The sequence below is a fragment of the Echeneis naucrates genome, chromosome 17 (genome assembly GCF_900963305.1).
Source record: "Echeneis naucrates chromosome 17, fEcheNa1.1, whole genome shotgun sequence".
Classification (NCBI taxonomy): domain Eukaryota; kingdom Metazoa; phylum Chordata; class Actinopteri; order Carangiformes; family Echeneidae; genus Echeneis; species Echeneis naucrates.
The window spans coordinates 19,289,008-19,432,396 of NC_042527.1; the positions used below are offsets into that span (position 1 = coordinate 19,289,008).

Genomic DNA, 143,389 nt, shown 5'->3' on the forward strand with positions numbered 1-143,389 from the left:
CAGATTCACAATTAAGATCAAATAATTCACCATCACTTGTATGATTGGTGTTCGGTGAGATCTGAAAATACACAACAGCTGTTACTGTCTCGAACAGTTTGGAAAGAAGTATCCAGGTTGCATAACAGTTTTTAAAAATTAAAATGAGTTTGTACAAAAGCTTGTCAATCAGTGAAATTTTGAAATCCTGGTATTACCCTTGTGCAATCTCGACTACACAAATTCTTAAATATACAAAATATAGCTGTGTTCGTAAATTATTGTTTCACAAAGGGACTTTAATGTCAACACTGCAGACATCTTGTTCTGCAGTCGACATCACATTAAAGAGCTAAATTCGGCACAAAAAGCTCTCATTTGTGTCCACTTCCCTGTCGGAGCATGTTGTCATGCTGCCAACATCCTCCTCTGTTCAGCTCAACATTCAGAGACTGATGAGGCTCCATGTCGGATGAGATGCTGGACGTAATCAAATCTCCTCAGAGACAGCTCTGATTACATTTTAAAAACACTGACACTGACAAGATCATCTGAGAGAACCTGGGCGAGATTTAGTTGGATATTCAATTATTTTTAGATTCTGACGGATTAAATTTCTCTTTTCGTCTCTGTCAGCTCATGATAGAGCTGAGCAAGTTGAGTTTAGTCATCAATGGGATTACTACTCGCATTTAATGTCTTTTGTGGCTTTGAAATGAGTTTTTATGAAGTCTAAGAAAATAACATTAATGATGTCTTTGGGGTTAATGTGAGTCGGGCTTGGAGAAGACAGATTTTGAAGAAAACGCCTGCAGATATCGGGCAGAGGAAGCTTCACAATAGATCCCTAAAAGTTGCATGAATACATGAAAAAAGAGAAATTTTTAATAAGTCAAAGAAAGATTAAAGAAACAGTAAACTATGAATATTTCTCTTTTCTCATGCCTTCTTGGTCTACCATCTGACTCCCAAACATCTCCAGTTCTCCTGCTTTCTGTGGTGTGATGTTTGTTTGTTTGTTTTTTTGCATTTGCTACGGGCTTATTATCTTTTGACCACAAAACAGCAAATTAAGAGTCAGGACAGGCTCTCAAAACAATGAAGCATGCAGAGCTTGTACTTCTGCAACTGCAAAATCCTGCAAATTACTCACCCATTTAAAGGCCGTCAAGATGTCCACAAACGCACCACGGAGGGGGGGGGACTCTCCGGAGGAAGCTGAGCAGAGCCGGGCTTTCTTTGGTCAGCTGGCTCCAGCAGAGATATCGATGATCCGGACGGTGGTTATCATCCGGATCAGTCGATCCAGGCTTTCCTCAGCCGGCTCTCTGCGCGTCCGCGCGTCATTTGACGTCATTTCCGCAGAAAAAATGGCCCGATGACGGGCCGCATATTTCAGCCAAGACGAGCAGGATCTTTCTTCGTATTTCAGCCCTCAGGTGTCAGTCCAGGTGGGAACACCTTTCCGGAAACTTTAAGTCCACGGCGTCCTTCAGAGTTAGCCGTTAGCCGTTATCTGTTAGCTGTTAGCCGTTAGCCGTTAGCTTCATCCACAGCAGGGCGACCACACGTCCCTGATTTGTTTCCGGTCTGTCCCCCCAAAAAAATGTCTCCGATTTGAATGGAAAGGGGATAAAAAGTTTTACAGTTTGCTCTTTGTAAGTATTATTATTCACATTATTATTATTGCCTGTTTTTTGTTTTATTGTTAAAAGGTTGGGACTCCGACTTAGCTTTTTCCTTTTATGCGCGTAATACTTGATCATGCAACTTCCCCGTTTTGTTTTTTTTTTTTTCATAAGGATAATGTTGATATAACGTTTATTTATTTATAATCCACAGATATCCTAAAAAAATAAACTCCACGTGATGGAGCTAAGGTAGTCCAGTTTCAGTTACAGTTTTTCCAGAATTCCCATTTTCTGTTTCCATGGTTTCCGAACACTGATTTCAGAAGATTTTAACGAGACGTCATTAGATTCAATTAAGATCAATTAAATTCAGGAAATGTTCGGGCTCCTCCTCTGTCTGCACAAACCGCGCCATATTGCTTGTAATGAAACGGTGATGTGACGTCATGTCCGTAAACGCAACTTTAATATTTATCTTTGTTAATAAATAATGAAATAAGCAAGAAAAACTATTGCAATACATTTCTATATCGACGTGTTTGAAATACCAATTAAAGAAAGCTAAAAACTTTTTTTTGCGATATGTGAGGAATTTTTGAATCCACGTGTTTCCATAAACAGGTTTTTATTTCGCTATTTAGATTTCTAATGAAAACACAGCTAACACAGTCAGGGTGAAGTTTAATGACTGACTGTTACTGATAAACATTCTCCTCTTTTAAAATGACAAAAATTAACTCATGTTTGTTCCTGTTTTAATTTTTAGTATTTCGCGGCTCATACTCTTCGATTAAAGCTACAGAATAAATCCATCTTTAATACAGAGGAACATGGCACATGTGTGATTAGATAAGTCTCTCTCCCTGTGTTGGAAATCATACTCTGTATCATGATTTCGGCTGCTGAACATGTCATGTGTTTATGATTATCTGCCATTTTCTTGCTCTGCACATCATCTGGTCAGAGATGGCAGTGAAACAATCTAAGAGGGCCTTTGTTGATGGCCGTGTTGGCAGGTGTTTCCACTGAGAGCTCTGCTTGATTGTCATGTTGGCATAATGTCTGTGTGGTTTGTTGCTGTGGAAGACAGCAGGAACAGATCGATAGATCAATCCCACGCACAGACGTTTCAGGACAGATGACCTTCTTCTGGAGTTTGTCACGATTGGCCACCCGTTGGTTTGAGAGCTGCCATCTTGAAGCCTCCAGTTTGTAATTTGGTTTATAAAATTTGTAGGAGCTGAGGAGGAATGAGGGAGGATCATTTAAAAAAACATCATGAAGTCATGTTGTATTTAACACTTCAAACTAGAGACTGAGACCATAAAGTCATTAGGAAAATGTTTACTGAGCTAATAAATGAAATGAGAAGTAGCAACATTTCCAATAAACGTCTATAGAACAGCTGAGCCTCCCCCTGATAGTCATTAGATAGAATGTAGGTTTAAATAAACAACTATATAACAGCTTAAATTATAAAATATACTTTTAATTTTCATACACTAAGTACTCAATACTGTGAACCATATTTATATTCTAGTTGTACATGAATACATATAAAATATGTGATATGTGATGTATTGATGATTTTAAATAAATAATGTCTCAATAGAGATTTCATTGTGAACTAATGTGCACTTACAATAACTAATGTGTTTTCTTTTCAGATATATCTACAATTAAATAAGAAAATTAGCCAATACATTTTAAATAAATAACAAAATAATTTTTTGTCCTCAAACTTTTATTGTAAAACAAAGGCTTCGCAGAATTTTCTATCATGTTAACTGTTGCAAATCATGTATCTCACTATTAACTCACTGGACGAGTTGTTAACAAAAGTGAAGCTGGTCAGGAACTGAATTTTTTATTATGTTTTTCATCTATTGTTCTTCTTTAGTGCCTCAGTTGTCTAATGAGTCTCGTTTGAATGAGCTAGTTCCTAAAGGCCCCATTTTGTAAACACTGAATTCATATAAAATTTATAACACAAAAAAAAAAAAAAAAATATATATATATATATATATATTAAAAAAATACAAGATGATTTCCTGAATGTGCAATAAGGGAAAACCACAACAAAATGTAAGAAAGAGAGGACAAAAAATATATATATGAATTGGATAACATTCCCACAAAAAGAAGAAGTAGACAGGATCATAAACACTTTATTTTAACATCATGATCTTCAGCAGCCAGTGAGCACAGACAAGCTGCTGTTATTGTTATTGTTATTGTTGTTGTTTTGTTTTCAGAAATTGGAACCCTGTCAGGTTTATTTCAGGGAGCGTTGTAAAATAATTTCACATCTCACACCGCAGAGAAGTCGAGCATTCTGTCAGCAAGCTTTGAACAATGGCACTCAACACGGAGGCCTTTTTGTTCATTTAGCTCTACAGGGTAGAACACACAACACACAACACACACACACACACACACACACACACACTCACACTCACTGGGCTCTGTGGGAGCAGATTTGACGCAGGCTTAATTAATGATTTGATAACTGTTGAGGCGTTAAACGGCGCGCAGGGAAAGGAGAGACTCCCAGATGAGGAATGAAAGCAGAGTTGAACCGGCTGCTGATATGATGCGAAGGGTTTCTCTCCACCTGCTGCAGCACATGCTGCCTCTTCTCCGTCCTCCTGTTTTGTATTCCATATCAGGTCGGGTTCATCTGTGCAGCACAGCTCCAACATTGAAGAGTCTCTTAGCACCAAAACTTCCAGGTGGGAAGGAAAAGGTACTGCTGTTTGGTGAAAGTTAAATGAGCTCTTGTTTTATCCATTTCCTCCAGGAGCCCCAGCTTCCTCCTTCTGGTTGTAATATCGACCCTGTGGGGGAGAGCCAACCCCCTCCCAGTGTCTGCTGGAACTGACTTCAACCCCCCCACCACCCTGACAGACAGGCAGCGTGGATAAGGTACGAACGATACAACCAGAGTCTCCTCGTTAAAGTGAACTTTTCTCTGATGCGATGCTTAACAATATAAATCAATTCATTTGCATAACAATACTCTGTCCTGCTATTATCACTATGTTGCCTTTTGCTCCCTTAATTGTCCCATTTCATCTTGTTTAGTTTGATTATTGGCAGTTTTGTCTTGATTTTGAAGAAAAACCTTATCAACTCTTTGTAAAATGTGTCCTTGTGCCCCACATAACGTTGTTCTTTAAGTCCCTTTAAAGCTGCTGTTTCATCCAGCATGTCGTGTAATTGCACTTTACGTGCCCTGCAGCATTTCATAGCTTCGCCGTGAAATTAAAAAACATCACTATTACTGCTGCACGTGGATCCAGTGTGATTGCTGTGGCTGATAAAAGCTTTGAAAAGGAAAGACGGTGGCAGTGAGACATCCATCAGGACAGACAGACAGACGAAGTATAGAACTGGTTTGAGAGTGAAATTCGTGACTTTGCTGCCGTTATCAACCTCGGCTGCAGCTCTGTTCTGCTCTCTGAGCTGCAGGCAAAGTCTGCCAATAAAGAAACAGGACAATTACACACATAATGAACACTGCAGAGAGGAGAAATTAAAATTTGAACCGAGCCAGGTGTACTGCTGAATGTGTGTTTGTGAAATAAGAGAGGAACGAGAGGAGAAGGTGGGACTGAATAAATAATCAAACTGTAATGAAATGAGATTTAGTCTGAGCTATGAATTCAGATTCCTCTTCATCAGTTTAGTTCAGCATGTTAGATTAAAACGGAAGGAAGCAACACTTTCTCATCACATTCAGTACCGTTATAAAGGTCAGAGCTGCTTCCACGTTAAATATTGGTTCAGTTTTACAAAAGCTCCTTTTTCATCTTCCATGATCTTAAAATGGTGTCGCTGCAGACGTCTGAATGGTGTTTACAGCAGAGCTGCATCCTCTCTGTCTGATGACCTTATTTTCTCTAAACTATAATTCAGAGGGCTCAAGTTAAGTGGCCTTTTGATCCAAATGATGTTATTAATCAGCACCCAGAGGGGAGGAACCATTAATGACCTTTATAATGACAGGGCTGGAGTCAACATGCTGCTTCTTCTCTGCTCACCTCCTGCCGTGCACTCTTCCTCTTCACTCGTTGCTCTTTTGTCCTTTCTCCTTCTCGTTTCCTCACCAGCCTCTTTGAATTTATTCTAAAATATTAAAATATTAAAGATTGCATCCCGATCATATTTACTCACCTGACACCTCTTTGTTCCAGACTTCTCACCTCACCTACAGAGACACATAAAAACATTTTCAGACTTGACAGGCCCATCAGCCATTTTGTAAGAAAAATTACTGCTGAAAGATTTAAACGAATTTCTGATCTGACATTAACAGGGGTCGTGCTTGGTCTGGTTTAGGGTACTAAAAGGATTTGATCATGGATTTTTGACTCTGTGTTTCAAGAGCAGCAGTATATTACTTCATTTTTCAAGAGTCATAATTTAAAAGAAGAAAAGTTACGGGTGCACTCAGTTAAATCTGATTATTGAATATCCATCTGTCTTCAGCTGCTTATCCGGGGTCGGGTCGCAGATTATTGAATATGTGACAATCAATGATCATGTCCTCGTTCATTTGGCCACTTAAATCAATACAGAAGTTACCTGTTTTTCTAGACTCTCCATTTGGCCATAAATAGCTTCATTAAGTGTCATTAATTGTTCTTCAGACTTCTTCCATTCTGCTGCAGTCCCAGTTAATCTCTCAGTATCGACTAAATTCAGGCTGTTATCTTTTTAACATGTGCACACAGACATTTTCTCATTTTTTATAATTCATTGGCAAACATTTGAATTATCTGTCAAAGCAGTGCTTCTTTTACAGTGTACAGCGAAATAATTAAATATTTTTGTTTTCAAAAGCAAGAGTGATGATTTTTAAATGAATGAATTTGAAAATTTTATTTGTGATGTGTGAAAAAATATTGATGAGGTGTATTGATGGTGATAAACTCACTTAAAGTGAAATACTTACAAGATTTAGAAAAACAGCCTCTCCTCATCTCTCTTTGGAGATAGTCAGGCTGATTTGGACTCAGCCAGCGACACTCGGACATTTGGATATTTGAACCCGCACATCGCCAAGAAAAATTCATTGACGTGTTTTAAATTCGTGACTGAAATTGAAAAAAGCATGAACCAACAGAAGAAGCTGAAGCTACAAAAAGACAAAACCACCCACTTGCCCAGTGCCAGAGCACCAGACTGCAGATTGTTTCATTACTTTTCTCTGCATGTTTGCTTCTCATATAGCCGCTAAAAGGTGCAGCAAATGTGGAACTTAAACTTCTTGTACAGCAAGAAAAAAAAAAAAAGTTTTTTAACAAATTATTTTCATCAGGGGAAATAAAAGTCTTCAAGCAAATGATTAAAGAAGAGTAAATGAGATGTAAACCTTTGATGATCGCGTTTTGTGGGGCATACTTATTTATTGATTTTCCTTCTATATATATATATATACTGATTACTAATTTTCCTTTTATGTACATCTGGCTGGGCAGCCTTTGGATCATTACTGTATGCTGATAGTCCTGTTGAAGCCTGATGCATGAGACTTGCAGCCTCAGTGGGAACAACCTGGTTAAAGATAAATCTGAATGTGGGTGGAAAACTCTGCCTGCAGGCTTCAAATAGATGCATTTCCAACGCTCTCTCACACACACACACACACACAAAGATACACAGGCACAGCTGTATGTAGTTTCTTTGTTTGGATGTACAATTACAGAGTTGAGACTGGAGGGGACAGAAGAAGAATCCTCTCCTTGCATTGTAGAACGGGACCAAAAAAGAAAGGCAACTGTTTCTCCTCCAGCCAGCTTGTCCCTACAAGGTTTCTATGGAAACAAAGTGGGACCGATGCCCGAGGTTCACCAATGAATCACCAGTGAGAGTCTGCGTGATCCTCCCAAAATCTCTGAATAGGAAAGATTAGACCAGATGAAACGGGGTATTTGTTGGGTGACGTGCCCCTTCGGAAAATCAATCAATTCATCCGTCAAGTGTCTGCTCGGTATCAGGGTGCACCGTCAGTAACTCAATCATTAACTGCCGAGACTGATGGGGAAGTTTTCAGCTTAGCAGATATACCATGATGAACCAACCTACTGAACAAACAGAAAGTTTCACGTCATGATGTAGTGAGGCTGGAAGGTATTATGATAGTAATTTATCCTACGGACCAAATGTCTGAGGTCAGTTTAGAGTTACTGCAGATTGACACTGAAATCCTCAGCAGCATCATTTTAGTGGCTGATTTTCATCCCTTTTGACACATACAGCATATAAGAGCTCTAAAAGTCTCCATGAAAACCCATTTCATACCTTTTAATTTATTCTGATAGAAGTACTTTTATGCAAAAGTGACACACAAACTTCACCTGTCAATTTCACACAAAAGTGAAAGGCTGAAATGAAAGAAGCATTGTAAAGTGCAAGTGAAAGACAGAAATGTGAAAACCGTCCAAGAGTGTGTTCATCCTGTCAAAATGATTTTTTTTTTTTTTCCTCTAATCTACTGCGAGGAAAACAAAACATCAATTACATAGAGATGATAGTCAGGACAAAGAACACGATGAAAACATGTTTTATCCACAAACACAGCCAACTGTCCATCAGCAGCTCCACCATCCAGAGCTGTAATCATGTCGATCGTCCTGAAAGTGTGTTTTCCTGGCAGAGTGTGAGAGCATCTGTTTGGAGCCATTCCTCAGCCCTCCGCTGATCTTTCTACAGCACAGCCAGCTGTAACTAAAACTCATCATTCATGCTGCGTTCAGGCTCAGCTGGACTGGTTATCAACACGTTGGTACAGATACAGATACAAACTGCTCCAGGAGACGAATCTGATCTGCTGTGTTTTTACGCCTTTTTCTGCATTTATCATACTTCAGAAATTTTTGCAATGCAAACATCCTGTTATACTTTTTACCATCTTTAAAGAACCCATATTTGACTCTTCTCCAGTAAACATGAGCTCACTGGGTCGTTTCATCATAAATGTACAGATAAGCTGATGATTCAGTTTCTTAATTTAAGTCGCTGGGACCTTTGATACTTTTGCAGAATTAATGTCGAAGATGAAGCTGATTTATAATCAACACATCACTTTCTATAATGTGGGACCTTTTAATTATTAATTATCACACTAACATGCCTCTGGTTTCCTTTAGGTGAATACTCGGAAACAGTCAATAGAAAGTATGTTTCTGACATGTTGAGAACTGTTAATTGCTCAGGGACGCTCGGCAGAGTCTAAATCCTGTTTAATCAAAGAGGCCGGTCACCTCACTGCTTAGAATAAATGCCTCTGGACACAATCATCTCCTGTTGTTGTTAAATTAACACAATCTGCTGTGAGACATGACCAGTTTTGTTTTTTTGGTTTTTTTCCAGCTACAGCAATTATCAGTTTTGGAGCTTCTCTCTTTAAAGAGGAAAGCTGTTGGTTTCTCTTTGAGTATTTGAGTGTAACAGTTTGATTAGTTTCCCTGATGACAGTCCTCTCTGTTATAGAGGCTGCAGGTGTCAGCTGTTAATGCTGCTGAAGGAGTCAGTGACAATGATGAACACCTAATTAACAGTTTGCCCCCTTTTTAAAAAAAAAACAAAACTTTAACTCTGTTAACTGCAGAGGTTATTTTATTTCCCCAAAGAAAAAACTTTAACACAACAGACGTCTGGTCCTCAGGTCTGATCAAACTCAAGAACTCTGAGTCTGACAAGCGAAGCCTCCAACCTTCATTCTGTCTAATGACCACCAGGGGGCGTTTCAACTGGTTGGAAAAAGATTGTATGACTATATCAGATTATATTGAAGTGTATGGGAAAGTGGTCATTCCTTTCTCATTTGATTTATTATCTCAGTAAACATTTTCCTAATGAGTTTATGATCTTAGTCTGAAGTTTCAAAATATTCATCAAAACAACATAATGGCTATTTTTTGGTTCCATTTAGAGATAAACGGACCATAAAGGAGTGGATGGAGGGAATGCACAGTAGATCGGAGCCATCCTTCATTCCTCCTCAGCTCAGTGTGTGACTAAAATCAGTTCGACTTTAACTGTAAAGCTCCAGGTGTTAGAGGGAATAACACAAACAGCTCAGACTTCAGCTTCGAGCCATTTCACTGAACTCACTCGGGCCGTGCCGCGATTTCACGGCTGAAAACAAAAATGATTGGTTGTTATTAATGGCATAATCTAATCACGCTGTTAATGGGTTTAACGCACACTCACTCACTTCAGATATTCTTGGCAATGGAGGATTATTAATGGAGGATATTTAGTTGCAGCTGACACAGATTCAGATTAGTATGCAAAGTCTGTGACGGTGTTTTGTCGCATAACAACAAATTGAAATTCTATGACCTCATTTGTTCAAGTCCAGGCTGACGAAATTACAACAACAACAACAACAACAAACGCACAACGCCGCAGATGCCAAATGGAGAATGCCATTATAAAACGTGATGGAGGCGCCTGAGGTCTTAAGCCTAATTTTTTAAAGTGGCATCTTATTCCCTGTTTAATAATTCATTTTTTATCCTTTTATTTTAGTGTTTTTAATGATTTTCTGCTGCATTTCCTTTCTGACATGTAATATACATTATTAAAAACTAAACTGCCTTTGGGTATGAAATCTGCGGCTGGTTGTGCTTCATTCTACGTTTCGGCGAATTACTCCACAATCCTCCTTGTTTGCCTCTGTTCCTTAAAACCAGGAACACAGCGCGGAGTAAATCCTCCTTCATGAAAACTTAATTTCACTGTGTCATTGCACACCTTTCAGGGTCTTGCCAACTGTAGCTCCTCAGTGATTCTTAGCAGTCCTGTTGGAGTAATTATAACATCGTCATTGGAAAAGGCTCGAAGCTGCTCGAGTCATCAGACAGCTCTGTCCACGCCACGCCTGAGCAAACTGAGCAGGCTTTTATTTAGCGAGGAGGATTTTCCCCAAAGCCCCTGATTAAAGCGTCTCTGATTTCAAAGTAGCTAAATGCATTAAAATGTGAACCAAGACATTGTGATTACGCTTCGGTTTTGGTTTTGGGTTGTGAATCAAACACCGGGAGATTAACAGTTCAGTCACTTCCCAAATTTTATGAAACTAAAAGGAAATACATAAAGGAAGCGGTTGAAGTATTTGTACTTGAAGGTAGATTAAAAGAGGAGGAAATCCTCAAATCCAATCTTCTACCAAACAATCTCTTGTACTGGATTTGAAGGATTTGGGTGAAGATATGCAGCTTCATCTCTCTTTTGTATTATCTGTCCTTCGGCAAACACAAATCTGAAAGTGTCTCTGCTGTGTTCAGGTCCTTCGGCCCCATAAAAGAAGAGGTGAGAGCCAGGTTATTTCACGTCTGTTATTTCAGACGTTGCTGCTCAGCCTGATGAGGAAATTATCTTTCCACCTGACTGAAACGTTTTCAAGAACCAGCTGGCTCAAAAGCAGCACGACTACGCCAGGTCAGGCTACTTCTCCACCGGCCAAGACAGAAAGAGCCTGAATGATTACAGCAGAGCGGGATATCATGTAATCACACCTTCATTCACTTGTGTTGGTGAAGAGCTGCCTATTTCCATATTCAGGTGGGCAAAAGTCCGATCCCCTCGCTCCTCCTGGCTGAGTCTCTCTATCAACTCCTAAAGCAACTTAAAGTGTCACTTTGTCTGTTTGGCACAAGACAAGTAGTGTATTTTTATTAGTGGCTGGGAATGCTTTAACAGCTGACCATAAAACACGCTGATAAAGAAATTAAAATGCTCCATTAAGTTGAAGGAACTCCAAAGTTTGATTATATTTTCACCTTTCACATTACATGAACAGTGATTAAGGACTCAGTCCTCCTTCTGCCCTCAAACACGGGAAGTCGACTGTATCCGCACACTGTAACATTCAGTTTTATTGGTAATGAATGACTAAATTTAGTCTGAACCTTCCCTCTTTGTTTCTTTTAAAGTTAAAGTTTAAGTAACTGGAGAGCAAACTGTCAGAAAAGTTTTTGATGGGGCTGCAATGAAAGACCTGTGGAGCTCTGCGTGTGGAGCATCTCCTCCACGGTCAGTGGTTTTATTTCCACTGGGAACATCTAAACTTAGAGTCTGCACTCTGTGCAATGTGAGTCCAGTGAGCAGCATGTACATATGATGACACTGAGGTGTCGGTATCTGTTTCTGTCTGTTGCTTCGGTCTTCTCTTGACATGATGTGTCATCTTGTTGGTGCAGAGACAAAGAGGAAAAACTATACTGCTAACACCAAAACCTCCTGGCTGCCTGTTTGGGCCAACACTTTCTGTCTGACAGCCTCCTGATAGAATCCTGTGGAGACTGGACTCTTCCAGAGGTTTATCAGCAGCGAGCAGAAACACAATTACACCACCATCTACAATGGAAACGATTACTGGAAACAGTTTCTGGAAATTTACATAACTCAGAGTGACTGCCTCTCTCGCTCTCTCTCCGCTTCTGAGCTTCTCCTTTCGTTTTCTGCAGCATCCCGGCATTATTCTCAGCTTCACAGTAAACCTGTTAACTTGCATTACACGGAGCACAAGGATTCACCCACTTTAATTCACATGGCTGTGATTTCCAGGACGGCTGTGTTCCTCTCTGGAGGGATTCAGTCATTGTGATTACAGTGATTAGTGAAGGAAACACGGAGGAGACGTTGTTCTTTCCTTCCAAAACAGCTCGACCAACACAAACATCTCCAGCTCCTCTGCCAGCACGCCTCCTCCATCTTCACAGGCAACAGGTTTCAGGCTGGATTTCCTATTCATTAGAGGGGAGAAGATAAAACAGTCCTCTATCTTCTACAACACTGTGTTTGAGATCCTGGTCGAAATCACAGGACAGAGGAAAGAGCAAACAGAAACCGGGTCATATCCAGGAGCTTCATTGTAACAGGGAGGCAGCTTTTATGCAAATGACTCCAGAAATCAAAGAGAGATATTTTCCTCAGGAACTTGTTGACAGCAAATGTCTGGAGAGCTGGAACTTGTTGGAAGTAATCAGGCAAGACAGCGGCGCTGCAAAACCGCCACGGTGGACAAACTTAACTGAGCATGTAAAATCACAATGTGCAGTTCTTCCTGCTTTTATTTGACAGTCTCTCTGCGGAGCAGGAAGCTCAGTGATCTATCCAAGCATGCTGTGTTAGCAGCTGCTGCAACAATCTGCGGGATTTATTTAATGATTTCTGATTAGGTTTTATAGCTCCGAGTGTTTTAAAAGCAAAATAAACAAAAGCAAAGCAACCATTCAGCCTTGAAGCACCATGTTTAGGTGGACGTATACGTTGTTCACTGTGACAGACTGCGGTAGAAATGTCGCAGGTTGCAGCTGAGCTCATTCCCGATACTTTATGCTCATCGCCTTCTTCATTTGGCCTTTGAGGATGCAGCAGCACCCTCAGGCACGCTGGGACAAATGTTAGCATTGATCTGACATTTCTCTTCCTGCAGCGTCTGCCATCAGAAACAGCAGAATCACACACAGCTCCAGATGTTGTCTCTCTGGACAAACGCTCTGCCGCTGTTTAAATCGTAAAGGAAAATGTCTCCGAGCTAATCAGCCCAGATTCACGTGGACACGCAGCGTCAGGATAAGCAGAATCCACAACAGATCAGATAAATTTATACTCCCTGCTGCAGAAGCTTTCATTCTGTCAACCATCTGCCTCTTCAGGGTTAACTCACACAGGCTGGCACAGCGCTGGTTCCTGCTCCATGTTTAAGGAAAGGCATGCTCTCCGGGTTTTTTCTTTCCAATTGCAGGTTGTCACATTTATAAAATTCCTAATTTTATCGTCTGTCCAGTTAGATGTTGTTTTACAGGTCTTTTCACTGGTGACGACGTCAGAAGAATCAGTTTTGCTGACTTGCTGTTATCAATATTATGAATTAGTCAGGGCTAATGGGGTGAACTAAAGTGTAGTTGATAAAGCATTTATTTTGGTGTAGTCCAACAATCATCGTTTACAGAAACTTACAATTTGAGTGTTCAATATCAAACTTCTTCAATCCACCTGCAACTCGCAGTAATCATAAAACATTAATCACACGCAACTACAGAATCCATATAGAGGAATAACATTTAGATTTGTATTATTGATTCAGCTGTTGTGTCTGACAGTGGGGAGAAACAACAACAACAGCAGGGTCATCTCTGAAGTGAGCTTCACTTTGGTTCAGCTGTGACACTGTGATTCTTCGTGGAGCAGCTTCATGTCAGAGAAGTGTTTGTATGAGAGAGATTCACCGCCTTCTTCAGGTCATATCAATCACTAACAGGCGACCACACACACTTTACACGCACAAGCCTCGTGAAGTAAAATCAATCAGTAGGTCTGATTACTAAAGCTTTGAATGCACCAACAGAAACGGTAAAAAAAAAAGATGTATCTAGAAGAAATATTTATGTGCGCAATTTTGCTCAAAGAATCTTTATAAAAGTCGATTTAACTGTTTTTAACCCGAAAGGACCCATATATGACCCATATATTTGAGACAAAATATAATCATGATATTAAAATAAATGTTATACTTCAAATGAAACAGCAGAACCGGGGCTCCAAGGCGATCTAAACCATGTTTACATGCTCCAAACGCAGCTCAAACCGAACACAAGAAAAACCATAAAACATCACGAAATCGACCAGATCGTCACATTTCTGGCTCCATCGTCATAATTCTGTCTGGGACAGTCCTGCGGCACAGGCCCAACAAACGGCTTCAACAAAATATAGTTGTAAATTTTCTCTTGCCTTAGCTGTTTCGCCATGATATGTTTATTTCGATAGCGTTAGCACTCGGCTAGCTGAGCTAGTCCAGCTGACTCTGATTGGCTGCTAGCGCTGTCAAATGTATGGCTGTTTTCTACAGCTGTTTTTTACAACGCGGTGTCATTCACTGAACTCCACCAATCCACTGTGGAGGTGTAGGCCAGAGTCTCAGCATGGGTGCAGAGGAGTGTGTTTCCACATGTCCCAAATGGGAATATTTAAAGCGCTCGCCTGAACTATCTGTACGAAAAACTCTAACTTTGTTGGCACACAAGAATAACCATCCTAAAAGTGATTTTTTTTTTTTTTTTTGGGGGGGGGGGCTTACTTTTTCTGTGTCCCGTCCTGATTTACTCTTAACCAGTAGGGTGTATAGTAATATTTACACATCTGGACAAATCTCACAAGTATTCCCTTCGACATGGGACTAAATTATCCAAATAGACGTTGTGGTTGCAGAGATTTAACCTTTTTATTGGGAATATTAAATTTTCACGGTAGAAGCCTACAAAATAGGCTCAGGGTTAAAAACCCACGAGAAACAAGATTGAAGAAGCCCGCTGAGATCTCGTATGACGGCATCAATCCTGGAAACAATGGCTGAGAACAGATGCACAAATGGAGGTTGAGCTAATGAATCGGAGGTCATCAGATTTCACGCTGAAACAGCTTCAGTTAGCAAAGACAGAGAGCGGAGCGACGCTGAACTTGAATTAGCATTTATTAAACAGAGAACATAGACCATGAATTTCAAAGACTCGGGGTGAGTTTAGTCAGGGTCAATTTAGCCTTTAATAATCCATTCACAAAATGAATATTCAAATTTGCAAATGGCATTCAAGTTAAATGTCTGTAATGTAGAACTCTTTAAAGCACGGCCCCGAGCGCTGCAGACCGTCAGACTAATCTGCCTCTGCTGCAGAAATAGTGCCCTCCTGCTCCAAAGTGTGGTGCTGTTTGTACCAGGATAATCGTTGTGTGTTTGGAGTGATTCTTTGTTTCAAGGTGATGATGGAGGAATTAGCTGTCACAGAGGCCGTTCCTGTTGTATTTCATTTCTAATGTAACAGTCACAGACATGAAATACTTTGGCTGCCAAACCTGTTGATGAACGTGAAATAGTAAAATGCTCGTGTCTGCCATTAATGTCCGTAAAACAACAAACTTTTAGATTTTGTTAGCTGTTGGTAAAAGTTTTAGGGGCCCAGTTCTACTTGATTCTCATTCTTATGTGGTTTTCCTGAATCAGTAAATATGAGGTGATGAAGTGCAGCTCACTGTGGGGGGGCGATCATCATGCAAATCTGGTAGCAGGAGTCAACAGAAGCCCTTCGATCTCAGCGTGTGTGTGTGATTACCATGCAGAACTGGAAGAAAGAGTCAGGGGAGAGGTTTTGTTTTGTGTGTTTGTGTGATGGGCTTCTTATGTGGACACCAAAACTCTTAGAAGTGTGCGTATTTGTGTATTCAGTGTGTTTTTTTTTTTTTTCTTTTAAATTCATCTCTCTTTCATCTCAATTGTTGTGCCACATCTCAGCGAAATCTAAACAAATATGGAAATATGATGTGAAAGACAAAGAGACAGATGACTGGTCTCATTTATTATTTTACTTTTTTCACAAAGACACAGTGTGAATAATATCTTTGCGTGAGTCAGTCAACACTCAACCTTCATGGTTGGGGGGACACAAGAGGTGTGCCAGAAATGAACCCCTTATATTTCATTTCACATTATATTCACAGATAATAAATGAAATGAAATGAAATCAGGGGACAATAAAATCTACACAAGTGTGTTTCAGTTTGTCAGCTCCATCGTGACACAAACACCAACTGGTGAGGTGATTAAGTTTGTTTCTAACACAGTTGGATTTTGTTCCTGTGGTGGGAAAAAAAAAATCCATCCAAAAGCCAAAGAAATAAACAAACACAAATTACTGCCTCTCATTATGACTCTTTACTTCAGATTCCCGTTAATCCAGATCTGACGTTGACCTTTGACCCTTAAATTCTTAAATCAGTTTTTCTTTGAGTCCAAATGATCGACTCACCTTTCTTCTGTCCTCAGTTTTTTTTGTTTTTGTTTTTGTTGTTGTTCACCGATTCATACATGAATACATCACTCACTTCTCACCCAAATGTTAAATTTCTCACAGAGATGAAAAGCACAAAAAACAAAAGGTTCTGCCTACACCTGTGTTTTCAGAATAGTTTAAAGATAAAAGAACAACCCATTTCAAATATTTCTAATAATTTCTCTGAAAATCTTACTTTGAGGATTTTGTGTTAAAATGGTAATCAGTAACAATAAATACAAAAACATAAATAGGATTTGAGCAATTTCACAGAGTGCGAGACGAGGGTGTTAACAAGAGGACAAAAGCAGAGTCATGAATTTAATAAATCCTCCTGTTTTATTCGGCCACATCATTTCTTTTCTGCGTGTTGTGGCCCCCGAGGTCCCAAATCTGCCAAATGAAGGATAACAACAACAATCGAGGTGAAGTGTGAGCAGGTGAGATGATCTGAGAAGATGTCCCTTCTTTTCTCGGCAGGAGTCCTAAATCCTCAGACGGTGGGAAAGCTTTAATTCCTCACACTTCAGCAGCTGATTACTCCGAGTTCGTCACAGTACAGATACGGCTCAGATAGCTGGAGCGCAGCGAGCGTTATCGAGGAGAGGCTCAGATGTCACTGCATTTATGCCAATATTTCATTATAATTATAAAGCATGTTCCCTAAATCATAATCCTAAAGTTCAAAACATGCAAACATTTTGTGTAATCGACCAATTTCTGTGGAATATTTCCAAGTTAATTCAAACTAAAACTTCAGAGTGTTGTTTGCTCCGTTCCTGAACTGCTGTGATTTACGTATCATCGGACCCAGCGTGCCTTTTCCTTTTTCTCAGATCGGCGTGTCGACGACCCCTGCGATTTGTATTTGGAGGAAAATATCTGTGATGGTATCTTGCTGTGTCTTGATGCATCTTGTCCCTTTGTGCTGATTCTGGTGCAAATCAGCTCCAACAGAACCAGCAGCAGTTCTTCATATTTAAACGAAAGATTAATCGTCAAAATTTCAAATTAATTTTTATTTTCAACACTAACAAAGCAATTCCAGCAACAGAAGAAGTCATTTCCGAAAGACTAACCAAACAAAACGTGTGTTTCAGCCCCAACTGATGGAGGTCAGTGAACAGAACCGCAGGTGCCATCATGGTGGGTTAATGAGTCATACTGCAGGTGTTCCAGCTCTGGTTATTCAAAATTACATTTCACAGGAAACAACCACTTCTTTATCTTTCTCAAGGACATTTGCCCAGACGTCGGCTGTAGCTGCATTCATATGGAAGAGCTGTTGAAACCACAAAGCCGATCTCTTGCCTTTTCACCGTCTCGTGTTTCCTTTCAAGCACCTGATCAGGATTTCAGCCGTGCATACACTGTCTGTATTGTGTGGATGAAGTGGACATTGGCTCAGCCTGTGTTCAGCGTTTTTCCTCATGCAGCCAGAAACTAAGCAGATATTAGTTTGGCCTTATCAGCTGGAGCCACAAAGGGCTGAGGGTGAAGTGGAGCAGCGGTGGGGGGGTACAGCAGCTTCTCTGGTAGACAGCTAATGATCGTCCCCTCTGACAGGGCCTGACACTCTGGGCCTCGGGCGCAGCCACAGCAGCGACAGAAAATCAGCCACCAGATTCATTATGATGCGAAGAGGAAGCAGCAAAGGAGCTGGAAAATTAGACTGATGGCTGAAAGGTGGCGGGATCAAATTTAGTGGGAAAGATGAAAGCTGCCAAACCTGCAGCTACAAAAACTAATAAAATCATATAAACATGTAGTTGAATTATGTGATGTCATGATAAACTATGAGATTAGAGCTGCAGTGACTCCCCAGTGAAACAAAAACTATTAATGTGATTGTTCAGGCTGCTGCTGCTGATCATGAAATTAAAGCAAACAGTGAAAACATCATCTCCATATTACTGAAAAATAAAAAGGCTGTCAGGGCAAAAAAAAAAAAAAAATCCAGTAAATCCAAAAACCAAACTTCACGCGTTTAAATCGAATTGTGTAACGACTGCTCCCTGTGTTGTCGCATTCACACAAGGACACACATTTACACAGGTGCAGGAGACACAAAAGAAAGTCGCAGATGTGAACTTCAAAAGCACCAAGAAAAGTCAGGAAAGACCACAATATCAACTGAACTCATAAATATGCAGGATTGTAAAATGTATCCGTTGTTTGTCTTCCACCATGTGTTCTTTATTCTTCCTGTTGTTGTTGCTTTTGCGTCCTTGCTCGCTCATACATCTTTTATTTGAATCTGAATTGCATGGATTGGCCGACCACGACGTTTCATGTTTATAGCTCGTGTTTCTGCGCTGCAAAAAGACATTCATCAGGAAGTCTATTTAAACCGTCGATGTGGTTCTCATCAACATTTCCTGCTGCGGAGGAAAAGCAACTGGGTCTTCATGCTGAAGTAGAACTCCACATTCAATTTTAACTTGGCTTCTGCTGCATATCTGAGTTTTGATGTAAATTTAACTCTTTACATTCTTGAACAACGAGTTAAATTTTCATCCCATCATCAACTGACTGGCTCTTCTCTCCATCCTTCACCAGATCTTTGCTTCCAGCCTTCAGTCATAAACATCCAAGTCAGCTTTCATCACACCGCCGACGAGTCCAGTTTCCAACAGTTTCCAGTCTGCGGTCTGCGCTTTGGCGTGAGATCAGATTATCAGGTACAGAGGCCACCTGAAGTAAGAGAACGATGCTCGGATGGTCTGATTCCTCCAGAAAATGACAAGCAGCTGTATTTCATTATCTTCGCTGCACGGCTCGCAGCACGCTCAGAGAATCTGTGCAGAATATTCCTAACCCCCTGTTATTGGCCCCGTGACCCCTCCTCACCCCACATGCAGCACCATATCTAACAACTGTCCTGTCATTTTTTCGAGGGAAAGCATCTTATCAAACAGTGATCTCTGGGCTGAAGCATACCAACATGGGCTTCCCGAGATGAGAAGGAGTCAGAGCGTCTGAACTCGGCCTCTTTAGGACGCGCCGCAGCATGTCACTTCTCTGCCGTCTCTTTGCATGGATCCTTCTGATCTCCGCGTGTTATTTCACACATTTATGCTTCAGTGAGAGCTGTGATGGGGGGTGTGACTGATGCTGAATAGTTGAGGAAGTCTGCCACAACAGATTCATGCAGATAACTTCTCGGATCAGCCAGCATTTGGATTTTTTATTTTTTTTTTATTTTCATCTTAAAACTAGTCAGACTTTTCTGTTGGGGGAATCTTAAACCCTGCTGGAGAGCGAAGACCTCTGAAATGCAACTGTTGGCAGCATGGGTGATATCCAATACATAACTCATTCAGCTCTCAAAAAGCAGCTATCTCTTTGTGCATCTGATGCCACAGCAATGAATATCTGATATCAGATGTCGTGGAGCAGCAAAAGTAAAGAGCAGAGGTTGCAGGCCTCTGCAGCATAAAAGCTATTTATACATCAGAAGAAATGAAACTCTGCGAAAAGCTTTTCTTTCTCCATCTTAGTGAAGGATATCGCTGATAGAAGAATATTATAACCGAGCTCGAGCCCTGACCAGACACCAAAAATCCCATCTGAATCATTTCTATGAGTCCAAGTCAGGGTTTTTTTGTTTTTTTCTGGAGCCATCACATCACAAAATCCAACCAAGACTGGATTCTGGTTCTAATTTCTTTGGAAATTACTGCATCATGTTTGCAGCTTTGATAAAAAGCTCTTTGGATTTTAGATTACACACACTGAAAACACAATCAAGTTGAAACATTCACAGAAGTCTGACATTTCACCAACAGGGGGCTTCAGCATGTTTGTCTGTGTCCGTATGAGGGAGACCGACTGCCGGCTTTGGAGAGCAGAGCAGAGATCGCTGTCAGTGAAACGATCCATGCTGCCTCTTCTCCTCTCTGATCCACTCAGATGATAAACAAAGACTAAAATATCAGCAGTCCGGTTCACTAACTGAAAATTTACCTCAGTTTACCTCAGTTTTGTGTCACTGCTGGATGTATTGAAGTCTATGGGGAAATGGATGGGGAAGCTAATATCCCTCAGGATAAATAATGTCTATCTATGGCCCTACTTCTCGCTTGATTTAGTCGCTCAGCAAACTCAAAACCAAAGTGGGACATCACGGCCGGTTTCAGGGATGGCAAAGACTTAAAACACCTTTTGTCACATGAGTTGTCACCAGTAATCACACTCTGATGTGTAAAATTGGTGGAATATCCTTTTAATATGTCAGAAACTTCACGTCAGCCCACTGGAAATATATATATATATATTTAAAAAGTTTGTTGAGCCCCAAAAAGGTTTTACACTCGACACACTCCATCCAAAGATCCAGTGATGTGATGGGGTCGTACAATTATTTTGTCTTTCTGACTCATGTTCACTGGAAGAACGGACGAAAGACCCAGCAGATCAATCTGGTTTTGTTCCCTTATCTTAACCAGCTCTGATCCATCTGAGGATTTTAGTTTTAATCTGCGTCTTCAGGGTGAAATGATTATTCTGCCATGTCTCCACCATTAGGGGAATATTTTTCCCTCCTCTGCTGCCATCGCTGCCCTGCTGTTTGACATTTCCATTAGAAGCTGTTCTACAGGATGACCGGGAGTCTCAGCAGAGTCAGAGCTGCTTCACTCTAAACATCATATAAAAGCATCTGAGAGAGTGCGCCTGAATTAATCATCATATGCGAGCAGACGATCACAGATATGAACTCCGTCTTTCCGTCACATGAGGAACGAGAGTGCAGAGGATGGATTTCCTGCTGGTTTAGCATTGAATTGTTTTCTGCTCACCTGCTCAAACATTAATGATATTGGACCTGAAGAAACAAAAAAAGGATACAAAGGATACAAAATCACAGCGTTAATTAGCACAGACATTGTTTGTCACACAAATAATTAGAACTTTGTCTCAGGACCAACAGCACCTCTTGTGTCTGAAGTGACACAAACATGTGACGTTGTGTGAGACTTTCACCAACTCTTGTTTGTGCTTTTCTTTTGTTTCCTGTATGATATTTTGCAGCTTCACCTTAAATTCTTTCGCTGAAATGACATCAAAATTTTGTTATAATTTGTGGCTGCTTGTCATTACACTGTCCAAAGTCCGCTCTTGTCCGATACTTAGAATTATTATCACTGTGTTTGCGTAACATGCAGGTGTGTGTCTGTAGGCAGGAGTTGAAGCGGGCTGCACATTGTAAGATGCTCCTGTACTTGAATAAAAAGACAACACATATTGTAATAAAAATAAAATAAAATAAAAAAGTAAGAAAAGGAGTTGAGCTCAGAGAGCATGAACAACAGGAACAGTTCCAACATTTCCAGTAAAACATGGTGAAAGTTTGTTAGTCTGCTGGCAAAGATCCTCCGTCCACATTTACCACACAGACTTTCTTTCATTCTTTGTCCCTCAGCCCAAATTGAAATAACCTTGATGGCAGCACCAGAGAGTCAGAGAAAAGATTATCACACTGAATAAATCGATCCTTTGTGTTTAAAATTAAAGAACTGCCCCTGAACTCTGTGAAGGATTCAATCCACAGACCTCACAGACAACATGCTTCTGGGGGGTAATTTCTTTGATAGAAAAACTTTCCAGGGAAATGATACTGACTCTGCTGCCAGCACTCTGCCAGCACTGAATGCTTTTTCAATATTGAGTCGTGATGGTCTTGTCCTGGAACATGTAAAAGGAGGGCGCCTTTTTCCTCCTTTCTTATTTTCCTTTCCAGAGAGCTGCTGTTAAATTTACCGCTGAGAAGTTTCTTTATTGCCTCGACCACAATGAGACAAGTTGATCGTTGAACAGTCAGTTGCCCATCATCTGATTCATATTCACATCCACAAACCTTCCTACAGAAACAGGTGAGGTTTGACTCTTATGACACTCAGTCATAAAGACTGAGGCCAATGGGAGGAATTTATCTGGAAAGACTACAGCTGATGGACTGAAGGATTTCAATACTGTCCTTCCTGAATAACTCTGTGACAGCAACTCATTAAAATTCAAGATTTATATAGACTGTGTTTGGACGATAATAACTGCTGCTGCCCTCTGCCCTGCAGCCTGCAGAGGAGTCTCTCCATCTCCATTTATATCGGCTCACGATGCCCATTTCCATTTCCTGGCCGGTTAGTTTCTCCATTTAAATCACATTAAAAATAGTGATAATGATCCATGAACCATTTTATAATCTTTAATTTATCCGTCTGAACTCTGGGTCAGCATTTTATTTATTTATTTTTTATTTTTTTTTTACTTGGATAGAAAAGTTTTGCCACATACAACAAAACATAAACTACCTGAAAGAGACGTATTAACAATTAGTACTGAAATATGCCTCGAAAGTAAATTTACAAACCTACAAAACATCTGATCATAACGATTTCTATATTAAAGGCTCCGATTTGAACGTGGTCTGAAAGAAAACACGCTTGAGTTCAATTCAGTTAATTTTCAAACTACATGTATTTTGTGTAAGGATATTGCAGTCTGCTGCTCATGCTGAAATATTTACAAATGTGCAAGTTAGTATCTTATTTTCATTTTTATCACACACTTAGCACCTTACTTTAATTACATTTCAACATTTAGAGCCCCTGCCTGTCATCGCCCGTGGTGAATGTTGGCACAGAGAAATTGATTGATTGGTTTTTAATTAAACGTGTACTGCCTGGAAAGTTTAATCTGGTGATTTTGTTCTTGTACTTTTTGTGAGTTTTTGTTCTTTGCAATAATTTGTAAAGTAAGAACAAGGCAGTAAAATATATGTCATTATATATGCCACATTTTTCAGGTTGAAAAATGTGTCTGCAATGCAGAGCTGTGTGAATTCCATGACCCATTTTTGGATGAAATGTTTTCTAACTATGTTTAAAAGGATACAAACATCCACTAACTCTCCCTCCAGCTCAGTGGCACAGTGACACAACACACTGATTGATTTTTTCTCTTTTTCAGTCGTTTTATTGCACAGTACCCTACAAGATGGATAGATAGATAGATAGATTTTCCTGTTACTGTAGTAAGCAATAACACTTAAAGGCACCCTGTATATCCAAAAAAGTCTGACATTTTTATACAATAGAAATAATTCCTGATGCAATACAACACTGTCCAGTAAAAACTAGAGAGCAAAAACAGACTGTTCAGGTTTAAAGTTAAAATCAAAGATAATTAACTAGATAAACAGAAACAGATCAACTCTGAAGGTGCAAGTTCTGGATTAAAAACTCCCATAAAATATTTTTTAAGATAAACAAAAGTTGACACTCTAAATAACACTCGCACACAGCAGACCCGCTGTAGCTGGTGTCGGCCGGTAGGGGGCATCCTTGCAGCGTCATACGTCACAGGAAGGAAGAAGAGTCATGTGACCCTTCACAGGAAGTAAATAGAGCGTATTCCCGCGCAGCTGAATGTGCCGGACTGGCCCCTCCACATTTACGGTTATTTGGTGAAAATGGATGAGCTGTATCTGGATAATATCGACGAATATGTCAATGACCACGACAAGATAGTAAGAGAGCCTTTTGAATGCCATTTCCGGCGTTATGATGGAAGAAAGTGTCGAATTACGTTCACAAAACATGAATTAACGTTTGTTTTCGCTTTAGGGCAACTAATCAACGTAACATGGTGTGATTTATAACTGTCTGATATTAGTTTGGATATTTTTAGAAATTCGGCTAATTCGTCATGGAGGCAAAAGTTAAAAATAAATCAACAAAATCAGATGAAAAAAAGAAAATAAAGGTTAATTTTCTCCTTTAATTTGAGTAGATTTTTTTAGTTAATTAACGTTGATTTAATTCGGTGTCTTTCCCCATGTGGCAAATTAAATGTGAAGTGTTTTCTGTTTGACAGGTGACTTATAAGTGGCTGAGTCTAACACTTGGAGTCCATGTTAACACAGCAAAGCAGTGAGTGTCTCTTCTCCCCAGTCCATCACAGTTACTAATAAAATACAAACAAACTGAAAATGGCAACAGGTTTATCTTCACAAGGAGGAAAACTGTGCTTGACATCATCTAACTGTCTTCATCTATTCTTCAAACTGACCTAAACTGTTTGTATTAACATTATTTTGCTCTGTCTCATTTTCTTATTGTCCAAAAAGTCTCTGTGAAGCAGGAACAGATATACTGGAGGCTTAAAGGTTGATATCATGCACTTAACTTGAAAACATAAACTTTCTTTCTTTTTAATGTGAAATGGAGGTCATCAGATGTTGAAAAGCCAAATATACAGTATATTCCTGCAAATGACACTGTTATCCTAATAATAATAATAATAATAATAATAATAATAATAAAAACTAAAGTATCAAAAAAATGACAATAATTTTATGGTGGGTGATTCATTCACACGAGTGCCACTCGATCAAGATGACATATTGGGGAGTTCAGTGTAATCTGCTTTTAAAGTATTAAAACCTGTGTCTTGTCAGGATGCTGTACCATTATCTGGATCACAAGAGGAAGGAGAGTTCAGCTCAGCTTCATGCCACCTATCTCGTGTCGGGAAAATTTGTGGACAATGGCCAAGTGGTAAGTAATAAGATCCGGAAAAGACATGAATGTGCAGCGCTACAGTTTTGACCTCTAATATTGACACTGTTCTGCTTTTCAGAGTCACAAGGTGTCAGTTGTCAGAGAGGAGCAACTGGAAGGTTTGTATTAAAAACATAGGAAAATAATATTTACCTCTACAAACATGCTGGAAGAGTTGCTGTGCTCTCGTGTCCAATACCAATATTTAGCTGTAGCTATATTTGCCTCCTTTTTGTTTGAGGAAGTTATCCAGAATGTCTAATTTCAGATGTTTTATTTTGCAGATTTCAAAGCAAAGATGAGCTTGATAGTCAGTGTCCACGTCTACAGCGTGCAGAAAGCTCTACTGAAGGATAGTGGGCCGCTCTACAGCGTTGACTATGATGCAGTAAAAGACAATCTTAAGATCTGCAGCAAGTACGTCCTTCATTTTGGTATTAAATGTTCTCCATCAACACTTTGAGCACAAGTGACAGTAGAAAAAAACCAGCCAGTGTCCTGTGGTATTGCTGACATGTAGTTTCATTTATTTTGCAGGTACAGTGCGATCCGCTGTGCCAATGCGGTGCCCATGTCTTCTCTTGAGCTGCAGCAGACAAGAGAAATGCAGCAGGCTCCCACACCAGAGCCCGTAGTAAAAAAATCCGGCATGAACTGCGATGCTAACGTGGCCTCAAAACCATCTGCCAAGCCACAAAAGGGCATCATGGGACTGTTCACAAATAAAACTACTACTAAGAACCAGGAGAAAGCGGCTAAGGCAGATCAGAATGAAGATTCACCTGTGGTACAGATTTGGTCACATGAATCTCTCCCTCCAAAAAGAAAAATAATAATAATAGTAACCTGTTTCGTAGCAGTATTAAAAAAGATGTTTGTGTTTCAGGTTGATGCCTCCAAAAGCAAACCAACTCCAAAGGCCAATACAATGACGAACTTCTTTGGGAGTCAAACAGCAAGTGAGTAACATCAGTGATGTTCCAGAAGACCTTTTTCCACATTTAGTTTGGTATATTTACTTTACATAGGGAATTATATCAGTTGTATTAACTTCACTGACTGCTTCTGGATTATTCTGTTCACTGCCATCAGTATAAATTTACATTAAGTGCTCTGTAATAATAAGAGTCTGGAGCTAACTCGGAGCCCTCATTCCTCAGTGGAGGGTGAGCTCCTACCAGATTTGGACTTGATAAGCAGTGCAGCGTGAGATGTTACAAGTGTCAGCCGACTTCATCTCTCTAAAGTCTCTCTTCTTTTATGGTTTTAGAAAAACCTGATAAAACTGTGAAGGAGGAGTCAGCAGTTCCTTCATCTTCCACGGCAGAGCAGCAACAAATGAGCTCACCGTCCCAAGAAAAACATGATGCTGCTGCAGTGACAACAAAAACGGCACAGAAAGATAACAGGAGGTGTGTGTGTCTTATTTTATTTTTCTTTTTAGATGTGAATGTTTTGAAGAGATAGTTAAATATTACTTCTAAACATATAACCTACAAACATTAAGACTTCGGTCCTGCATTTGGCATTTCTTGTTCATAGAAGTCTCAAAATACTTTTCATAAATTAAGGTAAAAGTAATGGAGGAATGTCCTACTACATTTAAAGTATTTTCATACAATCTTTATTTATTTATTTTTTAAGCAAAACCAAACGTATAGAAGATTCTGACAGCGAGGAGGAAAAAATGGAGAAGAAAAAGAGGCGACGCATTAAAAAACCTGAAGTAGACAGCAGCGATGAAGATGGTGAGCAGTCTCCTTCACTGTCTTTTACTTTCAACTCATTTCATATTCTGAAAAATTAAATGAACAGTTTTAAGTAAAACATCCCGGCAATACAGAAATTGCATTGAGGGAACGTAGTGTCGTCAAGTTTCACTTGTGATTGTAAAGTTCTGATATTCAAGACGTTGAAAAAAGAGAGAATATTAAGAGACATTTTTTTAAGCCATTTATGTTTAATTTTAATTTAATTTCATTTTTTATTGGTCCAGTCATTCCAGACTCTCCACAGCAGGTGGAAATGAGGGAAGCATCACCAAGTCCCAAAAAGGAGGTTAAGTCTGTTTCACATGTAAGTGTTTCATAATGTTGTGCTGTTGTAAAAACTGATTATTAAATCCTTTAATAACACCAACAGTCTTTGATGGAACTTTTTGATGTTTATGTTTATGTTTTGTTTTTTTTGTATTGCAGGATCCCTCGGAAACAAAGACTAGGAAGAGGAGAAGGGTCCTGAAATCTCGTACCTTTGTGGACGATGAAGGCTGCATTGGTATGAGAAACAGATTGAGGAGTAAAACTGACATTAGCTATAGCCACACCAGTCAAGCCCTAAATCACAATCTGTGCTACACATGGCACAATTTATTCTTAGGCCCTTGAAAGAAAGAACACAAGTTTGAGTCCGTCTCTGCCACATGTTGTTTTTTATTAATGATTTTGTATTATTTGTAACACTGATTTCTGGGTTTTTCCACAGTGACAGAAAAAGGCTATGAGAGTGAATCATACTCTGAGGGAGAGGATGATTTTCAGGCTACCAAACAAACTCTAAAGAATCCCCCTCAAGCAAAACCACCAGCAAGTAACAAAGAGGAGGAGAAGAAAAGTCAGAAGAAAACGTCTGCCAATGCAAATAAAGGAACTAAACAAGCTTCCATTATGGGATTCTTCCAAAAGAAATAGCACTATACACCGAGCTCTCCTTCAGACTTCCTTTTAGTGATCGTAACTGAGCTGAAATACATCATACGTACATTTTAACAGATCACTCCATTCATTACCTCAGCACATAGACGTGTCCAGTTCAGGAAGACAAACATTTTAATCTTTGACTGTAGCATCAGTTTGAAATGGGAATATGAAACCTAAGTGAACATTGTTTGATCAAATAATACATCAGTAAAGCCCAGCTCCATCCATCAACTGTCCATGTTACATTTTGGATACACACTGTCAGGCATCAATTGACCTTCCATTCATTCAAACCCACGACCATCGTTGTGTTAGGCAGCAGCAAACCAGCAGATGGAAGGACGTATCCCAATGACACAATATTGCTGTCTGGATTTTTTTAATGAGACATTAAAGTTGTTGATTACATTCATGGGTGGTTGTTGGTTTTTTTTTTTGTTTTTGTTTTTGTTTTTTTCTTCATTGAAGTCAACGTTTGTACATGTAATGGCAAATTATCTCTGACTGATAGAATTTAATATGAAAGCAGTGATATCACACTGCTGGTCACATTAAGCAATCTCCGCAGGTATAATCAGCTCAACAGGCACTTCCTCCCTGCTTTTTTCTGTTTGCCAGGATGAAGTTTCAGAAGGATGGCAAAGGATGGCCAAACGCTGGATGGCAGGAAAAATAAAAGGAATGTGACTGCCACAAAGAACATCTACAGAGAATCTAAAAAGCACACTACTGAGGACCAGTAAACTCATTCCAAACTGTGAATGGGCCAGATGAATCATGGGTAATGTAGAAATTGGACTTGTACAAAGCTGCCTTAAAAAAAAAAAAAAACTGCAGAATTAATGTTTTTTCTATTGTTGGTCCAACAGTATTTATTGGTGTATGTATTTTGAATATTTTTCTCCCATGATGCATGGCCCAAACACTTCCTTTGAGCTTTTACCTGTTTGAAGGTTCCTGGAGTCAAATAAATCTGTCCAGTTGCCCACAGTGGCACCATGAGAATAGAGGAGAGAGTCATGGTCCATCCCAGGAGGTAGGCCCAGTTGGGGTAGACGTACCAGCCATTGAACCTGAGGTTTTGGTACTCAACCAGGTGCAAGATTAAGGAACTCTGTGAGGAGGTGATTTACACACAAAGGCCAGAGACATATAAATAGAAAACAAAAGCAAGAAAAACAGAAAATCATTGGCCAGTGGTGGGGGGGGACCAAACTGTTCAATATGTTGATAATCTTGATTTACCAGTGACAGCAGAGGGATGATGTATTTCCAGCACAGTTTAAACAAAATGCACGGTCTCTGTCCTGTCATGTCATTGATGATGTTTAAAAAGCTGTCAGCACCTGATAAAAGTTAAGACATGTAGATTGTACATGCCGATTAAAAAATACTGATGTTTATCACTGTGAATGTCAAGGTGTGTTTATTTTTTCTGAAATATTCTAAATGCAGCATCAAAAAGGCTCGATCAAGTTAATTGGTACAGGATATGTACTTACCAAAGACCCACCCAATAGCCACACACTCGCATACAATCATAAAGTCCTGGCAGGCTCTGGTACAACCATAATAATCGATCAGCTGAAATATGTAGATGCCTCCCTATAACAGACAAGAATGATTGACATTGTACACATCACTGATCTTTGGCATTAAAATGCTTTTCAGACAATGTTTTCTTTTACCTCAGTGACCAGGGTCAGTTGGGTCAAGAAGACACAAAAGCAGGTGATAAGGACAAAAATCTCATGCCTCACGGATGTATGTAACAGTTTTGGAAACAAGTCGGATACAGAGGTGATAAAACACTCTACCGTCACAAACTGGGGGCAAAATTGAGGGACATGTAACAGTGATTTTAACCTTTAAGTTTGAATTCAGCTGCAATTGATTAATTTGTAGTAGAGAAATCTTACATGTGTGTCAACGCTCAACAGAATGAGCATTAGGAAAAAGCAGACAGTCCAGAATTGAGGCAAAGGCATCATAGCTGTAGCCTGAGGGTAAGCAATGAAAGCCAAACCTGGACCTGTGTATTCAAATCAAACTGTTAGCCAGTCAAAGGTCATGTGTAAAATACATCTTTCTGTTTGCTTCTTAAGAGTTATACCTGACTCGGCAACACTGTCAACAGTAACACCCTGTTTCTGAGCCATGAATCCAAGAACCGAGAAGACGACTAATCCAGCAACTAAACTGGTCACACTGTTCAGCAGACAGAGCCAAACACAGTCTCTGGGAAAAAAAAGTGGCATATTTTTCTTTAATCCTGTAAATTAGAAGATGTACATTATGTGAAGTACACTTACCTGTAACAGTTGTTGTTGTAGTTATTATAGCTGCCCAGAACATCTAGATTCCCTGCAGCCAGGCTATAGGAGAAGATTATCTGAGATCCTGCATCAATCCACACCTGTAATATAAAAATACAAACTTGAAACTCTTCAGCAGACTGAAACATGCACTTTAATATCTCAAGAAACACTGAATGGATTATACACATATCTATCATCAAAAATAAATGGTCGATATACCTACAAGCTTTTTTAAAATGTTTTGTTTTTCAATAATACACAAGAAATTCCAGAGAAGTTATTAAATTGGTAACCTCAAGGTTTTTCAACTGGATTAATTCTGGATGTAAATAAAAGTAGATTCCTTCCCAAGCTCCAGGTAGAGTCAGTCCTCTGATGAGCAGGATTAGTAGCATCACATAGGGAAAAGTGGCTGTTAAGTATGCTACCTAAACAGAAAGGGATGTTTTAAGTACATTTATTTATGTATATTGTCACAGTTTAGATTTTGTGGGAAAAAAAAGGAGACTGACCTTTCCAGAGGATCTGACACCTTTCCAGATACTGAAGTAGCAGATCACCCAGCAGACTAGAAGACACAAGGCCAAATCCCATCTCACACTGCCGATCTCCTCAATGCCTCCAGACATGGACAGGACACGACGCCTGAGAAGAATTTGGTGAATTGAAAATATTTCAGGTTTCGCCTTTTTCATAGCAGATTATTGCCTTCTTTCACCAGCCTAGTCTCTTCTGTTCACTTCATAGTGATACAGTCAAACAAATGCTATTAATTACTGAATAGACTCACTCCCAGAATTCAGTAGCAGCAGATGTGGTTCGATTTGTTATCAGATTAGATGAACTGTTAGGTTGAAGGCCAAGACAGTGAGCTAGGTAGGTTTGGGAACAAAGATCAAAATGACATAACTGTAAATGTGAGAAGAATCAATAATATGCAATATAAATACTGAATTCAACTAAATAAGAGAGACAAATAGATCTTGTAAGAGGGCAATTTTTCTGAGAGGTTGACCAATCATATGATGAATTTTTCTTGACTGGACAATCCAAGTAGAAAATTTGTTTGCACAGCTGATCTCCTGTAAAATCCATAGTCCAAATTTACCTGTATTCCAGGTGTTGCTACAGCTGACCCATGGAAGCTCAGACCTGAATGAGAACACCAGGTAGAAGAGAGCCCAGGCTTGAACTACTATGTAGCAGAAGTCATAAAGTTTCATCATGAAATATCCATATCCAATTCCTGAAATAAGAATTAACACTTTGATCAAACTGCTCTTTCTTTGTGGCAATGTACAGCTTGAGTTTAAGCTTTAATTGTTTTTATTGCAAAATGCGTGATTTAGACTTTTCTCCAGTTGACTTTACATTTTGTCTCAACTCACATCAGCTTACCTTGAGCCAGGGGACAGAGTTTCTTCCAGGACGTGATAAATCCTTCCTGGGTGTACTGACCACTTGAAGTCTCCAAGAGGAACAAAGGAAACCCACACACCACAGCAAACATGATATATGGTATGAGAAAAGCACCTGCATTAAACACAGACGTGTTGTATTTGGAATCAAAAGTCTTAATTCACTCATCTCTCATCAACTACAAAAAAGATTCCCAGTTGTAGTGTATAAAATTCCTCACCTCCTCCGTTCTTGTAGCAGAGGTAAGGAAATCTCCACACATTTCCCAAACCAACCACACTTCCTGCAACAACCATAATATACTCAGTCTTATTTGCCCATTGGCCTCTGTCTCCATCCCTCCTCTGATTTTCTGTATTTCTTCTTTCCCTGGTCATCTCAGAATGGTGAGCCTCAATAATTGTGTGTTTCTGGTCCTCCTAAAGAGCAGAAACTGAATTTTTCTACTTTTATCACTGTGTTTTTCTTAATTTGTCTCCACCCTTTTCCTAAGAGGGTGCAAGTGTACATTGATTAACCTAAAACCAGTAATTCCAGGATTAAAATATGGCTTTGTGGTTTCCATTGGTGGAACCCAGAGGATTATAACAATCAACTATCAACTGCTCCTGGAACTCACCTGAAGGCAACCCTGTTTAAGTTTGTTTGTGGGATTTCATGGCCGTTCCAATTAGTCAGCATCACATTAGATTTGAATTAGGAAATGATTAACATTCATCAAGTTACTGATCGACGTCATCAGGAACTACAGCAGTGAGATCAGAATGCCATTGGGACTCGATGAGTTTGATCGGGAGTTATCAAAGAGAGGGAAGGTGATCATAGCTGACGGGATTGGAAAACCAGAAGCCAACATAGCAGATGTAGAAAAGAGCAATGAAAGCAGTCAGTCACATCTAAATATCTGAAGAGAATACGGCAAGTCCTGAAGAGTCAGCTGAATGGGAAGAAGTCAGTCTAAGCTACCAACAGCTACGCCCCGCTGGTCATCAGATACCCTGCTGCCATAAGGAACTGGCCAGTGGAGGACATCGAAGCCACTGATATCAAGACAAGGAAGCTCCCATAAATCCTGAGGGTTTCACCCCAAGTCCAGGCTTAGGGGATAGTCCTGGACCTGTGTGGAAGTGGAATAATGAGGTCGAGAGCTAGCTTACACAATACAAGCAGGAGATACATGGTACACCGTAAACAAGTGGGCAAGTGAACACAACAGTTGCCCCTGCTTTTGGCCACACTCTGGACTGTGACCATCAAACTGGGTCGGTGGCTAAGAACAGGTAAGATACTGTACAGATCCTTCAGGCTCCCAGGCCTCTGGAAAATTCACAAATGCAAATAAGCTAAAAACAAATAAGTACACAGACAAGATTACAATGTTCCCTTCCACCAGGAATTAGAGATGATTTGAATGGGATAACACCTCCAGGAGTTTCTCATGAAATAACCCATCAGGTTTTGTTACCCTAACTAATAACTTTATAGTGCTTCATGGTTTGGTTCCATTTGAGAAAAAAATGTGTTAGTCACTTTTGGTCGTCTGGGGCATCCGTCGCCCTTGGCCTGTTGCTAAGCAACAGCAACACAAACCCCGCGAAATCATTCGTTAGGGAGCGCTGAACGCGAAGGAGACGTGAAACGAAACAGACGACGATATTTCAGTGTTTCCGGAAGTTTTCCCTCCACCGACAGAAGAAGAGCCAGGTGAGGCGGCCGTCCTAAAAAAAAAGTGACAGAGAGCGAGCCGGCGCTACAGCGAGGTTAGCCGGAGGGTGGAGTTAGCATGGTTAGCTGTAGCAGGTAGTTGGTGAGATCCAGCTAACCTGACCAACGTTAGTGAGGTGATCAATGGAAGAGAAAGGGGGCGAGCTACTGTGTGTGTGTGTGTGTGTGTGTGTGTGTGTGTGTGTGTGTGTGTGTGTGACATGTTGATGACGAATAACCAGTCTCAAGATGCATACTCTTTGCATTAGTGAGTGTGATGGTGTTGCTTCCTGACAGGTGTCGCTCCAGATGGATGGATGAGTATAAGTATGACAGTACGGCCACTACAATAAAGTAGACTGCACCACTGGTTAAGAGCAGGAAGCTCCAGCAGTATTCATCACAGGTATGTAATATAAACAATAAAGGTGAAAGGACGCAACCTTGTGGCACCCCAGAGCAAGTGCACATTAATGCTGACTGCCATCCATGAATGTTGACAAACTGTTGGGTGCTCAACAGCTTCGAACTGAGGAATGAGATATGTGCCTTTTGGTCAGAGCATGAATCTCCCTATGCTGCCTGTTTAAGGACAAGTGGCATGCCTGGTGGATATTTTCGCTAAATTAAATAATCTGAATGTTAGCCTGCCTGACATTTACTCCTGTTTGGCTCCACATACTGTACTTGTGTGAGACTTTATTCTCAGTAATGACTGATAAAACTAAAAAGAGAGATAGACTCTAGACCTGCATTAAGGCTAAAAGTGGATTTGTATAACTTAAAAAAACTATAGAATTAATCTGTTAAGGAGGCACTAAATACTATTTCATTCCACTTACTTACAACTTAACTTGGAGGCCACTGGTGAAATTTTGAACAGTCTTAAAAAGAAGATGCATAAAAAAATGTCCATGAAGTCACATCAAATGTATAATTTACAGGAACTTTATTCATTTTGAGGCTGAGCAAACATATCCTATTTAATTTACTGCATGTATCATTTCACCTCTTCACCTCCCTCCTGACCCAATCTTCATGAAACATAGAAGTTTACTTGACATAGATAGATAGGGAGAGTCATCAATTGATTGAATTCTAGATTTTCATTTATAGATCCCAAGCTGGAAATTCTTAAGCTACAAATGGTATAGTTCAAAGACATGGATAAAAGTTATGAAATTATGATGAGTAAAAATAGAGAAGCAACGGCTGTAATACTTAAGGAGATAGTTAATATTAAGCTGTTTCTTCAGTCTTCCTCAGTTCCACAGTCATCATCTCCTCTCCCATTTCTCTTCTCTTCCAGGCTGGATCTTCAACGGGTTGACAGAGCACATGCAAACGCTGAAGCACAGAAAAGAACAAGATGAGTAAGTGGAAACACAACTTAAATGATTCTGACAATCACATTTCAGTATCTTAACCCGGACCTGTCTGAAGGTTCCTGGTGTCAGCCACATCTGTACAGCTGCCCACAATGGCACCATGAGAACAGAGGAGAGAGACATGGTCCATCCGACCCTGTACACCCAGTCTGGATAAATGTAGTCATTGATCTTGAGGTGTGAGTAGCCTGTCAGGTACAGGACAAATGAAACCTGAAGGAGGAAAAACCAAAAATGCACTTTAACTCTCAGAATGTGTAGCTTTAGCTTTTTACCACTAATGCCATATTTTAATGTTATTAGTGTTTAAATACTTCACTGTAAAATGTATAGCAGCATTACTTCCTAAACACCATCTGCAGATCACATTTATAATTTGTCTATTATTGTGGTTTGTGAGCAAATATTTGAAAAATAATAACACGGGGCAGACAGCAACTCCAGAATTGGCTCACCGCTGACACCAGAGGAATGATGTATTTCCAGCACAACTTGAAGAGAGCAAAGAGTCTCTGTCCTGTCATCTCCTGAATGTTGTTTATAACACGGTCAGCACCTTAGAAAATTCAAAAATGTAAGTGTAAATGTAAGACCAATTCCAAAGTCAGATCAATTTCATTTGGGCTTTTTAGACAACTGCTTATATATGCTGCTGAAATAATACTGTGGTTACAATGGCTGGATAAACAATCTGATCATGGATACATGCAGGAAATGCAATCAGTCTAACTAAAAATATCAAATCGGACCACAGAAAAAACATTCAAAAACAACAATTTTAACGTCCACATTGAATAAGTTTTTTACACTTAAACAAATAGTTTGCTCCAGAAACAGTTTGATCAAATGATGAAAATAACATTGCATATAAATGATCATTTAACTTACCAAAAGTCCAGCCCAGAGCCAAACACTCACATAAAGCCATACAATAATGGCTAGTTCTGGTACAGCCGTAATAATCACTGACCTGGAATATGTATATTCCTGCCTAGAGCAGGGAGAGACAACATATGAATGTGACAAAAGATTTTAGAAACATTCAGTAACTTTAGTTTGAAGATGCTTCTGTGATGACGTTTCTGCACCTCAGTAGCCAAAGTCAGATGAATGAGGAAGAAGAGCAAACAGACGAGGAGAACAAAGATTTCAGACCTTCCTGCTGCACGCAAGACCTTTGGAAACAAGTCGCTTATGGAGGTGATGAAAACCTCAACTGTTGCAAACTAAAGATAAAATAAAGAACAGCAATTAATATAATCTGGTGTCAGTAAAGCAGCAGTCCTTATTCATCAGCAAAGCACCTTACATGAGAGTCAACACTGAGGAAAATTAGCATCAGGAAGAAGCAAACACTCCAGAACTGTGGGAAAGGCATCATAGCTGTGGCCTGAGGGTAGGCAATGAAGACCAAACCTGGGCCTATGAATCAGACATTGACAACAACGTCATTTGCAGAGTATTCATTTCCTCTCTCTATGTTCAGACGTCAAAGCAAACATTAGTATTTACCTGACTCGACTACGCTTTCAACACCAACGCCTTGTTTATGAGCCATGAACCCAAGAACAGAGAAGACAACAAATCCAGCCAGAAAACTGGTGGCACAGTTCAGCAGACAAAGCCAGAAGCAGTCTCTAGAGGATGCACAGAAACAACTCTCAGTCAGATGTGTGATTACTTACTAATATTTGAAATTTTACTTTGCAGTCTGAACTTGCCTGTAACAGTTATTGTTGGGTCGATTGTAGCTGCTCAGAGCAATAATACCTCCTGAAGCAATACTGTAGGAGAAGCATATTTGGGATCCAGCCTCCATCCAGACCTGCCATGGGACAAGAGTGTGATATACAGTATGGGAGTGTAGAGGAGTCTACTATGGGGTCTGCTCCCCACCCAAACCTGCCCCTAAAACTATGAGAAAGAGTGATAGATTTAGATTCATTTCAAACAAATAACACAACTCACACTGAAGAGATGAGATAGAGAGGCTGGAGAGGATGACCTCTAAGATGATGGAAGCACTGGGTTCAGAATCATGTTCACAGGACTATTTAGAAGAGCTTTTTCTAAAGATGGCAGCTGATCAAGATGCTCTTGAGTTCAAAGGTTGTAATAGATTCCCAACTATGACGTCAGGGAGGCCTTTTTCACTTTTTACTGGTTATGGCATCAGAACAACAAACCTCAATGTCAGCCAGACGGCTCAAGTCTGGATAGAGGTAAAAGTGGATTCCCTCCCATGCTCCAGGCAATGTTAGTCCCCTGATGAGTAAGATCAGGAGCATTGTGTAGGGGAACGTTGCAGTGACATATGCAACCTTATTTGCAAAGAAAAAACACAAATACATCAATACATCAACATCAAATGTTGAAATTTAAAGTAGTATTTATGAAAACAAGACTTTTTCTTGAAATGCATATGTACCAAATGTGCAATGTTTTATAAAAATGTATGTAGTAACCTTTCCAGAGGATCTGACACCTTTCCAGATACTGAAGTAGCAGATCACCCAGCAGACTAGAAGACACAAGGCCAAATCCCATCTCACACTGCCGATCTCCTCAATGCCTCCAGACATGGACAGGACACGACGCCTGGAGGAGAAAAATAAGAGGCACGATGAAATTACCAATTACTAATTACTAATTACTAATCAGGTAAAAGGTGTTGGTGTACCCAATACAGAGTAAACTCTTAATCCTTCATTGTAATTAGTATTATTTGAGTTACTGAGTTACTACGTACCAATATTTAGTCAGGGAAAAAAGCTTTAAAGTGAATTTAGACTCACTCCCAGAACTCGGTGGCAGCAGATGTAGTTTTAGTTAATGCAGTCTGATTTGCAGTCGCATTCTGTGATGAATCTGAGATCTGATGATCTAAACAGTCATCTGAATAAAGACAACAAACATGATGTTGACTTTGACAGATTACTCCCATTCACACTAACAAGACTTTTTTAATTACATAGTGAACATCGTCAGAACAGTCCAATGAAAGATTACTTGCTATATTACTTATTATAACATGTTCTGTATCAAAATGGTCTCTCTTGGTAACAAACTGTTGACATGTATGAAGCATTTACTTGCACTTGATGAAATTGGAGGTCATATTTTGATTTTAAAGCAGCAGTCACCGCTTTTTCTCGAAATATAATTTGTTCCGTCCTGGTTTTTATTTCCAGCTCATCTCACATTGCCAAACTCAAAGATCGATGCAGAACAAGAGAACATTATGTAGCATTAAGACATTACTGCTTCACAACTAAACATGATTGTATCTGATTTTACCTTTTGTAAATGAAACAGTGTTATGTTTACCTGTATTCCAGGTGTTTTCACAGGTGGCCCAGGGAAGCTGGGACTTGAATGAAAATACCAAGAAGAGGAGAACCCAGGCTTGAATAATGATGTAGGCAAAGTCATAAAGTTTCATCACAGCTTGTCCAATTCCTATTCCTAAAATACAGAAAGTACTTCATGTTTTCTAGTATCAAGTATTTAAATACTTATTTCAGCAACATTTTGGGCTTTTTAAGTGAAAACTTGTCATTTTAAGTGAATGTTTTAAGAACATGTACAATATGTCCAAATATTTTTCTCTTCAGTTGACTGTAACTCACCTTGTGCCAGTGGACAAAAGTTCCTCCAGCAGGTGATGAATCCTTGCTGAGTGTACTGACCAACTGAAGACTCCAGCAGGAACAGAGGGATCCCGTATGATATAACTAACAGTCCGTATGGTACCAGAAAGGCACCTGCAGGAAATACAGAAACATGAATAGTCATAGAAATTACAAAATAGTTTTCAATACTCTAATTGCCAATCGTTCATTCATTTCTGTCCAGTTCCTTACATGAAAAAAACATCTCAGCTCAACAAAATACATTTTTATGATTCACCTCCTCCGTTCTTGTAGCAGAGGTAAGGAAATCTCCACACATTTCCCAAACCAACCACACTTCCTGCAACAACCATAATATACTCAGTCTTATTTGCCCATTGGCCTCTGTCTCCATCCCTCCTCTGATTTTCTGTATTTCTTCTTTCCCTGGTCATCTCAGAATGGTGAGCCTCAATAATTGTGTTTCTGGTCCTTCTAAAGAGCAGAAACTGAATTTTTCTACTTTTATCACTGTGTTTTTCTTAATTTGACTCCACCCTTTTAAGATGGTGCAAGTGTACATTGATTAACCTAAAACCAGTAATTCCAGGATTAAAATATGGCTTTGTGGTTTCCATTGGTGGAACCCAGAGGAGCAACTATCGACTGCTCCTGGAACTCACCTGAACTACAGCAGTGAGATCAGAATGCCATTGGGACTCGATGAGTTTGATCAGGAGTTATCAAAGAGAGGGAAGGTGATCATAGCTGACGGGATTGGAAAACCAGAAGCCAACATAGCAGATGTAGAAAAGAGCAATGAAAGCAGTCAGTCACATCTAAATATCTGAAGAGAATACGGCAAGTCCTGAAGAGTCAGCTGAATGGGAAGAAGTCAGTCTAAGCTACCAACAGCTACGCCCCGCTGGTCATCAGATACCCTGCTGCCATAAGGAACTGGCCAGTGGAGGACATCGAAGCCACTGATATCAAGACAAGGAAGCTCCCATAAATCCTGAGGGTTTCACCCCAAGTCCAGGCTTAGGGGATAGTCCTGGACCTGTGTGGAAGTGGAATAATGAGGTCGAGAGCTAGTGAGCATCAGAACCATCATCCAGGATAAAACAACAAAGATCCATGGGTGCATTCAGTTCTCCTCAAGTGATGACCTGGGTAGTGAATACCTCTGACAACAGAAAGCTGATGAGGGGGAGAAGGAAGAGCAGGAGGAATCCAGTATATTAATCCAGTATATTAACAGTGGGGTGTAAAATACTTACACAATACAAGCAGGAGATACATGGTACACCGTAAACAAGTGGGCAAGTGAACACAACAGTTGCCCCTGCTTTTGGCCACACTCTGGACTGTGACCATCAAACTGGGTCGGTGGCTAAGAACAGGTAAGATACTGCACAGATCCTTCAGGCTCCCAGGCCTCTGGAAAATTCACAAATGCAAATAAGCTAAAAACAAATAAGTACACAGACAAGATTATAATGTTCCCTTCCACCAGGAATTAGGGATGATTTGAATAGGATAACACCTCCAGGAGTTTCTCATTTGATCGCACATGAATGTGTAAATTTACATTTCTACTTCTCTATATATCAGAGCAAATATTTATTTGACAGCTGGAGTGGCTGCTTATTTTAAACTGCAGCTTTAATTAAACCCTCCCCATTAGCATTATTAGTTATTTACATCTAGGTTGCATATTGTCATTTTGAAATGTGCATGGCTGCCTAACAAGTACATTTAAAAAATTGTTAAATATTGTTGACAATGTCGATGAATATATTTACACTAGCCAAACACAACCATGCCTTCAGACTAGTACATAAACGATTAATTACGAGTGGACACTCGGGTGAAGAGAGGGGCTGAGCTGTCAACTGATCACCATCTGGTGGTAAGTTGGGTGAAGTGGTGGGGGAAGCCTTTGGACAGAACTGGAAGGCCCAAACTTGTGGTGTGGGTGAACTGGGAATGTTTGGAGGAGCCCCCTGTCTGGGAGGCCTTCACCTCCGGCAGAGATTTTCCGACATCCCTGTGGAAGTTTGGGGCATCGAGCTTGAGTGGTCGATGTTTATATCCTCCATTGCAAAGCTGCAGCCTAGAGCTGTGACCTCAAGGTTCTGGATGCTGGACACCGTTGTGGACACCAGTGGTGAGAGAAGCCATCCGATTGAAGAAGGACTTTCAGTCAGCACCAAAGTTGTTCTGGAAGACTGTCTGGTACCTCAGGCAGGGAAAGCCGGGAACCATTCAAGCTGTGTACAGCAAGAGTAGGACATTGCTGACCTCAAATGAGGTGGTGGAAGGAACAATTTGAGGAAATCCTGAACCTAACGTACCCACACTCTGCAGCAGATACAGAGCCGGAGGATGAAGGAGGGTCATCGTCAATTTCCCTGAGGGAAGTCACTGAGGTAGTCAAACTACTCCACATTGGCAAAGGCCCAGGGATTGATGAGATCCGTCCGGAAATGCTGAAGGCTCTGGGGGTAGAGTGGCTATCACGGATGACATGCCTATTCAACATTGCCTGGGGGTTGCTGGACAGGTTCGCAGCTGGGATGAGGATCAGCACCTCCAAATCAGAGGCCATAGTTCTCAGCAGGAAACTGATGGACTGTCAGCTCCGGGTTGGGAATGAGTCTTTATCCGAAGTGAAGGAGTTCAAGTAAATCAGGGTCTTGTCCACGAGTGGGGGGACTTTGGCGTGTGACAGCGGGAGCAGCACTGCAGTCGCTGCATAACGAAAAGAGAGCTGAGCCGGAAAGCGAAGCTCTCGATCTTCAGGTCAATCTTCATTCCTACCCTCACCTATGTTCATGAGAACTGGGTCGTGACTTAAAGAGCGAGATCGCGCGTACAAGCAACTGAAATGAGTTTCCTCAGACAGGTGGGTGGCTTCTCCCTTAGGAGTAGGATGAGGAGCTCGGTCATCCGAGAGGGGCACAGAGTAGAGCTGCTGCTCCTTTACATTGAGAGGAGCCAGTTTAGGTGGTTCGGATATCTTGTCAGGATGCCTCCTGGGTGCCTCCCTTGGGAGGTGTTCCAGCCATGTCCATCAGAGAGGAGGCCCCGGGGCAGACTGAGGACGTGGTGGAGAGATTGTACCTCCACTCTGGCCTGGGAATGCATTGGGATTCCTCAATCAGAGCTGGTCGGTGTGGCTCGGGAAGGGGAAGTCTGGGGCTCCCTGCTGAAGCTGCTACCCCCGCAACCCAACTACAGAAAAGCGGTAGAAGATGGATGGAATCAGATGGATTGAAATTGTGAGGACTGAGAGTTGTAACTAAGCTGTCAATTTATTTTTGGTTCAAATAAACCACCAGTGTATTTTATTTTCTTATTGCTTTGAGGGTGCTCTGAGGAGGCCACGAGTGAAATTTTGAACAGTCTTAAAAAGAAAAGACATAAAAAAAAGTCCATGAAGTCACATTAAAGGTATAATTTACAGGAACTTTATTCATTTTGAGGCTGAGCAAACATATCCTATTTAATTTACTGCATGTATCATTTCACCTCTTCACCTCCCTCCTGACCCAATCTTCATGAAAACAGAAGTTTACTTGACATAGATAGATAGGGAGAGCCATCAATTGATTGAATTCTAGATTTTCATTCATAGATCCCAAGCTGGAAATTCTTAAGCTACAAATGGTATAGTTCAAAGACATGGATAAAAGTTATGAAATGATGATGAGTAAAAATAGAGAAGCAACGGCTGTAATACTTAAGGAGATAGTTAATATTAAGCTGTTTCTTCAGTCTTCCTCAGTTCCACAGTCATCATCTCCTCTCCCATTTCTCTTCTCTTCCAGGCTGGATCTTCAACGGGTTGACAGAGCACATGCAAACGCTGAAGCACAGAAAAGAACAAGATGAGTAAGTGGAAACACAACTTAAATGATTCTGACAATCACATTTCAGTATCTTAACCCGGACCTGTCTGAAGGTTCCTGGTGTCAGCCACATCTGTACAGCTGCCCACAATGGCACCATGAGAACAGAGGAGAGAGACATGGTCCATCCGACCCTGTACACCCAGTCTGGATAAATGTAGTCATTGATCTTGAGGTGTGAGTAGCCTGTCAGGTACAGGACAAATGAAACCTGAAGGAGGAAAAACCAAAAATGCACTTTAACTCTCAGAATGTGTAGCTTTAGCTTTTTACCACTAATGCCATATTTTAATGTTATTAGTGTTTAAATACTTCACTGTAAAATGAATAGCAGCATTACTTCCTAAACACCATCTGCAGATCACATTTATAATTTGTCTATTATTGTGGTTTGTGAGCAAATATTTGAAAAATAATAACACGGGGCAGACAGCAACTCCAGAATTGGCTCACCGCTGACACCAGAGGAATGATGTATTTCCAGCACAACTTGAAGAGAGCAAAGGGTCTCTGTCCTGTCATCTCCTGAATGTTGTTTATAACACGGTCAGCACCTTAGAAAATTCAAAAATGTAAGTGTAAATGTAAGACCAATTCCAAAGTCAGATCAATTTCATTTGGGCTTTTTAGACAACTGCTTATATATGCTGCTGAAATAATACTGTGGTTACAATGGCTGGATAAACAATCTGATCATGGATACATGCAGGAAATGCAATCAGTCTAACTAAAAATATCAAATCGGACCACAGAAAAACATTCAAAAACAACAATTTTAACGTCCACATTGAATAAGTTTTTTACACTTAAACAAATAGTTTGCTCCAGAAACAGTTTGATCAAATGATGAAAATAACATTGCATATAAATGATCATTTAACTTACCAAAAGTCCAGCCCAGAGCCAAACACTCACATAAAGCCATACAATAATGGCTAGTTCTGGTACAGCCGTAATAATCACTGACCTGGAATATGTATATTCCTGCCTAGAGCAGGGAGAGACAACATATGAATGTGACAAAAGATTTTAGAAACATTCAGTAACTTTAGTTTGAAGATGCTTCTGTGATGACGTTTCTTCACCTCAGTAGCCAAAGTCAGATGAATGAGGAAGAAGAGCAAACATACGAGGAGAACAAAGATTTCAGACCTTCCTGCTGCACGCAAGACCTTTGGAAACAAGTCGCTTATGGAGGTGATGAAAACCTCAACTGTTGCAAACTAAAGATAAAATAAAGAACAGCAATTAATATAATCTGGTGTCAGTAAAGCAGCAGTCCTTATTCATCAGCAAAGCACCTTACATGAGAGTCAACACTGAGGAAAATTAGCATCAGGAAGAAGCAAACACTCCAGAACTGTGGGAAAGGCATCATAGCTGTGGCCTGAGGGTAGGCAATGAAGACCAAACCTGGGCCTATGAATCAGACATTGACAACAACGTCATTTGCAGAGTATTCATTTCCTCTCTCTATGTTCAGACGTCAAAGCAAACATTAGTATTTACCTGACTCGACTACGCTTTCAACACCAACGCCTTGTTTATGAGCCATGAACCCAAGAACAGAGAAGACAACAAATCCAGCCAGAAGACTGGTGGCACAGTTCAGCAGACAAAGCCAGAAGCAGTCTCTAGAGGATGCACAGAAACAACTCTCAGTCAGATGTGTGATTACTTACTAATATTTGAAATTTAACTTTACAGTCTAAATTTTTACCTGTAACAGTTATTGTTGGGTCAATTGTAGCTGCTCAGAGCACCTATTGTCCCTGAAGCAATACTGTAGGAGAAGCATATTTGGGATCCAGCCTCCATCCAGACCTGCCATGGGACAAGAGTGTGATATACAGTATGGGAGTGTAGAGGAGTCTACTATGGGGTCTGCTCCCCACCCAAACCTGCCCCTAAAACTATGAGAAAGAGTGATAGATTTAGATTCATTTCAAACAAATAACACAACTCACACTGAAGAGATGAGATAGAGAGGCTGGAGAGGATGACCTCTAAGATGATGGAAGCACTGGGTTCAGAATCATGTTCACAGGACTATTTAGAAGAGCTTTTTCTAAAGATGGCAGCTGATCAAGATGCTCTTGAGTTCAAAGGTTGTAATAGATTCCCAACTATGACGTCAGGGAGGCCTTTTTCACTTTTTACTGGTTATGGCATCAGAACAACAAACCTCAATGTCAGCCAGACGGCTCAAGTCTGGATAGAGGTAAAAGTGGATTCCCTCCCATGCTCCAGGCAATGTTAGTCCCCTGATGAGTAAGATCAGGAGCATTGTGTAGGGGAACGTTGCAGTGACATATGCAACCTTATTTGCAAAGAAAAAACACAAATACATCAATACATCAACATCAAATGTTGAAATTTAAAGTAGTATTTATGAAAACAAGACTTTTTCTTGAAATGCATATGTACCAAATGTGCAATGTTTTATAAAAATGTATGTAGTAACCTTTCCAGAGGATCTGACACCTTTCCAGATACTGAAGTAGCAGATCACCCAGCAGACTAGAAGACACAAGGCCAAATCCCATCTCACACTGCCGATCTCCTCAATGCCTCCAGACATGGACAGGACACGACGCCTGGAGGAGAAAAATAAGAGGCACGATGAAATTACCAATTACTAATTACTAATTACTAATCAGGTAAAAGGTGTTGGTGTACCCAATACAGAGTAAACTCTTAATCCTTCATTGTAATTAGTATTATTTGAGTTACTGAGTTACTACGTACCAATATTTAGTCAGGGAAAAAAGCTTTAAAGTGAATTTAGACTCACTCCCAGAACTCGGTGGCAGCAGATGTAGTTTTAGTTAATGCGGTCTGATTTGCAGTCCCATTCTGTGATGAATCTGAGATCTGATGATCTAAACAGTCATCTGAATAAAGACAACAAACATGATGTTGACTTTGAAAGATTTCTCCCATTCACACTAACAAGACTTTTTTAATTACATAGTGAACATCGTCAGAACAGTCCAATGAAAGATTACTTGCTATATTACTTATTATAACATGTTCTGTATCAAAATGGTCTCTCTTGGTAACAAACTGTTGACATGTATGAAGCATTTACTTGCACTTGATGAAATTGGAGGTCATATTTTGATTTTAAAGCAGCAGTCACCGCTTTTTCTCGAAATATAATTTGTTCCGTCCTGGTTTTTATTTCCAGCTCATCTCACATTGCCAAACTCAAAGATCGATGCAGAACAAGAGAACATTATGTAGCATTAAGACATTACTGCTTCACAACTAAACATGATTGTATCTGATTGTACCTTTTGTAAATGAAACAGTGTTATGTTTACCTGTATTCCAGGTGTTTTCACAGGTGGCCCAGGGAAGCTGGGACTTGAATGAAAATACCAAGAAGAGGAGAACCCAGGCTTGAATAATGATGTAGGCAAAGCCATAAAGTTTCATCACAGCTTGTCCAATTCCTATTCCTAAAATACAGAAAGTACTTCATGTTTTCTAGTATCAAGTATTTAAATATTTATTTCAGCAACATTTTGGGCTTTTTAAGTGAAAACTTGTCATTTTAAGTGAATGTTTTAAGAACATGTACAATATGTCCAAATATTTTTCTCTTCAGTTGACTGTAACTCACCTTGTGCCAGTGGACAAAAGTTCCTCCAGCAGGTGATGAATCCTTGCTGAGTGTACTGACCAACTGAAGACTCCAGCAGGAACAGAGGGATCCCGTACGATATAACTAACAGTCCGTATGGTACCAGAAAGGCACCTGCAGGAAATACAGAAACATGAATAGTCATTTTCAATACTCTAATTGCCAATCCTTGATTCATTTCTGTCCAGTTCCTTACATGAAAAAAACATCTCAGCTCAACAAAATACATTTTTATGATTCACCTCCTCCATTCTTGTAGCAGAGGTAAGGAAATCTCCACACATTTCCCAAACCAACCACACTTCCTGCAACAACCATAATATACTCAGTCTTATTTGCCCATTGGCCTCTGTCTCCATCCCTCCTCTGATTTTCTGTATTTCTTCTTTCCCTGGTCATCTCAGAATGGTGAGCCTCAATAATTGTGTTTCTGGTCCTCCTAAAGAGCAGAAACTGAATTTTTCTACTTTTATCACTGTGTTTTTCTTAATTTGACTCCACCCTTTTCCTAAGAGGGTGCAAGTGTACATTGATTAGCCTAAAACCAGTAATTCCAGGATTAAAATATGGCTTTGTGGTTTCCATTGGTGGAACCCAGAGGAGCAACTATCAACTGCTCCTGGAACTCACCTGAACTACAGCAGTGAGATCAGAATGCCATTGGGACTCGATGAGTTTGATCGGGAGTTATCAAAGAGAGGGAAGGTGATCATAGCTGACGGGATTGGAAAACCAGAAGCCAACATAGCAGATGTAGAAAAGAGCAATGAAAGCAGTCAGTCACATCTAAATATCTGAAGAGAATACGGCAAGTCCTGAAGAGTCAGCTGAATGGGAAGAAGTCAGTCTAAGCTACCAACAGCTACGCCCCGCTGGTCATCAGATACCCTGCTGCCATAAGGAACTGGCCAGTGGAGGACATCGAAGCCACTGATATCAAGACAAGGAAGCTCCCATAAATCCTGAGGGTTTCACCCCAAGTCCAGGCTTAGGGGATAGTCCTGGACCTGTGTGGAAGTGGAATAATGAGGTCGAGAGCTAGTGAGCATCAGAACCACCATCCAGGATAAAACAACAAAGATCCATGGGTGCATTCAGATCTCCTCAAGTGATGACCTGGGTAGTGAATACCTCTGACAACAGAAAGCTGATGAGGGGGAGAAGGAAGAGCAGGAGGAACAGTCACAGAAGGACTGAGACAATCCAGTATATTAACAGTGGGGTGTAAAATACTTACACAATACAAGCAGGAGATACATGGTACACCGTAACCAAGTGGGCAAGTGAACACAACAGTTGCCCCTGCTTTTGGCCACACTCTGGACTGTGACCATCAAACTGGGTCGGGGACTCCAGCAGTTTCCAGGAATAACATCAAGAATGCGGTGCCAAGAACAAGTATGATACTGCACAGATCCTTCAGGCTCCCAGGCCTCTGGAAAATTCACAAATGCAGATGAGCTAAAAACAAATAAGTACACAGACGGGATGATAACGTTCCCTTCCACAGGGATTTAGGGATGATTTGAATGGGATAACACCTCCAGGAGTTTCTCATGAAATAACCCATCAGGGTTATTTCATGAGAAACTCATTTTTGACTTACCAGAATCTAAATTGAATCACTTGTTACAACCTGATTATTTTAGTTTGTTGCAAGCTATAGTACTGCACCTGACCTCACTTTAATTCTTTGCTTAACCCTAACCCCGACTAATATATTGAAATTGAACCGACATAATATATTTACTTTTAACTAAATTAGTATGAATTAATGTTTGCATTGACATCAGTTAATTAATTTACATACTGTATAACCAAACTATATTTTTCACATTTTATTTTACTTCAAAAATAATTTGCATTTCCCATCTTATAAACTATATAAAAAGACACTTGGCCAACAGATTATTTTAAATGTATTTATTCATATTTAACGTGTGAAACATGTCCCACACATTTAACATTAAAATAAATGAAGGCTGATTGCCTCATCTAAAAGTGGGCATCCCTAATGGCACTGCAAGGTGAGGGGAGGGGAGAATCGGAGAGGATGAGAGGATGGAGAGGCCAGTAGAGTTGAGAGAGTAACAGAGAAGTGGATGGAGAGGATGAGAGGCAGGAGAGAGCTGGACAGGGCCATGAGGGCAGGGGAGGATGCTACAGACTGTCGCACACAGGAGCAATAACTGAATTCTTTTTGAAAAATCAACATATACTGGCTAGCAGCTTGTGGTTACAACAGCCTCCATAAATATACATAAACATAAGCACAGGTGTGCAAACTGTGCATGCCGCAAACACACATTCAAGCATGCCACACATTTTATTGTGCAGTGCGGAGTTCACCATTCAGTTTTCAGTTTGGCAGGATCTACTGAAGAGCCCCAAAAGTGAAGTTGAACCCCTGTGGATATTCCATGTTAAGATTATTAGAGTCCAAAGAGCATTACCACTCCAGCTGCCGCAGAAGGCAACTCATTGAGGACTTCGACACCATCAATGATGATCCCGATCTCTTGGGGCTGTTGGGGCTCGAGTTCTCTCTGAAGACGACCACCACCATGGTGGTACGCTCCAGCTCTTGCTTGGCTTCATCTTTCTGGGACATCTAGGGAAAAACATGGGACAAAATGTATAAGTGAACAACTGCAGTCAGGCACACCTTATTAACCATTGCATCCATCGGCAGAGCTGTCGAGCTTCCCCAGGATTAGTAAAGTTGCATCTCATCATGGAGAGACAGAACGGATCTGGACATAATGTGTATTCTTTTACCAGGTCGATGACAGATTTAAGGACACACTCCCTACTGACATCAGCATCGGCCTCCTGCAGGGACAGTGAAAAAGGGTAACTCCGCAATATGAAGGATAGGCAGGCTTTTGAGTTCCCATCTCTACCACAAACAGTTGGTGCTTGTACAATTGGATCCAGAGCACAAATTAATTGAAAGGTGAGCCATACAGGATCTATGCCAGAGACCACAGGCGGTCTCTTTTAGAAGAGGGAAGACTGGACGGCTCTTTGCCTGGTCAGACCAATGATGCCTTTTACAGCCCTCTCTCAAGACCTGCCAGTGGTCATTGACATGTTCTCATCCTGGATGTCTGCTTTCAACTAATTAGTGTTGTAGATAAATGTGGATTTGAGCTGGAATCAAGGTACTGTACATTTGCAAAGCCCACACATCCTACAAAAGACACTGTATTTGCCAAATTAAAGCTCTGGTGTGTGAGCAGCTGCAGCTCTTGCATCTTATGCAGACAGGCGATTCCCGGTGCACATTTTTCCAAATAAATCGTAGTGAAACATTTTTATGATACTTGAAATTGAATTTCATACTAATTGTGGTCAATATGTGCATATATAATTGGTTATCTATTTATCTATATTGCATATATATTAATTCTTACAATATACTAGTACTTAATATTGTTTTCACGTAAAAAAAAAATTAAGGTGTCTCAAACTCATACGTCAGCTTGCTAACATTAGCTAGCTAGCTAGCTAGCTTGCCTGCTCCAATCATGCAAAGATGCAAAGAACTACAGGTAGCTAGATAGCTAGCCAGCCAGCTTAAATTGTGTGATTGTGACAACACAAAATTCTAAAACTTTAGTTATCTGCAACTGCTTTGCTACTTATGTTTATCTTTGGATGAAATCCACCCAGGATGTAAAGAATGTCAAATGATGGTGTGTCAGCATGCCGAAGGAGAGGGGAACTACAACATGTGCTCCGACTGTGCATGCAATTTCACTGAAAGTAAAAATATTACCTACAGGTCATGAAAGGAAAATATATATTTTGAGACAAATCAAAAACTTTGTTTTGGCTCCTTGGGATGCATATTTAGTTCAGTATAAATCAAACTTGATGTTTCAAAATGCAAAAAAAAAAAGTATTCCACAATGAAATGAATAATTTTAACCTCTGCATGTTACACGTTTTAGAGTGTAGTAAAGAGGGAGAGGTTCTCAAAGAAGCAGCTCAGCACCATCGACGAACACCTCAGTTTGTATTCTCATACCAGAGCAGCAAATCGTGTTAAAGGGGGGAAATATGAAACCACCTCATGTTACAGAATAACTCCGTCTTTTATTGTACCAGACCTTTTCTTTCAGAACAGTAAACAATGTGATCTTTGGGGACTTGTTGCTCACTGACTACCAGACTATCCTGTCAGCTCTCATAGCAGCACCACACCCTCTCTCCTCCTTGCTGAACACACAAGTGGGCCAGTAGAACTGGTCTTTAGACTAGCTAAGCACACAAACAGGAAAAATGATATCCCTCAGTGTTTCAGGGAGTGGCCAGAGAATGTGTTCAGCCACGAGTGGTCTACTGTTGCTTTTGCTTCATTGTGGCATCTGTTGAATGAGGTCAGACATTATGCATTTTTATTTAGGAGGAGTTCTCACAGCTGCAGTGCCCACAGCATACGGTCTCAAAGACAGCTGAGTCACAGGCCTATTTTCCTGCCATTTCCCTTAAAGAAACGGGGACAAAACATGTCTCCCATGCTGCATAACATTCTTTGGAGCTTTATCATACTCATTAGATCAAACATTTGAATATAAGTTATAATTTTCAATGATTATTTTGTCGTCTTGGGCTTAGTTTCACACATGATTCCCAATAACTCAGTGTAGCGTGAGTGGTATCTAAGAAAACCCTGAGATGTTAATTCCAGGAATTACTTTTTGCGGAAAGAAACCCTGACTGCACAACATGCTTTTTGCAATGATGGACAGGGAAATATTCTGTGGCGTAATGAGGGTTATAAAGCAGGACAAATAATCGCAGGTTTTTATTTCCAGTTTCTCTGAGCTGACATCATGTCCTGCCTTTAGACTGACTGTGTTGAACATGTGACTGCAGTCACATTTGGCATGTTTTTTGGTGACCTACACGCATAAGTCATGTTTTTTGAGTTGTTGCTGCTATCATTTATACTACTCTCCAAATTTCCTCAATTTATTATCATGTTTATATATATATATATATATATTTTTTTTTTTACTCTTTCACTGGATGATTGGTTGTAATTTTATTCATACTTTATGTGCTATGACATTCAAATTGATGTATGATTGTGTGAATACTAAGAATAATTTTCCAGTTTAAATTTGAATCTTGACATTTTGAATGTTTTACTTGGCTCATTCGATTGTTTTGAGTACATACACAGCAACATGATTATTTTTAAACTTCTCCTTGATAGAATCTTATTTTATCCAAAATTTGCTGTAGTTTGCAACTTTAATTTGCTGTTATTTTTGATTTTTATTTTTACTAGTACTTCCCAGCCATGGGTATTTGGAGACAACGGACAAGAAATGGGCTGTCTTATGACTCCTTAAAGACTCTTGTTAGTATCAACATACTTTGTTTGGGACTTTAAATACCCTCCATGTTCACATAAAAAGGCTGTGAAATTTGGTCATTTATACTCAGGAGGTAGAGAAGTCCAGTTGCTTCACGACTTAGATGACATCCAGGTCCTCAGACCTTCAGAACAAACACGTTAACGACGGCTTCAGCACGTGTTGATCCGTTTTTAACACACAACATAATCTTTCAGTTCGGGGCCGCGCAGTCACAGAATTACAAAAATAGATTACAACGATTCATTTTCTCAAATTTTATAAAAAATAATAATAAAAATGGGGGAGATTGGTGAACAATGTGTGAGTGAGGATGGGGAGCGGTGGGTGACGTCGCGGTGACGTCACTGATCCACATCCACGGCAGCGGCAGCAGGAGGAGGGAGGAGCAGTCCGCTCCGCCGGTGTCATGGCGTCCTAACAGGAGGGGGAACCGACCGACGGCGAAACGACACATTATCATCCTCCTTCCCAGCACCTGAGGTTCGGGACAGAGGGGCTCGGCTTCCCTTCCGGCGGCCCCCCTTCCCCTCCCCTTTTACCCCAACACCCTCACGGCCGCATCCAGACCCCCACCGCCCCCCAACCAAAAAAAAAAAAAAAAAAAAACGGGGGGGGGATCATCCAGGAGCTACTTTTAATTTTATCGGTGAATTTCCATTCGTGAGCGGGGGAAGATGGCCGACCCGGCGGAGTGCACCATCAAAGTGATGTGCCGTTTCAGGCCCCTGAACAGCTCCGAGGTGACCAGAGGCGACAGATACATTCCCAAGTTTCAAGGGGAAGACACGGTGGTTATCGGGGTGAGTTGATTTCCTTTGGGGGCTTTTGGTTTCCTTCGTGGAAGGAGCCCGGCGGCTCGGTCAGCAGCAGTACGCCATTTTTGATTGTCTTCATTCCGGTAGTTAGCACGTTAGCTCGGCGGCTAACGTGCTAACGACCGCTCTGCGTTCTTCCAACAGCACCGAACTCCTGCCATTTAGTTTTATCTTTTTATTTACTTTAAAACCAGCTACACGCCCAGCCTCTGGTTCCCGGAGATTAAAAAAAAAATCTCCAAAGAAGCCTCTCCAGCTGTCTGAGCATGTCGCTGTCCGCAGTTGCCCTGTCATGGCTAAGGGGAGCTGTCATTCAACAAAGCCACAAACACACCGCCTGGCACGGGTTAACAAAACGTCGCCACCGGCGGTACAGCCCGGCGATCCTGGCACACCATCCACCGTGCACTTTTTATCACGACATCCACCGATAACCAGCTGCTCCTGTAACGATAAAGCTATTAATTATGAACAGTTTGCGTCAGCATAACGCGTAAGCCAGATTTGATTTAGTGGCTAACAGACTGTTGGCTAGCAGGCTAGGCCAGCTGGTAGTTGACAGATTAGCCGGCCTTGGCTAGCTGGCTAGTTTTAATAGAGTCTTAGTTAAAGCTAAGGTGAGCTAGCCGACCAGCTGGATATGTGTAGGCTCCCCTGTGTTTACTCATGAGTATTGAATATGACCTCTCAATGAAAATGTGCTGCCATTGATGAATAAGGACTACGGATGATAGTGAAGTGAAAAGAGCCTGAGTGAGGTTGTCTGCTGGCCTTCAGTGACTGGACATTTTACAGTCAGTAAACCAACAGGGAGATGAATTTTGGCTGAATATGTCATGAAAGTTTCATGTGTTTGGTTTTATTGCCCCAGAAGTGATACCAGACTCAAGCTGCACTTCACAAGGACAATGGCGTGGACAAAGTAAACTTAAACATAAGAGGGAAGTTTTATCTACATTAAAATGTGTCAGCCAAGAATTTGCCTGGAAGTCAGTCAGCAAATGATGCTTGATGCTTTGTCATTATCATCACACACTGACTGTTTATACAGCCGGCTTTTGTCATTAAGTGTCTCTATAAGAGTGAAAGTCATAGACAAAAAAACAAAAACAAAACAAGGTTACACTTTTCAAATGCTTTGTTTGTTGTAATCATCAAGAATAATGGCACACAAGCTGATAAATGGGCAAAAGTCAGTGGTCTATCCATATGACAAAATGTGGTTAAACATTAGTCTGTCTGAACAAGAAACTGCCATTCTGTTTGTGGACTTTGGTGTCTTTGTAACATACACACCTGTGGAAGTACCTTTTTAAAAGACTTTACAAGGCAGTAGAGACTGATGTCCACCCACGTGAGTGGATATGAATCACATCCTCTTTAGAGTTAAACTACTTATTTAGGTGCTAAGTTAAGAATACAGCAGGACTATTCATTTTCTGTCTTTTCTGTCTTGTTGTGGAGACTTCTTGAATGGTTTTACTGACACTGACTTGAGGCCTTTTAACTATCAGCAGTCATACTGTCTTTGCCCCTCAGGCGTGATGTGGCCATGCCCAGTTCGAAATGCCAGTCAGTCATAGTGGTAAAATACCAGTGCGCATTGTGAAAGCCACAAGTGTTGCAGGCCAGAACCCGGCCACCTCTGTTGGTGCATCTGCTTTGAGAGGTGCAACACTTGCAGTGCCATAAGCAACAGCTCAGTCCTCCTGGGTAATCCCCGTGTGTTTTCTCTCCCGGTTACCAGTTGTTGGACCAATCAGAGCTGGCAGTTGGCTGGGCGCTGGGCGATCTCTCTCTGGGTGGGGAGGGTAATTATTATGGGGATGTACTGTTTTGCAGATGCTCTTATCCAAGGTGACTGACTGGCTCACTTGGCTCGTATTCTTCTCCCTTTTTCCCTTTTTAATACAATCTTGGGCGTGGACCTCTATTAGGACTCAATCCTCAGCACTAGTCTTTTATCTCTCCGCTTGTGGTGATGTTGACAACACTGCAATTTGTCAAAATGTCTGACAAGCAGCTTCCTCATTGCAGGCTTTGATGTTCTCATGTATTTATTGAGGATCCTTGAAACAGATTCAGTTTGTGGCTTGAAATGAAGAAAGGATGAAGATTTCTCGTGAGGTGTGGGTGTCATAACTAGCTCAGTTTGCCATGCCAGCCCTACCAGTGTGTGTGTGTGTGTGTGCGCAGCAGGTGAATTATTCATGTATCCATTACCTCCTTTTCAGCTGTGCACATACAAGATTGAGTAATTTCTTGATGCTTTACTGCCACGTCTCCTATTTGTACATAATAGCTGGGATGTCCCGTAACAAGTCTGAGCTACTTTTAAATAGTACAGTGGTGTGTGAGATAAAAAGGGAAGAAAGGATTAGAGATAAGTAAAAGTGCTCCTAATGTATTTAAACGAGTAGATAACATACAAGAAATCAACTCTTGCTTTGTTTTTTTTTTTTTTTCCAGCCTACTGTGTACAAGGAAGCAAACACAAATTGACAAATTGTAGAAGCCTGACCATTTTTGCCTAGCAACAAATTCCAATTATATCACAAATCATACAACTAGACTTGGATGATGCAGAATAACCTTGGCCTGTGTGTTTCTGTCTCTCCCTCATAGACAGGGCAGCTTTATAACAAAGCCACCAGGAAGCATGAACATGAAGAAGCACTTATGAGTACCTTATCAATACATTTCACAGTAATTACATTTAGCACAAGTAATCCAATTAGAGGGAAGTGTAGGTAACGAGGTCACTGGCAGCAAGAGCAGCAAGGGGTTAAAACCAGAGCTTCGATATTGTTTGCTGACAGTGTCTGGCAGGCTCGATAGTGGCTCTGCACTTTTGTTTTGGCTGGATTTAATTACCGGGATGTAGGAAGCTAGAGTGAGTTGCTGCCGCTGGTCTGTGCTGCACTGAGATGTCATTCTCATATAGGAAGGATTATGAACCAGGGTGCAAATTGAGGCCATCTCTGCTGTAGGGGTTGTAATAATTCTCACTGCTAAAGGCGCTGTAGCTTTTAATGTCACACAGTGATATTTTTAGGCTCCACACCAATCAGTTTCATCTCCAAGATGACCCCAGCTGCTTGTCGAAATTCTCAGCCTTCTCTTGCTGCTACAGGTGTTAACACCGAACCTGACAATAACTAATCTACTGCCACGCAGGCTGAAACGGTTCATACATCACAGCCAGAACCCCACCCATCAGGCAGCAGACATGGTGACTCAACTGGGACCTCAAACTCCCCCAGACAGCGTGCTATCTAAGTTGAGCCTCAGAATTGCTTCTAGCATCACTTTTGTCACCCTGCCATTGCCTTCACGAACCTGACTATTGATTTCTGTCTCATTGGAATGGAACTTTGAAGTTTTGTCAAGCTCATGGGATATCACATGCAGCTACACTTTGCTCCTTTGAAGTAGACTCTTAAGCCAATGGTAAAAACTCAGGGTCAGCCTTAGTTCATTATGAAAGCTTTGCTGAAGTTTTGGAACAAAGTTCAACTGGGGATGAAAGAAGCCATCTCAGGACAGGGATGTTGATTTTCAGTGATGAACTGCAGGATTAATGAGCTCGAGATAATCAAGTTTGATAGGAAGACTGACCTGTGGACTTGCACCTTCTCTTCAGTGAACTCATATCCTGTCACTCCTTTGTTGTTGCTGTCACACGCCTTACATCTGGTTCTGTTTTGGTATAGGAGACACCACTCACCCTTCTTCTTGTTTATTTAGGGTAAACCATACATGTTTGACAGAGTGTTTCAGTCAAATACGACACAGGAGCAAGTCTACAACGCCTGCGCCCAGAAGATTGTAAAAGGTGAATATCAACTTATGGACATTTACACCCCAGATTTATTATGTAAAGACTTAAAAAAAAACAAACCTCTGAGTCCTTGTGTCAATCTTTTCTATTCCATGTTGTCCAGATGTTCTGGAGGGATACAATGGAACAATTTTTGCATACGGACAGACATCATCTGGCAAAACACACACCATGGAGGTAAGAATTACTTCTACGTAATGTTACTGTCTTCATGAATCGTTTCCCTTGACATTTCACGTGACGTTAACTTATTCTTGGTTTGCAGGGGAATCTCCATGACACAGACTGTATGGGTATCATCCCCAGGATAGTTCAAGACATTTTCAACTACATCTATTCCATGGACGAAAACCTGGAGTTTCATATCAAAGTAAGCAGAGGAGTCAAGCTGTTGAACTGTCTCAGCGATTCCCCCTTTACCTTCTAATTAACAGCACCTTGCTTTTCTTTTTAAGTTTCTTTGTTTCTTCAATGTTTCCTGGCTGTAAACAACACAAACCCACACATGCATTTTGTAGTCCCCCATCGAGGCTGCTCTTCTGTTTACAGGTTTCATATTTTGAAATCTACTTAGACAAGATCCGGGACCTTCTGGATGGTAAGTTGATCACTATATCTCCTTTTTGAGTGTGATGTCAGATGTGAATGAGGTGCTAAAAACCTGTGATAAGTGGAGAAAAGTAGTGGTTCACCTGTGTCAGGGACCCAACTGGCGGTGACATTAGCTGTAAACACGCCGGCTTTGCTATTAATAGGTAGTTATAAATGTCTACAAGGACACAAAGTGAATAAATTTAAAGACACAGATTTCACAGTTAAGTCAAGCTAACCTGCTCATTTGGATTTCTTTAGTTAATTTTATCTGAAATGTCCAGATTGGAAGGATATCAAAGGTGCATTGACTAAGTGTCATCCAAAACTGGCAGTGATTAAATATTTGAAGCTCCCAAAAGGCATTTTTAAATGCCCGGCCTTCACAATTTGTATTAACTTTCGAGTGTCAGAGCATGATTTAAAAACCAAAAGAGCCTACCACCATATGCTGTTGTATGTTATATGTTTGCAGTGACATGTTTTCTTCCTGTTCTTTCCAGTGTCAAAGACCAATTTGTCAGTGCATGAAGACAAAAACAGAGTACCCTACGTCAAGGTTTGACCTTACCTCCCATCACATGTCAGAGATCTGGTAAAACTTATTTAAATGTGTCAGGAATCTAACTTCACCTTCTTCTCTTTTTTTTTTTTTATCCCCAAAGGGCTGCACTGAGAGATTTGTCTGCAGCCCTGAGGAGGTCATGGATACGATTGATGAAGGCAAATCTAACAGACATGTAGCAGTTACAAGTAAGATGCAAATCAGTTCTTATTCAATACTCTGTGGCAGAAGCCCGTACACTACAGTTTTTGCATTTGATGTTTAACGTCATGGGTTTACTCTCATAGACATGAACGAGCACAGCTCCAGGAGTCACAGTATCTTCCTGATAAACGTCAAACAGGAGAACACTCAGACAGAGCAGAAGCTCAGTGGGAAACTCTACCTGGTGGATCTGGCTGGTAGTGAGAAGGTACGGAGACTCAAACGGCAGCTAGACCATTTATTTAACATAATGGCATAATTAGGCATATTCATTAGTATCCAGGGAACAGCTGTCTAATACCACCGTAATCTATATTTTTTAGTATACTCATTTCCCCTTTATTGTCCGCTTAGAATTCAGCAGGGCCAGGCTCAAATTACAGTCTGTTCTTTGTCTTTATCTTTGAGCTGCACAGGCTGAGGTTATTGTCAAATGATTTTCAGGTCAGTAAAACAGGAGCAGAGGGAGCTGTGCTGGATGAAGCCAAGAACATCAACAAATCTCTGTCATCTCTCGGAAACGTCATCTCCGCTCTGGCTGAAGGAACGGTCAGTAACACGACATCGACTCCATCCACAGCGCTGTCGCCCAAATGTTCCTGTTGGTGTTTCCATGGAAATGCCGTGCTTCTTCTTGGTTTTGAGATCTATATCAGCACTGTTGGATCAGTTCGACTTCTTTCAAAAATTTCATTTAAAATGTAGCAGACAGAATGAAAGTCTGGACTGTTTACCAGCTGTACAGCCCAGAGCTAGGTGTGTATCTGGAGAACCAGCATTTTGTAGCAATCTTAGTGTGCAAGTAGAAATAACTAAACCTCTCCTCCAAGCAATGTTGTTCTTTAGCAGTTTCATACACAATTTCACACTTTTCAATGTGATCAATGATTGGTTTGTTCTGCTCTCCCGTCCTGTACACAACCTGGGGCGGACAGCTGCTGATATATTCACGATGCTCTAAAACAAATGAGCTATTGTACAGTGACGTGTCACTCCCGACTGAGCGTAGTGGTGTGGGAGGAATTACAGCAGACTGCTACAACTCAGCTGCCTGTATGAATAAAAAAATAGAAGACGGAAGTATCAGGTTTTCCCTTAACTGACATCTAATTTAACCAAATGTAGGAGAGCTGTAACCAGAGCCGTCACATCCGCTCAGCTTCCTCTCTGGTTTCAGAACAGAAGCAGAACATTAATGTGAATCATCCCAGATTTCCCAAGTCTAACCTTTCTCACAACAATTTTGGGGTTTCCCTGCTGAAAACAGGAGCTCTTGGCTGCAAATTTTGGCACAACTGATCTGATAGTGAATTTAGTTGCAGGGTGGCGCATTAAAAGATAGGCACACTTATTAAGTAAGACATTTACAGCATTAAGAAGCACCTTTGTTCCGTCTGTGTTTTCTTATTTTGTTGACAGAGATTGTTTATGTTTCAGACTAGGTGATCCACCCTCAATATACAACTGTGTTTTGTAACAGGATTTTCAAGTCACTTGTTCTGTCAATAATTCAGTTGACTATTTTGTAATGGTAATGGTTGTAATAGAATTATATTGTAAATTGTATAATTATAAAAGATACATTATTATTAATTTTTTTCAGAATAAGCACCCCTAAATATAAACAGGGTGTTCCCTGTTTGATTCTCTCTACATATTTGGGTTTGGCTTACAGGCTTACATCCCATACCGAGACAGCAAGATGACCCGTATCCTGCAGGACTCGTTGGGTGGTAACTGTCGAACCACCATTGTTATCTGCTGCTCACCTTCCTCCTTTAATGAGGCCGAAACCAAATCCACTCTCATGTTTGGACAAAGGTTAGTAGGGCAGCCTTCAGTCATAAAGATTGTTTTCTTTACTTCAGTTAGTCATATAAACATGTGAAGGAAAAAAAAAACCCATGAGGGTCCTTTTATATGAATAAAATAATAAAATGCTTTTTGTCACAGTTGGTCATATTCAAACTTGGTTACTTGAGCATTTAACTATTTTCTTGTTAAGGTCCTTTTCAACAGAATAAAATAATGTTTTTTTTTTTTTTCTGCTTTCAGAGCAAAGACGATTAAGAACACGGTCACAGTTAATATTGAGCTGACAGCAGAGCAGTGGAAGCAGAAGTACGAGAGGGAGAAGGAGAAGAATAAGACCCTGAGGAACACCATCACCTGGCTGGAGAATGAGCTGAACCGCTGGAGGAATGGTGAGGAAGTACTCTTTAGTAATACTCTGGATGTGAAGAGCTGCTCTGGGTCTGTAGTTTTATATTTTTGGTAGTTACATTGCGTACAGCTTCCACAGACTCCACACCAACTTCGCACACTGAACATAGCCTGTAATTTCCCACTGCAGGTGAGAGTGTGCCGGTGGAGGAGCAGTTTGACAAGGAGAAGGCCAACGCTGAGGTTCAGGCCCTGGACAACATAATCAACGACAAGCCGGCCTCCACGCCCAATGTGCCCGGGGTCCGCCTCACTGATGTGGAGAAGGACAAGTGTGAAGCTGAGCTGGCCAAGCTTTACAAACAGCTGGATGATAAGGTGAAGAATACATACATGAGTTTGTTTAACACGTGGTCAATAATCATTATCCACCAAAGTGGGTGGTTTGATGCTTTGTCACAGGGATGTGTCTGTTCATTGATTCTTTAATATATATATATATCGGGTTTTTGACAAATACAAATGATGTCAATGCAAAAACGAATGTGGCTGTTGTCAAACATTTAAAAATTAGTCATTTCTATTTGTACAGTGTCCATAATGAGTCCTAATGTTGCTGGGTCTTTGTCCTTTGCAGGATGAGGAGATAAACCAGCAGAGTCAGCTGGCAGAGAAGCTGAAGCAGCAGATGCTCGATCAGGAGGAGGTGGGTACTGGAGGTTGAGTTTAGATCCTTGTCGTCTCTGGAGCTGTTACAGTTATTTGTATGTTACGAACTTCAGACCTATTGTCCAAAATTACTATCTCATTCAATTATGCCCACACTTTACACAATTTTATTAATGAATTCCTTGCTTGTCCAGAATTAGTTAAGGCCTTCTGTCACTTTCAGAACAGCTTCATGTATGCATCAGTTTTTAAAATAGCAAGAAAAGTGTCATAGGCAAAACTGTTTGGTATCATCCCAAATAAAAATGCAACTTGGTTATCAAATTCATCCATATTGGCAGAAATGCTGAATAATTGCATCAGCAGAGAGAAGCATGATTACACATCTCTGCCCTGCACACAGCTTCTCGCCTCTTCCCGCCGTGATCACGAGAACCTCCAGGCAGAGCTGAACCGCCTGCAGGCGGAGAACGAGGCTTCCAAGGAGGAGGTGAAGGAGGTGCTGCAGGCTCTGGAGGAGCTGGCTGTCAACTATGACCAGAAGAGCCAGGAGGTGGAGGACAAGACCAAGGAGTTTGAGGCCATCAGCGAGGAGCTCAGCCAGAAATCGGTGAGCCGGAGATGGACAGCATGCCTAACATCACTGTGATGCTTTAATATTTGTCACCAAGGCGTCTCTTTCGTTTTATGCACAAACACACAAACACTGTAGTTAAACTCACACTACCTGCAGGGATAAACGGAACCACACAGTCCTGCTTTTAAATTTATGTAAATTTAAAACTGGAAAAACTGAACTGTGTAGTTAATTATAGTCGTCATTGTTGATGTTTAAACCTTCTCCTTCCCTTCAGTCCATCCTGTCCTCCCTGGACTCTGAGCTCCAGAAGCTGAAGGAGATGTCCAACCACCAGAAGAAGAGGGTGACTGAGATGATGTCATCGCTGCTCAAAGATTTAGCTGAGATCGGTATTGCAGTGGGAAGCAATGACATCAAGGTAATTTCTGCAGAGTTACCATAGCAACGCAGCCCCAGTGCCAACCGCTGAGCAGGAGATTTAGATCTCCTGTTCCACTTCCCTCCAACTTCACCCTCTTTTTGCTCCCTCTGACTTTCCTCTCTGGTCTCTCCAGCAACACGAGAGCGGCAGCGGACTGATAGATGAGGAGTTTACAGTGGCACGTCTCTACATTAGTAAGATGAAGTCAGAGGTGAAAACGATGGTGAAACGCTGCAAGCAGCTGGAGAGCACCCAATCAGAGAGCAACAAGAAGATGGACGAGAATGAGAAGGAGCTGGCCGCCTGCCAGCTGCGCATCTCTCAGGTACATAGGAAATCAAACATCTCAGAGATCCCTGTACGCAACTACAGAAGGAATAGCTTCATTTCTTATTCCTCATAAGGGTTGTATTTACAAACCATTTGTTTTTTATCTTCTGTCTCCAGCATGAGGCTAAAATCAAGTCTCTGAGCGAGTATCTGCAGAACGTGGAGCACAAGAAGAGGCAACTGGAGGAAAATGTGGACTCTCTTAATGAAGAACTTGTTAAGCTCAGCGCTCAGGGTATGTCTGTAATTGAGGAGAGTGTGAATGATAGAGCAGCACTGACTTTAAGACAGCTTAAATAGTTGGTGGGAGGTGGGTTTCAGGAACTGGCTCCTTAGAAGCAGCTCATTGGTTAGAAAAGCCTTAATAAGGTAAAAGGGCATCTGCTTGTTGTCAGTTTGTGTTAGCAGCTAAAGGTGAATTGGTTTCTGGTTCTTACGGTTCAGTAAAAACTCACAGCTCAGTATTTTATCCTTGTTGTTACCAATTGTTGTTTTACAGAGAAAGTTCATGCTATGGAGAAAGAGAACGAGATCCAGACTGCTAATGAAGTCAAGGTTTGTCACCCTGCCCCATTAAACAGTAGCTACAAGACAACACTAACAAGGAGGAGGAAATATCTTAAGATTTCTGATTTCCTTTGTGTAGTTGTAGCACCAATAATAACAGCCCGTTTCTAAACAGTGTATGTGTGTTCGCACACGCCTTTGTGTGTTCAGGAAGCAGTGGAGAAACAGATCCACTCTCACCGCGAAGCTCACCAGAAACAGATCAGCAGCCTGAGAGATGAGCTGGACAACAAGGAGAAACTCATCACTGACCTGCAGGAGTAAGAGCTCAGTTTCTGACTCTCCATGTAACACCGTTGTTTGTAAATAATCACGTTTCATTTCAAACAGAAGGCGGAGTCAAATTTAACAGTTAAATAATGCACTACAGCGGAAAAGGCTATTGGTGATGGCTTCAGTGGATACAGTGGTGAGATGGTGGTCAGAAAGGGCTGCTTTTAATAACCATTTTCCTTCTTCCAGTCTCAACCAGAAGATTATGCTGGAGCAAGAGAGACTCAGGGTGGAGCACGAGAAACTCAAATCCACCGACCAGGAGAAGAGCCGCAAGCTGCATGAGCTCACGTGTGTTTGACACAACAAAGGCTATATAGAATAACAAGTTGATCTATTGAATCAACCGAGCTTATGTGCAACAGTTTCCACTATTATTTCACTTTTCTAATTGGAGCTCTGTTGTTGTTGTTCAGGGTGATGCAGGACAGGAGGGAGCAGGCCAGACAGGACCTGAAGGGTCTGGAAGAGACAGTGGTAAATTCATCTGAATTAACTCAATGTCTCAGTGTCTGATATAACAGTGGGGTCACCATCCTTTGTTATAACTTAAATTCAGCAATTGAATGACCTGACTTGTCCCTTCCCACTTCAGGCCAAGGAGCTGCAGACTTTGCACAACCTTAGGAAACTCTTTGTCCAGGATCTTGCCACCAGAGTGAAAAAGGTGAACCATGTTTTAATGTCTTGGTAGTAAAGAAAGACTTTCTAGGACTATTTTTCATGAAAGAAAAGCACACAGCAAAGAAATTACTTCTCATAAATATTTGTACTTGTGCTTGTGCAGAGCGCTGAGATGGACTCGGATGACACAGGTGGGAGTGCTGCTCAGAAACAGAAAATTTCCTTTCTTGAGAACAATCTTGAGCAGCTCACCAAAGTTCACAAACAGGTAGGAGTCATACAGAGATTCCGCATTACTCACCTCTGACTGAGCTTTTGTTGTCCTCACTCCTATCGTTTCCTTCTCCACTTATTTTTTTCCTGTTTGCAAAGTGATTTAATGAGTCTGTGAATTGAAAACTTAAAGCAGCAAACTTCGAGTGATGAATTAAAACCATGTAAACTGACTTGCAGCTGGTGCGTGATAATGCAGACCTGCGCTGTGAGCTTCCTAAACTGGAAAAGCGTCTTCGTGCTACGGCTGAGCGGGTCAAGGCCCTGGAATCTGCTCTAAAGGAGGCCAAGGAGAACGCTGCCCGCGACCGCAAGCGCTATCAGCAAGAAGTGGACCGCATCAAGGAGGCTGTCAGAGCCAAGAACATGGCCAGGAGGGGGCATTCGGCTCAGATCGGTTAGTTAGTGTACACGTTCTGCAGGTTTAGAAATCAGACTCAGAGAGGAGCTCAGGTATCCAGACACAATAACACGTTGAAACGTGTTAATGTGTCTGGAAAATCAGCCGAATAATAGCTTTGTATAAGCTGTGATATGAATTTATTCAGTGGTTTGTGCATGGCCAGTTAGAGCTATTACCCCAAATTCCCACAAACTCAGCTCTTAAAGTTCACATGCCTTCATCCCGTCTCCAGCCAAACCCATCCGGCCTGGCCAGCAGCCGGTGGCGTCTCCCACCCACCCCAACATTAACCGCAGTGGAGGAAGCTTCTACCAGAACAGCCAGACGGTGTCGATCAGGGGAGGCAGCGGCAAACCGGACAAGAAGTAAGTGGACCGCCACTGACTTGTCAGGGAGCTAACAAAATGATCAATTAAGAGATGCTGAGCTGCAGGAGCTTTTGGCATGTTTGCTTTCTGTAAGATTTACTGATTCATTTCCTGCATCACTTCCTGAAATAAGGATGATTCAGCTGAAGATGAATAAAGAGGAAAAACAGCTGCTCTTTCCTGAGCCTTCATGCTTTTTCAGGGTTACTGCATCTACATTACATTTCATTCTGTTCAGTCATTTTTCCAAACTGTTCACTCATCCAGTTGAGGAAAAAAAAATCTCAGACCATATCAAATATATGACTTACGTTTGGCATCAATCCAAAAGCTACCATTATCTATTTTAACTTTATCTGTTTAGCCCATTGATGTCACTTGTCAGCTGCGTGATGGACAGTTGAAACCTTGTGAGCTAAAAGTATGACTTGTGTTTCTGTGCAGCTGAGGAGCAGCGGGACAGAAGGACAACACCACAGAAGAAGCCAATATCACAGCCCCGCCTGCCCCGACAACCTGTCATTCCATTACAGCGAACAGGCTCCTCTTCGCTGCTTTGGAGCCAAGAAGGAGTTCCTGAATTATAAATATATATATATAAATATTCCTCGCCTGTACAGCTCCAGCCCCCCGCCCCAATCATCACCACCACCACCTCCACCCGATTCCCTTTATTCTCACCACAACTTATCTCTTTTTTCGCTTACCGGATGTAATAAAAAAACAAAAAACAAATTTAATTTCCGAAAGATAATATTCTTATTCACCGAACCAAACGCAGTCTTGAGCGCAGCCTCGGCGAGCGTAAACGGCGCACGACTCAAACATGTAGCTTCGGGTTTCGATTTTGTTTTGCACAGTCCGTCGTCATCCGTCGTCATCGTGCGAGTAGTTCTGCACTGTGCCAAGCTGAATGTAACGGTAGCATCCGAATAAAAACAAATATTAAACACCTGGAAGAAAAAAGGAAAAAAAAGGAGACCCTATAGCCTAACCTCTGTACATTTCACTATTACTATTATTGGTTGTTAACCACACTTTTCTCTGGCTAGATTTTACATGCTTCTTTAAGGAAAAAAAACCACAAAAAAAGTACGGTTTTGAATTGACTACATGGCGTCGAGCACTACTGTTCTGTCCGGTCTTGTTGTACAGATTGTAAAATTGGCACTACTGCACAAGCCTCCCAGAAGAGAGAGCGAGAGAGCTGAAAGGAAATCAGGGAAGAGCTGAAGAAGAGAAGGATTTAAAAAGAAGAAAAAAAAAATATACAAAGCCAGGACGTGAGACGGTGCACTGTAGATGTATTTAACTAAATACCTGTGGAGGCCAATTGTTTTTATCATTAAGTTAAAATAAAACCTATACTCGTTATTGGTGACTTCATGAGAAGGATGTAAAGAATGTAGGATGGAAGGATAGAGGAGGACGATCCAGTCGACACAACAAACTCCCACCTTTTTAGCATAGCCAACGCTTAGTAGCTAAATGTACTGATTTTACTCCTCTGTGGTTAATAATGCTGTGTCATTGGACTATATTTATATCTCTGCACATCGGAGCACATACGCTGCAGGCGTACAGGCCCAGGAAACACTCGATGCTTGTCCTGTCACTCACTCATCTCCCTTCATTTGGATATTCAGGATCTTTTCGTTTTTGCCCGTGAACTTGTTGATCGGTTTTGTGATTTCTTTCTAAAGGGTGCCTCGCTTCTCTTTGAATATAAATTTTATTTTTGTCTTCCCTCCCTCACCCTCTCTGTGGTTTCGTTATAGATTTGCCCCCTTTGGATGTAAATTTGCAGAAAGCAAAGTGTTTCACTAGGTTTTATGTACTGTATCTTTTTTTTTTTTTGTTTGATAGATCATGTAGATGCATATTTGAAAGGGGGGCGACGGGCAGGGTGGGGGGTGGTCAGTTGATGGTTCTGACCCCTGCTGCTGATCAGCCAATCAGGAGAGCGGGGTCTGAAATTGCACAATGATTCTTTCATCATCTGGAATAAGGGTTTATTTAACTAAATCTAGTCAGGGGTGTAGGATTTATTTTGTGTTCTGTTGATTTTGTTGCATTTCTTTTTTTTTTTATTATTATTATTATTCCTACCACATTTTCTTCCTCTCCTTTTTTCCCCTTTTTGATTTGTTCATGACCCTGTGAAGCCCCACTGCATTGGCGAGAATCTTGTGATCGTAACCCCTGCATGAGAACACTAACAACATGTGCAAGTGCAATATACTGTAAAATACACTGAATATCAGTCGACTGGCAGGTGTGATCGGGGTGTCTAAGCAGCCGTACGAAGCCAAAGTCCCGCTCCTTTTCTCCATCAGCCTAGTTTTACTAACTTGGTGAATAAACGGCTCATTTGGTCGCTCTTTCTGGAAAAGCTGAAACGTGAAGCAGGTTTCCTGCCGTTAATCAGATCAATGGGAGTCTGTTGATGCACTGGACAGTAAGCTCCCTATCAGAGGTCAATATCAAACTGTCAAACTGTTCAGTGCATTATTAGAGTAAACATAAATGTTTCACTCTTGATTAACAACTTAAAGTAACCTGTTTGTTTAAAAAAAAAAAAAAAAAAAAAAAAAAAAAGAAGGCTGAGACTCGACCTTGAAGAGTGAGGAGGGGAGTTCGGCTTTATTTAGTGAGACGTCATGTTGAAACCTGCCGTCTCGATACCAGAAAGTTTGGTTTAATGGCACTTCTTCACAATATCTGCACTCAGAGAAACACTCCATTTGTGGCTGTTTATGACTGGAGGGGAGGAAAAAAAGCTCCAGAAGTACTTAAAACAGAATCGTTTGGCAGACATTACATTTAAATAGTAATAAGGAGCTTGTGGTTTTAACGAGCTGCTCACACATCTGTGACGGGACAGTGTTTGGTGTGTATCGAGATGGTTTATTCCCTCTGTGTTCTAGATTAGTTTAGCCATTGCAGCATGGACCTCAAAATGTTTATCCTTTGACCTTCCACCAAAACGTGATTTGAATTGGGGAGGGGGGAATGAAAAAAAATGACAAACAAACAGTAAAGCATATTTGTGGTGTGTTCCTAAATTAAAAGGAATTTTGCATTAATTCTAAATTTGAAAAACAAAAGTGAAGCCACTTTTTTTTTTATTACTGTGTAATAATCGTTGGTCAGTTTTTAAAGGACAGTTTTGAGGATCCATCAGTGGACAAGGTACTGGATCATTCCTGGAGAACTGGGGCACAAATAGCAGGGCTCTGACATGGACAGAGATGGGAGGTTAATGAGATCACAGTTTTGGATTGACTGCATGATGTAAATGTATGTGTGATTAAATAATTATGAGAAACCCCCCCCCCCCTCTGTCCTTCTTGTGTTTGGCTTAAATCGACTAATTGTTTCTCAGAGGACAAAGCAAACAAATTATTACAAGATATTTAATCCTGGTGTGTTTCTATCGTTTTGATACTTTTAATCTTGTAGAGAAGTTAATTTATTAAGAACTATATCACCTAAATGTATTTATATGACTAAGGATTGTTCTTCGTGGTTTGGGTTCATCCCCTTGAAATCTGGTAAGACTTTCTGAGAAGGGACCGTTTATAAAGGGTTTATCTGCTGTAATTAAAGGCTTTATTGCTGCTTAACGAGTTGTTTGTTAATTCTTTATGGATCAGTTATCATTCCTAACAGCCACCTTTGAGTGGAAGGTGGCGAGCAGTTTGGAAAGCTGCAGGAGGTCTGGACATTTTTAAATCCTCCAGTTGATGACTGTTGTAAACAGGCCATCTGTATTCATCACTTGTTTGTGTTAGTATTGCAGATTTAACTGCTCAGGAAGGAAATATAAATACCAGTAAAATGTGACTTTGCACAAACTGGCAACCAGAAAGGTGTTTGTAAATCTTTCTTGACAATGAATCTGTCACAAACATCAAAATAAGAAACACTCTTTACAGAGTGGCTACTGAAAACTGAAGCTGTTTTGGAAATATCGAAATGTCAACAAAAACAAGTGGTTTGCTCAAATCTTTGCATTTAACTGTAGCTGTGTCCAAAATGCAGACAGACTTCACTCGTAAACACAGCAGAGGAGAAAACAAACAAACATAAATAAATAAGAACAAACGTGGAGTGGAATCATATTTATTCTGCAGCAGCAGGACCTGCTGCCAGAAATCCTCTCCAGATTCTTTTTTAAATAATTTATTCAAAAACCTAATTACTTATTTATGTAATAAATTATTTATTCAATTGTTTTTTTTTTCTTTTTTTTTTTTAAGGGAGAGGTATTTGAAAGAAATTCTAATTCGCCAAGTAACCTAAACCTGCATGTCGGGAATCGAACCCATGACCTTCTTGCTGTGAAGCCGAGGCACTGGCCCCGCCCCGCCCTGGGCTGCAGGCCCGTCCAGGAGGCGGCAGGTGGCGCCGGACCGCAGTCTGAGTCCGGATCACCTGCGGACCGGAGAGCCCGACATGAACCAGAGCACTCACTCCGCCTTTTTTTTTTTTTTTTTTTTTAGTTGTTTTGTAGTTGTTCAACTATCCATTAAATAAAACTTTATTTGTTTTGTTCGCTTGACCTTTCACATTAATGCCGCGGTCACCATGGAAACGCCACAGGTGTCCCAACCGGAAGAAGAGTCGGAGAGTTTCGTCGTGGGAGGAAAAAAAAAATGAATAGAATAAAAAAATAAATGATTAAAATAAACACGAAAGATTAAAAATAAAAAGCGGAGTGGAGCTTCTCCTCCAGAGACGGGCTTTGGACTGAAGGTACACGCAGAAGAAGTTGCGGGCCGACCGGAGAGAGCACCGCCGAGGATTAGGACGACAGGACGGGACGCACCGGCTGAGGTGGAGGCAGGGGGGGGACGACATCCACACGGCGGCCGGTCGACAGGGGGAGGTGTATGGGAATTTAACCCCCCACCCAGGCAGCGTGTTTCCTCCCCTTCTCACCCCGACAGGGACTCTCTCCGCCCGCAGAGAAGGTGGCTGAAGGTGCGACGACCGTTGGGAATGTCTCAGCTAACGAAGCTAAATTAGCCAGCTAACGTTAGCGACAGATTAGCTGCGAAAAGTTCCCCGCAAGAGTTTTATTTTTTTATTTTGATTTTTGGTTTAAAAAGGCAGAAGAAACGGGGATTAAGTCGGTGAAAGGTAAGGCAAAAAAAAAAACAACAACATGGAAACAGGTTTCACACATTATCAAGTTTTTACTCATACCAGGAGAATAGAGGAGAGGAGGAGAAACAAGCTTTTCCCCAAAATATGGACAAAAACAGCAGGCAGGAGTGTGTGTCTGTGTGTGTCTGTGTGTGTCTGTGTGTGTCTGTGTGTGTCTGTGTGTGTCTGTGTGTTGGTGTTTCCACAGCAGTGAAGTGACAGTTGTGGAGCAGCAGAACAGGTGAAATGGGATTTTGTGTTATAGTCAGTTTTAACATGCTTGAATGGCTGAATTTGTACTTTAAATAGTCTAAATCAGTGTGCAGATGCTGTTGTTGTTTTTTTTTTATAGTAATTTCAACCACAATGACAAACTGATGTCACAAATTATAACCCAAAGTGACAACAAGCTCTCTTGATGGTTATTAATGGAAATTCAAATTAATGAATTGAACTCTTTGCTTTGGAAATGTGAGGATTTGCTGTATTATAAGGATGTTTTAGTCTTTCTGGAAATCACATTACAACAACGAATGCCATTTAGATCAGATCACTGAGTTTTTGGAAACACTGTCATGGCTGTTTAGGCATTACAAGAGAAATTAATGGGATAAACTTTGAACTATGCAACTGTAAATTTGATTATCAAGTAAGTTTGATACTTTCTTTGTCGTTATATACGTATCACGTTGTGTAAGCATCGTTCCCCACGTTTTGTGGTGCAGCCCTGAGCAGTAGATCTGGTTTGTTGACTGTATAACATGAAGCATGAGGAGAAAGATTGACTGTATTGTATGAGGATGATTTCAGTTTCCACTGCCTGCTCTCATTCCTCCTGTGGATGCCATACCTGCCCTGATACGTGTCCTTTTTGCTGTATATTTATGTTCCCTGATGCCCACTTCAGTCACTGCAGCTGTGGTTTGTTTTAGTGTGACAGAGGCAGGGGACCTTGGGAGTTCAGTTTCGAGGAAAGTTATGGCGTGAAGAGCCTAAGTGGGACACTCTGTGCTGAATTGGAGCAGTGTAGGGCAGAGTGGACCTATATTTGGTGTGGCAGCATGTGGATGCCACAGCGCAGCGCCTGACTGCCTCTGCCTGCTCCTGATGATACAAAATACTCAGCTTTATTGTCTTAAATGGTCAAATCTCTTACCCCCGGAGCTACTGAGCCATGTAGATGTCTGCTGCCACCTTGGTGTAGTCTGGGTAGAAACAATTTTTGCATCTTCTGCTAAGTTGCTATGTTGATTAGTTAGTTATGTTGTTGTTGTTGTTGTTGTTTTTTTTTTTTTAAACAGATCTGGCAGTTAATGGACAACATTTTCTATCATTTAGAGTCCAGTTTTCAGCCACCTGGAAATTCAAAGTCTGATTTTCACTCTTGTTAAGTTCAGATTTTGCTCTCTGCCTGCTGCTGAGGGAGATATCTGACTGAGGCCACTGAGCTCAACACTATGTAAAGCAACTAGATGCTGAATGTGTCTGTCAACCTGTAGAAATGCAGATCAACTGATGTTAAGTGGTTGTTTTGATTCATTTAATCATTTATTTATTATTGTTTGTGGTTGGACGGTTATACAGATACAGAACCTTGGAGTAAACTTTAGAAGGCAGAGCTACAGATTATTCTCTGTTGGTTCATCAGTGACCAAATTGTTGTCTGATTAGCTATTAAAAATACATCCTAAACATAAATCCTGTTAGACACTTGGAGAGAATTTATGTTTGAGAATAAACTTGTAACTGAAAGTAAAAAATCTTTCTTTAGTTTAACATAATGGCCTTTTATTATACTTAGTGATAAGTGAGCCTGGTAACGTCTCTCCTCAACCTCCTTTCAGTTCACTTTAAATGTCTCAGTGTGAAAGACATTTTTTCTCTGTCATGAAAACAATCAAAGTAATCAAACTCCTTTCCAATGTGCCTGTTGCATATTCACTGAGGCAGGGGAAAATGGGAGGGTGTGTTTCTGACATGTGCTGACAACAATCAGACACATCTCCTCTGCCTGCCTGACACTCCCAACATTTCAGCCTCCACATCCTGTAGTTCTGGCTGCTTTCATCCCCCCATTTTAAATCTTATTACCATCACATTAAATTAAGGTGCTTCCTCTGATTTTGCTGATTGGACTCTGAGAAGATTTGTACTGTCTGCTAAATAGGACTGCTGATTCTGACGCTTAATCTAGACTGGGATAAGTGAAAGAGACAAGAGCCCCCAGGTACTTAACCTTCAGTATAAAGAATGAGAGTACTTGGTTATTAATCTGTGTATTGTACACTTGCCAAGCTTAAGTCAGTAGGGAAAGATACTTGTTGAAAATATTTTTTATTGCATTGATTTCAATGCAAAGTTAGTATATAGTTAGTATAGATTTCTTTCTGGTGAGAAGTGATGCAGCTCTTCGTCATCAGTTAAAAGGCCTCTCTAATTGATGTCTATCACATTTTTCTAAAACCCAAGGTCTTACCTTCACCACTCCTTTATTCACCACAGCTACAGTCCAAACTCCAAAAATAGTTAAATGTTAATTATACACAAACAGAAGTGGGAAATTTTTCATTTTAAAAGCAATTATCTGTCAAACAACTTATCAAAATAGCTATATAAAAACAATAAATTAATGAATAAATGCAGCCATGTGTCTAAAAGTACAAAGGTTTTCATATCCTAGTTGAGCATTAAATTGTATTTACGTATGTACATATAGGAGGTGATACTATCGGACATCTGTCCCTAAGGAGTAAAAAAATCTTTAACTATGTTGGTTTAAGATAAAGCTAATCACATTTCAGCCTGCATGACTGTTTTATTTCACATCTGTTAGACTGGTTGCTGATTTACCTAAAAAACCTGGCAGAATATTAAAGGGAAGCACGAAAATGAAGTGAACAACCATGGGAAACGTTGTGCAAGGAAGACAGGAAATCACCTCTTGTCTAACGGCTGCAGTGACTTAACCCCAAAACTTTCCAAGCCACTTTTTGACTGATTTACCAGCAGTGTGATTTCTGTACAGCAGAGCTTCCACAGAAAGAGCATACAGAGAAAGTATTTGCTCTGAGCTATTGTTCCCAGAAGTGGAGAAATTTGGGAAAGGTGAGGCTAAACTTGTTCTGGGCAGACCTCCAAGTTGTTGTCTGAAGTCCTTCAGTGACTGAACTGGAGTGTTCAGCAGAGCAGATGCATATCGGAACTACTGAGTGTGAGTGTGAGAGTACAGGTTGGCTGAAATGCTCCTCAGTGTTTTGATTCATTGCTTGATTATACTGACAGTACTTACCAGCACTGTGGACATCTAAGGGTAAGGAAGTAAATCATTTTTCTTCTCCTACTTGAAGTGCATTTTGGTTTTTGTTTAATTCTTACAACAGATTGCAGTTACAGGTTTGATTTCTTTAGCCTGTTCTTAGTGTAAAACAAACTAACGTCAGTGTTATAAATAAGGCTTTTTACTGAGTAAATAATACTGCAGTTGCAGTGATGATCAGCAACTGATCAGAAGTTATTTCAATAATCAACAAATCATTTAAATCTTTACCGAAAATAAAATATGGATGCTTTTTTATTTTCTTGTGTTAGATAGTCACCAAGATATTTGTGTTTCAAACTACTGCATCAATATTTGACTTTGTCATATGGGATGGATGTTTTTTTTTATTTAGTCAAAGAAAGAACTGGCAGGCTAACAGCTAATGAAAACAACCAGCCATAGAGCTAAATATCCCTCCGCAGGTTAGTTGTTTGTTGTGTCTTCAGCTTGTCTTCATATTAAGATCGAAATAGAAGAAACTGTCTTCGTCCCGTCAGACCAGCCAGCTGAATAATGAGGGGGGCTGTCAGTTCTCGTCATGATACGCCCATCACCCAGGCTAATGCGCCTTTAACCGGCTGTACTCCGTGTGTGTTGATGCTGTGAGCTGCGAATTAGCATTTCTGGCTGTTCATTTGACTAATGGATGGATCTGAGCAGCTGATAATCCACTGTGATGTTATTCCTCTGCTCAGTATATCAGGAATAATTTTAGTGCTGCTGACCTAATCACAACCAATCACACATCTTTGTTAAGCTAATATAAAAATGAACGTGTGCCACAGACACTCTAACCGATAGCTACCTAAATCACACTTGCTGTTTATCGTTTGCTTTTGTGATGACACCGCTTTAAACTGATTTAAAGATTAAGGAATGGTTATAATAGGGCATAGCTAAGGTTGCTTTATGCCTGTGTAATATGGATGTTCCCCATTTGGCCTCTTTGGTCACACACATGTTAGGTACAGTATGGCCACAAAATTGTCTTCACTTCATACAAAATGTGCTTCCCAAATGAATCCATCAGGATTTCATGTGTCTGACAACCACACAGATTTGGCAATGAAGGTTTTCTGGGGCTGTTCTGAAGCTGAGATGTAGCTCTGGACTCTGCTCAAACACCTCATCACGTGTGTTTGTGTGCATTGCGAAATTAAAAGGCTTAAAAATCTTCATCAAAGCAAACGTTGGGCTGGAAGTGACTCACTGATGACTTAGTGTGGTTGCAATTATCAGTGTCAGTGTAATAACCTCATCTAACAGCAACTGGTGTAATATCCTGCCACCTCATCCAGATCAGAACAGGCTCGAAGGTAAACAACCACATTTTTTTTGAAGTTTCGGAGAGCTCAGAGAGATAGATAGAGATAGATAGATACTTTATTTATCCCAGACTGGGAAATTGCAGTGTAACAGCAGCATTACACACAGGGAATAAAATATATAAAAAATATATGCAATAAGAATAAAAAATATATACAGTAAAGTAAAGTGCACAGTGACTGTGAGTAATGACCAGAGTTATATAGCTGTTATTTGAGTCCTGTACTATTACAACATAAAATTTGTGCTGCTTTCTTTTGTCATGTGTCATTTCAGACATTCGATCACTGGGGCTCCAGTGATGATTAAGATGCTTGAGAAGGATCCACCTCTTTGATTAGCATCAGGGCTGCCGGTAAAGTCTTCTATCACCATTGAATGCTGCAAGTCCATCTGAATCTGTTCGGTCTAATTAGGCTGAAACCCAAAGATGGTCACACTAGAGCAGGGCATTTCAAAGTAAGATTAAATTGGATGTTTTTTTCTCTGCTAATGATTCCCTCAAAATCACAAGTTAACCTCTAAACCTCCCATTGATTTTTATCATCTGTGAGATGGTTATTATTATTATTCCATTATCGTAGAACTAATGATAGAATTAAGATTAATGTTTGAGATTTGGGAGCATTAAATTATTCTTTTACTACTAGTACTATTAGCACTGCTTCCTCATACCTGTTGGATGATCAGAGGTAGCCTGGGGCAGTTTATGACCACATCACATCATGTCACTGTTGAACCCACCAGCTAAATGGGCACCATCACTTCAATTTTCTAAGATCTGGGCTCAGTTTTTTTCATTATCTGGCTACTGGATTATTGTTATCGAAGCGAAGTGTGCCCTCTGAGGTTTTGGAGTTAAAACTAAGGCGTGCCTCCGTGAGTTATGCACGTTTTTTTTCTTTTAAATAACTTAAGAAAGGGGACGTTTCAAAGTTCAGCTTGCTCAAGGTGTGTTTCAGCCCGTGTGTGTGTGTGTGTGTGTGTGTGTGTGTGTGTGTGTGTGTGTGTGTGTGTGTGTGTGTGTGTGTGTACACACAAGTGTGACTTCAGCAGGAAAGTATTTGTGTGATCTGACTAATCTCTCTGCTCAGTAGCAGCATGCCTCAGCTGCTGTCATTATCAGACAGGAAGAAAGATGGCGAAACAGAGTTTTCCAAAAACGCAGAGATATTGTAGTGTAAGAAAACCATGCAAGTTACATGAATGCCCCTCCTCCCCCTTTGTCTGATCTTATGCCCTGGAGCTTTGAGCAGACAGTACATTCAGCCTCTGAAGAGGATTAAAGCCCTTCGTATCATTTGTCCTGATTGGGTTAGGGGGGTATTAAGCCTTAAGACAAGGTCTTCTTCTAAGGCTTTTGTGTTTTTGTCGCTGTGTATGTGATGTAAAAGAGGAGGGAATCGTTTCTGGTTCAGAAAAACATTACCAAGGCTCAGGGAGATATACTATATGATTATTGTTGTTGGCCAACATAATCCAAGGTATTAATTGGATCATCAATATACAATATAAAAAGACAGTATAGTAGCAATATGGAAAGTTCCCCTGATGTGGATATTTATTTAAAGATTTGCTTGATATTCTACCTCCAGGTGTGCTCGTGAAGCCATGCTAATAAACATCTTCCTGTCACGGTGAACTGCCTGGTGGACTGTCAGTGGCATCATGGCAGAACTGCCCATTGCGCCAGGGGAAGTGTATATTGAAGTGGAGTACGACTATGAGTACAAGTCCAAAGACCGCCTCATCACTATCCGGCAGGGGGAATGCTACATGCTGGTTAAGAAAACCAATGAGGACTGGTGGCAGGTGAGGAAAGAGGAGGGGACTAAAGCTTTTTATGTACCTGCTCAGTATGTCCGAGAGGTCCGCAAAGCCCTCATGCCGCCACCTAAACCGCTCCCGCATCCTCCTGCCGCCCCTGGCAATACATCCTCCACGAGTGGGAGTTCACTCTGGATCAAGCCAACCAATCTGGAGCTGGGACACCATGATCGATCTGCCGAGGACCTTCACAGGCGCGAATCTGGCTCCCGGCGTCATTTGAGTCCCCCCAGCCATCGCAGAGAAAGCCACCACCATCACCTCCCCTCTTCGCCCACAGACCCCGACCGAGCCCTGCCTGAGAGTTTCATCCAGGGCGGAGCTCCTCAGCCTCACTACAGAGGAGGGCATGGCTCTCTGCCGCGTACCCGAGCTCGATCTCCAGAGATGGCGAGGGCACCGCTGGACGTGGACAACACACAAAACTGTGACTCGGGAGGAGAGGAGAGACCCACCAACGACTCTGAGTCTGGAGACGAACTGAGCAGCTCTTCCACCGAACAGCTCCAGGTAAAGACACTCTAATATCACTGATGTGGCAGCAGCAGCGATGCTGCCTCCAGCTGTTTGTTGATTTAAGTTTCTCTATTTCAATCTCGACTCATCATATACTTACAGTTTTATTTGAATTCTTTTTTTTTTTTTTTTTTACCAAAGTGGCATCTTCATTTAGTCTATTGGATCATTTTCAGCTGAGTTAAACAACCTCTGATAAAATCTGCATCTTCCTGTAATAGTCATAGGTGTTTATTTGTATCACAATAAGTTGAAATCTAATGTTTTCTGTAGGTAGATGGTTTATTGGTCTCTCCAGGGTTTGTGCAGATTATTTTAAATAACCTACTGAGGAACGGGGGAACACAGGAGGAATCTGTCCCTCTTACTCTTAATCATAAGACTTTGTGATCTTGGTCAGTTGCTTGTTCCTGAAATCACTCACTCAGTTTGCTGCTGGACAAAAGCCAATGAGAAAATAGAAGCCATGTCTGTGTGGTGCTGCCACTTTGTGTGTCACTGTGGAAAGTGGTGAATAGAAGCTGTTATAGTTGTGTTCAAGTTACACATGTATAGAATAGGTCCTTTTACATTTACAACACTAAAAGCTCACAGTTATCAATAGATGCATCCATAGTTGACAAACTTGGCTTTTTAAAATTTGCAGTAACTCTTGTAGACATTTTCATGTTACTTGTGTGTTTCTCTGTGAACAATCTTGTTTCTCTCTACACTATCTTGTCAACTATGGCTGTTTGCTGGTTAAAAATATAAATGAAATACTTACTCAAGACATTGAAGGTACAATACCTGTTTGGTGCCTTTTCAACTGTAGTTTCTGGATCACTGATTTCAGACTGGTGTGTCACACGATGATGTAACTGTGATCCACTATTGTATGTTGTTAAAGGTTATCTAAAAGTGAACATGAGCACTTTGGAAGTTGATATAGTATATTCTGTGAAAGCCATTCACTATACAATGGTTGTCCTTCCTCCCTCAACCTTTCTGTGTGCCATGGAAATAGCAGGAGAAAGGTCAAAAGGTTGTTTTTGTTACAACCAAACTTTGTCTACAAGTAAACCATGTGTGATTTATATTTTTCATTTTTTTTCATCCTGTGATTCATTTGATCCACATGTAATTATCACAACAAGGCTGATCTGGATCTCCCTCATTCAGACACTGTTCTCGTGAAGCACTTTTGTATCATGTAGAAAGGAAATATGTTATGCCATCTCCATCACTGAAAAGGAAAAGTTGACATTTGCTCTCATGTTTGATTTGTAAAGTTTTTTTTTTTATTGATGCAGGAATGGTCGTGTTGTGATCATGCATTGTGTGGTTCTGCAGTAGGAAAGAAATTATGTGATTTTCCTCAACACAGCCTTGAGGATGGGTTAGTGACAGAACTGTGAACACTATGCTCGTCCTTTATTGATGTGCTGTTGTTTGGTCATGTGGCTCTAAAGTCCCAGAGAAAGTGGTGATGTGAAACTGTCTGTGTTCCTGTGTGTTGCTCGTTTATTTTTCCTCTGTCCTGGTGATGCTGGTGACAACAGCACAAGTGTGAGTCACGACATGAACGACTCATGACAACCTCTATCCTGTGTTCTCTGCTCCTGGGTTACTTCAGCCTCTAAAGCGGAGGAGCTGTCATGTAAATGCAGAGAGTAGAGCTGTGTGTTTGTGTTCCATCCTGTAGAGCCACACAACTCCTTACCAGGCTCTTATCTGACACTTTTCCTCGCACTGGAGCTACACTTTGTCACTACTTGTCTGATGAGCCCACTTTCAACACCCCCATCCCATCAAGCTGCAGTCTTCTTTCCTTGTAATGTTTGTGATCCATTACTTCCTGTCTCAGACAGACTGCAGGCGTTGTGTGCTGTCTTTCTGTTACATTAGAAAATGGAAATTAATTTCTTTATTTGCTGTTCCTCACTGGGGAATGCAGTGTGATGATATCTGAAGGAGTGGTATGGAAGATTATTGCTTTTAGTTGGCACTGCAGGCACGAGACAGTTGTACAGATATGGCTTTCAAATAAACCATGTCAATTTATTCATGTTTGGGACCGAGGCCATGAAATCATAATTAGCAAGTCAGCTCATTTCCAAAACTTTTCCCACCTCAGTATCCCTATTTAATGAAATTGTGGAAAGCACCTGAGAACAATCTCAGGGAGGCAATTGTTTTACGATCAAAGGGACACATTTCTGTTCATGCCAGCTTCACACTTTTCCTCTCAGCTGCTGCTTCAAAGTAAAAGGCCGTTGGATAATAACATTTACTGTGAAGTAGCTCCAGGAAGTGTTGAGTTGCCAGTAGCTCAGATTAGGCCAGGTCAGTATTTCAGTGAGGTTAGAAGTCCAGTCTGCAGTTGAGTTAGGGTTTTACTTGGTCATCAGCCTATAAGGAAGTTTGATTACAACAACATCCATTTAAGAGAAAACAGCAGTTTTTCTCTGTTGTAGCTCAGAGTGCGAGCATGTTTGAAAACCGACGCAGAGCGGTCTCAAAATATTCTTCACGAGCCCATCAGCCATTCATTCTCAGTTGGAAAATGTTGAGGTTACCAGGTGAGCTATCACCTGATACCTTCAGTAAATCTTGGAGCCCCTGGCTGCGTTGGATTGGACACTGTATCAGCTGAAGCAGATGTTTCCCTGCAGCCACCGAATATAATGCTTGTCAAGCTCTCAGTGTGTTTTAATTTGCTGCTTCACTGCACCGCCTCATCCACTCTGCTTTTCATCACCTCTCTCCCCTTTAGGATCATAATAACCCCACAGCTCTTGTAAGCAACACTGAGTTTGTGATATACTGTATTCTGCTCTATATGTACAAACCAAATCTAATTCATCAAGGAAATCTACCCTCTGACTCAAATGTCAGCTCTTGCCTGCTGAACCCTGACCTTTTTTCCTGTTGGTTAATAGCACTCCTGGAGCAGGTGTGAGTGGATACGGAGAAATTCACAGGGGAAGTATCACAAGTATCACAATATTTTAGCTTTACAAAGATGATGTGAATACACTCCTTAAAATATAAGGGCTTGAAGGAGGAATAACCACCATGTGTGTTATCTGTCATGTTGAATAGTTTAAGGTCATAATTCCTTTGATCACATTGTTCAGTTTGATGGTAACACATGTACAGTACAACGTGAGTTAGTGTGTCACAAAGCTTTTGCACCCTTTAGTTGATGAAAGTGAACAATTTGAACAGGATGAAGAATGAGCATAGATTGGAATCATCAATTTATACACGCAAACAGACCATAATACTTAATGGTTCTGATTGTTTTCTTTTCTCGTTTCTTTAAGTATCATTAGCACATGCAGAGTTTTGTACGGATAACATTGTCTTTGTGCTTTGTAATTCATTGTAACTACACATAAAATAGCACCCGCCATTGTTTTGTTTTCGGTCTGACCTGTTGTTGTACCTTCACTGTTCATACTGATGCAATAGATAAGGCTATCAACAACTCCTTTCTTACTTTAAAGATGTTTATGCTGCAAGAGCTGGGCTTTATTTGTGCCTGTGTCTTCTTTTTTCTGTTTGCAGGGTTTCTACAAGTTTGATATTTGAAGTCTTTCATTTAGAAACAGTTTCTAATGTCTGTAGTTACTTGAAAGGGGATCATCTGAAAGATGAATATTTTAAGCCTGTAACTCGGTTTTTTTCACTTATGCTTAGCATCTCGCTTTTGAAAAAAGCAGGCACTTAAGAGTTTACCATCTCGCTCACCACACTTTTGATTGTCACAGTCAGTGACACCAGGTGAACCCTGCAGTTTCTCATCGTTCTTTCAGACAGCTGTAATCAACTAAAAACCACTAATGACTCTCGCCAGGATGATTGATTGGAGGAAACACTTCCCTATTTCTCTGATTACTTAGTGTGGCAGGAAATGGACTTTACGTTGCCACACCGTGTGGTAGATTCAGTGGTTAAACACACCCATGCATATTAATGTACACCTCTAACACACAAATAAGTAATTCATAATTCATGTGTTCATTCAGTCCCCCCTTTGCACAGACACACACATGGAGACACATCCACACACAGTCTGAGGGAGAAGTTAGTAGCAGCTCAGCCATCTGGACGGCTGCTAATTCTCTTTTTCTGCTTTATTATATTAAGTCGGCAGTGGCAGGAGCTGAACTGACTGCAGGGATGCTTCAATGTTCAGCCTTCCTCTCTTACAGGCGGGTCACAAATATTTTCATTCAGAAGATCCCAGATTTGAGAAAGAATGAACAAACAGCATAGCGTTCACATGAACAAATTACTGTGGAGAAAGTGTTTTGCTTTTTGTTTTTCGTTTTAGCTTTGCCTTGGTTTTCCATTCAGTCTGTTTATAAACTAGACTCTTTTTCTGTCTCAGCTGTTGGCTAATGAACAGCAACACTGCAACAATTAAATGCCTTGCTTGGGGCCACTGTGACGTTAACTGTTGACAGAAAGGGAGTGCAAGTGACTGAAATTACATGAACAATCAACACACTTTCCCAGATGTACTGTTCTTGTTATCCTCTTTACATTTTCTGAAGTTCTGTTCGTGATGGTTCTTTTTTTTTAGTCCTCTAAATTCAGGTCTTTGTTTATATCCTTTTTTTTTTTCATCATCTTATCTCACTCCGTCATGTTTCCTGCCAGATTGTTTGTAGTTCCCTCCCGTAAAAAAACACACTCTCACATCTGGGTTTACTATTCATCCAAATAGATGATTGTTATTGTCAGCACAATAGCATACTATGTTTATTAGGGTTGTAGTTAACTGATATTTTCCTTAATATGCATCAAGAGAGATTTCTGGTTTAAATAAGTTAAAATAATATAATAAAATGGTAGAAAGATTTGAAAAATAGATAGTAAGCTTCTGTTTTTGAGAATCTAATTCCAAGAAATTTGTGGAGATTTATCTCAATTATCTCAATAACTCAATTGCCAAAAGAATTTGTTAATGGTTAAATTGGATTTATGTTTTTGTCTTTCTGACCTGTCTTAAATTGCATTAGCTCCAGTCAATGGAGACAACATCTGTCGTGAGTTGAGATATGTTTTGGGATTTGTGCCTAAAAATGACCTCCCAGATGTCTCCTTTCAGGAACATTGTCATCGGCAAACATTAGCTCATTTGGGCAAAAAGCAGGAAAGTCTCAGTTGAGTGCTGCAGACTCCATGTTTCGGTGCTCATATCCAACATTAGGAAGCAGTCCTGAGGGGTTTATGGTAGTGTGCTGTACTGTTTTCGGCCTGGGACACACAGACACGCACAAGGCTTCAGGCGGTCTGGCAGCTGACCCCCTCCTCTGCAGTGTGTTTGTCTGTTGTGTAACAGAGCTGGGCTAGGGCTGCGTTTGACACCTTCACTCTGTGTCTCTGTCTTCTTTTATCATCCTCTCTCTTAATTTTTCCTGCCTCTGCTTAATATTCACCTTCACTTCCTTCCAATGTGTTCATTCTTCAATTACAGTATACAATATTACCTATCCATGTTGTGTAATAGAGGATTTTCTAACAACAAAAAAACTGGAACATTTTATTGATACAAGGTGGCGATGCAAATGTTTGGTGTTTGGCTAATCCAGTGAATCAACTAACTTTTGATGCTGACTTCATCATATAAATACGGTAAAGTTATTATGGCCTTTTCTGCTTGTTGTCAGCACCCAAAGTTTTCAAAGGAAGTCAGTGACACCAGGTCATCGCTTCATGGCTTGTATCATGGCATCTGCTTACTAGATTTTTTCAGAAGGTAAAATCAGTCTTGTTTTTCCATATTTTGCTATTTTCCAAACAAGTCTTCTTCCCTGGTTGACTCTTCTGCTGTTGATAAAACATTCGTTTTAACAGATGTATAAGTGATCTTTTGTTAGGTATACATAAAAATCTGCAGCTTTGGTATCTTTCCATTCAAAATTTTCCTGTTCCAATACCAGTGCTGGTGAAAGGGTTCAGGTTTGATGCTGGTGTGCCAATGTTCTAAGTCATAAAATATGTACTTGTATGTGGAGACTGCTGAGATTAGTGTGGTGGTAAAGTTGTCTGTGAATCAGTTGGGGGAAAAAAAAATCAGCCCTGTGATTTCATGTGGTTTACTTGTAAAGTCTGGATTGGTCTGATATTGACCCAGGGCAACTGATTAATCTGTCCTCAATACCATCACATGCCACTGAAGTCCATCTTCACTTCTAGAGTCACACAAAAAAAGAAGTTGTCATATAGATTGACCTTCCAGAGGTGCAGGGCAGATAATCCTCTCTGACTGATGGAGGTTAAACTCATCGCGAGCAGGCTGTAAAAAAAGCGTAACAAAACAAACAGGACTGTTAGTAGTATGATAAATATCTTTGAGACTGACGAAGGGGGATAATCCAGTGTAGATCATTCTGTGCTGTGTGTGGCTTCTTTGATTTGACAAAGCAGGGAAGTGTGTGTGTTGTTCCTCACTTTATGGAGCTTTCTGTAATCTCTCTGGGAGTTTCAAGTGGATGTGTGTGTGTGTGTGTCTGCATACATGCATGTTATTATATCAGCTCGGGTGTCCTGTGTTGTCCAGAGTGGCATTATGGGCGGGCAGGTCAAATTGTGAGTTGTGGTAGCTCAGAGAGAGTGAGCATCACTGTAAGCTCTTTCTCTTTCTCTCTCTCTCGCTCTCTCTCAGTTTATGTAAGAACGTGTGAGTGAATAAGGTCTGTGTGTGTGTGCGTGCAGGGCCGCAGAGTGACATTATCTGGTTTGCCACAGTGACATGTCAGTCAGGGAGAGAGTTTGTGAATAGGCAGAGGCTGCTGCATTTCTCTGCATCATCAGCATCCTCGTCAGCACTGCCGACTACAAGACTTATTCGTCTGCAGCGGTAACTCAGCCTCAGCACAGCATGTACCCAGATGAGAGTGAGACGGTAAGGCTGCTTCTTTATCTGTGCATGTGCACCTGCAGCATGGACCTGTAAAAATGACAAAACTGTCAACTTTAGCTGCCTCTCAAGTCGATCTGTTCTTACAGCTGCATGTGCATTTTTCTGCCAAGTCAGTGTAGCCCTTGTGCCTTAAAGTACAGTGCTGCACTGACCCATCTTCCTAACTCCTAACAAAGCGACACACACATGCAAACATGTGAGCCAGCACTGCTGCATCCAGTGACTGAGGGAATCGTGTTAAAATGAGTTGCTGCCTGTTTTAGATGTTATTTGGCATGTCGCTGTGTGTTAGGCTCATCATGTAACCCGGTCAGAGAGTGAACTTATCTACAGTCATCTTCAGTCATACAAGCGCTCACAGCTTTGTTTCTGCTCCGTTCTCTTTCTTTGCCTCCCTCCCTCACACTCACTCACACAGCAGCTGATGTTGCAGCTTTTGTTCTCGAGCTCAGGGCAGGCGTGTTCATCGTTCGTTCAGTGTGGGTGCTCACAGTGATCCATAACAGCGATTGCCAAAAACACAGCTACTTTTCTTTCCCCAGTGAATCTGTAAAATCACCAGCCGGAAGGGAATAGAAGAGAGGCTCACTTGCATCCTGACATGTTTTCACCGGTGATGGCATGCGACAGGATAGCTTAGAGGATGCGCTAAGCACTTGCCATGCTACATTACATAAGTGCAGACTACGTAACATTTGTTTAGACAGCTGGCTGGTGAGACGAGCTCAGGGCAGAGAGAGAGGACGAGGAGGTGGAGTGGCAGACGGGACTAAATAAATTCTGTGATCTGTGTTTGTTTAGACTTCTCTTCTACTGGAGGTTTCATTTTAACTGCTACCATTATAATTGCATAGTACTTAATTTTTCACTGTTATCAGAGCCTAGTGTAAACCTGACTCAGTCACCTCTGATATCTTAACCTCAGCTTTTTGTATAAAGATTCTTTTTATAAACGGTGTTAGTATCAGTGTTTTTTCAAGTTGATCTTATATACCATCTTCCATTATATAACTTCCACTTTGCAAAGTCCCCCCTCCACTTTTTTAATCTTTTGTTGCATGTCTGAAAAAAACAACAACAAAACAACTTAAATTACATTCTCACGACCTTCTGAATTGTACCTCTTAAAATCCTAACCTTTATATTTTTTAGACAACAGAGTTCCTAATACAAGAGAAGAAGGCTCTTTGTCATTGCAACTGTTCAAAGACTCTTTGTAAAGTGAGATCAGTGCTTTCCAAACCAGCATGTGTATTTGAGCAGCCACTAAATGACAGAGAGCTGATTGCACCATATAATCTCCCTCTCCAATATAAATAAAGGTTTGCTTGTGGCCCTGCCCATGTGTACTCATGCTTGTCTCACTGATGACGGCGCACACTATAATTTCTCACTTGCCAGCAGAAGGGACCATCTATGTGTGCCCTTTGCCCCCCGGTGAAATTCACAGTCAAAGATGATTAACTTGGCAACGTGAGGAAAAAAGATTCTTGGTCTTGCACTTTGTTTTAGTTTCTCTTATTTCTGACTTGCCTCTTTCAGCGAAGTCATGGAAAATAACAGGAAATGATCATTCAGTTTGTAAGGTGTTTTGAACTTGAGATTGTTATTGCTTCAGATGAAAGCTAGCTAATCTTTCTTGGGTGGGATTGGGGCTGGAATTTTGTTTTGATTCATTTGATGATCAGTTAATGTAATTTTCACTTGAAATGGCTAATGCAGTTTTATAATTCCCTTTCTTTGATTTACAAACACTCTGATTGGTTGGTAACATGCAAACACGTGTTGTTTATCAATGCACACCTACAGTTTTATTTTAATGCTGGTCATCTCTGACATATAGATAACCACAGCTAGATAAGGAGAAAAAATACCTTAGCTTCCAAGACGTGGAACATTTGGAGAACATACAGTTGTTGTTTTTTTTTTTTTTGCAGCCGTAGCCTAAAAGAGCACTTGTTTGGCCGCTTCAGTCTTCATTTACGCAGACCTACTTTCTTTCCAGAGATTACAGTGGGCTAGTGGGCCTACAGTGGCCAGTAGGTCACTGCATCTGAAGTAAATCACTGCAACGTGGTCATAGGATAAAGGAAACAGTGTGTGGATGGAGGAATATGAACTAGTTGAGGATCTATGACAGGGTGATCCGTGCTTAAGCTTTTTTTTTTTTTTTGCGCAGTGTTTGGTGTGAGGCTGATGAAAGCTTCTGTTGAAAACAGCTCAGTTTCCCTCCATAATCAATTCATGTTATAGTTTAGGATGGATTGACATAATACAATGTAATTTGACATGGCACAGTAGATGGAGCAGGTATTGTGTGACCACTTTTTCATTAGTGGGTGTAAAGACAGCCGTCGACTTCGTTAGCATGCAAGACCCCAACACCGTCAGGACTAGTGAGATAGGGACACACCTTATCCCCACTCCTTCACCAGGTAGATTTTTACAATCTAATACAGTCCAATGTAACAGCCTGATATAACATTTACCTTTATCAAGTTTATAATCTTTCGCTGGCATGGTTGGAAATGCTCTACTGGACTGTATTGTTTTTTTTATTTTTTATTTTTTTAACTTTTTCTTTCACTTGCGCAAGAGAGCAGAGCAGGCCTGTAACAAAAAAAAAAAACCCAAAAAAAACATAAACGTAAACTTTGATGCCAAACAGATTAGAAGGAGTTAAATGTACAGGGGTAGCTAATAAAATGGACAATGAGTAATTAGAAATAAAAAACATAACTGCCGTGAGTTTATATTTGTGTGCAGGCTTCTTGCTCATCACTACATTTATATTTTTTTATTTATTTTTTTTTAGCTAGCCTGTTGAAACGTTTCTACAGGAGCTGTTAATCTGGATCTATTCGCTGACATATTACAGCTGTGATGCAGTCGGATATAAGAAAGGAGGAGCATTTTAACACAGATTTGGATTTTTAGTAATGAGCTGTCATGGCTGTTTGGAAATTAGGCAACAGTAGTAAATGACACAGCTGGTTTTTTGGAACAGATTCATCACAACTTCACTCGACTGGGTGGAACATCAGACGAAACTAAATGGTTTTGTCTGAGACGTCTCAGGCTTTTGATACACTTCAGATGAAAAAGGCTCCAATGTTTCTTCATAGCTGAAGGCCTCCTTATTTGGAAGTTACCCATGAATTAGATGAGACATGTTAAGGCGAGTATTAGAAGCATTTGTTTGTTCACTCTTCAGGGTAATGCTAGCAGCTTGCAGTGTGGCGTAACAGTTACACTGTTGAGCCCTTAATTGCATAGGTGCAAGTACAAACGCAGCTCTGCAGCCTCTTTTTGTTTATTTGTCAAACTGTCGTAACGCTGCTGTGCTTCGATGAATCACTGCTGCTTCACACTCTGTTTGAATCCTGAACAATCTGTGAACACTTCAACTTTCAGATGTTATTGTGGACCGCAGTGATTGAAATGCCTTTTAAAAACAAAGAAGAACAAAGATTTCAGATTGGAGGAGACAGACTTGCAGAGTCATGCTGAGGAATTGGCTCTACACTGTCAGCTCCTCTCCTGCAGCATAAAATCTCCTTAGCTTCCTTTTCTGACTGTGCCTCGGAGATAATTCCATTTCAGAGTAGATTACTGGATTGTTCCAGGAGAGCTGCCTTCATCTTCTTCCTGCTCCTCTTCCTCCTGCTGCCATCTGATAATTTATAACAAGAGTTAAATATTCACCTTTGACATTATCTGCATTGTGTGCTGTTGTACTCAGTAAAATATACTTAAAGAGAGCTCAGCAACGCTTCTTCCCCCTTTTATCTTGATAAACAGGTTCACTCAGGTTTGAGGTCTGAGAAGCCAGAGACATGAAGCACACTTTGGTTCAATTATGTTCAGGACCAGAAATACAGGTTCAGGTCCAGTGAATGCCTGGTATTCTGAATAGGAAAAAAGCTGTGTTTTCTTTCTCTAAGGATAGTGAATACGTACGTGAATATGAGTCAGTCGTGTAAAATATTTGTTGTTAACCATCAGTCGTACAAACTCTCTGTGCTGGGTCCTCTGCTTGCTGTATTCTGGTCGTTTGTATTCACTTAAGTTGGAGCTGAGCTCCAAACCTTGTTGGCTGATGTGTGTTTGAATTTATAAAAGTTAAACCAAAAAAAAAAAAAAAAAAACAGACTAATTTGTACTGAGATTAACAGAATCACATCAACATCATCAGAGGGAGAAATATTATCAAAACAAGCTCCAGGTTAGCTTTATCTGTACGGTTGTTTGGAAAAATTTAAGTCAACTACTAAAGGGATCACTTTCATGTCATGTGAAAGCCTGGTAATATGATGTCTGTAATAAGGGATTATTACACACAAAATTATATGTTTTACTTCCGACATAAAGTGGATAATCTGGATTACAACCTCCCTGATTATCTGGGCACTCATGGTTCTTAAACCCACGGCTAAAAATTAGGAGGTTTGAGCAGGTTTTTTTTTTTTTTTTTTTTTTTAAGGTCAAGCTATGTCCACTGCCAGTTGGGTTAACCTTGCTGTTCGGATTAACGCACAATGACAGAGCAGAGATGAAAGAGATGGAGCCACTAACCGATCTGTCATGTCACCTGTAGGTTGCTGGTTCTGTAAAAACAAAAAGAAAAAGCCTCATTATCATCTCTGAGCTGTGTTTCTGAAATATTTTACGGCAAGAAAAAAGGCAAAAATGAATGTTCACCCGGGTGTTGTTTATAGATCGGTGCCAATCAGAGCCAGAGCTGATGAATATCCATGGTGACTGCAGGGTCGGGTCTGAATGCTGATGGCATTCTTTTCTCGCAGACAAAAACGTCATGTTGGCAGGCTTTAGATGATTTTTGTGACCAGTAGTCAAGGTGATTTTTATTATACCAATACCAATGCTATCCCACAGAAATAATGCCAATCAAACAGAAAGCCAAATTAATCTGTGATGTTGGTTTTTTTGACCTTCGATTTAGTTTGATAAAGCTGAATGAGAGGAGCAGAGGAGGCTGCCAGTCTGCCTGTCTGGGCAGAGAACTTGAGCTCTGATATGGACTAAAACCAACATCTATCTGATTGATCTAACGCTCTGTCTCTACAAGCCCTTATCGGAAGAACGGTACGTCCCATTCAACAGGACAACAAGCTACGTATTGTGATGTAGGAGTTTGATCCGCTCACGTCCCCAAAAACTCTGCTCCATCTTTGTTTCAACAGGAAGATAGGCTTTCTTTCAGTGTCTGTATTTCTGCGCTTCACTGATGCATTGTGGGCTTTCTTCTTTCATCATATATCATCTTGAGTGCTTTTTTGGCAAATTTCTCACTTAATGCTTCAGGTTGGAAAACGTTTGGGGGGGAACAACACTCAGGTTCAATGTTTCCTCAGAAATCCCTGCAGACTTGCTCTCAGTCCTGCATAATTGTTGGAGGCCTTTGTTTTCTCTTTACCTCTGAGCCTCGCTGCGTGCTTATCAGAGTGACCTTGCGAGATTTGCATGGTCACTGAAGCATCGCAGCCAGCAGTTTCTATCTCAGGCCTCTTCCCCGGAGTGAAAGTCGGTGGATGGAAAACTGCCAGGTCATTTTGTAGACAGCAGCTGACAATGCCTGGGCGATGCAGTTTTCTCTCCTCTGTTCTTTTGTACCAGTCTCCCCTTGTTCTCCACACTTTTACTTATCCACACACACAATTATTTTGTAGCACCCTGCCTCATAAATAGTGAGCCACAGTAGCTTTCCAGCACAAGGAGTGTCCTTTCTTTGGTATTATTTTATTTTACATATGCAGCTCAGTCAACTTTTTCTCTATTTACAGCATAAGAAGTTGCATGAATAAAGTTAAAATAGTGGGACTGAAGGTAGCTCATGTAACGTTCAGTAGTATTCACTTAAATCCTTAGAATGCAATTTAAAACAAATTGGACAGTTTCTTTGCAAACACTTGAACTTTCCTTGTCTGTGCTTTTCTTTGCACACAACTGTAGTATCATCCTTACCTAGGAGAATCTGTCTTCCTGCCTCTGTCTTCCTCATACCTGCCCTTTACTTTCCTCCTCCTCTGAAAAGAGGTGTGCTGTCAAGGCATGCAGCTGTAAAGAAACTGGGACACGTGGCCTTTTCTGTGTAGCTGGAGGAAGTGAAAAGTATTTGAGTACATTTATGTTTTCCTTCTCTCTCTCTCTCTACACCACATTCTTTAAGTAGTGCAGAAACAGGTTGATACTTGAGTCAACGGTGAACAGAAACAGAAACCCTAACCCTAACCCTAACCCAAAATGAGCCAAAGATGAAATTGGAATAAAGGGAAAGGACAATTTATGCCCCCATTCAGTATCTTTTTCAGCTTTCGCAAATTACAGTTTTCAGTCACGCCTCTAAATTAAATGAGCAAATTGTACCAAGATCATTATCCAGCTGCAGCTCTTTTTGAAAAGGCCACAGATGGCAGAATTATAACCAAACTGAAAGAACACTTGAACAGTGTTGGTCTGTTTTCTGAAGGCAGCTCTTTACACTGTCCTGAGCTCTAACTGGAATATTCAGACGATGATCCACAGCAGGCTAGCCTACATAGATACTCAGGTCTAAGTGACTACGAGGTGTTTTCATTAAATCCAAAAAATTGTTGTATCTTTGCACAGATTAGCTCTAGTTCCCATTAGAACTATTAGATACAGCCCAGGGTGGTTTAACCGCCACATCCGTTTGAGCAAGACACAGAACTGATGAAAGTAAAAGAATTGATTGCATTACCTCATCCTACATCAACCTGCTGGCTTTCTAAATTAAAAACTGTGTCCATCATTAGGAATGTCCAATTTTACAGTCCGTCTAGTAACCCAGTTAACCCAATCAGGCCACAGCTGCTCTGACCTCCTAAAAGAGGGATTGTTCCACCGGAAGAGATGCCGTGTTGTGGACTTTAATTGCTGTTGCTGGCACGTTTTGCCTGTTTGTTGATTTTTATCATGACATACTCTAGTGACTATACTTGGTCTGTTATCTGGAGTTGCTTTAGGCTGCTGAATGGGAAGATTAATACCAGCCAAAGTTGATTTTATCTGCTGTTGTAGCTGCTGCTGCCCAGCGAACTAGTCTGAACTGTGCTAAACTCCCAGATGTTATGGCCTATACACAAAGTACTTTTTAAAACTCCCTTTTAATGGTGATTTGATTTGTGTTAAATACAAACCAAGTCTGCGAGACGTACGGAGGAACCAGTGTGTGAACACGGTTGGTGCTGTGGTAACACAACAATCCTCTTCTCTAATATAATATTCTCACTTTGAGTAATCCCCTAAATTCTGGGCTTTGCTTTGATTCATGGTGTCAGTGGAAAAAGCCTCTTGTGTCATGTCTCAGGCGTGACTCACTGTTGTCCAGTTGCCACTCACTTATGAGGTCCACTGTTGCGTCGATGCCTGGGATACTCAGCCATACAAAGCTTTTCTCTCAGAATGTCTATATGATGACGGCAGGGCTTTAAATGGGAAAACTGCCTGTTGTCTGTCTTTCAGCTCACCTCCTGTGTCCCATGTTTGTTCGTTTCACTCCTTTGATGTCACTTCAATAGGGGTGTTGACTTGGAGTCTACATTGTATGTAGGCTGCCCAAAGTCCCTCAGACCTCCTCTTTCATGAGCCCTGCAGGCATGTGGCTTGGCTTGTCACCCACATGTTTGACCTCACAGCCATTATTTGATGCAGTGAGGGAAAGAAAGCAGCTTTTTATGGGTTCAGAAGTGAAATGAAGCAGTTGTGACCTGAGGTGCTGAGGCTGAGGGTGGGTTAGTGTTAAATCAAATCAAATGTGTTTGTATAATGTCAAATCATAGCAAAGTAACATCACAGCACTTCACACATAGAGCAGAGCAGGTCTAGCCCAAACTCTTTCTCTTGACTTACAGGGGTCCTAGACATTCTTCCTGGAGAAACTAGAGATCCTCATCTTTTGTGTAAACAACAATGACTAAGACTTTAGATGATCCTTTTATGGTCAAATAGCAGCTCTGAACGCAGATTTTAGGGGCTAAGAGCAGAAATAATTTATTTATTTTCATTACAGATTATATTATCTTGATTTTTTTTTTTTTAAAGTTACAATTTGGTCAATAAAATGTCTAAAATCACTTAATGCTGTTTATTGGCTTCAAAAATTTGTTAAATTATGAACTGCTCATCAAAATAGATCAATTTTCTGAAGATTGATTGTTTAATCTTTTCAGAGGTCCCTTGAAAAAGTAACCAGTCTGGTTTACACTTTTATCAGACAGAAAATGAGGGAGCAGAGAGGGGCTCACCGGTTCAGGGGATAACTGCTCTCTCTGGTAACTGATTTAGCTCTTGGTGACAAAAGCAACACAACAACAAGGATTTACGTTCACAAAACGTCTCTTAAGATGTTTCTTGGCAGACTTTGGTTCAGCCAGTCGACTTATATAATTACTGCTCCCCACTTGGTCTCCTTTTATCTCAGTCACTTCACTTGTCTGAGCTGCGTAGTGTCCTTGTTGTCTGTGTTAATGGGCGGAGCATTGAACACATTTGAACTGCTGGCCATAAAGGACCCATGTCTGTGTTTGAGGGAATAACACTCAGTCCTGTTCCTCCCTGCTGAGCTTGGTTTTAAGTCAGTCAGGGGACCCAGCTGGGTCAGACTGCTGCACAGTGAAGCTGTGTTTGTTGTAATGTGAGCTGACAAGATGAGCGGGGGAGGAAGCTAACGTGTTCGGCCAATCAGTCACCACTTTTTTTCCAGCGTCTTTCTGGAGCCACTGAATATTTGTAGAATGAAAGTGGATTTATTTCATTTCGTCTTGGTCAGTAGCATGCTTGAAGAAATTCAGCTGGACGTGCAAAGGTCGACGAACTTATTTTGACTTTTGTTTATAGAAAGGGAGCTGTCAAGCCTGAATTTGCCCTTGTGTTTACAGACAACCGTTGTGATCAAATTCCCCTGCCATAATCATTAAGGTTAATTAAAAATGTCTGACTTTGTTGTGCCCTGGTCGAGAATAAACAGTTTGTACTGAACTGACCCTGCAGTGAAAGCGTCTTTCTGTATTGTTTCAGGCCAACAGTAGCTGTAAAGAACTGATCATTGTCATTGGGACACGAACTGTCATTGTATTTCTGTGTGTGCTTGGGAAAATAACCTGTTGTTCTGAGGCTCCAGTGGATACCAGGCCCGTTTGTGTTCACTTAATGTGCCGCTGAATGTGAAATGAACTGACTGTGCCCTGCCGGCCACAGAGGGATTATAACACACTGGAACATATACACACACCCACATATGCAGCCATCTGCCTTGTTGCTTTGTGTTTCAAACTCCATACAAGAAGGACAAAAGCTATCATACAGCGAACTGATTACTTTGTCTTTTCCGTCAAGAGGCCTCTATAGTTTCTTTAGAGGCCAACGATCTTTGCCTGCTCAACAGTTGCTGTTTATCCACTAATAAATTTATATCACCAAGTTTCAGAGGTCATGGTGATAACTGTGTTGGTACTGCATTCAGATTACACCTGCTCCTTCCAACTGTAACAATTTAATCATGATGGTTTAAAACATTAAAACAATAACTCTACACATGGCGGCAAATATTTGACAAAAATGGCACCCAAGAAGTGATCAGGGATCAATTTATTGATGTCCCCATTTACGGCAAAGAGTGAGGGAGTGGACAGGTGTGTCAGGTCTTTTCCTTTCACTGCCTCCTCTGCACTCGTACTCACAGTTTCACAATTCCAGTTCAGTGGGGAATGTGTGGCATGCTGTAAGAGCTGCTCTGTTGACATTCACTGTTGCTGCTGCTGAGAAGCTGCAGCGGTTTATTAAAGACACAGAACTGGTTTTTAAAAAGTCAAGTGTTTAAGATTGGTGCCATCCGTTTTACAGATTGCTCAGCATGACTACCACTTATGGTTAGACACGGTGACAGTTGTTTTGTGATGATGTGATTATGATGTATGATGTAAATAATGACGAGCTTTAAAGCAGCTCATCCAGAGAATTGACCAAGAGGGATATTCTCACACCACATTGTTTAATTTTCATGTTTTCATCTCATTAAGAATCTCACAATCCCCCACCAGATATGTATCATGACTCCAACAGTTCCTGCCCTGATTTATCTGTCTTTCACCAACAGCTCCTCGGTCAGATCAGGGTTTGTTGATGAAACATTTTTTTCATAGTTGCTGCTCTTTGCATTTTTAGGTCAGCTTTCTGGCTCCAGCTCACAGGACAGCAGCCATGCAATTGTGAGGGTCACTGGATCAGATCTCCAGAGCAGCTGGGATTAATCTGGGTTGGACATAAATAAAAATCTGTTTGGCGATGAACCATCCTGCTCTTGAGCAAGGCATTTAATGCCCAGTGAAGAAATTATATAGCATTACTAGTGTCACAAATGCAAAACAGGGAACTGCTAACAAGGAGCCTGAGCGTTGGGACACACCAGCCAAAGATAAATGGACGGTGCCACAAAGAAAACTGTGTGTTTCTTCGTTGGGTTTTCATGACGCTCTCTATTTAACACATATGATGTGGTGACTGATGTATAAGCCTGCAGGAGGATGTTGTTACTGGCATTAACAGGATGGGACTGATATGAAGAGTCTATATCTAAGCTTCATATCTTCATCCTCCTCAGATGTGTTGGCTCAACAGAGCTGGATTAAGATTACAGCTGTCAAGATACAAACATCTATCAGCGGTGATCTAGATAGTGTCTTAAAACCTGCTGTGATGTGGTCGGCTATTTATTTCTGAGAGACACAACTGCAGAGAAGCAGATCCGCTCATCTCAACCAGGCTTTTGGCTTTTCTACTGTCTAAGCCAAAAACTTTGAAACTAATTTAAATAATTCTACTTTTTTTCTTTATTTCACTCAGCCATTGAAAAAGTCTCTATTTTAAAGGAGCTACTGGCAGGTTTTGCTTCTTCAGTGGAAGAAAAAAGGTGATAGATGGAGATGGAGAAGCAAACTGGAGAATAAAGTTTGATGCTGAAGTTGCCACATTTCTTTTAGGTTGGTCAGTAAACGGCTTTTAGTGCTGCTATGTGGCATGCATTAACTCAGAAGTAGTTATTTTAAGGATGCATTTTCTACCTGGTAACAGGCTTTTATAGCTCAGACTTTGTGCATTAGATAACAACATTAAATCCTCCACAGAGCCAAAGTTGGAATGGAAAGCCGCACACAGTCTGCATCTTCCTGAGTCACATCCTATTACATTATGTGTCCTGAGCAGTGACCCCACCTTTCCCCTGCTACTCTCTTACACAATCTGACACACACACACACACACACACACACACACAGATCTATATATATAATTATATATTCCGTAAATTCCAGCTGCCCTTAGTGTAGAAGAATTAGCATCACTAGCTGCAACCAGTCAGGTAAATGGAATTAAAGGATTAATTATTCGGTCACCGCTGTCAGTCGCTTCACTGCTCTGTGGCTTCAAATTCTATATTATTCCTGAGTCATCTCTGAGAATATTAAACAGGGCAAGTATAGAATTTATTAAAAGCTAGCCAGTGTCCCTGTTGACAAATCTACAACTCCAGAGAAGTTAAGACATCCTCCACCTGCAGTGAATGCCTTTTCCCCTCACATATGTCTCCGGCTGTTTTCAAAATGAGACAGGAAAGGGTGAAACGGTTGCAGGCGTCGTGTCCCAGGCCACAGGGAATACCGCTTGTCCCCTGTGATGAGGGCACAGCAGCATCCAGGCAGCTGCTGTTCCAGGCTCACAAGCATATGGTCTTTTCCTCCAATCTAAAAAAAAAAAAAAACACACACTCACACACACACACACATCTGGAAAAGTTCATTTACTCCAACATTTGGGCAGCAGCAACATGAATCACTTTACTTTCCGTGTCACTTTCTCTCGTGTACTTATGTCCATTTAATCACGCAATCCAGTCCACTGCGCCCCGCCCCCACCAGAGAATCATACAGCGTAGGAAATGAGACATACTGCTTTTAAATCATGGTGGTGACCTTTCACACTGCAGTGTGTTGTCATCTGACAGTCAGATGCAAACTGCACAATCTGGAAGATGACAGTGCTTTGTAACTAGAACACTGTATTCTCCAAACGCTTCCTCATACTTTAAGGAGCCAGTGCGCAGGGTTTAAACTTCTGATAAATCTTCACTCTAATGGAGTCATTATGCCAGGATTTCCTGGATTTTACTCGCTGAACAGTCGTTGCGGAAACAATTTAATTTGTCTGACATGGTGACAGACTAGTAGTGTGAATTGTTATATTTTGGCAGGCTGAACAGTAATGGCATGTGAAACTCACTCACCTCTGTATGATCTCTGTATACTGATCCAGATGTCTGTGTTTGACCTTCTTAGATAAGCTTGGCATGTTTCCTCTTTTCCTCTGTGGAACTGTTAGCATATTGACTTCTGGTTGTGTATAATCTATTTTTTCATGATGGACCTGCTGCTGCAGCTTTGCTTTGTATTTGACTAGTTTAACTGTTGACTAGCTCCAGTGTAGTAAACAGCTGTAGCACCACAGATGATGGGCAGCTCGGTTTATTGGTCTTGACTTAAAAAAAAACTTTGCTCCCTCTTCCTACTGCAGTGTCTCACTTCTGACCCATTTCCAACTCAAGTAGAGACAAATAGACCAGAGTTAGTTCAGAACAAGACCAGGATTCCTCTGAGGACCTCCTTCCCAGCCAGGATTATGTAAAAGAGGGCAGTGTCCTTCACTTCTCTCTGATCTGTAACTGTGTAGACTTTTTTATCCCACATAGCACAAAGAAGTATTTTCTTTCCCTCAAACAGGTATCTCATATGTAGGTCACACTGTCGCTAATAGGCATGCGGTCCATTACTGCACAAACACGCTGACAATCTTATCACATAAACATGCTAAATGTATTCAGTCAACTGTTTTGACACACTGGTGATCACAAATCAACAATCAGTCAATGAATCAGTGAGCCAGAAAAAACCCATTCTCATCATTAATTATTGTAAAATTTATCAAACAAGAAAAGACAGTTATTCACCGCTATTAGCATCTCAAACATCAAGTTGTTTTGTTTTTGGCTTTTTTCCCATTATTTTTAGAGAAAATTCATTGTTTATTAAAAGATAAAAAAAGACAACCTTGTTTAATTTTCTTGCATGGTTTTAAACGTCCTAGTTATCATCAACAGTGTATGATAGGTTCTCCACAGTGTGATTTAAAGCACAGGGGATACTGCAGCATAGACTGTTCCCAGGTGTGGCTCTTTTCTTCTTCCCTCCTTTCGTTTCTTTTCTTTTCTCCTTTACTGCATAATTAAAAAGCACCTTGTCATCCTGTGACACCCGTGTCAACACATGGACATTTTAGCAGCTTAGTTGCTGTTTGGTTAGTTTCCTGACGTTAAATATAGTTTCCATGAGGTCAGTCAGAGCAGAAACTCACCTCAGGCTATTCACTATGTTTTCCCTGCATCGCCGACTGTTTTCTCATGTTTAGATGTAATTGCACAGGAGTTGCATAATTGCCTTGGGTGGTGCCACAGTTTAAAATGCTTTTTTTGTTGACCTGCGGTGTGTTTGTCTGTGGTTTTCTTTTCTTGCCTGTTATTCATTACACTCAGGTTTACTGAGATTTACCTCAGACTGAAGGACCCACCAGGCTGCACTGGATGTGTGTTTTATACATGGGCATTGTGCGTTATGGGTTGAGGCTTTTTGAGATTGTTTGGGGTTTTTTTCAGTCCTAATCATCTGTGTTTTGTTATTTTTCTTTTCCTGCGTTATCAGTATGCTGGACATTCAGTTCAAGTTTCTTTCTCCCTCTCTCAAGGAATAAAAACTCTGGGATCAGGAACCACACAGAAGAACCGTGTTCACCTCATTACCTGTAATGCTGTCAGTGTGTTGTAGTGTGTGTGATGTAATATTATCCAGACCGACTGCCTTTCCATACACACAGCTCTAATGTCACTTCCTGTTTTCCTCTTTCGGTCAGGCGCTGTCACATCTCTTGCCTGCTTTCACTGGTCAATCATCCCACATCCACCTGTTGGTGTGTCACTGATCTACTCCTCCCATCAAAAACCCTGTCTGATATACAAATGAACTAAGTCATCAAATCTGTTTTTTGTTCCAGGTGTGTCTAGTTTTTAATAAGTTCAGATGGAAAGAACTTGAAGTTGCAGACTGATTTCCTTAACTCCCTCTGGTTGTCTGGCAGCTTTGTTGAGCAACTTTTGGCTTAATGGACTATAAGAAGTAATTAACCTCAACAAAGCTGCCAAAGTTTTGATAACTGTCTTTGGTACAAATAGTGACGTTTAAAGTGGATGCTAATAACATCACGATCCTCAGGGGTTCAGTTTAGTATTTTGCAGTATAGTTGTTTGGACGCAAAGTTAATTCAAAGAAAGTGACTCAGTATGGCTTTTTGCTGACTCATCAATCCAACCTCATGTCTTATCAGGTCTGAATTTCTGCCTCTGTCAGCAACACGGAGGTTTCTAGCCCAAAACAGGAATATTAAGAATCATTTCCTATTTCTGTTACACAACATGGTATCTGACAACAGCTGTGACAGCTGGAGGCTCCTCACTATAAACACTGAAGTTGCACTTTGTGTGCTCTATGATTCTACTTTTGTTGCATGTTTTGTACATGTGTGTTTGTGTAACACATTCAGCCTGGGAAGTTCTCCAGTTTGTGTGTATGTTTTGTGTGTGCATGGCCCAGCTCTCCGCGGTATGCAGCAGAGCAGGTTCATCTGCGTTAAACAGAAAAAGGAGGGAGCTCCTCCTCCTGCTCCATCACCGGTCTATCTCAAAGACTAACGTTGTTGTCAGGCTGCCCTCTAATGGGAAACTGCTGCTGCTGCTCGGCTCACCTGCGATGGTCTCTTTGTCTCTTTTGTTATATTAGTGGGCTCAGTCTCCACTTCAGTCACATCCTGTATTCTTTCTTTTTTTTTTTTTTTTTTTAATTTTTATTGATTCCACTAATTAGTTTTCATCTGAGGGGGACACTTAAATTATAACTGTGACTGATCCTGCAGCAAATCTGGTCCTTTGTCATCAGTTGACCATCATATTGGACAAAGTAAAACATCAAGTATTCACATTTCAGATGCTGGAACCAGCAGAGATTTGTGCTCCTCCTGATGAGTGAGGGTTGCAGTTACAGTTATTTGGCCGGTGCAGTGCATGCTGACCTCCTGTCCATACACTGTACAGTCGGTGCCGGTGGTTCCAGTTAAACACTGATGGGACTGAGGCTTCACCTCCAGGATGTTGTTTATCAGAGCATCACGAGATGAAAACAGCTGCTGGTTCAACGTGTGTTTTTTACCTGCATGTGTTGTAATCGTTGAATGATAAAGTATATTTGGGATAGTTGAAGATAACAGGAGGTTTAACTGATGATGGTTTGTCTCAAGTTTTTTAGTTATTTGAAAGAGCTCTTAATTTATTTTTTTATTCAACTCACAGACAACATACAACTACATTTTGAAGGAAAAAAATGAAATGCGTTAAAAAGTTTCATTTAATGGATTTGGATTTTTAATTGGATTTAAAAATTGGGTCCTTGTTATTGGTGGAAGCAGCAGATTCTAAAGAGACATTTTGCAGAAAAGATTCAACCCTAGTTTTTCCATGTCCTCCAGCTGTCAGTCACCCGATATTGTTCTTTGTAGAAAATGAAAGGGGAGATGAGACTTTTATTTTTGTAACCCCGCGCATCCAAAATAATTCCCCGTCTCGGCTGCACCGCAGTACAAAGCGACACTTGTCCACCTGGCAACCTCTCCTTAAAGCGCAGTGTACTATCAGAGAGAGCAGCTTCCTCAGTCTGAGAGGTCAACCTCCTAATGTCCCTCTGAGGCTCAGCGGTTGCAGAGCTCAGTATTGATTAAGTGGTCAGTATGTTCACACCAGATGTCCAACACCAGCTGTTCCTGAATATACCGCCGCGAAAATGGAGTGAAGAGACACCCTGTGCATTTTTAATGAGCCAACCTGGCAGTGCAGCTTTTAGTTACATAATTAGAGCCGTTATTTGACTTAGTCCTTATTGCTTCAGTCCACGGAAGGACATTGGAAGCTTTGGTGTTTGTTTATTTTATTTTTTTTAATTGGAGTTACACATGATCCTGAGAAAACTTTAACTACCCAAAACCAAAGACTTCTTCTTTGAGTCAGTATGCATTTTAAGGCTATTAGAGATCTGCCAACAAAGCAACAAAAAACGTCCTGATTGGGATGGTTCCTGTCACATCTCAAATTATGCTAGGGGTGGTTACTTGTTCATAAGGAGATATTTCCTTACTGGCTTTGCATGTCTGATTGACAGTGTGGGCTTCCTCTCTGACAGATCCATGCACTGTATCACATGTTCACTCAGTATTATACAGGAAGACCACAGAGCGGTGTCTTAAGGGCTCTGACTGCATGTGTTGAAAGAGTCTCGTGGCTCAACTCAAACTCCAAATATTGAGCAGCAAGGCAATGATCCGCTGGACCAGAAGCTTCCTCAGAGCATTCTCGCTGCCTGAAAAGGATGATGTGTTCACTAGTTGCTCACCATCGCAGGTAAAATGTATTTATAGATTTCTTTTTAGCTGCATCCTGCTTCACACTGTAGAGGTTTGCACTTCACCATTGCAGAGCGGCAATGACAGCCTTTCACTTCAGCGTTCCTGTTTTTCTTTGGGATTCCCACCTTTCTGTCAAATATTGGCCTCTTATTTAAAAATTAGGCGGCAGAAACAACGCTACATTAAATGAGACATATACTATGGCCGACGTGTTGAATGCCTTAATATTATAAACGGTACACTAAGGGCACTCAGGCTTACTGTAGTCCATCTAATATTGGATTCTCCCGGGTACCTCCAGCTGTTTGCTTGGCTTCTGCATACTTCATCCCTATTGATCCGTGTGCAATAAAAACATCACAGAGCCAATGTTTGGAGGCCTCAGGGCATGGCCAATATTTATGAATCCCTGCCTCGTTGTTCTGCAGCCTTTGTACTACCAGCTAGAAATAATCATGACACACAGTCCGTCGACCAGATCAGTCACACGTCAGGGTTTTGGAGATGGATTCTCTTCTGCAGCATGCTTGCTGCTCTACATCTGTGGAAAGATGCTCAGCTCTCTTTTTGTTCACTTGTCAGTCAGGTTTTATTTCATTAACAGACATTCACTGCTTTAATCAGCATAAAAAACATCCTGATTGGTCCCCTGACAGCGTGACTGTATGGTTGAGTCTCTTCTTCTATCTTACCATGAGCAGCATACAAACATCACAGCTGCGGTCGGTCAGGTTTTTTCCTGTTTCAACTGGAAAAGTTAAAGCAGTGTATTACTGACTTCAGGGTTTTGTTTTATCCAGAGATTTAACTTAGTATAACTGTCTGCACAGACACATGAAAAAAATCTATTTATTCAAGTCACAATATCTCTTTCAAACTAATATACTGCAAGTGGTGGATAAGTTCAAAAGGCAATAGAAAAGAAGTAGGTTTGATTTTTAGAAATCTGAAATGAAGGCTTTTATTTTTGAAAGTATTGTTTATTAAAATGATCATACCAAATTTGAGATGAAATGAATGAAATTTTATGTGGGAGTCAATTAGCAGATGATTTAATCACGATGACCTTTTGAATGAATAAATACCAGACAGTTTACTTTTCATGTCCTACGTGCGTTTCGAAACCTTGAACCATGAGGATGTGAAAATATTTGATAGGTGAATTGTCTTTTGGGAAGTGTAGGGAATTTAATTTCGTGGTTGCCTCTTTTGTGTACTTAAAGTGTAATGTAATGAAAATCAACAGGCCTCCACAGAGCTGCTGTTGAAGACCACAGTATTCTACTGATCAGGCAGAAAAATGTCCCTCAGTCGTTTGTTAGTGTAAGGATGTGCCTGGACAAACTGTTCAGGATGCATCTTGATTGTCAGTTTTACTTCCTTATTTCTACCTGACGTGAGTCTCTGCCGCTCTCTGTTATATAATCAAGCTTACCCTCACTGCTCTGTCCTCTGTGGTCAAAGGTGGCTGTCGGCCATTTCCTTTAGTTTCCACACAGTCACAGTTAAGATATAGTGATAGCTATTTGTGGAGGTGGGGGGGGGTTGGTATTTTAGATGAAGTGTCCTATAACTTGTCCCTCTTAAAACTGTGAATTTCTTACATCACACTGTCCAGGAGCTTTTGTCTGATTATGTAACAGACTCACCGATGACTCACAGGTCTACTGCTCTCTGCTTTTCTTTCTGTCTCATTCCATCAGACCGTGTCCTCATCAGGTCAGGGCCGCTCCGAGTCTCCAGTCTACACCAACCTGCAGGAGCTGAAGATCAGTCAGACCAACCAGCCCCCTCTGCCCTCTGGCTCCCCTCTCCACACGCTCGGCGACTGGGAGGCCTACAAGGACCTGAGCGGCCGGCACTTCTACTACAACCGCTCCACCCAGGAGAGGACCTGGAAGCCGCCCCGAGCGAGGGACACCAGCATCGGCAACTCCAGAGTCGAGAACCACAGCACAGGAGAAAGCTCCGAGGTACCAATCAAGTTCTGGAGGTTGAGGCGAGGGCATCAAGTAGTCGCCGGTACAAAAAGGAAAAAATTCGACAGTAAATTTTATTTGGAAGAAGTGAGGATCAGTCCTCTGGGCAAATGTGTTCAAATTTTGACCTTTTGCTTCACATAAACTCACCCCGTCTGAGACTGTGAACACATAAAATCCATCCAGCTCAGAAATATAAAAACACCAACAGGAGGAAATAAGAACTTGGGAAATCAGTCTGCAATGTTTTTGGTGTTTCTCATTTCACATGTGAATGTGTTCAGTTACCGCAGAAAGCAGATGTCACTTTCAGGAAGTGCCATCTATGAATGTCAGAGACGTGCCCCTCAGGGTCTGAACAGCTTAATTTCAGAGGGCCATTATCGGCTGTTAACCTGTATTAGAAAATCCAAATCTAAAATTTACCTTTGCTTAGTTCATAATCTGGATTTTCCAGTATCTTAAATAAGCAGACACAGTTGAATCCCTGCAGAGCAAATCAAAGTGGTTCAGGTGTGGACTGTCATCAGGAACCAGATTCACAATGTGAAAACTAGATCAACAAGGCAAAAGCGAGCCAAATGATCAACGGCTGAGATGATTACAACATCAGTCATAAGTGAGTCAAACACCAGCCTCCATATCTAGAGCCAGGATTAAAATGAGAACATAACAGATCCCTTTTGATAATATATACAATCCAATAGTGTGAGTGAATTAGTCCACGCTAGAACTGAAAGTACCATTCTGTAGAAAAGCAGGGAACAGAAGATCACCTGACTTTGCAGAAATGTTGTCACTGAGCTCAAACTGGTTACAGCTCTCACACAGACATCATGAGTCTGTCACGATAGTGGTCGACTCCATTGTCAGCAGATTTTAACCTGTGGCCCTGTAAATGGCTGTACCACACTGCCACCTACAGGTGGAACAGGAACACTGCTGATTCTTTCACTGGTGTGGGAAAGTTTCTGATGGTTTGCTGCTTCTGGGTCCTTCTCTGTCTTTTCCCTTCTAACTCCATGGTGACGGGTTTCTTTCTCTGATTATTTATCCCTAATGGTAGACCACGCCTCTGTCGCTCTCGCCGTCTTTCCTCCCCTTCCTCTCGCTCTCCATTGGTCGACTTCAGCCTCTGTCGTCGGAGGACACCTGCTTCAGTACCTACTCTAGCCAGTCAGACAGTCAGTATGGCTCGCCGCCACGTGGGTGGTCGGAGGAGATGGACGAGTACGGCCACACGCTTTACGTCAGCGACTATACTAACGAGAAGGTACTGGCTGCACGGGGCTGCTGGTTTCTGGGGATGCATGGGAGACTGGGTTTTGATTTATGGGGCTTTTTCCACTGCAGAACTCTACACCAACTGGTTTCACATTCAGATAATTACAAAAAATAGATTTTATGAATAATTTCAAGATATAATTTACCTCAGTATCTAAGAGAACAGATTCAAGAAGTTTCACAACGTAGTCATGTGACAATAAAAACTAACGTTAGTCTGTAGGTGTGATGATCAGGAGTCAATAATGTGTCTGTCTGTGACCCCAGTGGTTGAAACATGTCGATGACCAGGGAAGACCTTATTACTACAGTGCAGACGGCTCCAGATCGGAATGGGAGCTGCCCAAGGTAAAGGACCTACAATCTAACCATAGACTCTGGGCTCTGGGTCTCTAAAGGGAATCCACTGATGTAGATCGATTTAAAATGTCAATTTATGATCAGTGTTTGTCTTCTGAAGAGCTCTGTCCTGTCACTGATCTGCTGGTCTGATGTGCAAATATGCAACAATTGATATGTAATTATTTTTGTGGTCATGCTTCGTCATAACTGAGAGCATAGACTTCCCATGATGCCGTTTGATTGTCTGTCTCCTCCCAGTACAAACTCTCCCCTCCCCAGCTGTCTGGGGACGCTCCAAAAAGTCGCAGCCTGGACAGGAAACACATGGAGCCCATTGTCCTGACCAAATGGAGGCACAGCGCCTACGTCCAAGAGCCCAACGACAAGGTCCGACACACCACAAAAACAAAAGAATAACAAAAGCACAATCAAAAGTACAAATATTCCCAATTCTTTTTTTTTTTTTTTTTAGGAATCATATTTTCCAGTTAGTTTTCTTCTAAGTGCTGCTGTTATTTGTTGTTTTCTTTTGTGAGATATCTAAACAATGCAAAGTTTCAGTTGTAGACTTACTGCAGTTATTTTGCAGCGGCTGTCAAAAAAAAGGCATTTCCGTGCAATCTCCGTCCGCCTACACCCGTACAAAAACAAAGTCAGTAGTCTGCCACACCGACCAATCAGTGTCAGTCCCCTTAATCCAAACGCACAATCACCTTCAATGAGTGTAATCCAACATGAAGAATAATTATTACTGAGTAATTATTTCAGTATTGCTTTCAGGCAAAATTCACTTTTTATTGCTCGAGTTGATTGACTTGAATTCATCTCAGTTATTCCACTAGATAATTAATCAATCAGAAACTTAATTGGCTTTGACAATGATTTTTCTTACAATAACACTGATGATCCTACAAATTTAAAGATTTGTAAGTGCATGAGCATCCTGGGAAATACTGTGCCTGCGCCAACGTCTAATTAATAATTCATTGATGTCCCCCTGTCATCACTCAGGTACTTGACACATTTCACAGTGTCTTAATCTACCGGCAAACTGCCATCACGCTCTTTTCAGAAGTCTGTCTTCTTAACCTCACATCATCTTCTCATTAACCATCTGTTGTTATCCCAAATGACTTTCTTTCTTTTTTTTTTTTTTTGGATCCATCTCTTCACCAGGACGCTCCTTTGAGCCCGAAGCCCCCTTCTCCTGACTCTGACTCCAGCCCTTCGTCTCCCAAGCCCCCAGCCTCTGTTAGTACTCACCCCTATAACCTCACCTCACCTCACCTCACCCACCAGGCTTTCTCCTGCAGGACTTTAACTTGGTCTGAGATCAGTTGTGGGCAAAGACACGTGTTGCAGCTCAGTTCAGGGTTCCTCCACAGGCCTGGAAAACATGAAAATAATTAGAGCAGCACAAAACAAAACTTCAAACACAATTTGACCTTGAGCCTGTTAGAAACTCTGCGACTTTGTGCTGATAGGTCAGTTGATATATTGCTTGGGTGTCTGTCATCACACAGATTTTCTGTTGCCAAGGGACATAAAAATTATTTTTTGGGTTTTCTTCCAGTTGTGTTGTTCATCCATGTTTGCATCTCTTAAGCCAAAATTCTAAAAGATCACAGATTAAATCCTGCAGTAGTCGCGTTTATTTTACTGACGTCTGTGCACAATCAAATGTTTTCACTCTTGCCTTTTCTGAGTGAGAAAAATCCGTGTTCCCTCCAAACTCAGAGCTGCTATTGTTCTGGTGGCGGTGTACTTTTTGTGGGGGCAGTGTTTTTACAAAAGACTGAAACAGTTAGTTTATTGTTCGCCAATTTTTTGTTTGACAGCAGCTTTCTCTTCCGTGATCCTGCTGCTGTTGTCAATCACAGTTTCTGTGTTGGACATGTCTGTAAAATGAAGTTGCTTTGACACTTCCTCACACTTTCCTTGTTGTTTTGTTTTGTTGTGTCCAGCCGTCTGAAAAGTGTGGAGTTCTGAATGTGACGAAGATCACTGAGAACGGCAAGAAAGTACGGTGAGTAGCACTGGTCTTACAACAACCCTAACCCACTTTAAGATTGTTTTAATTTAGTTCTACTTTTGAACTTCATCATTAATATCCTAATTACCAACCATATTCTTCATCAAAATATATTTTCTTTTGTTTTGAATTTGTATTTTTATTATCTTTGCCAAAATGGAGAAAGCCATTTAATATTTTGATTCCTGTGAATCTTACTGAAAATGAAAGTCTGCATGTGAGAACTTTTATATGTGAATTTGCTTTTAGAGAAGTCTAAAAATAATGTGAAATAATGTGGTTTGTTGATATTATAAATAAGTTGGATTGTGTAGCTTCAAACTTAAGACGTGAATGAGATGTGTGATTCCAGTTTGGGTCAAGTCCTAACAAAAGGATTCTGGTTTCTGTATTTGCTGCCAGCAATGTGAGCATTGTTCTTACTTTGAGTAATATAAAAATCTGAAAGTAAAAAAGTTAAATTTTGTCACATGTTCATGAAGTCATTCTGTTATTCAAAGAGAAAATGAGCAACACCAAGAATCTGAGCAGGTCTTTGTTGCAGCATTTGATGAAGACCTGTTGTCTGGTCTCGCTACATGAGACTGAAATAACACATCATGAGGGAGGAGAGATGTTCCATTACCTGCTCTGCTGCCAAATAAATACACAGAAAATTGCCCGTGTTTACTGAGTGCACTCAAGAGTGTTTGTGAACTATCTCTTGCAGTAAGAACTGGACTTCCTCCTGGACCGTCCTCCAAGGATCCACGTTGTTGTTTGCCAAAGGACAAGGAGGTGGAACCAGCTGGGTGAGTGACAGGCAAAAAGCTATTCCTAATAAAATGTTGTGGTGTAGCTGTCTAGACAGAGTACATACAAAAGAATATTGTCCTCTCTGAAGACATTATTGTTGCTGCTTTTATGTGAAAAGGCCTCCTGCATTAAAGCCAGTCTGATTATCTGAGCCGGGGCCTGTTTTATTCTGCAGGGTTCACCCTCTGTGCCTCCTTTGACTTGTTACCGCAGAGTTTTTGAGCTGTTCAGGTCAGGTTGTCAGAGGAACGTTGGGGTTGAACTTTCTCCTTCCTGGATGTTTTCTTTCCCTTCTTTCTCCATGCCTCCATCTCTTTACCTTTGGCCTCACCCCCCCCCCCCCACCTCTCCATCCTCCTTTCCATCCTCCTTTCTTTCATCCCTTTCCATCCCTCCATACAGCCATTCTACCACAGTGGCTCCCTCCCTGAATTTCTCCTGTCACTGTTGAATAACTGGAGGCCGTCTGCTAAGAAACGTCCTGCTGTGTCCTATGGCTGCTCAGGGCTCGACCGAGCCTCCTGTGTATGTGCTTCCTCCTTCCTTCTGTGTGCTCCTCTCTCTCTCCTCTGCACGACATCTCCGTCCTGTCTGTCATGCTCTGACCCCAACCCCTCTGTGCTATCACTCACTAGCAATAAAACAGTATTACTGCGCCGTCATTAGCAAAAACATTTGTGTCTGTGTACAAATTCAGACATGGAGTTCAGGTGGAGGCTGGCTGTCATGCTGCTTCTGATTAAATGGACAGAGCATGACACACAGGAGGGTTACTTTAGATTTCAGTTGCATGTGTATTGTTTGGTGAAGCAAAAGTCAACAGACTCTTTAGTCTTTGGAAAGCTTTTTTTTGTCTGCAGTTAATGAGCTCTCAAGGTAAAAGAAATGCTAATGATGTTTGGTTGTGTTAGTGTGTTGTTTTCTTACTTGAGACTCCAGCATGTACACACACAATTCAATTATTCCTCAGAATTACGTTTGTACGTTTATATTTTTCAATATGGATGTGCCCCAAGTAGCCAGTTTATTAGGTACCTCAGCACACTGATGAATTCTCCCTCGACAGACCAGCAGTAAATTCTGCTTCAAGAAGCTTATAATGTTCCATTTTTATTGAAACTGTGAGAAGCTGTAGGTTGATGATCTGGTATTCCTATTATTCTGTCCAACCCATTTTTATCAATGCAGCACAAACTGAACCTTCACACAGTTAAATGAGCTCAATGAAATCTGGAAGAATCTGTTGCAGGACTGGTGCATTCATATTCCTTATAAACAAGCTCCATGTATGGAACATGTACATGTGAAAAGATTTTCTATCTGTGAAAGGTGCTGCATTAATAAACTTTACTTACCTATTTCACTCTGTTAGTCTTCTTCATTATTTCTGGGAGACAATACAACAACACGGCAGCACAGTTGGACAGAAACAGTCCACAATATCAGTGCGGTATGAGCAGGATCTTTGTGTGTTAATCTGCTTCCTTTGATTCCTTTTTGGTGTCCGTCCAGTTCGGGGGCAGTCAGTCCAAACCAGAGTTCACGGTGGACCTGAGGGGCGGCTCGGTGGAGTGGGCCTCCAAGGACAAATCCAGCAAGAAGAACGTCATAGAGGTGAGCGAGAGCTCACATCAAGTTCTAGTGCTCTTCAATGTTTTGGTTGTTTTGAAACAATTTTAGTTGTGTCTATGTTTTTTGTTTGTTTGTTTTTCTGTTCACTTAAAACCACTGAATTGTCATAAATACAGTACAGTACAATACAGATACGATCTTTCAGTTGCACTGTCACAAATAGTGTTTCACACAAAATATCCCACACGCATTGAGAACATCAAAAGAAGTAAACAACAAATTATTCTTAAGAACACAATCAATGATTTAGTGGGAGCTGATTGTTTGGCATCTTTCTCCTGGTCGCAGCTGAAGACTCGACAGGGGACGGAGCTGCTGATCCAGTCAGAAAACGATGGCGTCATCAATGAGTGGTATCGAGCGGTGCAGGAGACCATCAGCACCCACGTAAGGACCAACACTTTTCACTTCAGATCGCACCAATAACATTTGTTATACAGTGGGCGAGGATACAGCTTCAGGATTGGGCTGTTGTTTCATAAATGCAGTGTGTGCTACAGAAATGTAACATTTCCAGGGTGATGAAGAAGGAGCCTGTGATCAAATCTGACCGTTAATTACCTTCAAAAGCTAAAAACCTCAACGAAATGTTAGAATGAAAACTGAATAGAAATAAAAATCAAAATGTAAAAAATAACTAAACTTTGACTTGAAATCATCAAATTTAGTTAATTGTTTTTCTGCCATCTTATTTCCGTGTGTGTGTGTGTGTGTGTGTGTGTGTGTGTGTGTGTGTGTGTGTGTGTGTGTGTGTGTGTGTGTGTGTGTGTGTGTGTGTGTGTGTGTGTGTGTGTGTGTGTGTGTGTGTGTGTGTGTTAGGCCTGGGAGTCTGATGAAGCCATTGAAGAAGACATGCCTGAGTCTCCTGGTTTTGAGAAAAATGACAAGGAGAAAGAACACAGGGATTCAAAGAAAGCCAGAGGTGTGTGATCAGTCTCATGGTGCAACACCGTCTTTACTGTTTGGCAACCACAAACTGATTTTTCTTAAGGCTTTTACTTTCCTTACTTTTAAACAACAAACAAAACACCAACTGGCAGAACTTTTTCATTAAGAGGCTCTTGGCCGACCCCACGATCCTGCAGCTACAAGCAGATGTCGAGAGGTCAAGCTTTCACCTTGAGGCTCTCCTAGTTGTGATTCTCCGGACAAATGTTCAATGACATTGGTTGCTAAGCTACAGATGGAAAAGGTGAAAACTGTGGCTGGATTGAGTATTGAGGATTTGTGTAATACTCTGTCGATCTCAACAGGAGACGTCTGAAAAAACGCCACATTTGGGGAATGTTTAAAAGATGAAGTTTTACCTTATCACGTTTCAAATCTGATTGCAAATACGATAGCAGGGCTTAGTTGAAAAGAAGAAAAATGAACAGGATGCATTCACTGTAGGAGACGAGCCAAAGTGCAGCAACATGGAGAGCAGTAGACTGTGTTTGGCTCAGCGTGATGATGACAGCTTTATTACCTGCCCTATGAAACAACAGCTTATCAGTTTGATTCCCTCAAAACGCCATGGCCATCAGTGTGTTGATACGCATGCTGGACAACACCGTCCTGTCTCATCTGTCCTCAGCCGCCATGAAGACCTCCACCAGCATGGACGCCTCGGACAACAAGAAGACCAGACACAAGCTGAAGAAGTTCCTCACCCGCCGGCCAACCCTGCAGGCCGTCAGAGACAAGGGCTACATCAAAGGTAACCTCTGACCTTTCGATCACATGCTGCCTCCGCTCGGTCTCAGTGTCCCAGCAGGAAACACGGATGGGATTCTCATCAGCATGTTTCTTAGATCCTGGAAAAATTAACACAAAGTTAATGTCCCAGGGATGTCATGAGCTCTTATTGGGTGGTTTTGACATTTAGATTCTATATGAAAATCTGTCCTTTATGGGATGAGAGCTAAAAACTATTTAAATGCCTGGAAGATGCAGATTATTGTCACGTGTGAAAACAAGAATTCCTTCATGATGAGAGTTAACTTCAATTTTTACTGCATTGAGATTTAGCCTCCATTTCACTTTAAGGCCACACATAAAGAAAAGCTGGATCTTTATGGAAGTGTTAAGACACAGGGAGGTTCTGAAAACCGAGATCAACTTCAGACTCTGGACAGTTTTATAGACTTTGTTTTTGTCCTTGTGTGTCTCCAGACCAAGTGTTTGGCTGCAGCCTGTCCAGTCTGTGTCACAGGGAGAACAGCACCGTGCCGAGCTTTGTGAGGATGTGCATCGACCACGTGGAGAACACCAGTGGGTTTGGTTTGAGTGGGAAGAAAAGTGTAGCCGTTTCTTTTCCTTTACTTGTAGTAAAAGACAGGTGGAGTTTACTGTCACCTGATTACAGACACGATGCCAGATATGATTGACGGTAAAGAGGCAGAGTTATAGAAATACACGACTGTGTCTCACAGCTTAACATATTGTGCTGTTGTGGAGGATTTAAAAAATAAATAAAATGAACCATAAGTATAAAACAGAGGTGATATTTTCCTCCCATCATCCCCTGCAGGTCTGTGTGTAGATGGGCTGTACAGAGTAAGTGGAAACCTGGCTGTCATTCAGAAACTACGCTTTGCTGTCAATCATGGTGAGTCATTCCATTATTTCTCTATAATTGTGGAGAAAATGATTAGAAAAACAATATGAAATGTTAGAAGAAATAGGCCTAGTTGGATTTCCTGAAGTTTCTATTCATTGTTGTGCTTTGTTAGTCTGATTGGAGTCTCTGTGTGTGTCCAGATGAGAAGGTGAACCTGGCAGAAGGGAAGTGGGAGGACATCCATGTGACCACTGGAGCTTTAAAGATGTATTTCAGAGAGCTGCCCGAGCCTCTCTTCACCTACGCTCTCTTCAATGACTTTGTCAGCGCCATCAGTACGTGCTGCATACAACTGTTGTGCGCACACATTTACTCATGTGTTCCTCAGTGTGAGCTTATTTTGTGTTGCTAAGTACAGTATCAGTAGAAAAAGACTGTCTGGACATGTGCTGCTGCAAAACTCCAAACCAGCATTTAATTGAAATCCTTCTCGTCACAGACTTTAGTTCAAAGCTTTTTCTTTCTTGCCTTTTTTTTTTTTTGAGGGATTCTTTTGGAGAACTTTTTATTTTATTGATTTAATGCTGACTTGAAGAATTTGAACTTTTCAAATGTTGAAACATTTTCTTTGACATTTTCTTCTATTTTTATTGTTCTGCTGAGAAAGACAATTAAAGTACTTTGCTCAGAAATCTCCATGAACCAAGGAGGCCCCCCAAACTGGAGCAAACTGTTATGTAGTGATTTAGTACTGTAGAAATGATCTTAAATATCACCTAATGTCGAGTCAGATTGTATTGAAATCTATGTGAAAACCCATCTTTTCCAAATACAGTCTCATCTGTTTTCAAAAAAGCAAGATGGCAGAAACTAATGGGTGTCGTTGTCTTGGGCTGACATTTGGGGAAAAAAAGATTGTTATACAAGAACTGATATGAAAATGATGAGTGCTCATCATTCACTTTTTTTTCCCTTTGGTTCTGCAGAGATACCAGACTTCAAGCAGCGGGTTCACTCCATTAAAGATCTGGTCAGACAACTGCCCAAGCCCAACCATGACACCATGCAGGTCCTCTTCAAACACCTCAGGAAGTAAGACACACTGATTCCCTCTTCTGCCAAAACACAACTTAAATTTCAATAGACTTACAATGAACAAGATCAGTGAACTGCTCTCTACACTTCGAATCAATGACTACAACATCCAGAGACTTAAAGCTTCAACTAAGAATATTTCTTCAGATGTTTTTCAGTCTTTTCATGAATCACTTGTCATTTACAATGATGCAAAACACACAAAGCAGCAAATCCTCCTTCAAAGAAGCTGCAAAAAATCTTTCAATAATTTTGCCCTGATAAATGAAAAATGCTTCATGGATAGTCAGATTTTGTTTTTTCTCTCTCACAGTTTCCGCCACTCTTATTATACAAGACTAACAGAGTTCGAGTCGGTGGCCATTTTTAACACTCTTCCTTCCCTCCAGGGTGATCGACCACGGCGAGGAAAACCGTATGACCACACAAAGTGTGGCCATCGTGTTTGGCCCCACGCTGCTGCGGCCAGAAACTGAGACTTGGAACATGGCGGTCCACATGGTCTACCAGAACCAGATAGTGGAGCTGATACTTCTGGAGTATGAAAACATCTTTGGCAGGTAGACTGAGATGCCAGAGGATGAGCCTTCCGGTTTTTGTTTTTTTTTTCCCCTCTTCTCCCAACACAGCGCTCCTCCTGGCTCAGCATGGCCCGGCTTGGCTTTCGGGTGGGGGGGGCAGCTTCTCTTCATCTCAAACCAACCTGCGGTCACTGGCTTCTCCAGTCCTGCAACATCTGGACCAAAGCCAAATATATCTCACAAACCAAAACTTAGATAGCGACCAAAAAGAGACTCTTTGCACTTTTCAGTATCGCATTTTCTCCTGCAGCTGCATTTGTGCCACTTTACTGCAAAGTTGACATCCTCCTGTCCTGACACTGGAGTCCTGAAACTGATAAAACACGGGCCAAACAATCCTCGACTACTGCAAAGACTGACTGAGAGCGAAGGAGCTGCCGAAGAATGAGCCTCAGAAAGCCTCTGATTCAGAGGAGGCAGCAGTATTAGAGGTTTATGATGTTGGATGCAACCTGTATGTACCGCACTGTAAATCTCATCACTTGTATAGACTCATCGCTCCTGAATGCAGCACCGGGGAACCTCTCAGCTTGGCTTTAGACACTAGGACCTGTAGACACGAAGGTGAAATAAGTGGGCGCTAGAACAAGAAGAAGACGGGATTTGGAGGTTTTTTTTTTTTTTAGTAATTATAAAATTTTTTGACTCTTTGATGTTCACTTTCTTGTTATTTTAAATGTTTCGGTCTCCTCGCTCTCTCTCCTGTTCCTCCTGAAATACTGGCCCAGGGTCCTCTTAAGAGGTTTTCACCAGTCTGTATTATATCTGCATGCCACCCTCTCCATTTGGCTTTTAGAACAATCATCTCACAGTGGTCAGAACTTGAAAGCAAACAACGGTACTCAGCTGTTTCTTTCTCAGACCGATGGATATGAAACTGAAGGTAAACTGCCTTCCAAAGTGTCTCCATTGATGCATCTGTACAGTGTTCTTGTGTGTGCATGTGGATGTGGGGGGGGTGGGGGGGTGGATGGATGGATGGATTTACTGACAATATATTGTACAAATAGTAAATATAAGAACATATGCCTGGAGTGTTAAAAATAAAATAAGAGGGACAAATCACTATTCTGTGATCATCATGTAACCAATGGGAGGAATAAAGTTAGGAATGGGGATGTGGAGTTTACCTGTGAATCAGGTAGACGGTAGATTGTGAATGTAAAGTAAACGCTGTTGGCTGTATCAGACTGGAATAAAGGCCTCTAATAAGAGGAGATATTCTTTATGCTTTGTTTTATTCTCAGTTCAGTTGTTCACCTAATTTTTCTGTTAGCTAACTAGTCCATCAATCAATGAAACACCAAAACAGGTTTCTGGGATCCAGAGGAAATAATGAAACCTCCATGTGTAATGCTCTCTTCGGGGTTAATCTTAATATTTGAATTTAATATTAAACATACTGGTGTGGGAGGTTTTGCTCTTTGAGCCGCAGAATAGACCAATCAGTGACATTTACATGTGATTATAAACAGATTACCGCTCTCATCAACACTTAAAAATTAAATAGACTGTTAAGAAACCTTATTTTGCTTTTAACATCATTTGTAGGCATTCACAGCTTTTATCATTTCAAGCAGTCAAATAGCAGGTTTTTATAAATGAGGACATTTGTGTTTGTTGTGTTTCTGTGAATGAGGCAGAACTATTTTTGACGCCAGCTTTTTAAGGTGGAACATTTCTCTTCGCGTTACTCCACGCGAGATTTGACCCCGTGACTCAGCCATCTCACCTTAAAAATCAACACGCTGTTTTTCATCGACTCTCCCCAGTTTTAATGAAGTTTGGATTTTTATAACCGACAGCTTTTTTATTATTATTTCATAATTAATTTTTTGGTCGCATTTTTAATTTGAGCGTTTTTGTTACTTTTTTTTTTTTGTTTTTTTGTTTGTTTTTTTTTAAAGCGACGTTAAAAGTAGTTTTTTACGTCACCGGTGTCGTCAGAGCCGCGCGAGTCCTGTTGCTTACGTATGCACGTCACTGAAACAGGCGCCATTTTCTTCCAGGATCAGCAGGTGTCAGTGTTTCCAGACATCACAGCAGGATTAAACGGATGGATACGTTTGTTTTTCACTTCTGGACACGGAAACGAGAGGAAAACAACGTGACAGAGGAGGCGGGAACGGCAGAGAAAGGTGAACTGTTTTCTCCGACATCAGCAGCTAACGGTTGGCTAGCTCAGCGCCGTCCGCCATCTTAGTTTGGACCTTCTGTGTCTCTCACAAAATTAAAATGAAATAAAACTTATTAGCTGTTACTATTCTGCATTATTTGTCCAAATGACAGAAACAACAGAAATATGAAACGGGGGCTTCTTCCTGTATCTGATACAAAATGGCTGCAGACAGTCTGCTCGGTCTGAAATGTCCACCACAGGAAATAAGACTTTAACATCTCAAAGACTCAGAACAAAAACTGAAATGGACACCTGAAGAAGGAAAGCTTTTAATGCAAGGCTTTTTGAAATAATGATAATAGTCAAAAATTACATCAAAGTCAGATTTTTGGGATGCAGATGGTTAGAAAGGTAATGAAAGGCAGTAATGTGGCATCTTAGATGCCTTTCCAGGGTTTTTCGTTCATTCTGCTGCGTTTTTGTTGTGTTTTTTTAGAAGTTGCCAATATTTGGACTTTAATTTGCTGCTCTCTGGCCTTGGTCAGAATTACACTGTCCTGTTGCACCAAATGCTGCTGGTAATCAGTTGTTTTATGACAGGCTTTTGGAAAAATCCAAAACAAAACAAGCTTCTTAATTTTCTGACGTACAACCTGAGAATGGCAATAAGCTCCGGGGTCAGCTATCTACCAAAACCCTTTTAACGTTTTGTGTCTGTAACAAAGAGATCACACAGATCTTAGCAGATGCTGCTGAAATAATGGGATATATGAGTACTTGGAGGAAAAAAGAAACAGCCTGTTTATCAGACTTTTGTATGTCCTTGACTCCATTTCTGTTCCCAGTCAAAGACTGCATATACCTCAGTACGAACATCCCACTGAAGTCATCATGAAACCCGTTTTTGGATTCTGACAAGATGTGCCGCAGCATTAAAAACCACACAGATTTGTTTAAGTCCACAGCAAAAGTAAATTCATTTCTCTGTTACCTCTGACTTTTTGACTTGAAACCTTTAATAATGAATGTCAGAACCACAAAAGCATCAAGGGAGATAAGGAGGCAGTGAGATACAGATCAAGTTAAAGACAGAGAGAAACGTGAAACCCAAACTCAAGATATTTAGACTCCATTTCCACACCTCTTCTGTTATAATGATCGCTGATGGAGGGTCAGTCTCTTTGTCTTTTTGTCCCGTGCAGGAGCATGATTCCACAGACCAGATGAGTTTTTGTCAGATAAGCTCCTCACTAACCTGGACAGGCACTGATCACAGCCTGTTGGTTGGGAACCCTCTGCTTGAAGGGAATGAAGTCATGTTAGTCATATTTTTGCAGCCAGTCTCGGGACATGAACATTGACCTTGCATTACAGCTTCTGAATGCTAATCAGTTAAATTATAAAAGTCCATATCAGTGCTCTGTGAACTCTACAGAATAAGGAAATGGCTGTCACTGTTAGTTCTCCACAGAGAGGATACGGTGGTCGTGCCCCAGGCCCAGTTTCAGGCTCTGATTACTTGTTGCCGCCCGAAGGAGCCTTCCCCCCAGTAGCCACCCCACTTCACCTCAGTCCTTTGTGGCTCCTGATAAGGCCGAGCTGATATCTGCTTAGTTGCTGGGTGCATGAAAAATGATAAGTGCAGGCTGAGCTGCTGTCCACAACGTCGGGGCAAGAGAAACCAAAATCTTGCTTTTCAAAATTGCACAAGGATTTTTGAATTGATCTCAAACCAAGCCTAAGACTTTGTGATGGTCTGTTCTGATACTGTATTTAACAGCACTCACAGTAAATATGTCTGCTTGTCTTGAGGTTTTCACATATCGGTGGGGGTACGTGCCTTTGGGAGTGAAGTTCTACATGGTAATACAAAGTAATTAGGTTGCATGTGTGGTGTTCACAGCGATTCTACAAAATGAAAATGATGCCAAAGAAGGTTGAATGGAAAATTAATTGGGTTTACAACCAAGGATGAATTTTTATGTGTTTTATTTTGTGGCTTGTGGCCCAAAGGGACATCCTGCTTGTTTATTTCACCAACAATCTAAAGTCCAAAAGGGAAGAAATCACTCTCACATTATAGAGGCTGAAAACTGTGTGTTCACTACACTCGACATGTCACTATGCATTACTCTGTACTATAGCTATCAAAAATATTGGTATGAGCATAAGGGGATGCTTTGAATTAGTTCACACTTGATTCAATATTTCTCTGAAATAAAAATTCAAATTCACAAAGTATGTGAATTCTACTTGGTTTACTGCTCTCCACTTTGCTAAGAGACCCAAAAAAAAAACAACACCACACGTCTAAGTTCAAGTTAGCTGCCGAAATGTCAAATAGAATTTGACAAGACGCGGATGAAAGGAATCTAAACCAGAACGCAGTCCAAAGGTCAGAAACAGGCCTGGCAGAAAAACAGGAACAGAATGCTGGAACGCTAGACAGATAACATTTGACAATCTGGCAGGGAGATGAGTGGAGATGTGCTGGTACATACTAGAAATAGTTGATGGGATTGATAATAGGGGAGGTGGCTGCAAGGTGGGCAGTCAGGAGGGAGTAGTAAGGTCTGAAATCACATGAGAGCCGGTGATGTTTAAAAAAGAGGCAGTTAACTAATGAAAGAATGAATAAACTGTGACAGCTGTACCTCCACATCCAATTTGGTTTAATTTAATGGCAGTGTTTTCTTAATAAGATGTCTGACAATCTGTTGCATTAATTAATAGGATATTTCCATGTTAATTTAGGTTTCTTTAAACAGAACTGACTGACAAACTGCCCCAGAGGATAAGAGGACGTCACTAGCTGAGGACTGATGGAGGGACATTAGGAAAGCGGCAACAGGAGTGAACACTATCGGGCCAACAAACACACAATCTTTTCAATCGCCAGCGTGTGTGAGACCGCCTCTGAAGAACTCCTCTTCCAACTACACATGCAAATCCAGACAGGACCTCCTCTGTGACTGCTGCTACCAGTCCTGCATGGTAATTATTTTCTCCTTTGCAACTCAAACACAAACACGCGCACTTAGAGGCTAACAGCGTTCGTTTCTGACTCCTGCGATCAGCTCTGCATGATGATTACGTTCCCTGCAGACATTTATGTTTCCAGCGCTGGCACACCTCTCTGCTCTTAACCCAGCCTGAATGCAGCAATAGCCAGGTGGGCTGAGTGTGTTGTCATTTAGTTCACTTTACTCAGAGGCCGCAGTGAATGGGAAATCAGAGAGCGAGAGAGGCCGAGCGTCAACGCTTCACACCGCATAGCTTTTTGCAACTTATAGTTGACAACATTTGAACTATTGGAGGTGTTATGAAGACTGGCTGGCATCAAACACTTGTCTATAGTTTCTCCAGGCTGTGGGAAAGTTTAACAAAGGGTGGTTTGGAAAATGACTATAAGCAGCACATTAATTCATCTCGCGTGTTTTTGCTTGGCTAGGACCTATTATTATACGTGAAGCTCACGCTTGACTTATCCAATCCAGTTTAATCAGACAAGATGACGGTGCCATAAATATCAACAAAAAGAATGAAAGGCAGCATGACTTTGTGCAGCCGTATTGTGAAGAAAAAGGAAGCAGAAAGGAGAGTAATATTGAGCTGCAGTGGCTGGAAGATGACAACAATGCTGTCTCTGTTTTCCAGTGAAGTTGAGATTTATATCACAGGGCAGTTTTACTGCAACATATAAAACACTCCCCCTATAATATAAAAGCAAGCCCTCTGTAGTTCATAAAAGATATTTTGACAGCAGTCGTGGGAAATCGAGGAATGGAAGTGGCTGCACTGCCAGACAGCCGACCAAAATCTTTTGACCTGCCAGAACCCCTCATCCAGGTGATTAATCGGACACCTTGACCCCCATTAAACTGCACGTCAGACAACAACCAGTTTGGCAGCCATTCAGCCCATTTCTCAAATTAGTGAGAGTGAACATACTCGGTTTCTTTGTTGTGTTGATGCTTTCTGGGATCATTATTTGCGTGGTTTCAGTTTTCATCATATTTCAGTGGAAGTCCTGGTGAGTGATGATGATGATTTTCTTATGGAGATAAAGTAAATGAGATTTTGTGAAATGGAAATTAGGGGCTTTGGATAAACTGCAAACTATCAGCATGTTTTTACCTTAAAGATGGAACCAAAGAGTCCTAGTTCACCAGAGAATGAATAAAGCAAAGCACAGAGATTCTGTGTGTGTCATTAGAGGTGATTATACACCAGTTTAATACATCAAAGAGCTTCTGATGTGAGAAAACTCATGAGGACTAGAAGATTTTGCTTTACTGTTTTATGACGTGAACGGGCACATGTGGAGGAGTTTGGAGTGGATGCTTGGGTTTATAAAGTCTGTTATTTGAATATCTGAGGCTGTAGAACTTCTACAAAGAGTTTGGTTAAGTTCTGACAGAGACTAAGGTCAATTAAAAACTGGACCGAGGGTCATTCTGGCAATCTGCCCACTGACCTTCAGACTAAGTTGATGAAGGTGTACTTGTTGTCTGTTTACCTTAAAAACAGCAACTAACAACCCCAGCTGACTTTGTTCTTTCGCCTCGGACTGGCTTTTGTCAGCTTCATTGTTTGCAGCAGGCTGAGAGAGAGATCTCTATTAAGATTGACCTGAGTGACAAAAGCTCCAGATGGCTAACGGTCTCACTATCTCTCACTGGTGGTGTAAGTGTGGTGGTCAGTATTGAGAGAAAAACCAACTAACCAGCAAGATAAAAGCCTGCTGAGAATCTGCTCATTCTGATAGAATGCTTCTCTGAATTTATACTTTTTTCATTCTCAGGCAGTGCTGAAGAGTCGCTTCTTATCTGTCAGAGTGAGCTGGAAGCACAAAATATATTTCATGCCGTGCTCCTTCCTGCCAGATTTACACCCCCAATCTGCTCTGTAGGAGAAAGACCCAAGGTGATATCTCACTGTTTTCAAGTGGATGTCATTAGGGTTGTATTTTCCAGGAACAAATGTACTTTCAGGAAAAAATGTCTATCTTCAGGAAATGGCGTTCAAGTAGAACATTGGCATGAAGCAACTGACAATCACAGCAGCAAAATAAAAATCAAAAATGCTAAATAGATTTTATGCCAAGGGCGAATAAATTCCTGGATAGCAAAAGAAAACAGAGTTAATGTTGCTGCAGTCCCTGATGTTTTTAAAAAGAAACAGGCTCTGTGGGCCCAGAAGTGTTAACAGAGGCAGTTGACGATGGAGTGTTGCTGACTTCCTCCGTCATCATGTTGGTTAAACCCAGACTAAACTCACCTGCCGTTATGAATGTTCAACTTCATCAAACCATCTGCTATTTTCTAATGCTCTGAAACTAAGCATCACTGAGCAGATGGCTTAACTCATTTGGCATGAACTCGTTCCGAAAATGACAGATCGAGTCTTTGGAGTGGAGTGATGCCTTCTCCACAACTTGTTAGAGAGCCTGAAAACATCCAATTTGGGAAGAATTTAGTTCTCAGAGGTAGGTTAGATGACTTTGACATTGCATATGCATTTCGTTGTCTTCCCCTGACCACAGTTTGAACTACACACCAACAGAGACACTGTGTTCCTTTTTTTGGGAGGGGGGGTTCACTTGTTGGTGATTGATCTCTAAAAAATGAACAGAATGAAATGAAATGAACAGAACTGTGGCAATTATTAATAAACTACTACATAATAAAATCATAGTTGACAAACTAAAAGCCGGTCATTATAGAAGAGGCTTATTATATGGATACTTGTTCACCACGTTTTTTTCTTTGCTCTCTGATTTGAGCAGTGCAGGTGCTTAAAAGAAGAAACTGGAAACACATTTTAAATTAAAAACTTCAGCTTTGTGTGAATTCTCTGAAGACTTGGAGCAAAGATGCCCGTTTTTCTTTTGACATTTAGGTTTGATGGCTGACAGCAGAAAAGCAAGGTGACCAAGTCAATGAGAGTTATCCAGAAAGGCCAATCTACTGATCCACAGCAACGCTGTGACATTTCTCTGGCTGTGGATTGATCGATTAGTAGCCAGGTTGTCTCCATGGGCGAAGCAGTAAAACAAAAACACTTTAAATGAATTTGCTGACTGGAACCAAACAACACAAACTTCTTTCATCTCAGAGATTGTACAATACTGATAGCATATAGAGGATCTATTAACAAAAGGCGTTGTCATTATGTCACTAAATATTTTGTGTGCCGTCTGAGATGCTGTCATTATTGAATAGCTTTTGTTTGTAATTTTTCAGGTTTAGAAAAATTTAGTGCCTTATGCTCAGTAGATGGTACTGCATGCCATCAACAGTCAGGTATTTTTAAAATGAAGAGGATGTCTACATTTTTTCACGCAGGGTGGGATGAAAGCACAGATTAACCTTTGCGGAAGCTGCCTTGTTCAAATTCAGATTAAATAAAGAAGTGTAAAACTACGGGAATATTTAGACACCTCCAGTTGTGTTGCGGACTCAACCAGATGCTCTTATCCACAGAAACAGTTCTGTTGTTTGGATGACAGATTTCATAATGTCTGCTGCCTGTAGTGGTGACAAAGATCAGCACTGAAAGTCATAGAGTCAAATCAACCAGCTATGTGTGTGTGTCTGTCTGTTGGCGTTGGGCATTAATCCAAAAACTGTTTCTCCAACATGCCTGAGGGTGCAGCTGTCTCCATCAAGGGCAAATGGAGGCAAATAATGGAGCAGATTAGCATAAAGTGTCAAGAATCAGCTTGGGGATTTGTCACATTTCTACTGCACGCTGTCAGCAGTGAATGAATTCACTGTCACACAGTGAATAACGTATACGTCCACCTAAACATGGTGCTTCAAGGCTGAATGGTTGCTTTGCTTTTGTTTATTTTGCTTTTAAAACACTCGGAGCTATAAAACCTAATCAGAAATCATTAAATAAATCCCGCAGATTGTTGCAGCAGCTGCTAACACAGCATGCTTGGATAGATCACTGAGCTTCCTGCTCCGCAGAGAGACTGTCAAATAAAAGCAGGAAGAACTGCACATTGTGATTTTACATGCTCAGTTAAGTTTGTCCACCGTGGCGGTTTTGCAGCGCCGCTGTCTTGCCTGATTACTTCCAACAAGTTCCAGCTCTCCAGACATTTGCTGTCAACAAGTTCCTGAGGAAAATATCTCTCTTTGATTTCTGGAGTCATTTGCATAAAAGCTGCCTCCCTGTTACAATGAAGCTCCTGGATATGACCCGGTTTCTGTTTGCTCTTTCCTCTGTCCTGTGATTTCGACCAGGATCTCAAACACAGTGTTGTAGAAGATAGAGGACTGTTTTATCTTCTCCCCTCTAATGAATAAGAAATCCAGCCTGAAACCTGTTGCCTGTGAAGATGGAGGAGGCGTGCTGGCAGAGGAGCTGGAGATGTTTGTGTTGGTCGAGCTGTTTTGGAAGGAAAGAACAACGTCTCCTCCGTGTTTCCTTCACTAATCACTGTAATCACAATGACTGAATCCCTCCAGAGAGGAACACAGCCGTCCTGGAAATCACAGCCATGTGAATTAAAGTGGGTGAATCCTTGTGCTCCGTGTAATGCAAGTTAACAGGTTTACTGTGAAGCTGAGAATAATGCCGGGATGCTGCAGAAAACGAAAGGAGAAGCTCAGAAGCGGAGAGAGAGCGAGAGAGGCAGTCACTCTGAGTTATGTAAATTTCCAGAAACTGTTTCCAGTAATCGTTTCCATTGTAGATGGTGGTGTAATTGTGTTTCTGCTCGCTGCTGATAAACCTCTGGAAGAGTCCAGTCTCCACAGGATTCTATCAGGAGGCTGTCAGACAGAAAGTGTTGGCCCAAACAGGCAGCCAGGAGGTTTTGGTGTTAGCAGTATAGTTTTTCCTCTTTGTCTCTGCACCAACAAGATGACACATCATGTCAAGAGAAGACCGAAGCAACAGACAGAAACAGATACCGACACCTCAGTGTCATCATATGTACATGCTGCTCACTGGACTCACATTGCACAGAGTGCAGACTCTAAGTTTAGATGTTCCCAGTGGAAATAAAACCGCTGACCGTGGAGGAGATGCTCCACACGCAGAGCTCCACAGGTCTTTCATTGCAGCCCCATCAAAAACTTTTCTGACAGTTTGATCTCCAGTTACTTAAACTTTAACCAACTGAATGGCTTAATAGAAACAAAGGGGGAAGGTTCGCAACAACAATTAGTTAAATATCACTGATGATCATTACTGATCAAGTAGTATTACATAAATATATCTAATATTTCAATTTCTTTTTAAGATGTGGAAAAGCAGAAGATTACCAGAAAGATGCTGTTTTTTTTTTTTTGCCTGGGATTCCAACAAAACTGTGAGGCATTTATCCCTGAAAAAGGATGTGAAATCAGGGTTTGTGTGTTGAAGAGAGCGCTCAGCTGTAAATACTGTACAATAGCAATGCTGCTCTACTGAAATAATGACTTTAGCATTTTGGCTGACTGTGCAAGAGCCACAAAATCAAAGCTAAACAAAGGCGAACCAGGAAACACATGGTTGAAAGTCTCATTGGAAAAAGGTTTGGATGGAATTGAATGGGTGAGCGAGCTAATGCTCCTAAATTAAAAGTAATGTGATCACTGTAAGAATAAAATGGCAAGACTGAGACGATCTGCAGTTTCCTGACCTAATCTTCTTGTGCTTCCTGTATTCACGATAAAATGTATTTAGCTCATTTGTTGAAAAATAAGTTCGTTTTTCATAATTCAAATAAGTAACTGCAGTGAGCCACAAAATCCTCCCTGTCTCCTTCTAAGCCTTTTTTCTGAAAATCCAGCATGCTTTAATCAGTGGGTTTAAGGGGAAATCCTGCTCACTCAATGGCTTCCTCCTGTTTGCTCAGGAGTGACATTGAGCTGTGTGATAACTATAAGCACCTCACTGATGGTTAGAATTACTCCTCAGGACTGTCGCAGAACGAATCCACTTTAATGCTTTGTAAAGTTTCAATACTTTAATACACTTGTAGTGAAATCAAAGACTTTATTCTTTGATCACCGGTATTTGGTGACATAAGAAGCTGAAGGTGCAGCTCATTGTCGGCAATACTTGCTCAGCTATTATAAATAAAATATAGTTCATCTGTTGAGGCGTTAGGCAACTCAACGGCACACTGGTTAGTGGTGTTGCCCCACAATAAGAAGGTTGCGGGTTTGGTTCCTGCCCTGGAGCCTTCCATGTTCCCCCTGTGCCTGCGTGAGGTTTCTCTGACATCATCTTTAGGTTAACGAGTGGCTCTAAATTTCCTGTAGGTGTGAGTGGTCGTTGGCCCTGTGATGGGCTGGGATTGGATGAGTGATAGAAGATGGATGAATGTTGAGGCGTTAGAGTTTTGAGTGTCCCTGAAGTAAAGCTTCTACCTGTTTTTCTGTTTTCTCACTTCTACCTCAGTAATACGAACAAGGTGAGGTGATAAATGAGAACAAGCTTCATGACTCTGGGCTGCTGCAAACACACATGATTTTTACTACTTATTAACCTGATAACTGTCATGTGGGAAAATCATCAGCAACTAATGAGGCATCTGTGCACCAGACTATTAAATAACAAAACAGGAGCTTTTGCACAGGAAGAGAAAAGCTCCAAACAAACTTTCTGTGGATGTGTGGCTCTCTGAGGACCTTTTATCTGCTGCTCCTGAATGTTGATGGTAAACAGCTCTTTGTTAGATCTGTTTCTAATTCTTTGTGCACAAATGTCCGAGGTCATTTCATCACAACATCAACAAAGTGACTAAGATGTGCTGACAAAATAGACAAAAAATAAGTAGAAGTGTTACAGTTAACATCCATTTTGCACAGAAGCTACATGTATGCGACTTATTCTGTATGAATTTGAAAACAATTTTCGAGAAGGTCTTCAAAGGTCTTCAGAATAGCAATTCTGCACTCCATTCAAAAGAAGATTTATTTTTCTGTAAGGACTCAGATTATTGACTTAAGCTGCCCACTGTATGTAGGTAGAGTGGACAAGTTGGTATGTAAAGTAATGTCCATGTTGTGGACTGTCTGACACCAACCTTCTTAAGTCTGGGAGTCAACTGTAGCTGTCTGAAACACCACACAGATTCAGATGCAGCTCGGGGTTTCATTTCCGACTGGGAAAACTTGTTCTACAACATGTATTAGCTCCCAGTACGCAGAGAAAGTTTGGATGAAAGCCTGCACTAAACAGTTTTTGTGTGTGGAGGGGGAGGGGGCTGTTTTTTATGCTCCTTTGAGGCCATTTTTGTACTCAATCGCTCAAACTCCCCTTAAGCAGATTTAAAATGTGAAAAAGAAAAAAAAAAAAATAATTAAAGCACATGAAAAGAAAGAGAAATGAAAGTAAGAAGAGTCTGGTGAAAGTAGAAAATGTATTAATGAAAGAAGAAATGAGAGCAGAAGACAAAGGGGCAGCGCTGAAGGGAAGAGTGCACGGCAGGAGGTGAGCAGAGAAGAAGCAGCATGTTGACTCCAGCCCTGTCATTATAAAGGTCATTAATGGTTCCTCCCCTCTGGGTGCTGATTAATAACATCATTTGGATCAAAAGGCCACTTAACTTGAGCCCTCTGAATTATAGTTTAGAGAAAATAAGGTCATCAGACAGAGAGGATGCAGCTCTGCTGTAAACACCATTCAGACGTCTGCAGCGACACCATTTTAAGATCATGGAAGATGAAAAAGGAGCTTTTGTAAAACTGAACCAATATTTAACGTGGAAGCAGCTCTGACCTTTATAACGGTACTGAATGTGATGAGAAAGTGTTGCTTCCTTCCGTTTTAATCTAACATGCTGAACTAAACTGACGAAGAGGAATCTGAATTCATAGCTCAGACTAAATCTCATTTCATTACAGTTTGATTATTTATTCAGTCCCACCTTCTCCTCTCGTTCCTCTCTTATTTCACAAACCCTCGTGGCACATTTGACTCTCTCATTCAGCAGTACACCTGGCTCGGTTAAAATTTTAATTTCTCCTCTCTGCAGTGTTCATTATGTGTGTAATTGTCCTGTTTCTTTATTGGCAGACTTTGCCTGCAGCTCAGAGAGCAGAACAGAGCTGCAGCCGTTAATGACAGCAGAGAAGAACGCAGAGTCAGAGTGCGCATTCAGGAGACAGTCTGCTGCTACTGTACCTGGTTCACTGATCACGTAAAACTAGTCAGTCAGAGCTTCTCCAAAGCATTTTCAGCTACTTCTACTTCATCTGCTGTCAGTTGGTAAATTCTTACATGTTCCATAAAGACTTTCCAGTATGACAGCATGCTGCAGGATTTCAGCACCGACTGGTCTTTTTAGACTAATATGGGTGTAGAAAGGAAGTTAGTCTGTGCTGCTTCAGTGATGGATTTCTGCCTTTATGGTTATTGATCATAATTGTAAAATGAGTTCAGCATTTTCAAGGCCTGACCACAAAACAACTATATCTTGTCCTGCTGTTCAGCCGTGTTTGCTGTACCTGCTAGTTAACGTTGTCACTCTGTTATATGATGCTTGGCCAAGATATCAGTGGGTGTTGAGAGGTATTTAAAATAAACCAGCTTCTTTCCTGAAAACCACACTAGTGAAAACAATGTGAGTGGACCAAAGCAGTAAATATGTAAGAGGTAACACCAAAACAATGCGGTGACAGATGCTAAAAAAGCTCCATAGAGCACACGTGTCAGAATAAATAAAATGATCGTCAAGTTTAGTGCTGATTGTCCGTTTGGAATGCATATTAAAAATCATCTTAAAGAAGTGACGTCTCTTACATAGTCAAGCAATCACCACGGAAATTTACTTTCCACCTCTTCAACCTCAGTAAGCTCAGTTGAAGCTACCTGCAGGAATGAATCCCTGACAGCAGTTTAGACTGAATCTGTTCCTCTGAAATGACAAGCCCACCTTTTATTTCAAGCTGACTCAAAGATCATTTCATTAACAATCTGACTCTGTCAAGGTAAAAAAAATGAAAATCAAGGACAACTGTTGATTTCAAATGATAGAGAAACCGCAGAGTGCAAAGTCTGCAGAGGTGAAAGCTCTCCTCCTCCCCACTTTTTCTATCGCTGGCAGTGTGCTGCGGGCGTCCTGCTGCACTGATCTGAGACAGAGATCAAGGCAGAGTGGGAGGAAGATGGACCACCTGAGATAAAGAGAGGCTGATTTAAACAGCCGAGAGAGAAAGACTTTGTACCAGCAGGTGGAGAGAAACCCTTCACTTTGTATTAGCAGCCGGTCCAGCTCTGCTTTCATACCTCAGCTGGGATTCTCTCCCTTTGCTCTGTTCAATGCCTCAACAGTTACAAATCATTAATTAAGCCTCCATCAAGCCTATTCCCAAATCTAGTGTGTGTGTGTGTGTGTTTGTGTGTGCTAAAATTGTTAGAACTTTCTAATAACTTTGGCAAAAGGATCCAACAACTGCGTGCAAACCAAAAATAACTTGTTGCATTTACTTCGCAATTACAGTGTATTAAAGCTTTCCTCCTTTTATTTTTATCAAGTCTAGATTTTATTACATTTTCAGCAAGCAAAAAGTTTATTCACAATAGTCCCTAAAGTGAGCTCAGCACACAAACAGGGCGGCCCGTCAGGGACTGGTTGGACTATGAAGATCTTGTGATGCCTGGGAGGTGCATTCAATACATCATAAAAATCTATCTAACTTAATGTTAGATGAATCATATCATTTGCAGCCCAGTGTCTTGGCTTTGTATAATTCTGTTTGGTGAATGCCGCTCTGTACATAAGTTGTCCAAATGTATTACATGCTGATCTTTCACCTGGGAAAATGTGATGCACAAATATAATTTGAATTAAAGTAGAGAGGTGCATTCAGAGGCATGAATTGGTCGGTTAGGCGATTAACAGACAAGTGGTTTCTCATGCATGCTCCAGTGGGAGTCCTTCCCACAGTGATTTTAAAATGATTTCACTGATCAACAGCTGGCAGGATTGATGGAAGAATAAACGAGAAATGCTGCATATAAGCAGAACCTTGTATAGTTTAAAACCTAATGCTTGCAATGATAAATATAATGGACTGTTGTTTCTCAGAAGTCTGATATAATCTAAAGCAGATTCTTTACTTCCTACTCGGAGCTGCTAAAAAGATACTGAGTATGCAAAGCTTCATTTAAACTTCATTTGAAAGTTTATTTAGGAGTTTCATGCAGTGATAATGGTTTGATATGTAAGACACACAGGCAAGTGAAGGTGTGAATCATTCTGATTCAGCAGAGCTCTGTATCATAACTGACATTACCGGCCGCATTTCACAGTCCGAGACTGTTAAATTCTATTTCACAGCCACAGAATCGAGGGCCGTTGAGACTGTGTGTGTCTTTGTGTGTCTGTGTGTGTCTGCATCTAAGAGATGATGATGATGAGGTGAAGAAATCCTCCCAATCAGAGACTCTTTGGAAAGTAATCTCCAGCAGCTGCTCAGGACGTCTCCTCAGTGAGTCAGACAAACAGCCGATTTTTGTTTCTAAAGTGCAATCAAAGCTGTGTGGAGAGCTTTGATATCAAAACCAACACAGAGCCTCCTTCGCCTCTCAAGACGCAGGCTGAATGTTGGAATCCAAAAACGAAAAGTCAGAAATAAACTGGAACAGATTTCTTCCCTTTTTATTTTAGTTTCCTTATCATATTTATGCAAGTGATCATCTGAAGTGCACAAAGAAGAAATACATTAAGCAGGCTGTTGGTGGCACAACTGAGGCTCAGCGGCTCCCCTCAGGGCTGCTGCATCACTTACTGATCACTACTTAGTGGCTCTTAGTGAGTAAAAAATGGAAATAAATTAATGTGTTAAAGTAATTTCACAGCAAATTTGCATTTGGACAAACGCTTGTTCCTATCATGGGCCAAGTTAAGATTAAGTATAGCATGGACGATGATAATACTGATGCTATGAACAAAACCAAGTTATAAAGAAGAGAAGTGGAACAAGCTTTACAAATAGGACCTGAGCTATAATAATAATAATAAAAAAAAACATAACAGAAAAAGGGCCATAAGAAGGAATGATGATATATAGAACTACAGTATGAAATGTCTCAACTCTGGACATTAAGTGTGCATGAAAGACAGCTACTAGCTGGATAGGGATGCCAAATTTAGGTGGAGGTTTAAATTTGAAATGTGGCCAAACTGATGCTTTTGCGTTAAAACCAAATCCTCACCTTTGTCTTTGTCAGACTCGGCTGCTGCAGCACGGACACATTTAGTCGGTTTTTAACTAAATGATGAGCTTTGAGCTTTGTCAGATATAAATAAGTTGTTTCTGGCTCTTTTCTTGCCTCTGAATGCTGGCTGGTGCAGCCTGGTCAGATTTCAGACTCTCTTACGCTGACACTATGACTGTGGGCTCATCAGAAGAGCCTCTTTGGGGGGAGTGACTGAGATTTGACCCTGATAGAAGTGAAAGAGAGAATAAATGTGTTTGTGTGTAATCTCCCTGAGGAACTCCCATTGGCCTGCTGAACACAGAGCTCCTGTGTCACGTCTGTTCGATCTTTTATTTCCACACAGACACTTTGAAGGTGTCTGTCTGAAATAAATAAAAACTTTATTCTTCTATCTTCTCCCTTCTCTCTCTGCCGCTCTTTCATTTTGTACATGTTGGAATACATTACAGGAAAGTTGTCTCCCTCTTCTTTCTTCACTTTCTCTCTCTGGCTTCTTCTCTCATAACCGTGCTCTCTGGCCTCTATTGCTTTACTTTTCTGCTTCTCTTGCTTTCAGAAGAAATCCATTACCACAGCCGAAAGCGCTTTCAAAGCGTTGAATTTCTATGTTGTTTTTTGTGCATGGTTATATACTAAATGGAGCCATTATGACCTGGAGCCAGACACCTACAAAAGTATGAGGGTTGGGATTTTAATTTTAAATTTGTTCAACAGAACAATCATTGTCAAAAATGAAGATGACAGTAGTTATCTGAGTATTGAATAACATTTTATTACAGGACATAATTGCTCATTATGATTTATTGTCTCTTTGCTTTTATTGTGCAACTACGGTATTCTGCTTTTTGTGCTAGATTTTCTTCTACTTATTCAGAACAACTTCTCAATTAATATTTCTGTTCATAATATGTAGTTGTAACAATCTGACAAATGCCACAAGCTCAGAAGGAATGTTAGACAACAGTGAACTAATTTACTTACTACAACTACAAGCAAACGTATTCTCACTGAAAGCTATATTCAAATACATAGCAAGATGTTAACAAATGTGTTTGCAGTACAAATCTTTAGAAAGTAAACTGAAGTTTTGTACAGTTTGATTTGATCTGTACTTGGTGCCTGTGGGGTGATTCAAAAGAAATTTCATGGCTGCTTGAAATTGAAAAAACAGGAAAAACCTGTTTTACATCATAAGGTTACTTGATGGAAGGGGTCATCTTTTTGTCGTCTTCAGCATCATTGCTGTAGGTTGTGATAACCTTGTTGGTCCATAACTAATTGCTGAGAGTTTGGATTGTGGTGGTATTGATACTAATTATTATACTATGCTATACTAATGTTATAGATACTAATATTGCAAGAAGATAACCACAATCATGATTTGAGCACAAAACTGTTGAAAAGTGTGCTGGAAATGTCTGTGGAAACTGAATTAACTTTTTGATTCATCAATTATTAAGAATCTGCAACTATTTTTCATGTAATTCAATTTGAAGTAATTTGAAGGAAAAAACCCTTTGTCAAACTTAATTTGCTGCTTTTCATATGCACCCTAAATATTGTTAGTTCTCTGGGTGTAGACTGTATATTAATACGTAGACTCCAGGGCTGTTAGGTGACGCCCATGCTCTGCTATCTATCTAATGACCACCAAAAGGCTTCCACTGTGCAAAAAGTAATATCCTGGAGTCCCTGTGAAAATGTCCCCACTTCTCACTTCATTTATTAGCTCTGTAAATGTTTTCATGATGAGTTTATGGTATCAGTCTCTATTTTCATGTCTTAAATGCAATATGATGATATTTTTAAATGATGGTGCCAGTTAGAGGAAAGTATATATTGTTTGTCTAACCAGCCTCAACAATAAACCTCAGTTTACTTCCATGACTAAAAGTGATGAGCGGCTTCTTTGTCACATATCAGCCTTTTGAAAGGATTAGGTTAAATATACAAGGATGTTTTTGTGTGTTTTGGATTAGCATGTTTCAGGGAGGTCAAGGCTAAAGAGGGCATTTGAAAGGCTCTCTTTCTACTTCATTTTATCTAAAGTCAGTAAACAGGGTGCAATGGTATAAGCCTTGATATCTACACAACAGATTCTCAGCTGAACGAGCATTAAAACACACTGAGCATCTGTCAGCTGCACCACTTAAAGCTGACCACATAAATAACAGGTCCCGGCTTCGTGGCGTGCATTCTCTACAAACTTGTCATACTCGCTGATATTTAGGATTAGTTGCAGGAGTTCAACTCTCAAAAGAAATTACATCCCCAACCTGAAGAGGTGAAAAGAAAACCACCACAGACGAGATAATAGCTGTGTTAGTGAACGAGTCAGATGTTGATCATTTTTTCAGGTATGAGACTCATTTGTATTCCAGACGAGACGCTGTGACCGTTTCAAATGGATGATAATTGCTGAAAGAGCCCCACTTACATGGGCAATGTGATGTGACTGAGCCCAGTCCAGATCTGCTGATCTGATGTTTGGTTGGACACCAGCAACCCACCAGCCCCCGCTCTTTTTTATTACACCAGCAGACTGGTACTGGCACGCACCAGATGAGGTCATGAACGGATTCTCATTGTGTTTATAGTCTGTTGAACTTCACAGCTCAGCTGACTGTGAACTAAACCCCTTACCAAACAGATCGAAGGACTAACTCTTTGTCTGCTCACTAAATTAACATAACTAGCTGCCCTAACCCTCTTGATACATTATTCACCCTCTAGTTGTGTCTTTTCTAATTTTCAGGTGTGGATACTGTCAATAATTTGAATCTGTGTTGGAGAGATATGGAAAGATGAATTCATATGTAATAAATTCACATAGTTGCTGAATTCAGTTCTCTGATTTTAGTTTTCCATGGCATCTAGCATTTGTTAATGTTAGCAAACTAGTCTAGACGTGGTTGTGCAACTGTGTTGTTACTGCATGTCCTGCGTTGGGCTGTATTGTGACTCTCTGCTTGTAGCCTCATAACCTCACTGTATTGCTCCTGGCAAAGAAATTAACTGGCTTGTGATTGTAAAACCTACTTTAATCATTTTACACTTTAGTGTTTGTCCAGATTAAATGAGGCAGTTAAACTTGATAATAACGGAGCTGTAGCTGTTTTTACTGTTTTCCTGTCTTTCAGTCTTTATGCTAAACGAACTGCCTGCTGGCTCAAGCTTTACACTCAATGGACTGAGATTGAACATTTTAAAAAATATGATATTCCTCTTAATTAGGTAATACTTTTCCTTGCGAAAGGAAAAAAGTGTTATTGAAGGTTAGTAAATATATAGTTGATCATTTGATTCATCTTATTTCAGGACCACAAATATTAGGGAATCATTGTTCACAATTAAGATTCTGAACTGCTGTGTGCCGTCATAACAGTGTCAGCGCTCACGTTAATATTTATTCATTATAGAGTGAGAAAGAAAACATGATGCTACGTGAGATTTTTTTCTCTTTGGTCGGGGTCAGGGCATTAATTAATTCTGCAGTGACAAAAAGGGAATATTAAGCAGCTAATTAGTCTTGGCAGGACATAAACGAGTGTAACTATGAATAAATGGCCCACTGAATCACTGCTGCTGTTTAACGCCGTGGAGGAGAATTAAAATTTGTTTGCAGGTGGCAAAAGACAAAACGGTGAAAACGTAGAAACGTGGAAGAGCCGTTCCAGACCTCCATGGTCCAATCAGCGCTCCTCCTCAACTCTGATTACTGTATTAGCACGTTTTTTGCCTTCCTGCCCTTGAGGCAGAAATAATCCGTTAACCCTTTGAACCTGCAGCCGCCGAAGCACAAACAGCTCTGCTGTGATTCTGCAGCGTCATTAGCTTCTCCATTAATTCCACATTCAGCAGTTCAGCTCCTGTAGGCAACAACTCAAACAGCCCGTGGACTGAACAGTTTCTGAAAAAGATCATTCACAGCGAGGAGGAGTACAGCGCTTCCTCCAAATATTCATTCTGGAGACAGAGTCACAGTTCAAACAGCCGTGCAGGTCAAACATCGAAACGCTGACTCAGCATTTGAATGCCGACAGTTTGAACTCTGATGAGTTGTTTCATGACTGCTTGACCTTTTGTGGGAAAGTGCTGATGAGAAATGATGTGTTTTATTTATTCTGTGTGATTCGAAAAATGGATTGACTGGCTTACAAGTTTGTTTTTTGTTATTTTGTTGTTGCTCTTCAAAGAATCAGTTGTGCAGAGTTTCATCATCAAAGGCTTTATTGAATCATGTTCAGAGTGATGTTACATTGGATATGAAATATGCTGAATAGACAGTTTTTATCTTGCTCTGCTAAACGCCATTTTTGATTGTAATGCAGAATTCTGTCACTCTTGGTCAAGGCTCTCATCAGCACATAGATTTGGCTTTTGGCTGATTAGACTGGTTGTGAGGTCTGTGCTGTCTTGAATTGACTTGACTGCAGAGCCCATGATACTTTCCAAAATTGATCGATTTTAAGAATACTGGGAAAATCTGAAGGCCATTGCACCGACCTTTTCCACAGATCAGCTCCAGTTTTGTGGTAACTAAATTCCTCCTAGAACAGCACCTATCTGTTGTCTCAGTGCTGATAGTGTGTAACGTGCAGAGAGCCATGCAGCCATCTGTGTTCTCTACAAAGGGAGGTGTAGGAGGACCTGACTTAGTCCCAGTGGAGCAAGCAGGATTTGTAAGATTGGGAAATCGCATGCTCAGAGTGTTGCCACCTGCTGATCACATCTGAGAGAAATGTTTCAGTGTAGGCTGCACTCCAACAGGTCATCTGAGTTCATACTTTAATTGTCCAATTCAGTAAAATCATAATATGCATACTTGCCGTGTTTAAAAAAAAAATTAAAATAAAATAAAAAAATGCCTCCACTGTCACTGGAGATAAATTATAAATTCATTTGCTAGCTGTGGGGATGACATGAAATGTCCTCCCTCATAAATACTTAATCACAGTTGTTTTTGAAATTGAAATGCTACTAAACAGGTTTGTTTCATTATCATCACAATGGAAAATGGTGGGTAATGGTAACTGAATATCTTCCTCTGAGCTCAGTGATGGAGCAGACAATTATCAGCAACTCGGCAGCTCTTGGAAGCCATTCAGCTTTTCCATCTTATTGTTACCTGATATGCTAATGACTGAAATCAGTCGCCTTTACACTGTCTGACATTAGCATATCAGGTAGCCTACTTTTTGGGTGAATAAAAATTTATAGTTGGACTGAGAATGTGCAAAAATACTACATATGAGAGTTACCAATAACAATTTGGGAAGCTGACGTCTAAATTCAATTTCTGTTATGATGATGTGGATTGTAAAGGTATTTTAATCATTTACTGCTGATTTTATATGAAGAAATAGCTTACAAATGAGAGATCTTTGTTTTGGACTAACTGTTGTGCAGGTACTCGTTGTCCTGTGGTTGTTTTTTTTTTTTTTGTTTGTTTGTTTCTTTTTTGTAACGGAGGAAGATTGCTGCACGTAGACGTCCTCCGTTGTTGCAGAATGGAGGTCAGAGTTTTTCCAACATTTGTTTTGTGGAAGACGCCTGAAACACATGAGCTGTGGACGAACAGGACATCTTTTCTCCTCTTTCTCTGCCTTTCGCTCTCAGTGTTCAGTAATGGATGTTTACATGGAGACAGGAGCAGTTTGCTCAGATCTGCCCTGCTGCTGCTGTCAGTGGGAGATTGACAAAGAAGAATCAAATGTCAGCTGTGACAGAAAGAAACCCTGCAAGTTGAAAAGCGACAAACAGAAGAGAGAGAACAAGCTGCTAGACAGAAACACAGGAGGGCAGAGACAGACGGTTGGACACTGTGTGTAGAGTGAGAGGAGGAAATTTCACGTGAGAAGCAGAATCCTAATCTAAATGGAGAACGAAGCCCGAGGCAGCGCTAAATGCATTAAGAGTTAGTGAAGAGCAGGAAATGATGTTATTACCTAGAAGTCTGAATCGGGTCATTACGAATTCATAATTGTCCAAATGTATATGTGAGCTATTTCCTTTTTATAGTCTGGAGCCCTGAATGTAGCACAGCAGCACTGCAGTGTTTCATAAAATAACGCCAACCACCAGTGAAACTAAACCCACAGACCAGATAGATCTAAGCCCTCTCACCTTTTTTAGCTTTTAAAGCAGCACTCAACTGATTGCACGTCACAATTCATCAATGCAGAGCAGCATCTCTGTGTCCAAATAGTCTAGTAATAGTATACAATAATAAAAGTAGACAGGGGCTGTTATGAAGTGCAGCACTAATTAGTTGACGAAAAAAGTGATCGAGCTACAGTACAGGAGCCAGAGTGCTCAGTGGGGAGTTCATGATGGCTCAGAACTATGAATTTAATTCATAAGACAGCCATTCAAATGGGAGCATTTCAGACTTCCTTCTGATGTATGTGAGCAAACTGAACAGTTTCAGGTTGGAATCCAACCTCTGTATGATGAAGACTGAGCTGGCAGAGTTACGCTACAGCTGATACTAAAGTTTAACTATGGCTCATAATAGGATGCTGCCAAAGTTTACCTGTGCATTTTTTCATTTTGTAGTCAAATTCAATGTGGATTGAGGCATTTTTCAGTTGACTAACAAATAACGAAACCTTTAATTGCAAACTATGCACTCATTTCAGTTTCCCTCCTGCTGTGAAATGCAGTTTATGTTTTCACAGCATGCACGCCAAGATATACTTCAATCAATGTCCTCTGAAGAGATTATTCCATTCCCTTGAAATCCAGCAGCCGTGGATTGACTTTTACAAGACTAATCAGTTCAACCTCAATTAAGTAAACTGGATTTATGCTGCGACCTCATGTTCAGCCTTTTGGTATATAACTAGTGGACACTGATGAAACAGACAGGGGTTCGGCATCTTGGTCAAATCAGATGATGGAGCTATAACGGGGATTGATCTTTTGACCTCTCACTTAATCTGCTCACTCTCATTTTCTTTCTCAGTGCAGTGCTGTCATCATGTTGTTATCTGTGGTTTGTCCTCTGTCCTATTGGCAGGTTCACTTTTTCGTCTCATCCAGATCTATCAATGTTAATTTGCAGATAGTCGCCATGCCCTCATAGCAGGTTTGGTCTGCTGATCCTTTTCCCATCACTTCAGTCTATTGAGGCAGCTTCTCTCTTTTCTGAGCATTTTGTTCCAGTTGAGAGCGGCTGTCAGTCACAGCTAAGGGGTCGGAGATGCTCAGAGGTTGGCAGGAGTGAGAGGACTCCTGCCGTGAAGCTCAGAGTGTAATATCACGCTTGACAACACCCTTCAGGCCTCCTCAGCAGGATGCAAACCTCAACAACCCAATATTTAGTTGTACCACCAGGTACTTAGAGCAAGATGTGAAATCAGTCTGTGAAGCCTGACAGCCACAAAATGGAGTAAAAAAAAAAAAAGAAAGAAAGAAAAGAAATCAGCAAAAAACCTTTACAGAAGAAATTCAATGTAAATCAGGGACAGACAGGTCAAAGAGCCGTGATTGAAACCAGTCTCCGCCTCTTTTTCTCATTTCTGGAAATAATGGGCCATGCAATATTTCATCAGCACATTGGACCTGATCATCAACACAAAACGCTTAAATTTACACTGAATGTTTTCATTTTCAGGTAAAATTGTAGCAGTTAAGATTCGTAAACATCTTTTTTCTTTTGCTCATTTTTTTGACACAACTAGCCGAAAGCCTACACACTGATTACAGACAAACAGAGCAGCATCCGAACAGAGGCAGGATTTTCAAGGTGATTTCCAAGTCTAACACCAGAGTAGTCTGAGCTCATCAAAAAAAAAAAAGAAAAAGGAAAAAGCAGTCTCACACTCACACACAGCAGGAAGTGTCTGTGCTGTCCTTCCTTGCAGTGGAGGTTCAATCATTTCTGTCTTCTTTCATTCGCTTTTTGTGCTTCAGCTGATTCTGACGGCTCTGGTTCAGGGCTTATTTTTTCAATCTTTGCTTGTTTCTTGTTAACACAGTAAAATCCAAGTGAAAATTACAGCGGTTTCTCTTTAATTACGAAGCCATCAGCGCTGACAGTACAGGCACTCCCCGTGAGAGCAAGCCCATTAAAACTTTTCTCCGAGTGGCAGAGGTTTCTGGTCTAAATTGAAATTTAAATAAGCCAGGGAGCACTTAAAAATTATACATAATGTATGATAACTTAATAAGCCTCTAATATTGTAAAATTTGGTACATGCAAATATTGATTGCAGACTTTAAGAAAACTTAACTGCTCCCTCATGATTTTTTCTTTTTCTTTTTCTTTTGGATACTGGAATGGAATGGAAATTGAAAACTAGCCCGCTGAAATGTTCTGTGCAGCTCCTGACTTGATTCAGTGTGCAGCTCTCACAAAATGATTCTCAAACGCACTGGGAATAACTCCTGCAGCAGTTTGTTGCCGATAAATCTCAGTAGCGGCACAGGTGTCATGTTAAATAGCTCAGATGGCAGCTTCAGTGACTCATCTTCCATTTCATCTCTGTAGAAATCAGTCTCTGCATTCTTTCTGAGACTCCCCAGGACCTCCTCAAAGCGACTGCTGACAATGTTGAAGCCAGCAGCAAAGTACCAAAGGTTTTGTTGTTCGGGAACACGCTCCATTTCAGAGCGGGGAGGAATATCCCTGATAGCAGTTTAATTACAGAGCACATTCAGAAGCTACAGCGTTTACCAGTCAATTAAAAGAGCAATAAAATCCAACAGCAAACAAGTGGACAGCTACGAAGGAAAATGTTGACATACAGAAATGAAATTGGAAGTGATTGTGTAAAAGGCAGGAGAAAATCTGTACCACTTACCTCCACCAACTTGTCCCACAGGTTACTCCCTGGTCACTCACTAGAAGTCACAGTTCATCCTTCATTGCACAGCAGTGAAGACACATCTGCCCGATCCTCCGCACTCGGCGGTTGCCACAGCAACCACGGTTATGGCCCCAGACCTTCAGGAGATACGAGACAAACAAATCGGGCATACCAAACAGCCACATTGTATGTCAGGGTCAGCAAGTTACACAAGAATTATGACAGTGGGGATACTGTGACCTGACGGAGTTCAGCTAAAACCTGGTTTGGTGTTCAGAATTTACTGTCCAATCGAAGAAGGATATGCGGTGACGTAGGAATCGTTCAGCTCGTAGTATTATCTCCTTGGTATCACACTTTGATAAATGCTTGTGCTGTGTCTAAACCTTCTTCAATCAGTTCTGAAGATTTCCATCACAGTCAGGAGAACAGAAGGGCCGAGGAATGGGCAGACACACAGATAACCACCGCAGGCTTGATACTGTAGAATGGATCCCGTGTATTATTATTTTTTTTGTTCCTGGCAAGTTTAGTTGGAGACGGAGTGAAGTGATGAAAGAGATGAGATGAGAGAAATCTGGTTCGACTTTGCTGACGGATCTGTGGTGGTAAGCCAGAGCTGACTTCAGAACTTATCTGTCAAATTTTAAAGCTAAACAAAGGATTTTTGCAGTGTGTTTTTATGTGAGGATGTTTGCTCGGAGAGGGAGAGAGGAGCCATAATAAATACTGTCGCTCTAGGTGTCATAAAGCCTGCACCGTATAGATAGTATGGCTGCCTCACAGAAACCTATGAGCCCCACAGATACTGTGTGAAAGTTGCCCTGGCTCTATCAGTCAAGCTTCAGGGAACATTTGAGCTGACTGGATTTCAGAGATATAAAAGTTACGTCTCATTAACACCAGATTGCAATTTACAGTGGTGGTAAATGTTAGAATATGACTTTGACTTGCCATTTCCAGCTGAATCTACTTTTAATATGTGCAGGGATAATAGAGGCAGTATCAGCTGCGCCACATCATGTGGACCTTCCTCTTCTGAATCTTTACTTTGGCCAATTCATCTGTTAGTTTGCTGAAGGTCTCCAGTCAGGACTTTTAAGAATTTCCATTTACAGACAACTTATTTTGCTGTTAACTTGCATTTTGCAGAGCTGCTATGTGACCGCAAATGCAGCACAAAGACTTTTATCATGTTCAGCAACTTTTATTGTTTGAATTCCTCCAGAGATGATTAGATTTGCCTAGTTCTCTCTTGCTTCGTTGAAAGATGTTTTTCACTCATAACAACTGTAAGCTAATGTCTGAGAGAATTTTCAACAGTAATTTAGCAATAATCTGAGGATACATCAGAAACTTTATTGCCGCTGCTTTGATCCTTTTTCATCTCAAGTTCGAAGGCTGGAACAGACTTTCTGTCAGTGAGCTTCTACAATCTCTTCAATGAACACAATGTTTGTGGAAATGTCTGAGTGGGACTATGGGTCGACATTTTAAAAACCAAAATGTTAAAATGTCATCTCTTTGTTGATATGATGACCAGAGCCAGTGATGGCTGATGCTGCTGAGCTGCTGTCATGATGTGTGATGTATGACAGGCTCTATTTCAGAAACCTCTGGGCTGATTTTTTTTTTAATGCAATTTTATTTTTTTATTTTTTTCAGGAAGGCTTTCTTATTTTTGCACAACATAGCAGCCCCCCAAAATGCACCTAATCCCTGCAGCAACTAGGCAACAAGACAGATCTGGTGCGAGTTTTATCTACCACCTCAGCCTCATGACCAACATCCCCTCTGACTAGTGAGGGTCGCATAAATAAAACAAAAAAGGAACTTTGGAACAGTCACTCAATACAGGAGTCAGTCAGTCAGTCAGTTCAGCCTGTCCCTTGTTGGCTTAGAGAGTCAGCAAGTGCAAAATGTTCTATAATTTTTGCAGTAGGTTCAGGTTTTTCATTTTCAAGGTTATGGCAGAAATTCTTCCAAAACCTGTAAGACATTTCAGTCCTGTTCTCACTTCAGCTCCTGAGCTTCGTTTTTCACGTCTGCCCTAGATTACTTTGTTCTTGACATCTGAACACATGTAAGTACAGCAGTACATTTCTTATATTAGTTGTATATAATAGAGTTTTTCAGTTTCTTTTAACCTCAGTTCATTTCTCTTATGCTTGAGCAACAAAAGATGCTGACAGATTTAAGAGCATGTTAACATGTCTCCTCTTCAGCATCACTGTCAAAAATCTAACATTTCTGCAGACAACTGTGGCTTTACCGACTCAACTCTTGTTGACGTTTGCAATAAGTAAGGCTGTCAGTCAGTTCTTCATTCACTTGAAAAGACAGATATAATTCTTGCAGTGTGATCTCAGACCAATTAGCCATAAAAACATAAAACAACCTTAACTTAATATTAGAACCTAATAAATGTCAGCGGATGGGACTTGGTTGTGTTCGTCTCAGTAAAAATTATTCAGGATCTTCTTTTTTTTCATGCCTTGGGAAATAAAAGGAATATAAACACTGGGTGTGGTTTTAGATCAACATGACATTTAATTTCTCTCTAAAGGAATTTACCGGACACTCTTGTCATAACTTCACACCACTTAATCTTAGATAAACATTCATTGTATATCCTTCATATTCTTCAGAAAGCTAAAGAGCTCTGCTGTCTCTTATCTTGAAAAGATTGAATCCGTTGAAATGTGAGTTGAGATAAACCAAACACAGCTTTTTTAAGTTCAGATAAGAGACCCTGTTTTCATGTTTACTTTTGCTCCGATCAGACACTGTGTGAATAAATCTAATCTGGAGAAAGTGAGCCAAGATCTGAGACGCAGCTAGGTCAAAGAAAGAAAAGAGCATTTCCATTTTTGACGCTGGTTCAACTTCTACATCAGATACATTTCAGAGCTGCTGCAATTTAAAGCCATTTTCCTGTCCTCTGTGCAATTTATATGTATGAAAACCACAGAGAGAAGTCCTGTTTACCTTCAAAATTTGTTTTTCATCTCATTTATGGCTTCATGTCATCCTTTTTCTTCACCAAAGCTAAGAATTTGGCCTAACAATTATGCCTGAAACTCAAAATGTGACACATGATATTCTATACATTGACAATTAGGTGCTATTTGATGTGGTGGACGATAACAGTGCCACGACCAAACTGGAGCTTTAGTTTCTAAATTTGTAAACTTAGCTCTAAAATTGAAGGTGGTTGTCACAATCGTGACATATTTCCATGTCAATCCACCTCCACAAGCCATGTTTTTTTCTCACATTAGCGTTGACAGGAAATGGTGTATTATGGCAGAGCTGTTCGAGGATTGGCACAGGTAGAACTATCTGTTCTTCATCTGTGACACACTATGTGGGATAAAAGGACAAAAATTGTTGTTCACCTGCAGGGAGATGCATGCAGGTATAAACTGATGGATGACGTATGCCGCTGAAGGCAGATGGGTGCTGTTCCTGGTAAATTGTGTGGTTTTCTGTCAAAGCCCTTCATAATGCATGAAGGTGTAGAGGTGTTTTCAGACAGGAAGCGGCTGCTGGTGTCCAGCAGGCCGCAAGTCCTGGCTACCTCCCACCCATCCCATCCCATCCCACCAGTCAGCACAGCACAGTCTGCTGCTGTCCGAAGTCCACCGGCTATAATCTCATCACACGGCTACATAAAGCGCAATGTGGCAGAAATGTTTGAAGATTAATAGCCTGCTTACTAACTAACACCATAAATGTGTGTTGTCACAATGCAGGTAGTCACATTGCCTCAATCCATTCTTTTTACTCGTTGATGAGAAGCATGTAATTCAGATAACTCACACACATGAAGAGCTGGATCTGTAGGGGTCCCCAGTGGCTCCTGGGGGTCCGCAGCTGCAGGCGGACCCTGCAGTCACCCATGTGGTGTGACAAAACACATCTGTTACCTAACATGCTGCTCTCCTTTTAACTCAGTTTCTCTTAACTTCAAGTTTTGTGCCTTAAATTGTTGATGTCCAATAATAAGATTTGGGCAGGAAGTTGAACTGCACTGAAATGAATTCTCCCAGAATAATTTCATCTCCCCTGACTCTGGTGGCTGGCCAGCCGTCCATCCCTTCGTCTATCTGGCTTTGTTTCTGTCCTCCTTCCTGCCTGCACACCACATTAACCAGCCAATATTCTGGGCAATTGAGCTATTTGGGACAAACCTTCTCCTTTTATTCTCTTCACTATAACGTGCAATATACAATACTTGTGCTGAAAGCTGCAGATGAACTGCTTTGGCAGCAGTGACTGAAAAGATTACACATAAAAAAAAAAAAATCAAGTAAACCCATAATCAACTCTTGTGCATGACTAATTTATGAACTACACGTGATTCATTTCCTCAGCGTAATTGAACAGATGATTTGGGCTCAGACAAATTTCCTCTCAAAAACATTTTTAATGAAGGAGGTGAATTGAAATGCTATTTTCAGGTTTAATGAAAGGTCCTTTCCTCTGCTGCTTTAATGAGACCATTAATGCACCAAAATAGTGAAGTTCTGGTTCATTTACACTCAAATTATCCAAGAGCTGTGACTGACGAGTTGATTAAATTCCTCTCAGCACTCCTCAGAATTAAAATTTGATACTTTACCTTTCAGAGTCTCAAGATTCCTGGACTTCCATATTTAGAGTAACGTCTGGTCGAAGACAGTCGGGATAAATCCATGTGTGTTCCAGTAACCACCTTGTTCTGATGAATGGATCACCGTTGAAGATATAGCCTTACTGTAGTTAATGGAAATGCGTCAATACAGTTACAGCAGGGTAACAGTAAAATCAGTGTAATCAGTCTTTAGCCCAGTTAGTCCTCATATAAGAGTATCAGACCTTCACATCTGAATTTAACAGCAGAACACTGGAGGAAGGGATCACTGCTGATTATTGGCAATTTTTTTTTACTTTACAGAATCAAACATTAATGATTTCCTCCAGAAGATGAACTTGCTGAGCATGTTCCACTTTGCATGAAGTGCCCCTGGCCTGATTAAAATATGAAGGAAAATGTTTACTGTTTAATAGTCTCTGGGACTTATTTAACCTTTCCTATTATGAAGTCTAATTGAGTGTTGACAGAGTCAGGAAGTGAAGCAGAGACACTGTGTGTTGGTGTGTAATCCAACAGTGGGTGTGGTCATTTTTCAAAATGTATGTCAGGATAATCCTGAGCCAAAAAAAACATGAAACTGAAAATGAAAAATGAAAGTGTCATCTAGTCTAAAACAAACACTTTTATTGTATCACAGAAAAAAGAAAGAAAGAAAGAAAAGCACATAGCGCTCTGTTGCTGCTAAGCCCAAAAATGTAAGAAAATTAGCTTGTAGTTTGCATTCTTATGTATTTGTAATAATAAAAACTACATAAGAAAATTGGTTCTAGATCTGAAATTGTGGAGTCACAGTAAAACTCTCCTAAATATATAGATTCCTTTTTCCTGCTCAGTTGTAAAAAACGTGTTAGGCTTCAGACAGACAAGAGCCTGTTAGCTCAACAAGATCTCCCTTCTTCTTCCTCTCAGATCAGACGAAGAGCAGTTCATCTGCAGTCCTCTCAGCAGAAGAAGCCAGGAAGTGTCCTCTCCGAGGAAACCGAAGCGGTCTTCATCATCTGACTGGCAGCCTGCGGCCATTTCACGCCATCTGTCAGGTAAGGATTAAATAACGCACAGTTGTCCACATTAGCAACCTATATTTTCACACACAACCTACCAGGAGAAACGGGAAGCCTGGATCAAGAATTTTTGTACACATTCAAAGATTTTCTTTCTTTCCTTTTTTTTCAGTCATTAATTCTTTGTGAAGTTCATTAAATCGGGACAGCAGAAGTAATTATAGGAGTGGTAGAAATGCAGGGCTCGTAGGTGTTTTTGCCGACCCCTGATTAATATGACATATTCTTAGATTTCATTTTCTTCAGATAGGGACTTGATTAATCATTAATCGTCAGAGGATTGATGTCAAAGGAGTGTGGAGATAATCCAAGTGCCATTCATTTGTTTTCAACATATAAAGGTGCCCTGTTTGTCCTAGATGAGTTATTTTATCGAATCAGTCCTTTCACAAATTACACAGCGTAGCGAATTATCATCAGCTGCTAATCACCTATTTCCTGATCAGATCTGGCAGATGAATTCCATTAAATAATCTTTTCACTCTTTCAACCCATGTGGACTTGACTTTTGTTCAGTCACCCAGGTTTAGCACAATAGGGGTTCCTTTTCTGTGAGCCAGCCAGAATTAATAGACCTGCAGCTCATTTTGGGAACCATCTCTTTTTCAGTCAGACCTGTTTTGCATTTTCACACTGCAGTGATATTGATTACTGCTTAATGCTGCAAATGATGAGAGTCTTTTTTTCATGGAGAAGCCAAAAGATGAAAATGACAAAAACTAATTAACTTTTTTACATCAAATTTTATAACTGAAACATCCTCTGTCCTCGTCTCTGGGCACTCATTAGGGAAACATGAATATACACATTGGGCCCTTACATTTCAGAGACAGCCTTTATTATAGTATTATGG

General features: G+C 40.8%; 5 protein-coding genes and 1 pseudogene across 5 annotated transcripts; 3 read left to right on the top strand and 3 right to left on the bottom strand.

Moving 5' to 3' along the window:
* Positions 1–23,867: 23,867 nt before the first annotated feature.
* Positions 23,868–28,122, top strand: pold3 (polymerase (DNA-directed), delta 3, accessory subunit). Its single transcript, XM_029524038.1, has 12 exons — positions 23,868–23,984; positions 24,332–24,387; positions 24,915–25,014; positions 25,097–25,136; positions 25,302–25,434; positions 25,555–25,804; positions 25,904–25,976; positions 26,288–26,429; positions 26,662–26,765; positions 27,014–27,093; positions 27,216–27,294; positions 27,502–28,122. Exons 1-12 carry the CDS (start codon positions 23,928–23,930, stop codon positions 27,705–27,707), a joined length of 1,320 nt encoding a protein of 439 aa, XP_029379898.1. The 5' UTR covers positions 23,868–23,927; the 3' UTR covers positions 27,708–28,122.
* Positions 28,123–28,267: 145 nt separating this feature from the next.
* On the bottom strand, positions 28,268–31,830 carry LOC115057679 (sodium- and chloride-dependent betaine transporter-like). The gene is made up of 14 exons (XM_029524866.1): positions 31,674–31,830; positions 31,433–31,567; positions 31,143–31,280; positions 30,825–30,906; positions 30,547–30,679; positions 30,328–30,462; positions 30,029–30,132; positions 29,830–29,954; positions 29,636–29,748; positions 29,405–29,542; positions 29,219–29,321; positions 28,962–29,062; positions 28,660–28,830; positions 28,268–28,372 (listed from the first exon to the last, which is right to left on the bottom strand). The coding sequence occupies exons 1-14, from the start codon at positions 31,828–31,830 to the stop codon at positions 28,268–28,270; spliced, it is 1,740 nt and encodes a 579-aa protein (XP_029380726.1).
* A 2,566-nt stretch (positions 31,831–34,396) lies between these two features.
* LOC115057681 (sodium- and chloride-dependent GABA transporter 3-like) lies at positions 34,397–38,611 on the bottom strand. The gene is made up of 14 exons (XM_029524867.1): positions 38,455–38,611; positions 38,175–38,309; positions 37,873–38,010; positions 37,341–37,428; positions 37,011–37,143; positions 36,732–36,866; positions 36,267–36,370; positions 36,058–36,182; positions 35,855–35,967; positions 35,634–35,771; positions 35,434–35,536; positions 35,001–35,101; positions 34,591–34,758; positions 34,397–34,504 (listed from the first exon to the last, which is right to left on the bottom strand). Exons 1-14 carry the CDS (start codon positions 38,609–38,611, stop codon positions 34,397–34,399), a joined length of 1,746 nt encoding a protein of 581 aa, XP_029380727.1.
* A 3,308-nt stretch (positions 38,612–41,919) lies between these two features.
* On the bottom strand, positions 41,920–46,118 carry LOC115057687 (sodium- and chloride-dependent GABA transporter 3-like; annotated as a pseudogene).
* A 5,374-nt stretch (positions 46,119–51,492) lies between these two features.
* On the top strand, positions 51,493–66,401 carry LOC115057117 (kinesin-1 heavy chain-like). The gene is made up of 26 exons (XM_029523971.1): positions 51,493–51,912; positions 55,675–55,762; positions 55,872–55,945; positions 56,034–56,138; positions 56,318–56,366; positions 56,863–56,918; positions 57,025–57,112; positions 57,212–57,336; positions 57,573–57,677; positions 58,804–58,949; positions 59,184–59,332; positions 59,482–59,669; positions 59,929–59,997; positions 60,364–60,570; positions 60,815–60,958; positions 61,095–61,286; positions 61,409–61,526; positions 61,791–61,846; positions 62,009–62,118; positions 62,321–62,422; positions 62,548–62,608; positions 62,727–62,798; positions 62,919–63,023; positions 63,209–63,425; positions 63,664–63,796; positions 64,244–66,401. The coding sequence occupies exons 1-26, from the start codon at positions 51,787–51,789 to the stop codon at positions 64,245–64,247; spliced, it is 2,889 nt and encodes a 962-aa protein (XP_029379831.1). The 5' UTR covers positions 51,493–51,786; the 3' UTR covers positions 64,248–66,401.
* A 2,012-nt stretch (positions 66,402–68,413) lies between these two features.
* LOC115057378 (rho GTPase-activating protein 12-like) lies at positions 68,414–112,937 on the top strand. Its single transcript, XM_029524464.1, has 17 exons — positions 68,414–68,944; positions 75,191–75,932; positions 101,151–101,420; positions 102,493–102,699; positions 102,978–103,058; positions 103,311–103,439; positions 105,017–105,078; positions 105,794–105,875; positions 107,392–107,493; positions 107,800–107,898; positions 108,331–108,433; positions 109,088–109,210; positions 109,666–109,764; positions 110,024–110,101; positions 110,254–110,388; positions 111,040–111,145; positions 111,538–112,937. The coding sequence occupies exons 2-17, from the start codon at positions 75,264–75,266 to the stop codon at positions 111,710–111,712; spliced, it is 2,520 nt and encodes an 839-aa protein (XP_029380324.1). The 5' UTR covers positions 68,414–68,944; positions 75,191–75,263; the 3' UTR covers positions 111,713–112,937.
* The last annotated feature ends 30,452 nt before the right edge of the window (positions 112,938–143,389 follow it).

Bases quoted from the DNA above. Each gene is read 5' to 3' on its own strand.
- pold3 (XM_029524038.1), top strand. From the start codon at position 23,928: ATGGATGAGCTGTATCTGGATAATATCGACGAATATGTCAATGACCAC. The intron at 24,388-24,914 runs GTGAGTGTCTCT...GTGTCTTGTCAG, and splicing joins CATGTTAACACAGCAAAGCA to GATGCTGTACCATTATCTGG. The intron at 25,977-26,287 runs GTGAGTAACATC...TTATGGTTTTAG, and splicing joins CTTTGGGAGTCAAACAGCAA to AAAAACCTGATAAAACTGTG.
- LOC115057679 (XM_029524866.1), bottom strand. From the start codon at position 31,830: ATGACCAGGGAAAGAAGAAATACAGAAAATCAGAGGAGGGATGGAGAC. The intron at 30,680-30,824 runs GTGAGTCTATTC...AATTCTTCTCAG, and splicing joins GCTGCTACTGAATTCTGGGA to GCGTCGTGTCCTGTCCATGT. The intron at 29,063-29,218 runs GTAAGTACATAT...AACTTTTATCAG, and splicing joins GGCTATTGGGTGGGTCTTTG to GTGCTGACAGCTTTTTAAAC.
- LOC115057681 (XM_029524867.1), bottom strand. From the start codon at position 38,611: ATGACCAGGGAAAGAAGAAATACAGAAAATCAGAGGAGGGATGGAGAC. The intron at 36,371-36,731 runs GTTTGTTGTTCT...GTCCCATGGCAG, and splicing joins GCCGTCTGGCTGACATTGAG to GTCTGGATGGAGGCTGGATC. The intron at 35,537-35,633 runs GTGCAGAAACGT...TCCCTGCTCTAG, and splicing joins ATCTGACTTTGGCTACTGAG to GCAGGAATATACATATTCCA.
- LOC115057117 (XM_029523971.1), top strand. From the start codon at position 51,787: ATGGCCGACCCGGCGGAGTGCACCATCAAAGTGATGTGCCGTTTCAGG. The intron at 55,763-55,871 runs GTGAATATCAAC...CATGTTGTCCAG, and splicing joins CGCCCAGAAGATTGTAAAAG to ATGTTCTGGAGGGATACAAT. The intron at 62,609-62,726 runs GTAAATTCATCT...TTCCCACTTCAG, and splicing joins AGGGTCTGGAAGAGACAGTG to GCCAAGGAGCTGCAGACTTT.
- LOC115057378 (XM_029524464.1), top strand. From the start codon at position 75,264: ATGGCAGAACTGCCCATTGCGCCAGGGGAAGTGTATATTGAAGTGGAG. The intron at 103,440-105,016 runs GTCCGACACACC...TGTTGTGTCCAG, and splicing joins TCCAAGAGCCCAACGACAAG to CCGTCTGAAAAGTGTGGAGT. The intron at 110,389-111,039 runs GTACGTGCTGCA...TTGGTTCTGCAG, and splicing joins TGACTTTGTCAGCGCCATCA to AGATACCAGACTTCAAGCAG.